This window comes from Culex quinquefasciatus, chromosome 1 (genome assembly GCF_015732765.1).
Source record: "Culex quinquefasciatus strain JHB chromosome 1, VPISU_Cqui_1.0_pri_paternal, whole genome shotgun sequence".
Taxonomy (NCBI): domain Eukaryota; kingdom Metazoa; phylum Arthropoda; class Insecta; order Diptera; family Culicidae; genus Culex; species Culex quinquefasciatus.
In genome coordinates this window covers 67,881,436-68,019,177 of record NC_051861.1, presented here as the reverse complement: position 1 = coordinate 68,019,177, position 137,742 = coordinate 67,881,436, and the positions used below count along the sequence as shown (strand labels likewise).

Sequence of the window (137,742 nt, the reverse complement as noted above, 5' to 3'; positions counted from 1 at the left end):
GATCTGGCAACCCTGTCTCGAATATGACCACTTAAATGATATTTATGTACTTTCTTGAAGCCAGATCTCCACTTAAATGTATGTAAACTATGTCCGGATCCACAATCCTTCCCATCGTTGGTTAGGTTATCAGAAGACCTTTCCAACAGTCCAAAACATTGAAGATCTGGCAACCATGTCTCGAGCTATGACCACTTAAGTGATATTTATGTACTTTTGAAGCCGGATCTCACTTAAATGTATGTAAACTATGTCCGGATCCATCATCCGACCCATCGTTGGTTAGGCAATTGAAAGGCCTTTTCAAAGTATCCAAAACATTGAAGATCTAGCAACCCTGTCTCGAGTTATTACCACATAAGTTATATCTGTGTTTTTTTATCTAAAAAGCTGAAATGTGTGTCCAAACCACTCATATTACCCATTTTTGGTAAAAGTGAGGAAGGCATCAACCACATAGGTGGATTAGGTTAGTTTTCTCTAAACAACGAGTTGATTTACGGGTGCCACGATATCTCGAGATGGGACGGACCAAATTGACTGAAATTTTGGGTGAAGACTCCCAAGACATATCCCGTGTGCATGACGAAGTCCGATTTCAAAATTTTGAATTTAAAAAAAAATACAAACATCAAAAACTGGCGATTTTTTTTTATGAAAAACAGAAAAAATATATTTTATCTTTTTTAACAAACTTTTTGAAAATCGGCCTTCTTCATGCACACAGGACCGGTTTAACGAGTCATCACCAAAATTTTGAGCCGATTTGGTTGAAGCAATGTTGAGATATCGTGGCACCCGTTTTTTGAAACTGCTAACATCAAATAGCTATATCTCGGCAATGATATAACCAAATGTCTTCAAATTTGTTTTGTTAATAGATGGAAATGTATGTTTTTATGGCCTATAAACAGATTTCGAAAAAAGTTTAAGTGGGTGCTCAAAGGCGTCATCCATAAAGTATGTCACGCTCTAGGGGGGGGCTGAGCTAGTGTGACATTGCATGTTATAAGTATAGGAAAAGCATGACAAAGGGGGAGGGTAAATTTTGGCTGATTTTAGCGTGACGTACTTTATGGATGAAGCCAAACCAACCTTTGACATTTTTGTCGATTTACATGTATGTAACTTAAAATATAAGATATCGACGCTGTCGTGCTATCATGTCGCACCCGCCATTTCGGCGTTCCGAGAAAAACGCGTTTTAATGTTTGACCTTGAATAAACAAAAACGAGAGCGCGCAATAAAAACAATAAAAAACACGTTTTGTTTGGTTGACCATTCTGTGCATTGCCCCGAAGTTTGGTTGTATTTGGTTGCTGGAGTCCCGAGTTATAATTACAAATGTTTACGGTAGTCTCACTTGTACGTGCGTCAAACGCATCCTGACCTGAAATCCCTTTGGCCATTTGTCGCACTTACATCAATTTTCAGGGAGTGACAAGATAGCACGTCAAGATTGAAAATCCGCGGAGCTTTTTTGGTTTTTATGGAATATCTCAGGATTGAAATCGAATTTTTGGGATCTGTGAAGGTCAAAAGGTGAGGCATTGTGAGCTGCACAAAATGGCGTTTTAACTCAATTTGGCCCAAAATGCACGTACGATAAGTTAGCACGACGGCGACAAAATGTTAGTAAAAACACTGCTCAAGTTGACCTCTATAAAAATGACATTTTAAAAACATTGGCAAAATCACATAAAACAAGTAAAATTTCCAACCCATAAATTATCTAAAATTTCAAGAGTTCTTCTTTCCAATGCTTTTAAAGATCAAAAATTGGTTGAAAATGGATTTTTGGCGATTTTTTTAATCGAAGCCCGTCTAAAGGCGGGGCTGGGTTGTAGAGGGTTAAGAACACACAGAAAAAAATCAATTGCCGTAATCGTGAATTAAGTTCACGAATGTGAGATCCACGAAGGAATTTATCCATGAGTATGGTGCATTTGCACCATAAACGTGAATATATTCCTTCGTGGTTCTCATAATCGTGAACTGACTTCACGGTTTCGAGAATTGATTTTTTCTGTGCAGACCACCGCACTTTGCGCAGTAGACGATCCCTAGAACCGCAGAATGTTAAATTATATTGTCAAGTATAATACTATCATTAAAATAATTATTATCATAAAATGCGCAAGATTTTGAATGATCTTTAATTGATTTTCACGATAAATTTGAAATTAAATATGTCTTTATTGAACTTTCTTATAATAATTACATTTCATTTACATTCTAAGTGGTATGGCTACATGCTCTTCATCTTTGTTGTATTTTTCGTTTTATTATTACTGTTCACATTCATTCATTTATTTCAAATTGTTTTACATTTTTGCATTTAATCGAATACATTTGGGTAAAAAAAAGAAAAAATCACTTTAACAACTAATCCTAGCTTAAAACTAAAAAAGTAAATTCATTGAAATATTCAAAATCATTAGAACGAGTAAACTACGAACTGTATTTTAAGATGAATCCTCCAAGCGTTCTTACTTGTTCCGCACGAGTTTTGCAACCACGCAGTGTTGTTGTCATCTCGATGAAAATGTTCAGAAGTTCTTGTGGTGAAAACAGGTCACTGCTGCCTTCATCCGTTGATGCTGGTTGGTTTTCCCTCGGTTGCTGACTGAAGCCAGGAGGTGTTGTATTCTCTGCAACTTTTGCCGCTGATTCAACGGCAATGGCTGCAGATTTGGAACCACTCGAACAGATCCCGCTCCAGGTGACGCCAAAGCAGGAAAATCCACGTCCGTGAAAGTTGGTGGTGTTTTGCGACGATTTGGTTGGTGCCTCGTCGTCGCCTGCTGCCGAATTTTCACAAACTCAGCTCGTTTTGGGCAGCTTCGATTCTTGGTCGAATGGTCGCCACCGCAATTGAAGCATTTCGCTTCGATGTTCTCGTTGATTGTGTTGCAAGCTTGAGTTTTGTGCTCACCTCCGCAGGTTGCACAACGACTCTTGATGAAACAGTTCCTTCCACCATGCCCAAACTGCAAACAGTTCGAACACTGTGTCACGTCACGGTGCACTGGACGATAACGTTCCCAAGTCACGATGATGTTGAAAATTGCCCGAACTGCTTTCAGCTCAGACGGCGTTGTCGATCCTTTCTCGAGATGAACCAGGTACAGTTGATCACGATACTTGATGTCCTTGTTGTGTCTCGTCATCTTGAAGACTTCGATCACGTTCAACTTAAGAGTTTTGAGCTCTTCTTTCAGCACATTCACATCCATGTCGTACAAGCCTCGGAGGACCTGTTTCATGGGGCGTTTACCTGGATCGTCATGGCTGTAGTATTCGATCTTTGTGTTGTTCAGGAAATCCCGAACGTAGTTGTAATCCTTTCTGGTAGGTAGCAGAATTTTGAGTCCATCAGCACACAAGCGAATGGAAGCTCGTAAAGCACCAGATTTGATAAATCCGGTCAGCCACTTTCGCACCGAATCCGATGACGATGTTTTCACAAAAATGGGTGGCAACTTTTCCCGTCGTTCAAATTCTTCCTTCTCGCTCACGTCCACAGGGAGGGTAGCGAACTGGTTTCCAGACGAATTTTGAGCGTCCTTGCTCAAACTGCCTGGCTTTGCAGGTAGCGCTTCGGCATTCTTTAGCTTCTTCAAATCTGCCGATCCTGCTGGTGAGGACCGCCTCTTTTTCTTGCCCTGAGGCATTTTTGCACTTTTTAGCACTTTTTTGGTGTGTGAGGGACGCACGTCTGACTCGCTGCTCTGTCAACCACAGACTATTGATTTTCACGATATGTTCTGCATGTTGAAAAATTATACTGATTTTGATATATTTTGAGGAAGGTTTTTTTTTTCAACTACACCGAAATGATAAGCTAAATATTTAAAGAATTCGGGATAGTGCTTTGCTTATACAATCAAATTAATACTAGATCAGATCAAATTATGCAGGCTTAGAAAATATCAAATTTACTAACAAATTATAGCCAAATTTATCATGATTGTGCAATCAATTCTGTGCATTTATCTGAAAAACAAATAAAAAACAAATACTGCTATCTTGCTGCTATTATTATCGATTTATGAATTCTGAGAACATATTCAGACTTAATTCCTACAATAAATGTTCATTTCATCCTATCTCATATTAATTTGAAAAATCAAATCAAATAATTCACTCTACAGCATTGCCTTGGCGTTCTCGATTGCGAGATTCCTACTTGAAACTAGGTGTCCGAAGGCTTGATTGTTGAGGCAATTGCAAACCTCTTTTTACACCTAAGCTTCCATCCACCCCGGAATTCGAACTGACGACCTTTGGATTGTGAGTCCAACTGCCTACCAGCGACTCCACCGAGGCAGTTAACGACCTAACCTCTAGGTTAGACCGGGCCAACATTTACTTCCCTGTCCGACGGAAGGCGTGATCAGACAAACAGCAAAAAATCCGATGGTAAAATCGCATGCAAAAGCATGCACATCACCTTGTGAGCAAAAGCATGTAATATTGTATGCAAAAACGTGTACAAACGTGATTTTGGCCGATTTTAGCGTGACATACTTTATGGATGACGCCTTACATGCTTTTGCTCACAAAGGTGATGTGCATGCTTTTGCATGCGATTTTACAGAAATTTTTACTGTGCAAATCTCGTCTCAAAATTTGCCACCGGGACCTTCTGGGATCGAACCCAGGCCGAATGGGTGAGAGGCAACCACGCTTACCCCTACACCACGGTCCCGATTTTATTTGAAAAATAAAACATAAAAACTGTGTTTCTGATTTTGAACATCATATTTTGGTCTCCAATTGCAATTATAAAATCAAAACATAATGAAGCAATCCTTGAAAATTAAAATCAATTTATCAAAATCGACTCAAAATGCTTGTAAATTTGGGATTCTTCACCAAGCGCGGCGTGGACTCAAGGTACGGTTCTGATCAAATAACACAGTTTTGACAAAAATTATGAGAACTTAAGTCCAAATAATTGATAAAACCAGATGAGAGTTGTATTGTTAATCTGATGTTGGTAACCCGCGGTGGATTTTCTTGAAATAATTCATTAGCGTCGAACTGTCAAAAATTGATCGCGGTAGGTGGCCTCGGATGCTTTTCTACCACAGTTTGTTGGTTGATCAATGTGGTAGATGCTTTGGGCGTCATCCATAAAGTATGTCACGCAAAATCGGCCGGTCTTATGAACACCCTGCTTTCAAAGCATTTATTTTTATCAAGCAATAATTTGCAAAATATTAAAGTTCCAGCTGAAAAAATTAAAATGACTATATAATAAATTATAGTGATACCGTCATCATTGGTGACATTGGGTCTGGGGGTGAGTTTGGGTCATACAAAAATGCAGAAATTTGTATGACCCAATCTCACAGACAATGTCACAGTACTTCTAAATAATAGTAAGCAAACAATTTTAGAAAAGAGGATTTAATTTAATTGTGTACGTTTCATAAAATCATAAAAAAAAGAGTGACGTCACAATCTCGCAAACCCCCTCCCCTTCGTCACATCTTGTCACACCTTCGGTAGCCCCCTCCCCCTAAGAGCGTACGTACTTTATGGATGACGCCTTGGTGGATTTTGACTTCCACCAAAATTAACCAAAATCAAATTGACAATACAACTGAGGTGTTTTGGTTTCGAAGCGTCCGGGAATTCGAAGCATGACAACAATTATGACCTTGCTCTAAAGAGGAGAACAGATTTTTTTCTGAAGAAGACACTTAAAATTACACACTGCATGTACATTTTTTGTAAACTCATAAAAAAGCAATCGACGGGATTTAAACCCACCTCAAACAATACTGGCACCTTAGTCCGCTCGGCCATCAGACCGATGAACAGTTGTAAGGATAAACGCATATATGAGCTTGACATTTCGGTCAAGCAGGTTTCCCATACTAATGGGCTACACGCAGCTGGATTACTACTTTTTTGCTGTGTACTTTGAAACCAAATCTTACCCATTAATATTTTTTTCATATAGATTAGGCCAATGGAAATTCAATTCAAGAACTCAATTTCCTGGTCTCCAAAATCCTACAAAGTCAAAATACAAAAATGACAGTTTAAGGGTGCACATCAACGAAGAAAGTTGTTGTCTTCTTATTCCAAAATGGTAAAACTTACGGACCCAATCCTGCCATAACGGGAATGTAAAATTAATCAAACTTTGTTATAAATTACTTTGTGGACAGTACTTTGGGGATAAATAAAAAAATATGTCGAAAGTACCAGTAGTTTTGAAGATACTTAAATGTCTGTAACAAAAATCTGGGTGCAAAAGCTCCGGTTGATGTGCATCGTTAAAAAAACTGGATACTCACCCCATAGAGGGATGACATTGAGTCAAATGAAACTAAAATGATGCTCAAATACAAAGATAGGGTCAAAACAAGTCGTCCAACAGTGTTTCTTTGTCGACGGATTTTTATTTACAGTATGTAAAAAAGTATTTACACCCCTTGGGCACTACGCACATTTTGTGATGAAACATGTAAACAATTTAAAGTTTGACAGAAACCTAGTACTACATTATGTTCAAAAACTCATGCCGAACATTTTGCTATAAAAAACACATGCAAATTTGATTTCCATAAAAAGTTATACAACAAATACCATTACAGTAATCACAAATGGTTCCAAAAAAGTTTGTACACCTTTCGAAAAATTAACATAAATAAAGAACTTAACTTTATTTGTTGACAAATCACCATAAATCCAGTCTCCCAACTCCAAATAGGCATCCTTGACTGATTAAAAAATTAATTTGGATTGAACATAAAGTTTACTGAATACTAAGTATTAGGGTGGTCCAAATCCGGACTTTTGGGGCTACCCCTGAAATCAAAGATTGACCCATCATTAGGCTCAATTCCAAATTTGAGCTCATTCTGACTACGGGAACCCCTCCCTCCAATCGCTTAAAGTTTGTATGGGAAAAATCGTCAAAATGTATGGAGAAAAGCAACTGTTTTACTTTTTACCTGTGTAAGGCGCCATAGTTATCCGATTCTTACTATTTCTCAAATGTAGAACCTTCATTAAATTTAGAACAACTTTCCCGGAGACACCATATTTTTATGATTTTTTCCGCGAAGTCATTAGCGCTCAAAACTGACCATTTTGCAGCTGTTTAATTCAATTCGAGCACACACGTGCTCTCTCACAGGTTCAAACTCTCTCACGAGCTTGCTCGCCTGCCTGCTTGCCTGCCTGTTTACCTACATTTTTTTTCTTTTTTTTTTTAATTTATATTTATTCAAATTTCTTTTCCATGTACATTCATTCAGTTAAAATATTATTGAGTGTCCTACACAAACGATGACTTTTCACCTCAATTTTAAATACTAGCAACTTTCATTTATTCATGAAATATTGTAGCTTTCGCTATTCAGTGATTTCAAATGTAGGAGGTCCTACATGTACAAAAGGAAAAGGGATACCTTAAAAATAACTTATAAACTATATAAAGAGCGGATGAATGCAGCTGAAGACTGCAATGATTTTTGTCGAAATGCATCAATTATCTTATTGGACATAACATCCAATTATCTTATTGGACATAACATCCAAAGTGTCAACTTCGGCTAATTGATGAAGTTCACTGGTGCTGAACCAGGGAGGAAGTTTCAGAATCATTTTCAGAATTTTGTTCTGAATCCTCTGAAGTTTTTTCTTCCTGGTTAGGCAAAGCTTGTCCAGATCGGCACAACATAAAGCATGGCAGGTCTGAAAATTTGTTTATGAATTAACAGTTTATTCTTGAGACAAAGTCTAGAATTCCTGTTTATAAGTGGATACAAACATTTAATATATTTGTTACATTTAACCTGGATACTTTCAATGTGATCCTTGTAAGTAAGGTTTTGTCAAAAGCAAGTCCAAGATATTTCACTTGATCCCCCAACTTTAAATTTACCTCATTCATCTTTATAATGTGATGACTTTTTGGTTTCAGAAAATCAGCCCTTGGTTTGTGAGGAAAATAATAAGTTGAGTTTTGCAGCATTTGGAGTAATTTTCCATTCTTTCAAATAAGAATTGAAAATATCCAAGCTTTTTTGTAATCTTCTTGTGATGACACGAAGGCTTCTGCCTTTGGCGGAGATGCTTGTGTCATCAGCAAAAAGTGATTTCTGACATCCTGGGGGCAAATCAGGCAAGTCAGAAGTAAAAATATTGTATAAAACGGGTATGTCACGGGTTTCGCCTCATAAGCGGAATGTCATGGGTTCTTCTCAGGGTGGCAGCCTTAAGTTTAAGTCCAGAGGTAGCAGCAACCGTATGAGTATAAAACGGTTGTTTCACGTGCTCTTCAAGCATGTGATCGATCTTGGGATATTCCTTTGCGCCTCTTTCCCAAAATACTTTCCTCGTGTCTTCGCATGTAAATAATGCCCAGCCGATCGGTATTGCACTGCAGTCCAGTCGCATTGTCCAGATCAGAGCAAAGGGAACACCGCAAATATAGCACCACAAAAGACAATTGTCTTTACAAGACCCCGCGCGGCAAATAATAGCTGCTGGGAAGAGCTTGAAAAATGACACGAAAAATTGTCACCGCGGTTCTAGCTATGCATAGCGCACAAGGCACAAGGAATGGAATTTACAGCATCTGGATGGAACAGCACTTTCACTCTCAATAGGGACTGTGTTATAGATCTGGATATGCTTAATAACAGTAAAAATGGGTAACACGCTACAATAGTTCTCGTAATCAGGATTAAGTGGCTTAATACTCAAACGGAAAAAAAAATTGTATAAAATTGGACCCAAAATGCTTCCTTGAGGGACGCCAGCACGTACAGGTAGTTGATCAGATTTGCTATTCTGATAACATACCTGCAGAGTACGATCCGTCAAATAATTTTGAATAATTTTCACGATATAAATCGGAAAATTAAACCTTTTCAATTTCGCAATCAATCCTTTATGCCAAACACTGTCAAATGCTTTTTCTATGTCTAGAAGAGCAGCGCCGGTAGAATAGCCCTCAGATTTGTTGCTTCGAATTAAATTTGAAACTCTCAACAACTGATGAGTAGTTGAATGCCCAAGGCGAAAACCAAACTGCTCATCAGCGAAAATTGAATTTTTATTAATGTGCGTCATCATTCTATTAAGAATTATTCTTTCGAATAATTTACTAATAGATGAAAGCAAACTTATGGGCCGATAGCTTGAGGCTTCAGCAGGATTTTTATCTGGTTTCAAAATCGGAATTACTTTGGCATTTTTCCAACTACTGGGAAAATATGCCAAATCAAAACATTTGTTGAAAATTTTGACCAAGCTACTTAAAGTTGCTACTGGTAATTTTTTAATTAAAATGTAAAAAATGCCATCCTCACCAGGGGCTTTCATATTTTTAAATTTTTTGATAATAGATTTTATTTCATTCAGATCCGTATTAAAAACTTCATCTGATGAAAATTCTTGTTCAACAATATTCTGAAATTCTATTGAAATTTGATTTTCAATAGGACTCAAAACATTCAAGTTGAAATTATGAGCACTCTCAAACTGCTGAGCAAGTTTTTGAGCTTTTTCCCCATTAGTTAATAAAATATTATCACCATCTTTTAAAGAAGGGATGGGTTTTTGAGGTTTCTTAAGAACCTTTGAATGTTTCCAAAAAGGTTTGGAATAAGGTTTAATTTGTTCGACATCTCTTGCGAACTTTTCATTTCGCAGGAGAGTGAATCTGTGGTCAATAACCTTTTGCAAATCTTTTTGAATTCGCTTCAGTGCAGGATCACGAGAACGTTGATACTGTCTTCTACGAACATTTTCAGACGAATCAGAAGCTGAAGATCGTCATCAATAATGGGAGAATCAAATTTGACTTGGACTTTAGGAATAGCAATATTCCTAGCATCCAAAATTGCATTAGTTAAAGATTCCAAGGCTGAATCAATATCAGCTTTGGTTTCTAAAACAAAATCATGATTTAAATTATTCTCAATATGATGCTGATACCTGTCCCAATTAGCTTTGTGGTAATTAAACACAGAACTATTGGGTCTGGTAACTGCTTCATGAGAAAGTGAAAAAGTTACTGGGAGGTGATCAGAATCAAAATCAGCATGAGTCACTAAAGGACCACAATACTGACTTTGATTTGTCAAAACCAAATCAATTGTTGATGGATTTCTAACAGAAGAAAAGCAAGTTGGCCCATTCGGGTATAAAACCGAATAAAGACCAGAAGTGCAATCTCTGAACAGAATTTTACCATTAGAATTTACTTTTGAATTATTCCAAGATTGGTGTTTGGCATTAAAATCACCGATGATCAAAAATCGAGATCTATGCCGAGTAAGTTTATTCAAATCCCCTTTGAAATAATTTTTATTTTCCCCAGTGCATTGGAATGGCAAATATGCAGCTGCAATCATAATTTTCCCAAAAAGTTTCAAGTTCAATGCCCAAACTTTCAATAACTTTTAACTTAAAGTCACGTAACGTGCTATAAGTCATACTACGGTGGATAACTATTGCAACTCCACCGCCATTTCGATTCATTCGGTTATTAGTTATAACTTTATAATCTGGATCACTTTTCAAATAAGTGCCAGTTTTTAAAAATGTTTAGGTTATAACAGCAACATCCACGTTATGAACTCGTAAAAAGTTGAAAAATTCATTTTCTTTCGCTTTTAAAGAGCGAGCATTAAAATTCATAATATTGATGGAATTACTTAGATCCATGATTAAACTTCAGGGTAAGAACAACATCATTCGCAAATTTTAATCCAATCTGGATAGCTTCCATCATGGATGTAGCATTACTCATTGTTTGAATCAAACCAAACAGTGAGTTTTGCAAAAAAATTCATCAAGCGTAACATCGCCGAGGTCAGAAGAACCCAAAGCGTTGCCAGCAGAAAAATTTTCAAATGAGATTTGAGGTACCTGCCCAATTTCAGAAAGATTGGTAGAGGATTTAAAATTCGTGGATGAACCCGAACCCGAAACGACGTTAGCATAAGAAATGTCAATGTTGTTACCTAACTTTTCCAAGGTAGGGGTATTTCTAGCATTGTTCGAGTGAGACAGCACGAACGTTTGATTTAAAGATGCAGGTACAACCTGACTTTGAGAAAATTTCGGTTTGGATTTCGGCTGATGCTTGGCACGAGAATCCAAAACCTTTTTTCTGATGGGGCAATCCCAGAAATTTGATTTGTGATTTCCACCACAATTTGCACATTTAAATTGGGTGACTCTTTTCACGGGACAATTGTCCTTGTCGTGAGAAGAATCCCCGCAAACCATGCATTTTGGAACCATGGCGCAATGATCAGTACCGTGACCGAATGCCTGGCAACGCCGGCACTGGGTCAGATTCTGGCCATTGCCGCCATGTTTCTTAAAATGCTCCCACTACCCGTACATGGAACAAAAACTGTACTTTGTCCAAAAGTTTCAAATTGTTGATTTCATTTCTGTTGAAATGAATCAAATAAAATTGTGAAGTCAAACCAAAGCGAGAAATATTCCCGTTTTATTTTTTCTTCATTGGTATTACTTGGGATGGGGCAAAGCCAAGCAACACCTTAAGTTCGTTTTTGATCTCATCCACAGACAAGTCGTTGGAGAGACCTTTCAAGACCGCCTTGAATGGCCGAGCATTCTTGGTCTCATACGTGTAGAAATTGTGTTTGTGGTTTTTCAAATAACCAACAAAAGTTTGGTGATCTTGTAAAGATTCCGTCAACAAGCGACATTCTCCTCTTCGACCAAGCTGGAACGAAACCTTCAAATTGCAAGTTTCCTTGCAATTCTTCAGTGCGTTCGAAAGCTGGCCAAATCCGAGACGGAAGTCACTACAATTGGCGGAGCCTTTACTCGTTTCTCGACGGCAGAAGGCTCAGTACGAGGAGAAGGATCCTTGTCAACAGTTTCGGATAAAACACCGAAACCGTTTGCCGATGGAATTGGAGGATTGACCTCACTTTCAGAATCAGAATCAGACCTCGGATGAGGCTGTTTTCTTTTTCTGTTTCCGTTAGCCGGTTTAGCGTACAAACGCTTCACCGACGTAACGACAAAATCTTCAGAAGATTTGCGTTTACCTTTGTTTTGACGCATTTTGCAAGCAAAGTTCTCTTAAAAAGATGGCTTCGTTTGTAAAATACAACAAAATTTCAGGTGGGGTTAGTCTAGAAAAGACTGTTTAGAATTTTGTAAAATAACTCAGGTAGTCTTTAAAAAGACTGTAACCAGTGGTTAGGTTAGCTTCAAGAGTGGTGAGACTGTTGTTCCGCGACGCGTAAATTAGCATGCCGAAAGGGAACCCTGTGAATGCTGGAGAGCGGAACATCCCCACTCGAGTAGCGGTCCAACGCCAATGGACGCTACCAGCGCTGCACGCTGGAGTAGTTGCGCTAGACACCACCAGAAAGCGCCACGAGCAGGACAATGGATTCGCTAGGGCGAAATAGGATGAGTATGGGGCGAAACGGGAAGGATGGATGAGGTTGAGGATCGCTGGAGAATCTGCGCCATTGGATCGGTCACTTGCCTGGTTATTGAAGAAGTGGACGGTCGAACCAGCTACGTTCGCCGTCACGTAAAAGTGAAACCTGTTCACAGTGTGTGAGGTGGAACCGGTGCAGAAGACCGGAGGAAAGGGTCCGTCGATCGGAAGATCCGGACGAGCTGCAGGAGAACCTGCGCAGAAACTGGACAACCAGGTAGAGGACGATCCCAAAACAACTAATCCCCGAATCAGCCAACCCATCTCCTTTCCGCCATCTTCTAACGCTGCCCCATTGTGCCCTACAGACCCCTCGGTGTGTACGCTTCGCGTACCGATCGGCAAGCCCAACCCTGGGTGCCGGAAGCCCGTGTGACCCACACGACACCCGCAGTGTCCCCTACGGCGATCGTCACGCCAGACGATCGCAACTCTACACCGTTCCGGTGTGGGAACTGCCGGTCGCGACGCCGCCATTTTGTTCCGAGGAACATCCCGGACGCGACCATAACCGCCACCGAATCTGCCATCCGTTACAACCCGACGACGCCGGAAACCAGGCAATCCGGTGGACTTTTCCTGAAGTCCTGGGTCCGTCAACAAACCCAGGAGCGTCGAGGCAGAAGGCGAGAGAGAGGTCCGAGTACGTGCTGAAGCAGCTGACCGTCAAGCACTAGCGAAGAGCAGAAGAAGGCGTTCCGCTCCGGTGAAGTGTGTCCCGGATGCGTGGAGGCGACAACGACGGCGAGTAGTAGAAGCCTGCGAGAACGAGCAGCGTCAGCAGTGACAGTTCAAGGAAGAAAGAAGAAGAGGACGTGTGAGGTAGGACTAGGATAAGGAAGTGGGAAGGACAAAGAAGTGCAGCTTGAGTCTGCCGAAATAAAACTGTCGCTAGAACCGGAATAAAGTGGGTGTTTTGTTCAACGGTATTAGCAGGTGTTTTCCCTTTTGTGCCGAATTCGGATTAACAGGCCGACCCTGAGGTGTTTTAGTAAGGGAGGTCTCATCATTGCTGGAGTTAGCCAGCCATTTGTTATAAGACTGTGAATTTTGTTTTGAAATAACTCTGAGCTTAGGTAGTAAAAAATACCGCAGCTCTAGTGTCCGTTCACCACGAAGGTTCGCAAGACACTGACTGTTTACCTACAAGCGCGCGCTGTTTCTTTGCTTGGACTTTTGTCGTCGTCGTCGTTTTCGTTTGCTATCCGCTGCGCTGCGTTCCTGGCATGTTTATTATAATTTTCAGCTAAAATAGCAGGCTTGTTTTGAGATATATTTAGCATATAAATTCTTAGATTATGTCAAAATAAAAAAAGTGCACTGAAAAAAATAATTTAAATAAAAGGCATGAATTTCAATAACAATATCCCTATTTAAAAATTTACTCAATAATAACAGATGACAATTCATAGAGGAACTAATTTATCGAAATTTGTATTCTCTCACACACGCTCTGATAATATGATATCTATTGTTAATCACATATTACATTTAATTTTATATCTTGAAATAAATATCGAAATATATCTTGAAAATTATAATAAACATACCAGGAACGCAGCGCAGCGGATAGCAAACGAAAACGACGACGACGACCAAAATCCAAGCAGAGAAACAGCGCACGCTAAGGTAAACATGCAGGCAGGCAGGCGAGCAAGCTCGTGAGAGAGTTTGAACTTGAGAGAGAGCACGTGCGTGTACGAATTGGAAATAAACATCGTTGATAGGTAGACCCTACAGCTAGCCGCGCAAAATGGTCAGTTTTGAGCGTTAATGACTTCGCGGGAAAAATCCTAAAAATATGGTGTCTTCGGGAAAGTTGTTCCAAATTTAATGAAAGTTCTACATTTGAGAAATGGTAAGAATCGGATAACTATGGCGCCTTCCACAGATAAAAAAGTAAAACAGTTGCTTTTCTCCATACATTTTGACGATTTTTCCCATACAAACTTTAAGCGATTGGAGGGAGGGGTTCCCGTGGTCAGAATGAGCTCAAATTTGGAATTTAGCCTAGTGATGGATCAATCTTTGATTTTAGGGGGTAGCCCCAAAAAAGTCCGGATTTGGACCACCCTACTAAGTATACAAGTTTATATAACTCTGGAAATTCTATATAAAACTTACCTAAACTTAATTCTGCAAAATTTCAATTTAACTAAATGTAGAATTGCTAAAGAAAAATTTTGGAGTGGGTATAACACCGTTTGGGGGTCTTTGTATCGCTAGAATAGATTTTTCGATGGAATTTCGTACCAACCCGGAAAACGTCGTCGGAAAATCCACCGGCATCCGAACCGGTCCAAAATTTTCAAGTCAACGTATTTGGCATCGGAAAGGGCATAAAATTTCCGATCTTTTGATACCCATACATCTAGGTTTTCTATAAAACTTTCGTAATTTTTGTTCTCATGGATCAAACTTACTTTTTGCTCAGGTACCGTAAACCGGGGTGACTTTGATAGGATTTCAATTTGTTTTTAGAATATAATCCAACAGGTAATGTTTTACTCAAGATTATTATTTTTAAAACATGTACTGGAGTAGGCCACACAAAGTCTAGCACTATTTCGGAAAAAAAAAGTTTTTTCAATAATGTTTCGAAAAATAGTTACGTTAAAAATTCTTAGTTTTAATTCCGGGTTGACTTTGATAGTCATAGTTTTTCTTGTTGAAATCATAATTAAGATGTTCAAGCTTTATTTCTGTGTATTTGTACGTTCAATGTACCATCACTAAAGTAGCTGATATAGTTTTTAAGAAAAAAAAATCAATGTTTATATTTAGTTAACCAAGTTTATAGGCTTTTCAGCAAAATACATATAAATTATAAGTAAAAATGTTAAAAAGTCGGAATTTTGAATGAAAGTTGTTAAAACTAGTTATGTTTATAAAATTATCGATTTATATTGCATTTTATACTGAATTCGAAGCACGAATCACAAGTTTTCACATTTTACATGAAATTTGTTCAACTGAAATTGTCTAATTGTGTTTCAAAAACACATATTATTTATTATTTATAAACTTTTTTAACCTTCTCCTAGTGGAAAATTGTCCAAAGAATCTGAAAATGCATTCCGTTTTCCGATTAAAAATCATGTTCATTGAGAAAATCATGACACTTTGAGAAGTTTAAAATAATTACTTTCATCAACATTTTCTTAACTATAGTTAACTAACTTTTAAACTTGTCAACATTTTATGAAAAGTTCTTCTTGAGGTACTTTGAACACTTTTCTACCACGGTCAGTATGTTTCTAAACCATTCCTTACGTATTTTAATTGTACTCTTCATGTTGCGGAAAAATCAAACCTATCAAAGTCACCCCGGCTATCAAAGTCACTCCGTTTTACGGTACAGTGAGTCAAATATTTGTCCGTGTCCGTCGGAAATTGTATGCCCACATAGGTTGACTTGTGAATTGTGAACCGGTTTGTATGCCGGCGGATTTTCCCGACGTAATTCCGGATTGGTACGAAAGTCCAACGAAAAATCTATTCTAGCGATACAAAGACCCCCAAACGGTGTTATACCCACTCCAAAATGTTTCTTTAGCAGTTCTATGGTAATATATTGACATTTAGTTAAATTGAAAGTTTGTAAAATTAAGTTTAGATAAGTTTTATATAGAATTTCCAGAGTTATATACTTTTATACTAAGTAATTAGTAAATTTTATATTCAATCCAAATTATTTTTTTAATAAGTCAAGGATGCCTATTTGGAGTTGGGAGACTGGATTTATGGTGAATTGTTAACAAATAACTTTATTTATGTTAATTTTTCGAAAGGTGTACAAACTTTTTTGCACCTTTTTTGATTTCTGTAGTAGTATTTGTTTCATAACTTATTATGGAACTCATCTTTTCATGTGCTTTTTGTAGCAAAATGTTCGGCATGAGTTTCTGAACAAAACGTAGTACTAGGTTTCTGTCAAACTTTAAATTGTTTACATGTTTCATCACAAAATGTGCATAGAGCCCAAGGGGTGTAAATACTTTTTTTACATACTGTATTTATTTGCATTTAAAGACCACTTAACTCAAGAGTCATTCGGGTCCAAACCGAGGGAATCGTACTGACATGCTACAATGTTTGAAGCAGAGATTTTCAAATATTTGAGTAATTTTCGAGAATTTGCAATAAAGATATTACTCGGGTGAGTTTTCACAATGCCGTAAGAGCCATCGTGACCTCCGGCACTAATTTTCGTTTTTGTCCAAATTTGAACAATATTTCATTTGTTTTAAGTTTATGGTAGGTACTCGAAGGACGTGTAGATGAAAAATCTCAAGCATTTTTTAAAATTTTAGATTTCGTAAGCACGTCGATTACTTTATTTACCAATGGCCTCTTTTTGAAAAGTAATCCAAGATTAGAATGTTGATTTTCCGAGGGTTTATTTTTGGCAAAAGACGTACCTCAAATTTAGACAACCTGAGAAATTGGAAAATCCTTAAAAATCACTTTCACCCAATCTCACCTCAGACCCAATGTCACCCCACTGACTGTAGCTTCCATTTTTCGTTAAAAAAACCGCTAAATCAGCAAACAAAATCACCGAAAAAGTTGGATTTTCTGCTAGAATCAGAAAAAGAATCTTCTTAAAAATGTTGATCCAGCGAAAAAACGATTTTCTAGCGAAAAACTCCACTGGACCACTGAATTGTCTGCCAAACCAGCAGAATATTATTTTGATTGACTTTAGAATCTATAGCAGCTTTTCAAAATATTGATTAAAATTCGGCTGGTTCTAGCGAAACTTGGAGACAGCTACCAATTTTGCCAAACTGTTTGTTTATTATTGGTTCGGTAAAACTTCGACTTCGAAAACAGTGAAAAAACTAACCTAATCCACCTATGTGGTTGATGCCTTCCTCACTTTTTACCAAAAATGGGTAATATGAGTGGTTTGGACACACATTTCAGCTTTTTAGATAAAAAAACACAGATATAACTTATGTGGTAATAACTCGAGACAGGGTTGCTAGATCTTCAATGTTTTGGATACTTTGAAAAGGCCTTTCAATTGCCTAACCAACGATGGGTCGGATGATGGATCCGGACATAGTTTACATACATTTAAGTGAGATCCGGCTTCAAAAAAGTACATAAATATCACTTAAGTGGTCATAGCTCGAGACATGGTTACCAGATCTTCAATGTTTTGGACTCATTAGAAAGTCCTTTCAATTACCTAACCAACGATTGGTCGGATGATGGATCCGGACATAGTTTACATACATTTAAGTGAGATCCGGCTTACAAAATGTACATAAATATCACAAGTGGTCATAACTCGAGACAGAGTTGCCAGATCTTCAATGTTTTGGACACTTTGCAAAGGCCTTGCAATTAACTAACTAACGATTGATCAGATGATCCCAAGTAACATTTTAAGTTTTGTACCTATCTTGAGGAGATTGAAGTTATCTTAGCTAAAATGACCATAAAGCCATTTTATCTCCAGACAACAATAAATCAGCATTAAACCTGAGTTAAGAGCAAAGTGGACTATTTTAGGAGGTTATCATGACCATTTATTAGGAGTCATCTAACACTCATCAGCATAGACATTGATTTTTAAAACTCTGCAGGTGTATTTAATTGCTTAAATAAAACTAATGCTCAAGCTTCTAAATTTATAACACAGAAGAGGTTTTCAAGACTGAAATAAACTTTCATTAAAGATGTTTTCTCTCGTTGAAGATAAAATTGATTTGTCGAAGGAAAATCAGTTCTAATTATAATCTCGATAAATTCAATAATTCTTTATGAAATAAATCACAAATGGCCAATGAAAAAAGATAAAATTATATTGATAACTATAAAATAATATCAAAATAATAAATTACTGTGACTTTACGCAGCCGTTCTAACTGAAAAATTCTTGCCATCAAAATTTCACTGGTCAGTTTTCTTAGATACCTCGAAAAAATATGCATCGAAGGCATGAATCGTTCAAAATTGCATCGATTTTTTATTTTGATGGACCGATTAATAATTTTTTCTGAAAATCAACATGGCTTCCATTTTTGGCCGTTGCTTTTCGTGTTAATATGGCTGAACTCATAAAAACTATTCTCTCTACTCAAAGCAGTTATTAGGGCCATTTTTCTTAGAAGCTCTTGTACAAAACTTTAAGAGCTTTGTTTCAGAATCTTGTTCAAGATTAAGCAAGAACATGTAGACTGCAGTGAGCTTTAAGGCGATTTACCAAGAGCAAAGGCGTAGTACTGCGACCGTAGCGCATGCGAATTTTTGTAGCAGGAGGTAGATCCAAAACGTTTTTATGGTTATTTTTCATCGTTGGATAAAAACAAAATACATTTCATATTCTTTATTCATTTATTTGATTGGGATCATCATAAGTTTTCCTCGCATGAAGGAATTTACCGTCGACACAACAACACTGATTTTAATAAACAACACTAGACCAACGTTAAAACACTAGCACTTCGCGACGAATTTATCCGCTTCTCGGAACGCCTTATCCAGCTTATCCTCGAAAGGCTCTGACGGACAAACGGATGGCCTAACTGATGATTTGTAGCTTGTCGATTCTGCGCGTCGGCTTCACGGTAGCTACGAATCGGCGCCCATGATGATTCTCGTGTTACTCGATCAACACGTGCCGGAAAACATCTACTGCCTGCATGTCAATGGACCAAATCGGCATGTACTGATCACCCTCGGATAGGTGTACTCCGTTACATCCGCTGGAGCCGGAAACGGGCGAAAAGTATCACTTGTTTACCGATCACACATTTTGGTAAAAGTTTCTTTGACACTAAACCGACCGACTGTACAAAAAATGTGATTTGACAGATCAAGTTCAATAATCTGAAACATGCTTTCATAGAACAGAGTAGTTTTAATTTAGTTTCAAAGCAGTTTTGACAATGCTTAAAGTCTTATAAATAACCTCTGGGATAGCTAAGAGAAACAATGAAGTGTGATATAAAACTATGTTCCATGCTCTTAAATTATTCTTAAAGATATTTTAAAACTTTCGTATCATAAACCCAGAGTTTTGATAAATGTTTTCATAAAACAGAAAAGCAAATTTCAAACCTTTTATAAAACCTGTTAGAGTAAAGGCATTTTGCTTGTTACTTGATGGATCCGGACATAGTTTACATACATTTAAGTGAGATCCGGCTTCAAAAAGTACATAAATATCACTTAAGTGGTCATAACTCGAGACAGGGTTGCCAGATCTTCAATGTTTTGGACTCATTGGAAAGGCCTTTTTATTACCTAACCAACGATGGGTCGGATGATGGATCCGGACATTGTTTACATGCATATAATTGAGATCCGGATTTACATAACTTTTGAACTACTTATCGAAACTTCAAACAATTCAATAGCGATGTATGAGACCCTAAACCCAGTCGAATGCAACTGGTTCGATCAAAATCGGTTCAGCCAGTGCTGAGAAAACTCAGTGAGAATTTTGGTCACATACATACATACACACACATACACACACACATATACACACAGACATTTGTTCAGTTTTCGATTCTGAGTCGATATGTATACATGAAGGTGGGTCTAGGAGCTTTAATAAAAAGTTCATTTTCAGAGCAGGATTATAGCCTTACCTCAGTGAGGAAGGCAAAACAATGCAAAATGTACAGCAATTGGTTTCTTTTTTAGTAGTTTCGAGACAACAGATAAATTAAAAAATATGGAAAATCTGGGTTGTATTTGAAATCAAACAAAAAATTAACTGTTTTCTAATGATTACTCTCCAATTAAATATCCCCAGGAACATTGAATGCTGACGAAATTGGAAAAAAACCCAGATTTGCAAACTGTACAAAAGCCTTAAGGCATTTTTTTTCATTCCTTAAACCCAAGTGTTCAATATAACGACTGTGTAAGAACTCTAACGTGGCCAGCCTTGGCAAGGTGATGTCATCAGGTAACCGCAGTTGAACCTTCGCCATCCACATTTGCTTCATTATTGTTTAGGTTAACGCTTCTTTTCACACATTTTATTTCTAATCGATAACTCTACTGTTTAGAGAGAGCAAATATGTTTTAAGAAGAATATTTATAACAAAACTAGTCGAATCCCTACAGTGCTTCACACTTGAACATAATTAATCGTTTATTATTCAGCTCACAAGAACATGATTGATTGCTTACGAACTGACTTACATTCACACAGGTCATTTTTAAAATTCGCAAAAAAATGTCTTCCAAGTAAACTGATCACACTCGCGATAGCACACTCTAAATCTGCATTAGCTGCTGCTTTCTGCACTGTCTTGATCAACGTCTGAAGCGATACTGAGAGCATGATGATTTTTATTGAAAAAGTATTTTGAGAGAACTGGCTAATCATTAAGGAATTTTACATAAACGAAGGTAAGAATCACACGTTCTACAATAAACACCGCGAAGCTCAGCTGAGCAATTCTCTCAGATTTCGGTCATTCAATCTTTTTGTATTTTTAATCCGGCTGAAACTTTTATGGTGCTTTCGGTATGCCCAAAGAAGCAATTTTTCATCATTAGTTTGTCCATATAATTTCCCATACAAATTTGGCAGCCGTCCATACAAAAATGATGTATGAAAATTCAAAAATCTGTATCTTTTGAAGGAATTTTTTGATCGATTGGGTATCTTCGGCAAAGTTGTAGGTATGGATAAGACTACACTGATAAAAAATGATAAACGGCAAATAAAAATTTGGTTATTTTTCATTTAACTTTTCGTCACTAAAATTTGATTTGCAAAAAAATCAAACCACCCACATTAACGACCCCCGGGTCTTTTGTCGGGAACCGTGGTGTGGGGATAAGCGTGATTGCCTCTCACCCAGTCGCCCTGGGTTCGATCCCAGACGGTCCCGGTGGCATTTTTCGAGTCGAGATTTGCCTGATCACGCCTTCCGTCGGACGGGGAAGTAAATTTTGGCCCCGGACTAACCTAAAGGTTAGGTCGTTAGCTCAGTCCAGGTGTAGGAGTCGTTTCCCTGGGTCCTGCCTCGGTGGAGTCGCTGGTAGGCAGTTGGACTAACAATCCAAAGGTCGTCAGTTCGAATCCCGGGGTGGATGGAAGCTTAGGTGTAAAAGAGGTTTGCAATTGCCTCAACGTTCAAGCCATCGAACACCTAGTTTCAGTAGGAATCTCGCAATCGAGAACGCCAATGCAAAGCTGTAGAGCGAATTATTTGATTTGATTTTGATAAAAATACAAAAATTAAAATAAAAAGAAGACTGATTTCGTAGAGAATTGTTCAGCTATTGATTGAGAGTTCTTTTTATCGTACAATCTCAATATATAAGCAGCTTCCTTTTGTGATGACGCGTGAAGAAGAGCGTGTGATTCAGCCAGCATGATGTTATGGTCGTCTACAAAAAATACAGGTAACTTGAAGTTGGAATTGAATCATTATAGCATATAATCTTGACAAAACCAGCGAGTGATGTACGAGTTAGCCACTTGAATGCCGGCTCCATGCAAATGGGCACATCTCTGAAAACTGTTTCGCATGAAATCTTTAGTTTGAAATGAGACAAAAGCATGCTACCACTGACGTCTTTTGATTTTACTACTTTTTTTTATTTTACATTTGATCAACCATTTTGATAACTTTCAATACTCAATGTGATACAAGAACGTTTGTGCCAACTAATATAGTTTTTATCTGATACCTGATACCGAATTCAACAGTCATAAGATGTACAAAAAATCTAATTCCACATACTTATGTACAAGCACCTATCAAATTGAACATGGCCTTCGCAGGTCAATCTGTAATAGGGTAAAGGGGAAATGACTGAATTATAATTGTATATTTAAGCCCACTCAAAAAAAAACACTTTATCATGCAATTCTGTGAGAGGAGTAAGGACTTTAAAATATCCACAGAAAAATGTTGTTTATAATCAGATTTCAAACTTCATTTGAAATTACCCCACAATCGAAGCTGGAGGAACCAGCTTTGTACAGTGTCTTGCGAACCTTCGTGGTGAACGGACACTAGAGCTGCGGTATTTTTTACTACCTAAGCTCAACGTTATTTCAAACAAAATTCACAGTCTTTTTAAATACTACCTGAGTTATTTTCCCAAATTCTAAACAGTCTTTTCAAGACTAACCCCACCTGAAATTTTGTTGTATTTTACAAACGAAGCCATCTTTTTAAGAGAACTTTGCTTGCAAAATGCGTCAAAACAAAGGTAAACGCAAATCTTCTGAAGATTTGGTCGTTACGTCGGTGAAGCGTTTGAACGCTAAGCCGGCTAACGGAAACAGAAAAAGAAAACAGCCTCATCCGAGGTCTGATTCTGATTCTGAAAGTGAGGTCAATCCTCCAATTCCATTGGCAAACAGTTTCGGTGTTTTATCCGAAACTGTTGACAAGATCCTTCTCCTCGTACTGAGCCTTCTGCCGTCGAGAAACGAGTAAAGGCTCCGCCAATTGTAGTGACTTCCGTCTCCGATTTGACCAGCTTTCGAACGCAACTGAAGAATTGCAAGGAAACTTGCAATTAGAAAGTTTCGTTCCAGCTTGTCGAAGAGGAGAATGTCGCTTGTTGACGGAATCTTTACAAGATCACCAAACTTTTGTTGGTTATTTGAAAAACCACAAACACAATTTCTACACGTATGAGACCAAGAATGCTCGTCCATTCAAGACGGTCCTGAAAGGTCTCTCCAACGACTTGTCGGTGGATGAGATCAAAAACGAACTTAAGGTGTTGCTTGGCTTTGCCCCATCCCAAGTAATACCAATGAAGAAAAAATCAAACGGGAATATTTCTCGCTTTGGTTTGACTTCACAATTTTATCTGATTCATTTCAACAGAAATGAAATCAACAATTTGAAACTTTTAGACAAAGTTCAGTTTTTGTTCCATGTACGGGTAAAGTGTTTTAAGTTAAAAGTTATTGAATGTTTGGGCATTGAACTTGAAAGTTCTTTTGGGAAAATTATGATTGCAGCTGCATATTTACCATTCCAATGCACTGGGGAAAATAAAAATTATTTCAAAGGGGATTTGAATAAACTTACTCGGCATAGATCTCGATTTTTGATCATCGGTGATTTTAATGCCAAACACCAATCTTGGAATAATTCAAAAGTAAATTCCAATGGTAAAATTCTATTCAGAGATTGCACTTCTGGTCTTTATTCGGTTTTGTATCCGAATGGGCCAACTTGCTTTTCTTCTGTTAGAAATCCATCAACAATTGATTTGGTTTTGACAAATCAAAGTCAGTATTGTGGTCCTTTAGTGACTCATGCTGATTTTGATTCTGATCACCTTCCAGTAACTTTTTCAATTTCTCATGACCCGATCAGACGGAAATAACTTGGCAAGGTCAGTTTTTGATATTGTGAGAAGATCGAAATATGTTATTGGGATGATCGGATTAGTTGTTAAAATAACAAAAATCAATAACAAAGATTTGTTCGAAGAATAACTTAAACTGTTATTATGTTGTTATTGCAATAACAAACCAATAACGTAGAAGGAATCATGAAGGAATAACAAGATTTGTTATTTTGTGCGGAGAGGTGGAGCAGCATAATAACAAAAATTGTTATTAAACTGGTATGTCTCCATAACAAAAAAAGTTATTGTTTATTTGTAATTTGCAAATAAACCTGCAGTTGCCATAACTCCTCTGTACTAGTCAGGGCTGCATAGTCGGGTACCTTCAAGCGACTTTGAAGACAACCTCGACTCCCCTGTTTGAAAAATGTCGCACGTCGTACGAGTTGTCGCACGGTTTTGATTTTACCGTTTCGATATCGATTGGTCGAAAGGACGACAAACGTACGACAAACACTCGACATGCCCGACGTTGTTTTTTCCATCGATTTACCTTCAATTCGATGTCGATTATCGTCGACGCAAACAGTTTGACAGTTCTCTTCAGTTGAACTTGTTCGGACTTGATTGCAACCGAGTCGAACAAATTGTTGTTGGTTTTAGGCTTTGGGAGGATTTTGGCCAGTTTAAAGGTAAGTTGTGTTCTAGATTGAATTACTTTTTCTGCCGGAAAGTTCCGGCCGGAGTGGGCGACAACCGAATCAAATTGTCTTGTATTCCAGATTACGGTCTTCGTGGCAGTATAGGAGGAAGAGGAGGACGGGAAATATGGATTACTCGGCGAGCCATTCCGGAAGACGGGACGGGAAGGAACCAGTTTGCGATCGAGGAAGCCGTTAGTGTTTGGTGTTTTACTTTCCGCCGGAGGTTGCCTCCATATCTAATGGAACTGGTGAGTCATGTTTTAGAAACGATGGAGGAGGTGTGCTGGGAGTGCGATTGGACGATCGAAATTAAAAATTAGATGAACATCACAAATTCTTAACTTTTTAATCCAATAATGCTTAAAAAAAACTTCAACGCTGATTTGATTTGATAATTGTAAAATTAAATTATAAAGTTTTTCATTCTTAATTTAAAATTCTAGCATTCCAGAACTTAAGAATGCAAGAAATGAAAATTCTAAATTCATTTAATTTCTTGATATTGTGCAAATTGTTAATATTCTTAAATTATACAATTCATTAATTTAAAATTCTCAAAGTCTTCAAATATAAAAAAAAAACTCTAAAATATGAAAATTTTAAAATTGACAATAATTTAAATATTAAAATTCCCTAATTCTTAAATACAAAATTTTTCAATTCATAAATACTAAAAATCTAACATTATAAAGTTCATAAATTCCCAAAACGTTAGTCGCACGAGTTGAAATTTTGAATTTTAAAATTCTAAAATTATATGTTCTAAAATTCCAAAATTGTAAATTCTAAAAATGCTAAAATTCAAATAATTTATATTTTAAATAAAAATTATCAAAAATTCTATTTGTTATAAATTCTACGCATTTTAAAAATTAGTAAGTTTCTTAAAATTCTAAAAATTAAAAAAATCTTTTTTTTTTTTGCACATCTTAAATTTTTGATAATTTTAAATAAAACAAATTTAAAAAATTCTAAAAATTTAAAAAAAATCAAAAAAAAATACAAAAATTTTACAAAATATATTTTTGAAATTTAAAAAATGTTTAAGTTTTTATTTCTTTTAAATATTTTAAACTTTTAAAATTCTTTTGAAAAATCTAAAATTCTTAAATTTTAAAATTTGAAAAATTTAAAATCTATTAACTTTTGTAATTTTTTTTGGTCTAATGAAAATAGGAGTTAAAAATATCACGAATTGAAGTAAATGATTTTGGTATTGAGGTACTCTCAATTTTAATATTCAGAAAATTAGAATTTTAGAATTTTAGAATTTTAAATTTTAAATTTTAAATTTTAGAATTTTAGAATTTTAAATTTAAAATTTTAGAATTTTAGAATTTTAGAATTTTAAATTTTAGAATTTTAGATTTTAGATTGTAGAATTGTAAATTTAGAATTTTAAATTTTAGAATTTTAGATTTGAAATTTTAGAATTTGAAATTTTAGAATTTGAGAATTTTAGAAATCAAATTTTAGAATTTTAAATTTTAAATTTTAAATTTTAGAATTTTAAATTTTAAATTTTAAATTTTAGAATTTTAAATTTTAGAATTTTAGAATTTTAAATTTTAAATTTTAGAATTTTAAATTTTAAATTTTAAATTTTAAATTTTAAATTTTAGAATTTTAGAATTTGAATTTTAAATTTTAAATTTTAAATTTTAGAATTTTAAATTTTAGAATTTTAAATTTTAAATTTTAGAATTTTAAATTTTAAATTTTAAATTTTAAATTTTAGAATTTTAAATTTTAAATTTTAAATTTTAAATTTTAGATTTTAAATTTTAAATTTTAAATTTTAAATTTTAGAATTTTAGAATTTTAGAATTTTAAATTTTAAATTTTAGAATTTTAAATTTTAGAATTTAAATTTTAAATTTTAAATTTTAGAATTTTAGAATTTTAAAATTTAAATTTTAAATTTTAAATTTTAGAATTTTAAATTTTAGAATTTTAAATTTTAAATCTTTAAATTTAGAATTTTAAATTTTAGAATTTTAGAATTTTAGAATTTTAAATTTTAGAATTTTAGAATTTTAAAATTTTAGAATTTTAAATTTTAAATTTTAAATTTTAAATTTTGGAATTTAAATTTTAAATTTTAAATTTTAAATTTTAAATTTTAAATTTTAGAATTTTAGAATTTTAGAATTTTAAATTTTAAATTTTAAATTTAGAATTTTAGAATCTTAAATTTTAAATTTTAGAATTTTAGAATTTTAGATTTTAGAATTTTAAATTTTAGAATTTTAAATTTTAAATTTTAGAATTTTAAATTTTAGAATTTTAAATTTTAAATTTTAGAATTTTAAATTTTAGAATTTTAAATTTTAAATTTTAAATTTTAAATTTTAGAATTTTAGAATTTTAGAATTTAGAATTTTAAATTTTAAATTTTAGAATTTTAGAATTTTAAATTTTAAATTTTAGAATTTTAGAATTTTAGATTTTAGATTTTAGAATTTTAAATTTTAAATTTTAGAAGAATTTTAAAATTTTAGAATTTAGAATTTTAGAATTTTAAATTTTAAATTTTAAATTTTAAATTTTAAATTTTAGAATTTTAAATTTTAGAATTTTAAATTTTAAATTTTAAATTTTAGAATTTTAAATTTTAGAATTTTAAATTTCAAATTTTAAATTTCAGAATTTTAAATTTTAGAATTTTAGAATTTTAGATTTTAGAATTTTAAATTTTAAATTTTAGAATTTTAAATTTTAGAATTTTAAATTTTAGAATTTTAGAATTTTAGAATTTTAGAATTTTAAATTTTAAATTTTAAATTTTAGAATTTTAGAATTTTAAATTTTAAATTTTAGAATTTTAGAATTTTAAATTTTAGAATTTTAAATTTAAAATTTTAGAATTTTAGAATTTTAGAATTTTAAAATTTTAGAATTTTAAATTTTAGAATTTTAGAATTTTAGAATTTTAGATTTTAAATTTTAGAATTTTAGAATTTTAAATTTTAGAATTTTAAATTTTAGAATTTTAGAAATTTAAATTTTAAATTTGATGATAATGATGCTGAAATTTGTAAACGTTTGATCATTAGATATTTTTAGAATTCTCAAATTTGGTACAATTTTTAAATAATAATAATATTGTCGGATTTTTAATTATTTGCAGTAATTTGAGTTTTATACGTTTTAAATTTAAATTTTAAGATGTCTTCAATTAGAATTCTTTAAAAAAAAACCAATGCGCCATGGGTTTTCTATGTACATAGGGCATTTTGTAAAAGTAAGCGAGAATAAATAAATTTAGTTTTTCTTTTATAGTTACAAAATATTTGAATATTACATATTTGAAATTGTATTGTTTTGAAATTTTATTATTATTATTATTGAATTCTGAATTTAATTTATAAATTCTTGCCAATTGTTGATTGATGTTATATTTTTCAGGCAACAAACATATTCTGATCTGATCCTGCCGGAAACCATGCGTCCCCGTGTGGTCCCGCGTGGCTTCCGTAGAACCCAAGGAAGCAGCCTCTCGTACTCCGGTAAACATCAATCCGTCGGAGGTTCAAGATCGTCGCCAAGGTGTCGCATCCGAGTTTTGATCAGCGCGTCGAGGAGCAAAAGTCCAACACGGCCAAGATGCTGCCACGGTCGCCTCCAACATCCAAGCCGGAAGCTGCGGTCAAGGCAAATCCCGAAGGAAGCAAAGTTGGAGAAGAATCGGCGATCCGCAAGTGAAATTAAGTGAACAAGTAAATATTTTTGTGAAATTTTGACAGTTGAAATAAAAAAAAAACAATAAAAAAAACAACAGTTTTTTTCAACTGCAACATAACCTAAAAATCCGAAATGACAGCACACGACAATAGCACGACATTCTAAATAACAAAACCGTGCGACGTCGGTCGAATGTCGTACGACAATGTCGTACAATTTCGATCATCGATCGCACGACAAATACGACATTTTGGTGCAAAAACGTATGACATTCGCGCGAAAGTCGCACGACATTGTCGAGTGACGTCGTACAATTGCACGGACGACAAACGACAGACGTCTGACGGACTTTTCAGTCAGGGTCTGGATGCAGGACATGACGTCAACGCCGACTTCAGCACTCCAAAAATACCCGACTTCACCGATTCCGACTCCAAGTAAAAGTTGCTGAAAATTTGCTGAATCCAATGCCGTCTCCGAGGTCTCACTCCAGCTCGAACTTCAACGTCAGCTCCGACTTCCTGGCTCTGGGAAAATAAAAACAGTTTTTGTTATTCAGACTTCAAAAATTCTCAATAAATAAATCAATTCCGTTCAGGAATATAACAAAATTTAAAAAAAAACTCTCAAAAGTTAATTTTATCGGATTAATTTTAGCTTGAAACCCAATTTCTGTTTTTGTTATTCACACTTCAAAAATTCAATAAATAAATCAAATCCGTTAGGGAATATAACAAAATTAAAAAAATGAACTCTCAAAAGTTAATTTTATCGGGTTAATTTTAGCTTGAAACCCAATTTCATGGTGAAATAAATGACCCCGATGAAATTGGTCAAAATTATTTCATAGTTCTAGCCAATTTTAGTAAAATCCCTTAGGGGGTATATCAAATAATTAAAAAAAATCAACTTTCAAAATTTCAACTTTTCAGAATAATTTCAGCTAAAGGACCCCATTTCATGGCCAAAATAATGATTCGGCCGAAATTGGTCAAAATTATCCCATAGTTCTAGCCAATTTTAGCAATGTCCCTTAGGGGGTATATCAAATAATAAAAAAATGAACTTTCAAAATTTCAACTTTTTAGAATAATTTTAGCTTAATGACCCCATTTCATGGCCAAAATAATGACCCCGACGAAATTGGTCAAAATTATCCCATAGTTCTAGCCAATTTTTGCAAAGTCCCTTAGGGGGTATATCAAATAATTAAAAAAATCAACTTTAAAAATTTAAACTTTTGAGAATAATTTTAGCTTAAGGACCCCATTTCATGGAAAAATAATGACCCTGACGAAATTGGTCAATATTATTCCATAGTTCTAACCATTTTGAACAAAGTCCCTTATGGGTATATCAAATAATTTAAAATATCAACTTTCAAATTTTCAACTTTTTCAGAATAATTTCAGCTTAAGGACCCAATTTCATGGCCAAAATAATGGTCAAAATTATACCATAGTTTTAGCCAATTTAAGCAAAGTCCCTTAGGGGGTAGAAACCTTAGAAACTTTTCCATTTGTGCGATATATGGTAATTTTATTTCTAAGTCCGTATACCGAACGAATAACAAATTTTGTTATCAGGAGAGTTTTTGAAATGTATAACATTTCCTCTTATTAGCGTGTTATTACACATTTTCAATGTAATATCACTTCAATACCAATTCTTGTTATTTTATCAGAAACTGTTATTATTTTTCTTCTTGAAGTTGAACTTCAGGATAAAATAATAACACTTTTGTTATTTTAACAAGATTTGTTATTGAAATATTATTAATTTTGTTATTACCGTCTGCCCGGGGAAGCAGTTACCAGACCCAATAGTTCTGTGTTTAATTACCACAAAGCTAATTGGGACCGGTATCAGCATCATATTGAGAATAATTCAAATCATGATTTTGTTTTAGAAACCAAAGCTGATATTGATTCAGCCTTTGAATCTTTAACTAATGCAATTTTGGATGCTAGGAATATTGCTATTCCTAAAGTCCAAGTCAAATTTGATTCTCCCATTATTGATGACGATCTTCAGCTTCTGATTCGTCTGAAAAATGTTCGTAGAAGACAGTATCAACGTTCTCGTGATCCTGCACTGAAGCGAATTCAAAAAGATTTGCAAAAGGTTATTGACCACAAATTCACTCTCCTGCGAAATGAAAAGTTCGCAAGAGATGTCGAACAAATTAAATCTTATTCCAAACCTTTTTGGAAACTTTCAATGGTTCTTAAGAAACCTCAAAAACCAATCCCTTCTTTAAAAGATGGTGATAATATTCTATTAACTAATGGGGAGAAAGCTCAAAAACTTGCTCAGCAGTTTGAGAGTGCTCATAATTTCAACTTGAATGTTTTGAGTCCTATTGAAGATCAAATTTCAATAGAATTTCAGAATATTGTTGAACAAGAGTTTTCATCAGATGATGTTTTTAATACGGATCTGAATGAAATAAAATCTATTATCAAAAAATTTAAAAATATGAAAGCCCCTGGTGAGGATGGCATTTTACATTTTAATTATAAAATTACCTGAAGCAACTTAAAGTAGCTTGGTCAAAATTTGCAACAAATGTTTCATCTATTAGTAAATTATTCGAAAGAATAATTCTTAATAGAATGATGACGCACATTAACGAAAATTCAATTTTCGCTGATGAGCAGTTTGGATTTCGCCTTGGGCATTCAACTACTCATCAGTTGTTGAGAGTTTCAAATTTGATTCGAAGCAACAAATCTGAGGGCTATTCTACTGGCGCTGCTCTTCTAGACATAGAAAAAGCATTTGACAGTGTTTGGCATAAAGGATTGATTGCGAAATTGAAAAGGTTTAATTTTCCGATTTATATCGTGAAAATTATTCAAAATTATTTGACGGATCGTACTCTGCAGGTATGTTATCAGAACAGCAAATCTGATCAACTACCTGTACGTGCTGGCGTTTCTCAAGGAAGCATTTTGGGTCCAATTTTATATAATATTTTTACTTCTGACTTACCTGATTTGCCCCCAGGATGTCAGAAATCACTTTTTTGCTGATGATACAAGCATCTCCGCCAAAGGTAGAAGCCTTCGTGTCATCACAAGAAGATTACAAAAAAGCTTGGATATTTTCAATTTTTATTTGAAAGAATGGAAAATTACTCCAAATGCTGCAAAAACTCAACTTATCATTTTCCCTCACAAACCAAGGGCTGATTTTCTTAAACCAAAAAGTCATCACATTATAAAGATGAATGAGGTAAATTTAAAGTTGGAGGATCAAGTGAAATATCTTGGACTTGCTTTTGACAAAAACCTTACTTACAAGGATCACATTGAAAGTATCCAGGTTAAATGTAACAAATATATTAAATGTTTGTATCCACTTATAAACAGGAATTCTAGACTTTGTCTCAAGAATAAACTGTTAATTTATAAACAAATTTTCAGACCTGCCATGCTTTATGTTGTGCCGTTCTGGACAAGCTGTTGTTTAACCAGGAAGAAAAACTTCAGAGGATTCAGAACAAAATTCTGAAAATGATTCTGAAACTTCCTCCCTGGTTCAGCACCAGTGAACTTCATCAATTAGCCGAAGTTGACACTTTGGATGTTATGTCCAATAAGATAATTGATGCATTTCGACAAAAATCATTGCAGTCTTTAGCTGCATTGATCCGCTCTTTATATAGTTTATAAGTAAGTTTTAAGGTATCCCTTTTCCCTTTTGTACATGTAGGACCTCATACATTTGAAATCACTGAATAGCGAAAGCTACAATATTTCATGAATAAATGAAAGTTGCTAGTATTTAAAATTGAGGTGAAAAGTCATCAATTGTGATTGGACACTCAATAAAATTTTAACTGAATGAATATACATGGAAAAGAAAAACTGAAAAAAAGAAAAAAAAGAACCAGCTTTGTACATTTTTTCATGAAAATGCATAAATATACTGCCCGGATACAATTTGCCTTGCAAATCTTAGAAATTACATTAATAAGCTAATTATTACCCATTATGTTCCCAACATTATTTTTTCTATCCTCTGCTATATCTCACAATTACATTTAAAAAATCGAAGCTATCCGGTTGTACAGAACAGTTTGCAGAAAAAGTTCCATAAAATAAAAATCGAATTTTCCAAAAATTCTGGATTTAAATTATTTCCTTTCACAAGATGAACGCCGCCTAGGGGAAATATACCCTTTCTCGGCCCATTTAAAAATGTGATCATGAATCACAGTTTCATAAAGTGTTTTTGACTATTTCGAAGTAAAAGACTATTTCAAAGAAAGCAAGCAACTCTCTATTGCTTGCTCACTGAAAATGTTGTCCCCTTGAGTTGAGCCTGCGCCGGAATTTTGTTGGTCGGTGTTCATCAGGTTAAAGAGAATCAAATCCAGAAGAGAGGGGATTTCTTGTGGCCCGTATACGGTCTATAGACCCATTTTGAATGATCATGTTAATGTGTCTTTTGATCATTTATAAAATGATTTTTATATATCAGCAATTCCATTTCAAAAGAGCCTAAACCGAAAAAAAGTTCTCCGATCGGGCTCAAAATTTTTCTGGGGGTTCCTTGGCCAAAATAATTAGACCCGTATTTTTGTTTGGCCATTAGGGTGACCTACATCGTGCTAGGGTGGTTCGAAAAATGGCAATTTTCGTCATTTTTCGCAAAAACCACTTTTTTCGAAAAATTATATCTCCGCGCCATTTCATCCGATTTTAGCTGTCTTAGACGCAAAAGAAAGGTGATGAGTTTGGCTATTTGGGAAAAATAGTAAGAAGTTCCAAAATCTAGCTTAACTATTGAAAAAGTCATATGAAAACTAAAAATGGCGTTTTGCCCGTGCCTGGACCAAAGAGCCTATGTCTGAAAATATTTTTATCGGATTCCTCGGAAAATTCACATTTATTATCAAAAATTGGCGATGTCGAACCGTACGTTTCGGAGATATGATTTTTGAAAATAAAAGTGCAGGTGGTTATGTTCTTTTTCTTTTTTTTTTTTTTTTTTTTTTTTTTTTTTTTAATACCGAATTTCGCACTTCACAGCATTGCTTGCCGGAAACATTCACCTACCCTTATAAAGGGTTAGGCTCAGTCGTGGGATTTACTGTGGGTGCAATTCTAATAGGCAGATCCCAGTGAGCTAAGCTCTTTTAAGGGATAGTTTGCCTTTAAGACTACACTTAAACTATTAAACATATAACAAGTGTGATGGCGGATTTGTTGTGATGTTGGGTAGCGGTCGGTGATCGATCGCTGGCGGTGGGCGGTTGGCGGTGGGCGATGGGCGGGTGGCGGTGGGCGATGGGCGGGTGGCAGTGGGCGATGGGCGGGTGGCGGTGGGCGATGGGCGGCTTGCGGTGGGTGGCGGCGGGTGGCGGCGGGCGGGCGGTGGCGGAAACGAGAAAGCATATATTTATTTTAGTGTGAGCTTCTTGGAAGGTAGTGTAACACTTTTGATTTGAAGAGCGCGCGTAAGGATTTTTTAAATTGGATCAGCGTGGGTGATGCTTTACAGGGTGGTGGGAGGTCGTTGTACAGCTTACTTCCGATGTGTGCAATCTTCTTTCGGCCAAATTCTGTTCGAGCTCTGACCAGGTAGAAGTGTCCAGCTTGTCTACTGGCACGGCCTGTGTGCATCCTTTGCAATACCAGGCTGATGTCAGGAGAGTTAATGTTTTTCCGAATGTGCATTAGCATTTGGAACTCGTGCATTGCTCGAACGGGGAGTATGGAATCGTTTGGGTCGTTGTACAACAGACGGGTGGGATAGAGGAAAGGTTTGCGGAGCACAATTTTGAGACATCTGTTTTGGATAACTTGCAATTTTGAAGACACGACTCTTGGGCATGTCCCCAGTTGGCGATGAGGTATTGCAATCTAGAGTGGATCATTGCAAAGTACAGCTTTTTCAGTGCAGACGTCGGCAGGAACGATGAGGTTTTCCGAAGTATTCCGCAAAATGAAGACAGCTTCCGCTTCAGTAGATCCACATGTGCTGACCAGCTCATCGTGCTGTCCAGCGTTAGACCGAGGAATTCGAAGCTAAATACTTCCTCGACTACTCGGTTGCAGACTACAACAGGATCATGCACAGGGATGGGAATCCAGGGCGAGTGGATCAGCATAAACTTGGTTTTGTTAGGTTCATTGACAGAAGGTTGGTGCAGAAGTAGTCATTCAGTAGCTCAAGGTCCACTTTAATCCTGTGCTGCAACGACTCGACTACTGCAGCATACTTTCCACCAACACCGTTGTAGAAGATCGATGTGTCGTCGGCGAACAAGCGTACCTCACCGGTAAGGCCCAGTGACGGGAGGTCGTTTATGAAGAGCAGAAACAAGATTGGTCCTAGGTTGCTTCCTTGGGGCACTCCGGTTGTCACAGGACCATACTGACTCCGAGATTCACCAATAGTCACAAATTGGGATCTGTTGTCCAGGTAGCTTTGGATTAGGGATAAGGCAATTCCTCGTATGCCGTACATCTCTAGCTTCTTCAGCAGCAGGTTGTGGTCGATCGTGTCGAATGCTTTTTAAATCAATGAAAAGAGCGCCAACTACATTCCGGCTGTCCAAGGCATCGTAGATACTTTCCACTAGGTCACACGATGCTGTGAGGGTGCTCATTCCTTGCCTAAATCCGTACTGGTGCTTGTAGATCAGTCCGTGCTTGTTAGCAAAACCAACAAGTCTGCAAACTATCAGTTTCTCGATAATTTTGTCAAGAACTGACAAACATGAGATGGGTCGATAGTTACTAGGGTTCTTTAAATCGCCAGATTTGTGGATTGGCGTGACTCTGGCAACCTTCAAGCAATCTGGGTATGCTCCTGTATCAACGATTTCATTGAAGATATCGGACAGCAGGGCCGCAAACACATTAAAGTGTTGCTTGACAAAAGTAACAGGAATGTTGTCGTACCCAGCGGATTTTTTGGAGTCTAGACCGTTAATCAAAATTGTCGTTTCAGCAACAGTTGCAGGATGTAGAAAGATGGAGAATCGGTGTCTACGTAGGGTTCCAAATCTGTAGATGTCGCGGTCACTATTCAGGGTAGCGGCCAGTTCAGGTCCAATGTTGCAGAAGAATTTGTTGAAAGATTGACATATTTCAGTCAAATCTGAAACCACCTTTCCATCAACAAGTAGCTCTTTCGGTTGAGATCGGCTGCGCTGCTTCCCTAGTACATCGTTGATTACCCTCCAAGCAGATTTTTGGTCACATCCAGAGAGGAGACGTTCATAGTAGTTCCGCTTAGCAGCTTCCTTCTCTTTTTGTAGCTTTTTGGACACGTGGGCCAACAGGTCTACTAGCCGTGGGTCGTCGCTGTTTCGTCGCTGCTTTTTCAGTGTTTTATCCTTGATTTGGATCAGCTTCCAGACATTGAAAGTCATCCATGGACAGTTACCTTTCACCTTCGCCTTTATCGTTACTGTTTTCGTGCATTGCTCTTTGATCAAGTTATAACTGTTCATCACGAACAGAAGTTTCTCGTTTGCAGTCAGGTGTGGAGACAGCCCTGCCAGGGACTCAGTGAACTGTTGGTTTAGCCGTGCGTGGTCGACGATGTCCTTGTGGAAGGTCTGCTTCACCAGCTCGCAGGAATACTTGAATGAGGTTGCGATCCAGTTGTGATCACTCAGATCATTGCAGATGGTTTCATTGAAGACACCGTCTGCAAGATGTTCGCTGCATACCACGTGGTCAAGCACGTTGCCGCTGGCTGGCCTGGTTACCGATGTATTGGTTACTACCATGTTGAGAGATGATAGCAAGCGGAATATTCACAGACCACGTTGTTTGTGACGATGTTTATAGGGATGTTCATGTCACCAAGCACGATGCATTCCTGGTTGTTGGGATTGGCTGAAAGTATTTGTTCAAGTTCAGAAAGGAAACGAGCTGCTTCAAACGCTGGTGGTCTATAGATCGCGTGAATGTTCAAGTGTTTACCCCGAGAATAGAGTTGAAGATGAATGTGATGAAGACCAGCCAGGACTCGGTTCTCCCGGACTTCTACATTCAGATCTGCTAAGCAAAAGACAGCCAATCCTCCACCAGCTTCTTTTCTACACGAGAAGCTTCTGTACCCAGACAAGTTGTACAAACTTGTACGATCATCCTTCAGCATGGTTTCGCCTAGTACAATAATGTCGATGCGTTTCCCGAGGCGTTGAAGCAGTTCACCCACACAGTCAAACTTTGATAGTTGATTGATGCCTCGAATGTTTAGTTGAATGATGTTTAAGGAAGAGACAGGAGATATTTTTATTTTTAATCCAATCTTCGATACAGGCAAAACTAGAGTTACAATTTGTAAACATTTTATAAAACAAAATAATAGAACAAAATGCTCTGCAGTTGATCCGCCGTCCAAACTGCGTATTACAGCTGCTTTTGCTGCTTCGGAGCCGGTGCGCCGTTTAACGACAGCATGGTGGAGTTCAACAGCGATCCATCGAGAGGGCGTTTGGGGTGCTGGTGCTGGAGTTTCTGAAGGTCCTTGGCGTTCCGAATTTTTTCCACCTTCGAGTTGTCGGTGGCCCTCACGAGGATAACCCCATCGCGACCAGGCCAGACGAACTTCAAATCAGCTGCTTCCTGGACCACCCTCGCCTGCTTCAGCAACGTCATTCCAAACGACGTCAATTCGTCGCGGAGGATGATTCTGCTGCCTCCTGTGCCAGTGTTGTTGGAGCCGATTGTTGATGAGAGGAGTAGACCGTGGCATTTCTTCTTGGCGAAGAGTTCTTCTTTGTAGCTTGTGTCGGAAAAGATCACCTTTATCGGGACCGGTTTGCCAGTCTGCTCCCCGTCCTTCGATACCAGCCGCTTCGTTTCGACGATAGCATCTTCGGGCAGCGTACATTTCACCGCCAGGGCGATATCAGCGATCACCTTCTTTAAATCCTCATCTTTGGAAGATGGAACTCCTAGGATGACGGCGTGTGTGGCGAGGGCAGCACGATTGAGTTGATCAAGCTGCTTTTCCAGGTCAGTGATTGTTTCATTAACTGCGAACTGTTCCTCTTGCAAAACTGCGACATCGTTCTTCAGCAGCTGTTGATCCTCTTTGATGGCCTGCATCTCGTTCAGCAGTGTGTCGACCTTTTCAGCGAACGAGTTGTGCGTGCGTTGAAGCTCCCCAATGGTGTCCTGTACCTTTCGCAGTTCAGCGGAGGTGCCACGAACCTCGGCGAGCACCTTCCCGATTTCCTCCATAATTTGGTTCTCCATCCCAGAACTCGTATGCGACGAAAGCTTAGCACAATCCAGCGAGCAAAAATACTTTTTTGCGCGCAGTTTTTCGGCAGCTACTCCGTACACCTTTTTACAGCTCAGATGCTCACACTTCATACAGTAGTGACACAGGACAATTTTGTTTTGGTCGTTCTCTTCTGTGTTACATGTAGCACACAGGAATGCACTATTCTTCATGGTGGTAGTGTCGAGTGTGGACGCGGTAGAATGACGAAGTAGATATTGACAGAGAAGACGGCGATCTAGTACTGCACAAGCAATGTGGAATTAGTACATATACATTTGACTGATCAGATGCACGAATAAAAACAGTAAAGAGGCGGGTGAGATTTCCGAGTAATGGCGACTAATTACCAACTTTCGGAGAAATTAGAAACGAGTTCACCTTTTTGTCCGGGCAGGGCTGGTTTGGATAACGCTTGGTCCGAGAGATATCAGCGGTCTCCTTCTTTTGGTCACTGTCGTGGTCTGCTCTGGCGCGAAGTTCCGCAATAAGATAACTTTACTGTCCGCAGCTCGGGAACACACCTCCAGCCGTCTTTGTTTGTGACAAGGTTTTTTTGTTCTACATGACCAATAAGACAAAGAACTTTGTACAAAACTCTAAAAAATCATTCTATTGTTTTTTATATTTTTAATTCTTTGCCAATTTATTTAATCCTTGATAATTAATACTACACCCAAAATTCAGAGTCGAGATAATCGTTCTCTCAAAATTTATTGAGGGCTCAGTGCCAAAATCGATAGAATGATTGTACCAACTCACACCATCATAACAAATGAGTTCATTCGTTAGTTGAAATCTCCAACAAGTGTCATACATCGACTTCTGACTTCTCCTTGGTCACCAAGCTGTGGTGGCCGAGGCTGCTAAGTCATTGGATTGGTTTGTCAAAGGTCTCTGGTTCGATTCCCGTTGTCGACACTTTTGGTTTTTTGTTTGACGGATGAACTTTTTTTTGCAAATGAACCTCGAGAGAATAGTTCTATCGCCCATCTCGAGCTGTGTTCTCTGCGTCCGTGAATGGTACCACTATTCTCTCGACTCGAGACCATCATTCTCTCGGACTAGCGCTGCCAGTTTTGGGTGTAATTTAATGTCTTCAATCATTGACATCTCTGTGAAAATAAATTGCCAGAAAACGAAACTATTGCCAAAACAAGTATGGTTCGGAAAATGTTTATCCCAGAAAAAACCGCATCCGGAAATCATGGACCTTACAACCACTATCGAAATGGCAAATTTCATGTCCAGTCTCAAAAACGACATTGCCTCAAGTCGCATGGTTCGATAAATGTCCCCGGTAGAACCTTCCCTCAGGGCAATGGCCACTCCGGTTGTGGCCAATCCTGTCAAAATGGCCATTTACATTACCAGTATCAAAAACCATGAATTTTGATACCCATATTGCCCCAAGTCGCATGGTTCAATAAATGTCCCCCCGGTAGAACCTTCCCCAGAGCACTGGCCACTCCAGGTGTGACCAATCCTGTCAAAATGGCCATTTTCATTACCAGTATCAAAAACCATGAATTTTGATAACAATATTGCCACAAGTCGCATGGTTCGATAAAAGTCCCCGGTCGAACCTTTCCTCAGGGCATTGGCCACTCCGGGTGTGGCCAATCCTGTCAAAATGGCCATTTTCATTACCAGTATCAAAAACCATGAATTTTGATACCCATATTGCCCCAAGTCGCATGGTTCGATAAATGTCCTCCCGAGAGAACCTCCCTGGGGCACCGGCCTCCAGGTTGTGGCCAATCCAAAATGGCCATTTTCATTACCAGTATCAAAAACCATGAATTTTTATACCCATATTGCCCGAAATCGCATGGTTCGGAGTGGCCAGTGCCCTGGGGAAGGTTCTACCGGGGACATTAATCGAACCATACGGCTTGGCAATATTGGTATCAAAATTCATGGTTTTTAAACTGTCAATAAAATGGCCATTTTAACCGGATTGACCACACCCGGAGTGGCCAGTGCCGGGAAGGTTCTACCGGGGACATTAATCGAACTATACGACTTGGGGCAATATGGGTATCAAAATTCATGGTTTTGATACTGGTAACCATTTTGACAGGATTGACACCCCAGAGTGGCCAGTGCTCTGGGGAAAGGTTCTACCGGGGACATTTATCGAACCATGCGACTTGGGGCAATATGGGTAAAAATTCATGGTTTTTGAAATAAGGAAAATGGCCATTTGACAGGGGTGGTACAGAAATAACGTATCCAGGAAAGGTTCTACCGAAGGCTTATCGCCGACTTGGGACAATAGGGTATCAAAATTCATGGTTTTGAAACTGGTAATGAAAATGCCATTTTGACCGGATTGACCTCAACCGGGTGGCCATTGCTTGGATCCTACCGATTTACCGAACTATACGACTAGGGGTAATATGGGTAGGCTGATTGATACCCATATTGCATCAAGTCGCATGGTTCGATTAATGTCCCCCTGGTAGAACCTTTCCCAGAGCACTGGCCACTACGGGTGTGGCCAATCCGGTCAAACTGGCCATGTTCATTACCAGTTTCAAAAACCTTGAATTTGGATACCCATATTACCCCAAGTCGTATGGTTCGATTAATGCCCCCCCGGTAGAACCTTCCGCAGGGCACTGGCCACTCCGGGTGTGGCCAATATCCTACCAGATTGGTCCCAACCCCATTGCCCTAAATCATTCTGGTTTTCGGGTGACCGTCCAACAATCTTTATAAGAACAGAATTCCTCTCAAGTTGGTGCACAACCTGTGTCTATCAATGTGTGGATGTGTGTGTCTGAGCAATAAAATTACCACCGTGGATCCGTCTTTGACGAAACCTCGTAAGGTACTGAAATTTTCTGAGGCTATCTGTTAGCTTAAATAGTTCGCATGAAATGTGGCAACAGTGGTGCAACATTCTCGCGTGACAGTTCCACGAAAGCAAGAGACAAGGCAAAAACATATAGGCTCTCTACTTTCGAGCTGCTTGAACGATCACGATCGCAGTAGGCGACTCAGCTGAAAAGTGAAAACAAAAAACAAAACAAAATCACATTTTAGCAGTCAATGAAATTGCATTTTAGTAGACCGGTAAAAGAGAATGTTGTTTTTTTTTGTCGGAGTTCAACTTACCCAATTTAGGGGTAGCTTAAACGCTGAAACTATCCCGATGACTGGACTTCTTTTTTATAAAATCCTATAAACAATTGTATTCAGCTTACTCAGATGGACATTGACATAACATGTTAAGGGGATTCGCTCAATGCTTATATTTATCGAGTTAATTTTCAAAAAGTTCCAAGTGCCATTTGTAAACAAACCCGTTTTTCGATCAGTGCTCGATCAATTTACGAATTGCCAAATTCAAAAACGAACATCTACAGTTTTTTAGGTCCTATAAAAATAAGAAATACAATAGCTTAGGCCGCTGCCAACATTTTTCAAACTTTATGTGCCCCCCCCCCCCTTCCTTCAAAATTGGAATTGGAAAAATCAGGAGGTAAAAAAAATTATTCCAAAAAAACTTCAAAATTTCCATGAAAATAGAAGTCTAATCAACTAAAAACAATCAAAAATGCACTTTTCTGATAATCATACTAAGCATGTTTGAGCTTGTTTAAAAGTTTTGAATTTTGTGAAATTCTAATGTACAGCACCCTAAACAGCAACGAAAAAAAAGCATGAAATTAAATATTCGTGAATACTTTGATATTTTGGAAACTTATGATGGCAAAACAACTGGACAGGTGTATAATGCATTTTAAAACACTTTTTTCTTTAAAATGTTGAAACCATGGCTCGTATTTTAAATTTTTATGGTTTCCTCCCCCCCCCCTCGACTTTGGTCATAGTCGACGGGCATAAACTTCAAAAAATATTTGCAACGGCCTTATAGGACCTTTAAAAAAATTCTAGAATTTCAGAGTTTTTACTATACTATACTATTGTCTTTCATATGATTATAGGACCTATAGAATTGTTGCTCTTTACTTATAAAAACAATGTCAAAAAATAAGTGTCAGAGGTCGTGATGGCTGTTATGACGTATTTCAAACTAACCAGAGATTTGTTTATAGAACCTTATTAAAAAATGTCCAGAATGTAAAGAGTGCGGAATCTGGTCCAAAAATTGAATTAAATTGTTGATATTATTGTTCACAACAAGGTTCACAACTATAAATCTTTATTTTAGCTGCACAAGGACACTTTGTACGACCACAAAGGGTTTAAAATTGATTTTTAAATAAATTTTCAACTGCTTTAAAGCGTTTTGAACTGCTATCAGTGAATAATAAGATGCAGTTTTTTTTTGCAAAAAAAAAAATTGTAAAAATGGTGCAAATCAAAAATGTGTAAAGAAATATAAACGAGTCCTTATTCTGCTAATCATATATGAATTTTTCCTATGCGTAAAATTATATTACTTTATTTACCATTTTTGGTATTCATTTTTTAAATTGTGTTTTAAAATTAAGCTTAAATTGGTGATTTTATTGTTCACAACGATAAAGCTTATTTTTCTGAGTACTATTATCCTTTGTATGACCGCAAAGGATTTAAAATGTAAAATATTGTCGTGATTTTTTTGCATTTAAATTAAAAAAGTTTTAAGAAATGCTTTTTCGTGTTTTACCGTTGTTAATAAAAATGTAAATAGGGCTTTAGGACCCTATTAGCTTACTCAGTTTGTCGGAGTTGATATTTATCTATGTTTCGGTACATTTAAACTAACGTATAAATCTCAGTGACAGTCGACACTTCCAACTTGCTGTCAGATTTCAGATAAATAGAAAAGTGAAAGTTTTGGTATCGAGCAAGTGACGAGTATTTTTTTGAAATTTGATTTTTTCAATATTTTGTTTTACAAGTAATAGTCACAAAATTTTTATTTTGTTTGATTATTATTAACGCACGGAGAATTCTTACCGGCAGGCACATGCCGAGATCCTGTACAATAATGGGTTCGGCATCCACCGGAAGATCCAGCAGCCGTCGATTTCTTTCCTGTCGCGGTAGCATTGACGAATCCAGCCGTTCCTGTCGTTCATGCCGGAGGCTGACTGCGACCGTAGCCTCGCACGAATCTGCTTGTTCAATCCATTCTGGCACCGATAAGGAAGCGGCGCTGGGTGTTGTTTAGGAAGAGAATGACGCCTCCAAGGGCGTCCCAGCCGAAGTGCAATCAAATCAAGGTGAACCTACGAGATAGCTCCAGCTGGATGCCAAACCAGCCGGAGAAACTGCAGAAGTTGAAATCGAGTTTTATTGTTTGTTTTGTAAGTAATATTTAATTATTTGTGAAAATGTACTCACCAGTTTAACCTGCTGCAATACAAACGGATGCATTCCTCCAAACCGAGACGTAACCAAGTACAACCTTATTTGAATGCATCGGAACTAACCGCTTCCGGCTACAAACCTTACGAATTCGTTGCCTTTACCCTGACAACTTCCGGAAAGCCAATCATGCTTTGTTTACAGCAGAATCTGTAAAATAGTTTCAAACTTCTTGAAAAACTGCATTGTTTAGTCTTTATTGGTCTTTTCCTCTCTTTTTGTTTTTGACTAAACCAGCACGGATAGTCTACAAACACTGAAACACTCATCAGATTTGTTTTCAACATAAAAACAAACATTTGACACAAAAACACTTTCATTTACTGCACCGCGCATCAAACAACACCAGCAATCGACTGTTTTGTTTCTGTCTTCCACTTGAGCTGTCATTCTCAAACCAAATCTGAAACTGAAATTTAAACGCTTTTTATGTTTGCATTTCGAAAAATTTACATCAAATGTGCATTTACATGCTTTTTAAATTTTCAAATTAATGATTTGCCAGGAAAAAAATCCATTTCCATGAGATTCGACCATTAAGTTGAATCTCATTTACATGAAGGCACTTTAAATGCAATACAACTGTTTACGATGAATTTCAAAATTACATTGAGCATGTTTACATTAAAAACATGGTTTCAGTGTTGGGTAAATTTACATTTTTTTTCTGTGTACACCGATGAAGAAAAGGACATGTCGTTGTATCGATACATAATGGCTGGGAAGTAGTATCATGAGTTCATGGTTGGGAATGTTCCCGGCATAAGCCGAGCTACCCTTCTAAGGCACATGGACAAACATACAACGGACATTAAAGATGGTAAGAATGTTTGGTTTAATCTTAAACCTTCATTAACTTCCTATTTTTTCAGGGGTGATCGACGCGGTGGGTCTGAAGCGTTACCTGACCGAGAACGGCTATCCGCTGACGGTGATGCTTGCGGAGGATGGGACGAGGGTTACCCCGCGTGCCCAGTACGACGAGTGAACAAACACTTTGACTGGACTAGTAGCTCCGCTTGACCACACGGGACTTCCCAAACGAAACTACTTTGACGCCAGCAATGCGCAGGATATGGCTGACAAGTTGAAAAATTGCCAACTGGCAAGCACTGCATACGTTCAACTAGCAGTACCTCTAGATCCAAATGCGGCCCCGTACGTGCTGTTCTATGGGTACGGACAACAGCTTCGTATGCAGATGTACTCAAGCGTTGGCTTCACACCATCGACTTGCTGAAGAAGCATGGCATCACCGTTTTTGTATAGCTTCAGATGGGGACCCAACTCTCCTGAAGGCAATGCTCAGCATCATGCAATTGGCAGATGTACCGTGTGATGAGCTAGGTGGTAGATTTCTTTGGAAACTTGTTCAGCGCACCTATCTGTACAAAAGATGCTTACAGTGAACAAACTAGCGCGCAAGTTGTTCAATCGCAAACGAGCGTTAATGATTGGTACATCGGTGGCTAGCGTTACCCACCTCGATGCCCTGTTGGATAAGGTTTCGAAGGACAAACACGGTCTCACGTACGGTGATCTTCACCCGACCGACCTCATGAGCTTTCGACCTACGGAAAAGTAATGGAGGAAGCCGTTATCAACCTGTTGGAGGAACATGTGCCTGGTAGCGAGGGCACGGTAGTGCTGCTCCGCTTCATGAGCGCTATATACCGAGCATATACTGATGTATCGTTGGCGCCGATTGAAGCCATCTCAATGCTCTGGTACAGTTAATCTATGGCACAATTGTTGGGTTTAAATTAAACACCGTTTATTTCCACAGGAGGCGTTGTTTTTCATGCGGGCGTGGAGGAACTGGACATTGAAGAATAGAACAAGAGCTTCAATGTGTGACAGCAAACACGTTGCTTGTCTTGAGATAAATGCTCACAGCCTTGTGCTGGCAGCAGAGACTGCCGCGATCGTGGCCGACCGAGAATTCTTAGTGAGGTGTTTCGGCAGTCAGGACGTCGAGGCGACATTCCGGAATCTTCGATCGATGACGACAATGAACCATACCCAGACGAACCTCATTTTCAAAATCGGCGAGCTGCGGCGAGCTCACATGCTGCATCAAATTCAGCACCGTAACCGTATTAAGTTTCGATTCCCTGGTCACACGGGTCCGACCAACGTGTCGTGCTACCGACACTGCCGACGGATGCTGAAATAAAAGCCGCACTAACTAGTGCTGGGAGGGCATCTGAGGTCTTGGGCAAGCTTGGCCTCTTGCAGGCTGAACAATCTTCGAGTTTAGTGTACATGCCCTCGGGGACCGGACTGGGAAGACTTGATCGTTTCCGATAGTGAGTCTGACACGGAGGACCATGAAGACCATGAACCCGGTCAGGAGGTGTATGAAGCTAAGCATCTGTTTTCAAACTTGTCGGGCCAGATCGCGCTGCCTAACAGCACGTCCGATAAGCACATCTACCTGATACGAGATGACCACGGGAAGGTGTTTCACGTTAAGAAGAGTAGTGTAGTGTGGATGCTTACTGCGTCTAAGGTTCAGGAAAAAGCTCGTATGATACGTTACAAACAGCCCATGCCTAACTAGGGCAAGCTAGGTTGATTAGGTTCATAAGTAATACATATTATATAATGTCCGTACTCTTAGAGTGTGCTTTACTATCCTGATGACACTCTGACTATTCAGTCTCCAAGGTGGTGGTTGAATAGTCAGGGGGTGTACCTCTGCCAGGTGTTTGTAGTAGCCTATGTACTGGTTCCTACAAACACCCGGGTTATACAATGAAAAATGTTGCCCCTAAATGTATGCAACCCATGAAATGGAAAAAAGTTTCAAAATTCGTCTAAGTCGGAAATGGGGAAGTGTTCTTGCCTGCGAAGGCACCACTGAGCTGAGGTGAGATGAGTACGTACCCACAGTTGTCTGAGTTGGGGCAGCGTAACGAGTGAGGCTGATGAGCGCGCAAACATGCGTGCGCTTCATATCGTGTACCGTACCCTGTACGGACGCGGCGGAGGATGGGTCGCGGTACATTGACTGAGTCGGTGACCATTTCGGTGGTAAAGTGGTTAAGCGAAATTGGCTTGCGTCGCTAAGCCAAAATTCGCTTATGGGATGCTAAGCAAGTTGGCTTAAGAAGCAAAGTTGGCTTGGCTTGGCATGAATTTTGCTAAGTCCGGGAATGGGATGGTGCCAGTAGAGTCGGGCACGCGGACGGACTTGCGAGAGCGTCATACATATGTCCGTGTGCAAACCTGCGTGCGCTTCATATACGTGTACCGTACACTGTGTACGGACGCGGCGGAGGATGGGTCGCGGTACATTGACTGAGTCGGTGACCATTTCGGTGGTAAAGTGGTTAAGCCAAATTGGCTTGCACGTCGCTAAGCCAAATTCGCTTATGGGATGCTAACCCAAGTAGCAAGAAAAACATCGCTTTTTATTTTTTTGTTGAACAATTGCTGCACAAGCGTTTTTATACGCTAATTATTGAACAAGCGTCATAACAATTGGTAAATTGTTCAAATTTTGATCAAAAAACCATTGTTAAACATGGTTGTGTAACATAAATGCTAAATCTAGCAACGGATTACGAAAGTTCATTTTGAAGTTTATTCTGACTTAAATGAAACATGCTTGTAGAACTCGGAGAGCAAAATGACGTTTGCAAACATGATGTTTCATTTCAGTTTGCTAAACATGATAACATAGATGAATTGACCTTTGGCTTCGGCTGGGATTTCTCGTAAACAAGTTGTTTATGTGTAGTTGCCTTGTGTTTTAAAACCAAAGAACATGTTGACGAAACAAGCACAGATAGTTCTAAAAATAGAAACAGCATGTTCAAAGGAAGTTTTAGCAAACTGTTAGTGAACTTGGTAAAAGCTAGATGACCGCAGACTTCTAATTGACGTTTAAGCCTGCTCATCAATATAACCCCTCGTGGAAAGATGCAGACGCGCGCCCGGACGTGACATTTGGAGTGATCGAGGTTCGATACTTGCCGTGAATTCTTCATCAAAAGGAACCTGAAAATGCAGCCACCGGGGAACCAGCAGCAGAGTAGCAGCAAGCGATGTTGATTAGTACTCAAAATTGAAAAAAAATCTCCAAGCATAATAATGAAATTGAATGATTTTTTTTGGTTGATATTTTTTATTATTCATCGTATCCCTGTAAAAACTGATAAATCACAAAACTAGTAGTTAAAGTATTGTAAGTGACATTACTCACAAATAAAGTTTAAAATAAAATATATTTAAAGCGAAAACTTGGGACGTATGTTATGAAAAGCCTCTTTAAATTTCTTGTCTGCCACGATATGTTCTTGGACGGTTCTCAAAAGGTTTTCCTAACTTGCTGAATCTTAAAAGGCAGGATGTTGTTAAACGGTTCTAACAACGTTCACCTGACCAATTCAGAATCTTATAGTCAAGATTCTTATGACATGTTAACAAACGTTCTCTATGCAAGGATGATTTGCATTTGCAAAACTAACTTAAACCACGCACATTTCTGACGGATGAAGAGATGTTCAACAACAGAAAAACGTGCGCTTTTTCCAGCGTTCAAGAGTCCTTAGGGACGTTGGGAAAACATAGTAAACGAGTTCAACAAGCAGTTCGGAAATCTCTTGGCGAATAAAGTGTGCTACTTGGGAAGCCAAGTTGGCTTAAGAAGCAAAGTTGGCTTGGCTTGGGCATGTGAATTTTGCTAAGTCCGGGGAATGGGATGGTGCCAGTAGAGTCGGGCACGCGGACGTACTTGCGAGAGCGTCATACATATGTCCCGTGTGCAAACCTGCGTGCGCTTCATATACGTGTACCGTACACTGTGTACGGACGCGGCGGCGGATGGGTCGCGGTACATTGACTGAGTCGGTGACGATTTCGGTGGTAAGCCAAGTACACTTAAGGGACGCTAAGCCAAGTTGGCTTAAAAGGTTAAGCCAATTTGGCTTACACATCGTTAAGCCAAGTTGGCTTAAGTGGTTAAACCAAGTACACTTAAGGATGATAAGCCAAGTTGGCTTAAGAAGCAAAGTTGGCTTGGATTGAACATGTGTCCACAGTACAAGTAGAAAACGCATGCGGCTTCAAGTGATCATGACCAGCGTACGCCCCGTATATGCCTGCCCAAGTAGCATCGCGAAACATGTTTCAAATTGCTAAGTCAAACTTTGTTATATCAGGGCGTAAAAAGTTACATTTGTTACAACCATTTGGATTTTGTGGGTGACACTTATTGACAACTAATTTGAAACAAAATATAATGAGTGTCTTTGACCTTCTCCTTGCCTTCTGGGAAACTGAAAAAGCATGAGTTGTAACATATTTTATTATCATTAAGTTATTTTTGTAACAACTTGACAACTTTCCGATTGTTTTTATTTAGTTAGAACTATGTTGTGAATATGTAGCGGTAACATTCATTAGCCAAACAAATTTACGTAATGTGTTTCGGTCAACCGAACCCACTCTCCCCTTCGATGATGAACACCCCTGGGCAGGTTGACAGTTCGTTGGCGCGTGATTGAGCGCGCGATAAAAAAGTGTAAACAAGGAGTCTTTTGGAAACACGCTAAGCGATCGGACGAATAAAGGAAGGAGTTGTTAGTTTTAATCCGTCGTGTTTCATTTCCGGCCGTCCAACCGGTCCTCACCTTTACATTTGGTCCTTCTAGTCCGGATAGTTTTGGAACCGGTGAACATGGATAAATTGGAACGGGTTCGAAACGCGCAACTTGCGCTGGTGAAACGGGAGCTACTGGCAGCCGAAGCGCTTGGCGAACGGAAGGCGTCCTTCGTCGAAGCGACGGATCGGCTGGAACAGCTCAAAGCGCTCGCCGGGAAGTTCCGGCAGACACAGGACAACATTGAGCAGGAACAGGAGAATCCTGATACCGTTGCCTCAGTGCATGACCACCGGGAGGAATTTAATCAGGCGTATTATCCAGCGAGGAACCTCTTGGAGAAGTACATCGCGGACAACAATCCGGAAGAAACTGGTTCTTCGGCATGTGGTCGCACGGTGGTTGACGGAAACTACAGTGAGTTGCGCGAAGCAATGCGATTATTGATTATTACTCAGCGTGAGATGATGGAGAACCAGCGATTGGCGCACGTAGCAGAGGATCACGTACCGGAAGTGCGACTTCCGCCGATTAACGTGCCGATGTTCAACGGAGAACGGAAGAATTGGATTTCCTTCAAGAACATCTATGTGACGACAATTCATAACCGGACCGACTTGGAAGCTTCGCTGAAAATGAAATATTTGGTTTCATATGTAGACGGGTACGCGAAGCTCCTGGTCAACTCGTATCCTATCTCCGATGCCCACTACGAGGAGGCTTGGGCTGCGCTCACGGACTACTACGACAAGAAAAAGTTCACAGTGTTCTCCCTTGTCCGGGAGTTCGTGGATCAACCGGAAGTCATGAAAGCATCTACTGGCGGACTTCGCAAGCTTGTCACGACATCTGATGAGGTGCTACGTCAACTCAACGTTCTGGGAGATGAGTTCAACGCACGGGATCCGTGGCTCATCCATCTGTTGCTGAACAAACTGGACGAAGAGACGCGCTTGTTGTGGGCACAACAGATTGTTCATGTGGAAAATCCTTCTGTGGACGACTTTCTGAAGTTTTTGAACAGCAGATGCGATGCCCTAGAGACGTGCGCGGCATTTTCGATGAAGGCGACTCCTCAAGTGACAAAGACGGAAATAGAGATGCAAGCAGTGAACAACAAAACAGTGCAGTCGCTACACTTGGCGATAGCAGCAGAAAAGTGCGCGAAATGTTCTAAGGAACATCCGGTCTATCGATGATGAGTTCAGAAGATGGACATAAAATGCAAACGGAAACTAGTGATGCAGGCGAGATTGTGCTATAACTGTTTGGGGCCATCCCACATGGCCAAGAGATGCAATTCAAAGTCAGTGTGCCGCACCGTGGGCTGCGGGCAACGGCATCATTCGCTGTTATGTCCACAGAGGAAACTGCAGAAACAATTCATCACGCCCATCCCGAAACCAAGCTCCCAACCACCACGGTCGACGGATGTACAGATTCCTGTGGAGGTGCCGCGGAAGGCACTGGTTTTGCCTACTGCAGTTATCCGCATTCGCAAAAACGACGGTAGTCTTCTCCCAGTTCGGACCCTGATCGATTCCGGCTCCGAAGCATCCTTGATCTCGGAGACTTGTTTCAACAAACTCGGACTCCCTCGATCGAACGATAAGATTGAAGTCACTGGCATGGGCAATCAGGCAGCCGGAACCGCAAACGGATTGGTGAAGCTCGTGATTTCAAACCGGTTTTCAGACGCAGCAGTTCTACAAACAAGCGCCTTCGTTGTTGGGAACCTTACCACAGCACTACCGACACAGCAGTGTGAGATGCATCCGAAACTCTTGAACAAGCAGTTAAAGGGTTCTCTTGCTGATCCGGCGTACCATCGGCCGGGAGCCATCGACTTAATTTTGGGAGCAGACGCCTTTCTTGCCCTTCTCAAACCAGGGCAAGTCAAAGACAACGACGGTGTTCCAGTGGCACAGAACACCATCTTCGGATGGGTTACTTCCGGGAATCAAGCGATCATCACGCGAAGAATCCAAACTCACCACTCAATCGTAAATCTTCACACAGCACTGCGGCCGGAGCTGCCATCGCAAATGGAAAAGCTGTTATCGAATTCGATAGGAGCTGGCCGGACGTCACCAGTACAGCAATGCGGTCGGTGTGCCGGGTCTACCTAGGAGATCGGTTGAGGCATTGCTGCCTCAAGGTGGGGGAGTATGTTTCGGTCAACCGAACCCACTCTCCCCTTCGATGATGAACACCCCTGGGCAGGTTGACAGTTCGTTGGCGCGTGATTGAGCGCGCGATAAAAAAGTGTAAACAAGGAGTCTTTTGGAAACACGCTAAGCGATCGGACGAATAAAGGAAGGAGTTGTTAGTTTTAATCCGTCGTGTTTCATTTCCGGCCGTCCAACCGGTCCTCACCTTTACATAATGCGTGATTGTTTTGATTCATTTAGTTTATGTCCGTCCGTCTTTGAAGAAAAGGAAAGGTTCATAATCGCTTTCGAATTCCGAAATCTGGCATAAGAACCAGCGAAATGTAGCGAAACTGGTAAACATAAATACAGACCCCATTGAACAGCATACAGAAACCAAAACCTTCAATGACTAGCGGATGGATTCATCCCAACCCCTGATTCAGCCTGACGTCTGCAATAGATTCCGACAACGATGCATTGCAAAATTAGTCTGACGATTACGAGCCTGCATATTTCCCTCAAACCTAACTCAGAGAAGATCTCCAGAATTGGGGGATCGACCACCGGAACATAAAAAAGTGTTTTTATACGTTTTTGTGCCCAACAATGCGCTTTCAAAAGACCTACAATCCAAAGTGTCTAGCGGATTTACTGGCGAAAGCTGCGTGATAGTCATTTCCGGTCGGCAATTCTTTCTTTTTTTCAGTCTGCACGACACAAATCATTTTTAATCTAACGAAAACATGAACTGCTCAACACAACTAACCCAAAACGTTTGGCATGTTGACACTTCCCGCTACAGACGGACAAAATGTGAACACTTGTTTGCAACATAACAAAACATTTGTTGAGATGCTCCAAAAACCAGGAAGGTGCTGTGTCCTATCCCTCGTCTAGGCCAGACCAAAATCCATGATAAAGCTGTCAGACCAAATCTGTCAGACCAAGACTGTCAGACCAAAGAGCAAAGAGTAAACAATCTTGGTCTTCGACGTAGGTGCACACAAATCAAGAAAAGAAAATTTGAAAAAGAATTTGATTTTTCCAATTCAATGACTGGGTTTGGACTGCAAAATTTAATTTACGTCAGAAAATGATTAAACAGTGCGGCGTCCTATACACCGACAATTAAGTATGCAGTTAAAAGCCTTATTCATCCACTTTAATTTTTGATCGCGTTTTCGGTTTACACCTGAAAAATCTTGAAATTATTTATACGGATTTGTGATTCCTCTCTTTCCATCATTCCCTTGCCAAAAACATTATCTCAACAAAATGCAGCAAACTGAAACTTGGCAAAAATGTCAAACAGCAGGGTCGTATCAAGGGTCGTGTTAAGATGTACGATAATGATTTTGTCATGCAATCCGAATGTTTTTTACTTTGAAATACTGTAGAAAATACTTTTAGTATGAAGTCTTCATAATTTTCGGAATTTAAAGATACACAGACTAATAATGATCAAAAATATGTCTCTGAAGGTTTAATTGGTTTAAAATTGGTTGAATATATTTAATTATTTCTAATCTAATTGTAAATACTTTCAATTCAAAATTTCTTTGTGCATAGAAAATATAATCGATTAATTAAATGTGTCTGTTTAGATAGACAATTATTTTGCTATATTTTTTTTAAATTGATGCCTCGATTTGACCCTGTTTTCGATGGAGACCATGCTGTTTCTTTCATTCTTGTAATTTTTTGATGATTACAAATTAAATTGTATCAGAACTATGCAATTAAACTGATTAAGTTTGGTTTGAAATGAATTACATTATTCAATGCTTGAGGTTTTCTTCTGACTATCTGACGTATTTATAGATTAAAAATCATTAGCATTTATTTTGCAGCAATTTGAAATATTTTTCAAGGCAAAATATCCTTAAAAAATAAGGCCCGTAAAAAAATTTAAAGCATAATTAAATTTCGTTCGAAGAAAGTTAATTCGCAGTTGAATCAGATGTTTAATGACCATTATAACTACCATAATAAGATACTGTTCCGAAGAAGGAATGAAAACCATTTTCGAACTTGTAATTTTTTTTTCATCATCAGCAAAAACATAATTGAGACATCAATATTCCTAAATATGTTTTGCATTTGTTGAGGGGCAGAAATATCTGACAGAATAACTTAACTTCAAGTAAACACTGAAATCAACGTGTTAACATAAAATTGCTGCAACTTAAACATAACATACCTGGTACAACTTTACAAAATTTCTTATTTTGACAACTTAATCGAAACATTTTGACAACATTTTTTCAACAAATTTCTTAACTTGAAAGATGTTTCAAATCAGCTTCCAAATTGCGCTTTTTCAGTCACGCCAAAGGTTACACATTAGTCGTATCTACTCATTTTGTTTGTTTCAAACTTGTCTGGATTAAGCATCGGTGACAAATAATGTTACTTGGGTGGTGTACGCGGATGATCTCTGGTATCGGCATCCACCTTTAGGCAAAGTTAATTTAATGGTAGGCGAAGTTCGCCTACATAGAGAAAAAAGTTTGCCTCAAGTAGGAAATTTGACTAAGTCTGGGAACGGTACAAGTGGGCAACGCATGCAGCGTCAAGTGCGCAGACCATCCACCTCTCGGTATGTACCGTCTAAGTAATGGGGACAGTGATGGTGGCAGTATGCATCGTCGAGTGCGCATGACCAGCGTACCAGCGTACGCCCCATATACACTGACCGGTGTACGCCGATGAGCTTAGGTCAAAAAAGAAGAAGAAGGAAAAAATAAAAGAAGAAGAATGAAAAAAATCAAAAACAGGTTAAAAAAATATTCGGTTGATGAGTCGGGCCCACCATATACGCATACCGTTCTTGGTGCAATTTTACACGGACAAGATCCAGGGTCGCGAAATGCGAGAGAGTCGGCCCTTGTAGTAGCGGGGATGAACTCGGGGCTGGGGGTACGGGACTTTCGTTCAACACCGATGCATACGTCCGCGGACATGATGTCCCGATTTGCCCCGACTTGTGATGCAGGCGGTTGGAGATCATTTTTTTTGCATACAAATTTTAAGTCGTCTTTTGGGGAACGCTCTGCTTTCTCGTACTTATGGGGAGTCAAGTTTGGTAATGGAGGCCCTTCATGAGCGTATATGAAAACTCCATCATTGAACCGGGATCGTCATACGCGGTTTTACGGGAGGTGCGCACTCGAAGATACATACACGTATCTACCACCGAGACCGCGAGCCAACCGTAGACCGGTGCCCCGTATGAGCGCAGGGCCGCAGAGAGGACCCGACGAAGGTGGGCGAGAGGAGATAGGGACGGAGACGGAGAGAGGAATCGGATACGGGTTCGGCTGTTCGGCGGGAGCGCACGAAAGTGTACGAACGCCCGAACAGAGAGCGTACGTCCACTGAGACTACCTGACTGTAGAGGGTACGGACACGACGGGAAAAGGAATCGGAGAGAGGTACGGCTGTTCGGCGGGAGCGCACGAGAGAGTGTACGCGAACGCCCGAACAGAGAGGTGAGGTGAGGTGTGAGCGAGACCGTGTTGTTAACATGGACGTAATAGGTCAGTCAGCGATCGTATCGTGTATTACGTGTGACTAGTACGAACGAATGGGAACCTATTTGGGAACCTCCAGTACGAGGGTATCGAACCGTGGCTTTGAATGAGGTGCAATGCATTGGGATGACATTTGACTACATTTGGTTGACATTCGGGTGGCATCCGATGTGGTGAGACACCCTTGGGTTTTGCGAAAAATGACGAAAATTGCCATTTTCGAACTTCCTAGCACGATGTAGGTCACCCTAATGGCCAAACAAAAAAATACGGGTCTAATTATTTTGGCCAAGGAACCCCGAGAAAATTTTGAGCCCGATCGGAGAACTTTTTTTCGGTTTAGGCTCTTTTGAAATGGAATTGCTGATATACGAGTAGAGTGCCGAGTGCGAGTAGAGTGCCCAGATTATGGGACTTCTTCCAAAACCTCGCTCCACAAGCTGATTATTGTTCTTTGTTCCTTGCTAGAACTCTTGGCCAAATATGAGCAAAATCGGTAAACATTTACCCATTGATACTCGGGGGTGAAGTTTGTATGGAAAAAATCGGGAAAATGTATTTAAAAAAAAACGTTACTGAATCCACCCTTAGGTGGTTGGTGCCTTCCTCACATTTAAAAGGTAATGCTATCCAAAATAGGGCGGACCTTTAAGTGTTCTATCAATTTGACTCATTATTCATTCATTCATTCAGATTGGGTAGTCAGATCTTCATATTTCAGGGCACTTATGTGCTGACAACTTATGATAGAGTAGTCAAATCTCCAATTCAATTTGTGCCCGTTGGAAAGGCTTTTTAATTACCTATCCAAAGATAGGTCGCATGATATATTTGGACAACGTTTTCATCAAAATATCTGAGATCTGGCCTCCAAAAGTGTATAAATAACACTTAAGTGCTTATAACTTTTGATAGGGTTGGCAGATCTTTAATATTTTGAACACGTTGGAAAGGTCTTTCGATTACCTACCCAACGACAGGTCGCATGATAGTTCCGGACAACGTTTTCATCATGATATCTGAGATCCGGCTTCCAAAAAGTACATAAATAACACTTAAGTGCTAATAACTTTTGATAGGGCTGTCAGACCTTCAATGTCTTGGACGCGTTGGAAAGATCTTTTAAATACCTTTCTAAAAATGTATAACATGCTGGGTTTTCTTACAAAAACCACCCTTTTTACAATCTTCCGGACCTTTGTTAAAATCGTTTTTCAGCATAACTTTTGAAGTACTTAACTAAACTGCATAATTTTTAAAAGCGACCCAAGACGGATCGAATGACGCCAAAACGGACAAAATCGGCTAAGCCAATGTTGAGATAATCGAGTGAAAATTTTTTGATCAACATCCCACCACACACACAGACATTTGCTCAGAATTTGATTCTGAGTCGATAGGTATACATTAGCCTGTCCCAGTTTGAGGTCATGTCGAGAAATTTCAGGTGTTCACTTCTTAAATGATTTTTTTTTTTGAATTAAATATACTTTATTGAATCTTTCTTATAATAATTACATTTGGTTTACATAATAAGTGGTCAGCTGTGGCTCTTCAGCTTTAGTTTGCTTTTCGTGATTTAAACACTGTTCATTTTCATAACTTTAAAAGTATATGATTTATCATTTTTGTAACACTAGGTACAACGAGGAAAAAAATTGTTAAGAAAACATAACCTAACCTAAAACTAACTTAAACTTACAATAAACTAAACCAATCCTTGAATCAAGGGGTATTCAGAAATAGCACATTTTTCCCTGAATTTCAAACACTTTTCTTGGTTCTTCTGATCCAACATTTTACTTCTGCTAATTCATGCACCTCACTTGATCTTGTCCAGCCAGGAACATTCAAAACCATTTTGAGTACCTTGTTTTGGACACGCTGGAGCTTCAATTTATGAGTTCTAGCGCAACACTCCCAAACAGGTACTGCATACTCAATAACGGGGTAAATTATTTGTTTGTAAACTGCTAGCTTATTTTTCAAAGATAGCTTTGATTTTCTGTTAATTAAAGGATACAAACACCTGATGAGAATGCTGCACTTGTTCAATATTTTATCTACATGCTGCCGAAACAATAGTTTCGAGTCAAGTATGAGACCTAAATAGACAACTTCCTTTGACCAGGGTATTGAAACATCATTCATTTTAATCAAAACATCATCCTTTGGGACAAATCGGGACGATTTGGAAAGTGGAAAAATGATGGTTTGAGTTTTGGCTGCATTTATGCGAATTTTCCAGTCGCCAAAGTATTCGGAAAGAACGTCAAGACCCTTCTGAAGACGGCCAACTAAATATCTGGTTATTTTACCCTTATAAATAACGGCAGTGTCATCAGCAAAAAGTGACAACACACCATTACAGGAAGAGTAGGCAAGTCAGATGTAAAAATATTGTACAGAAGTGGGCCAAGAATACTTCCTTGGGGAACCCCAGCATCAATGTTGAATAATCCAGAAGCAATCCCATTCAGAAAAACCCTGAACGATCTCTCCGAAAGATAGTGCTGGATAATTTTGATAAGATACATTGGAAAACCGTACAAATACAGTTTATGTATCAAACCATCATGCCAAACATTGTCAAAAGCCTTCTCAACATCCAACAAAGCCATAGCAGTTGATTTAGACTGAGCAGTATTATGCCCCTTTCGGAAGCCAAACTGCTCATTCAAAATTATATTATTATCATTGGCAAAATCCAAAAGCCTTGAATAGATGACTTTCTCAAAGAGTTTGGACAGACTACTCAAAAGACTAATGGGACGATAACTTGTTGGCGATGTTGGATCTTTCTGAGGCTTCAAAATTGGTATGACTTTGCCCAGCTTCTAATTGGTGGGGAAGTAACCAAGTTGCAAACATTTATTGAAAATATTGGCTAGATGTTGAAAGAACTGATCACTCTGTTTTTCAACACCAGATTAAAATGTTATCAAAGCCAGGAGCTTTCATATTTTTCATTTGTTTTACTGCAATTTTGACTTCCTCACCAGAAACATGGGAATCTGCAGGAAATTCAAAGGTAGAGTCATTGATTGTTGAAATACTATTGGCAACTGATGTTTCTTTACGGCTAGTCATGGAAGCGCCAAGATTATGAGAACTAACAAAATGAAGCCCAAGTGCATTTGCCTTTTCCTCGGATGTAATCAAACGAGAATCCTCAACAATAAGAGGAGGAATAGGCTTTGGTTTGTTTTTAAGAACTTTTGAAAGTTTCCAAAATGGTTTTGAATAATTCCCAAGCTGGCTTACATGTTTTGAAAATTCTTGATTTATTGATTAACTGAAATCTTTTTGTCGTAGTCCCCAGTCCGTTGATATTGTCTCCTATAAACATTCCTAAGTCTAATCAAGTGTTTAGTATCTACGTCAATATCAGTTACCTTAAAATTAACAGGAACCTCCCGAACGTTGGCAGCCTCTGCTTGGTTGATAGCCTGCTGGATCACATCCAGCGAACGATCAATATCAGCAGAAGTTTCAGGATGTTGATCATAGTCGATGTTGCTGTCTACCACTTGCTGAAACTGCTGCCAGTCAACGTTGCGGTAATCTTTCCGGGTTGGTTGCCGCTGCGGAGTAACGGAAGCTCCAACCTCCACAACCACCGGATAGTGATCAGAACTCAACTCTTCAAACACCTCAGGATGAGCCACGTTCTCAGCCATATTGGTAATGAAGAAGTCGATGATTGAGTGATTCCCAGACCGGGCCACCCTCGTTGGACGATCAGGACTCACAACGTTGTAGTATCCGTTTTGCAGGTCGTTGTGCAGAATCACTCCGTTCCGATTCCTCCTGCTGTTGCCCCTAACTTCATGCTTCGCGTTGAGGTCACCAGCGATGATGTACTTTGCGCTCCGCCGTGTCAGCTTCTGAATATCGCCCTTCAGTTTTGCTGCTGAACCATCTCTGGAATTCACCTGACGTGGGCAGTATGCAGCAATGAAGAGTACTGGGCCAACCGAAGTGGGAATTTCCACCCCAACAGCCTCGATGATGTCCAGCTTGAAGTGTGGCAGCCGGCGTGGCTTGAGATCACGATGAACAGCGACAAGCACACCTCCTCCTTCAGAGGTGGTCCTATCGAGCTGCGTCGCGATCTTGTAGTTTTGCAAATAAACTTTTTCACCGGGCTTCAGATGAGTTTCCGTGATGGCAGCTACGTCGATCTCCTTCTCGCAAAGAAAATCCACCAGCTCTAAGTTCTTCCTCCTAATGGAGCAAGCGTTCCAATTCAGCAGCTTGAGGGACCTACGATCCATACTGGATGACGAACGAGGTCAGCACTTCAATCTGCTGGGTCTTGGTTTTGCATCCACGCAGTGCAGCGGACATCTGTTTGAAAATATTGAGGAGTTCGGTTGAGGTGTAAAGATCATTACCATTTTCCTCAACTGCTGGTTCTTGGGTTGGTCTTGGCTCCTGGCTGAAGCCCGGTGGTGACGGTCTCGGCTCCTGGCTGGAACCCGGCCGCGGATGATTCATCTCAGCTCTCTTCCTGGGATCCAACGGCAACGGTGCCAAGTTCGGGACCTGGTGTCGCGGTTGAAGAGGTGGAAAATTTTGCTCCACCAGGGCTGGAGGAGTTCTTCGACGCTGAGGCTGATTCTTCGTCGATGCTTGCTGCCGAATTTTCACGAACTCAGCTCTCTTAGGGCACTTTCGGTCGGTTGACGAGTGCTCACCGTTGCAGTTGAGGCACTTCACCAGCGAATCTTGGATGCACTGGGATGTGATGTGCGCATCGGTACCACATTTGGCGCAACGACGCTTTAGGTGGCAGTTCTTACCTCCGTGCCCGAAGCCCAGGCAGTTGTAGCATTGTGTGACGTCACAGTGCACTGGTCGGTATCGCTCCCACGACACGATAATGTTGAAAACCGCTCGGATTGCCTTCAGCTCAGGAAGCGTCGTCGATCCCTTAGCCAAATGCAGCAGGTAGAGCTGGTCACGATACTTGATGTCTTTGTTGCGTTGGCTCATTTTGTGCACGGCCAACACATCCAGTTTCAAAACTTTTAGCTCGGCAGCCAATTCCTCCACTGGCATGTCGTACAGACCTCTGACGACGATTTTGTACGGCTTATCCATGGCGACATCATGGGTAAAGTACTCCGCCTCGTTTTCGGTCAAGTAATCCTTGACCAGTTGATAGTGCTGCCTGGATTGCACCAGCACCTTAAATCCGTCCTGACACAGACGAATGTTGCCTAGGACTTTCCCAGACTTGATGAGTTCAACCAGCCCCGCACGAAAGTCGATCGTTGCTGCTGATTGCCTCACATAAATAGGAGGCAGTTTCTCCTTTCGCTGTTTCACTTCATTCTCCTTTGCTTCCGCTACCTGGTCCTCGTCAGGCAGTCCAGCAAACTTGTTGTTCTTCAATAGCTGCTCCTCGTGCGACGAAGAGTTCTCCTCCTCCTCATCCATCGGTACAGTACCGTCGCTCTTTTTCGTCTTTTTGCTGTTCGATGTCACTTCCAAAAGCACCTTCCTTTTGGAAATCCCCGGTTTTTGGCCATCAGTTGAGGCCTCAACCTTCCTTTGGAAATTCCCACTTTTTGCCTGCTTGAGCCGCAGGTAGGGCAATATTGCCGGCGTTTTGCGCCGGGACGCGACGAGTCATGTTGATTCAGACAACCTTCACCAACGAATGCTCAGATAACAATGATTAAATGATAGATTATGATGTTAGGAACAATGTTTTCTTAGACAAGAAAAAATAATAAAATACTTTCTCGCACCCCCTAGTCAATTTACTGAAAAAAGTCACTTTTTTGAACAAATTTTCTAAAATCGCTTGGAATCAATACAAAAACTATTTCGATCAGTGTATTATCTTCAAACGATAGGTTTTTGTCCATAAATTAAAATGCACTATCAATATTGGACCAAAACCTAAGTTTTTGGATTCTTCCAGGCGGATTTATGTCAAAAAATCGCATTTTTCGAAACTTTTTTCAGAAATGCTCATTTAATTTAGGGTAGCCTATTTTTCCCAGTAAAACCAATACATGCAGCTTGTAGTTCATAATTTCATGGCGAACATTTTTCCCTCTGAGAAAATGCAATTTCAACACTTCAGAGCTGAGATATTTGAGTTTTAGTGAGAAAAAAAGTGCCAATTTTCAAAATTTCTCAGAATTCAGAAGCAAGGCCTACTAATTACACGATGTTGCAACACAGCAAAAAATCCGATGGTAAAATCGCATGCAAAAGCATGCACATCACCTTTGTGAAAAAAATCACTTAAAATTACATCTATGAATGTACTCAAAAAATCGTGTAATATTACACAATGCCCATTTTGAGCTCAGGGATAGATATCGAATTGGTCATTCTGCTAGAAATGTCAATCTAAACATAAACAAAGTTTTTTTTTAAATCTGATTTATGGCAAGTCACTTGTTTGTCTATTCCGGTGGCGATCAAAAACTAGCTGCAGCCAAGGTTGCTGGTCGTTATTATCTACTGCTATCGGAACTGGATTCTTTCTCGACTGCTTAAAAGTATATTTTGTGCTGATTGAGATATCAATTCACAAAAAACTCACTCTTAGAGGATTTCCGGCTGTGATGATCGATGAGTGCGGCCGCCAGCGGGACACTTCCGGTCGTAGATCCGGCAGGGCTGTGGGTCTGAAAATGCGGGCCGTAAACTCCTCGAAGATGTGCTCCACGTAACTGCAAAGTAAAACAAAGATCTATAATCCGCTTGTCGAAGTGGTGTAAGTACGGTGCAATTTAGCCACCACCCTACCGCGGACAACCGCCCGTTGTACGACATCAGCTCGACCTCCCAACCTAGCGATACAAACATCTCGTACGTGATGCTGCCGCAAGAATTCATCAGGATGCTGTTCTTGTCTTCTTGCCCATTGGCCACATAAATTACGGTTTTGTGCATTTCGCGACACTTTTGGTTGTCCAGGTTGCGCAGCTCTTGGAGCAGTTTGTCGGTTCGCTGCAGCAGATGCGTCCGCTTGCGTCGTTCCCAGCCTGCCAGGCCTTCTGGAGGATGTGTTGTGTTTGCTGGCGGCGAGCGGTTCGCTGGACCAAACGTGACCGGGGGAGCGTTGTCGTCGTTGAAGAACCTGTACCCAACGGAACCACCGAAATAGTAAGCTGGGGATTCTCCTAGAAGTCACACAACGCCGGCGTTCTGTTTCCAGTGCGCGTTGGTTCAAAATGATCGAAGTTTGATTTTCCTGATGTGGTCCCAACGGAGACAGTCCGGCAGTGTTCAGCAGGAAACCGTTAACTTTCATATATTTTGGACTAGTGTACACGATGTGTTGCGGCAGGTCGTCCTACTGGTTCAAATCTGGGGCGGGATCATTCGCCACTGGCAGCTGATGGACCTTCCTAAGAGTGTGTCGAACGAGCGCGATTGCTAGTCCCACCGTGGACATCATGGGATCGATGGAAGCGACAGCCCCGGCAAACATCCGGTTCGAACCGCCTCCCGTGCGGATTTAGAATGTCGAGTTGTGTTTGTCCACGAACGGCGAGCTGGCTTTTGCGAACCGGTTAATGTCCTCGGCAACAGGCGTTGATTCCCGGTACAGAACAAGCGTTCCCGATCTTCATCAATCTTAGCCAGCTCTTGGCCGTGCTTTTGCCCCAGCACCAGCCTGTCCTTACTCATTTACTCCGGATCCGCAAGATAACCCCTATTCTTCGTGTCCGTATAGTAATCGCGATCGATCACCTGCGGTGGCACATCCTCCTCGGAATCGGAACGCTCGTTTTGAACCACTTGCGGGGATTCACCACCGCAAACAAACTGTGCGAATCGTAATAGGCGGTCCGGATGACACCACTGTTGCGATCGATGGTCGCAATGACCAGTTCCGGCGCATGCTGGACTATGATGTTGAGCTTAGATCGGAACTTATCTGCTCCCTCTTCCGTCAGCTAGACACCGTGATGCAACTAGTCCGGCCGAATCTGGAACAGGCCCGTCTTGTAAATCTTGGTCAAATCAATCGGCCCGCTTGCGGTTATCAGCTTCTGCAGCTGGTGCAACTGATCGGTGGATATTTTCGCTTCAGGTGGTGGCTCTTGTAGTACGGTTCGTAGCAAAATCGCAAGTAAAACGAAGTGTTTCCGCTAGCCCAGCCTTAGTTCTGACGTTGGGCGGAACTTATTTCCCGAATCGTGAATTTCTCCGCCGTGTTGTTCTTTTTTTTCGGCACGCTCTACCAAATGGTTTGCTTCGATTGGTGATATGCTCTCGATCAGAATGTCACCGATCTGTCTTAATGGCCACTCAGCAGAAGACCCTGTAGTAAAAAACAATTCATTTGCAAAATGTCAATCCTTGCTACAAACCAACTTACCTGTGGCCGGAACCTGTGATGCCACCCGCACGGCACCCATCCGGAAAGACTTCGGCATTTAATGCAACGAAGATGACGACGACAGGATAGTTCTAGGAGGCGCCCGAGGACTGAAAAAAAACATTTTACACTGATGAGATGGCTGGAAAGTTTCAAAACAACGGAGGTCCTTTAAGCAGTGAAAACACTTACCTGTACACCAGGGTGAACATTCCCGTTCCGGTCCGTTCCGAGATTGAATATTGGCCTCTCTAGCGATCGTTTTTCAAAAAATAATTTAATGCATCATTTAGATGTTTTGACTAAAATCTTTTGCGTTCTCGACTGTTTTGACATTTTGACAGCTGCTTCGCAAACAACACGGGAAAGTAATATTGAACAGAAATGTGTTTAATATTACACATTTTGGGTGTAAATGGTGTTAGGAAAATTGAGCAGAGGGGTTCAATGCAAACTGCTTAATATTACACAAAAATAATTACACAACCCCTTTTTACATGCAGGCATTTTACTACCTTTTTTGCTGTGAAGCATGTGTCGCAAAGGTCAGGGTATGCTTTCTTTATAGTAATTTTGGCCGCTGAATCCGAATCTGAAATCAAATTTCGTGTAAACAGTGATGTTTTGGAGCTACACCCCTTTACAATGTTATTTGCGTGTTTAAATCGCTGCAATTTAAATAGCTTGCAAGTTCGGTCATACCTTTTCCTCGGTTTTCGTACCACTTTGATTGTTATTTTTCTCACAGAACTCTTTATGTTTAATGTTTGTTTACGTTCGTTACGTTTAACAATGTGTTTAGCAATTCAGAAATCGCATATTTTTATTTGGCGGGGGCTTAAGTTAATATTGATTTATAAAAAAGAAAAGTTCAAGATGGTATGTCAGAGACATAACCGAAAGACATAGGACCAAACAATTTGAATGAGTTTTTGGATTGCTAGTGAAATCTGGAATAAGATTATTTTATTTTGTTTCAAAGATTTGTCGGCAAAATTATCATAAATGTTCTCCCAAGGTGAACCTTCCATGAGGGCACCGGCAACTCCAGGTTGTGGCCAACACTGTCGGAATGTAAATTTTCATGTACATTATCAAAAACCATGAATTTTGATACCCATATTGCCACAACTCGTATGGTTCTGTAAATGTCCCCCCAGGCCCCGGGGGAACGTTCTTTGAGGGCTGCGGCCACTCCAGGTTGTGGCCACCACTGTCGAATAGCCATTGGCATGTTCAGTATCAAAAAACATGAATTTTGATACCTATACAGCCACAACTCGTATGGTTCTGTAAAAAGCCCACCAGGCTCCGGGGGAACCTGCTTTGAGATCACCGGCCACTCCAGGTTGTGGCCAACACTGTCGAAAGGGCCATTTTTATGTCCAGTATCAAAACCATGAATTTTGATACCAATGTTGCCACAACTCGTATGGTTCTGTAAAAAGTCCTCCGGGCCCGGGGGAACCTGCTTTGAGGGCACCGGCCACTCCAGGGTGTGGCCACTACTGTAGAAATGGCCATTATTATGTTCAGTACCAAAATCCATGAATTTTGATACCCATAATGCCACAACTCGTATGGTTCTATAAATGTTCCCCCGAGCTCCGGGGGAACCTGTTTCGAGGGTACCGGCCACTCCAGGTTTTTTCCACCACCAATTCGAAATTTTCATGAGAACCGCCGCATCATAGTGGCTTCAACGCGGTCCGCTTCGCTCGAATTTCCTCCTTCTGCTGCTGGTGGTTCTTCTTTCTGGTTGCTGGTCCTCTTCTTCTATTAACTACTGCTGCTGCTGCTCCGCGCCGGCCCGACGTGCACAGTTCGAGTGCTCGTTCCAAAGTGACTTGCTTTTGCGAAATTTTCTGCTTAAATAGCGGCACAGCCGGAGAACGGCACAAAGGGGCGCGGCCTCGAATGCATACGCTCGCTCTGATTGGTCATCTGTCCGATTTGTACTGAAAAATTACTCATTTTGATTGCATGTTTTAAGTGCTTTAACTATGTTTAGTCAAACTATCTATGTAGTTAAACGATAGCTGAAGTCTTCCTCTTTCGATTGGTGGTCCAACCGTCTGGATTGATTCACAGGGAAAAAAGATATAAGCGTTCAAAATGTCCCCTTTTTTAACCTCTTAAAAGTGACGCTTTGGATCGAATTTCTGAACTGGCCCCCCAATATAGTAAGTAGAGACATAGTCCTATGTCAATATCAGAGAAAATTTTAAGGAAAAGTGGCTGCATTTGGATGAATTTGTTTGGAAAATTGCATTAAAATAAGTTCTGGAAGACATTTCCGAACTTTTTTTCATAAAAAATATGTGTTACATCCATCAAAAAATGCTTCAGAATTTTTAGTTTTCTCTTTCATTAATCAATCCTTAATTCTAGTAAGGGACCATTCATAAACCACGTGGACACTTTGGAAGACGGGAGGGGGTTCAGCGATTGTCCACGCTCCATATCAATAAGATTTGTTTCGTATGGAAATTGGGGGAGGGTCTGAGATTTTAAAAATGAGTCCACGTGGTTTATGGATAGTCCCTTAGCCCCCGCCAAATAACAATATGCGATTTTTCGAATTGCTTAAGATAATCAAAACGTAAAAAAAAACATTAAAAAGCTCTGTGAGTAAGATAACAATCAAAATGGTACGAAAACCGAGGAAAAAGTATGACTGAACTTGCAAGCTATTTAAATTGCAGCGATTTAAACACGCAAATAACATTGCAAAAGGGTGTAGCTCCAAAACATCACTGTTTACACGAAATTTGATTTCAGATTCGGATTCAGCGGCCAAAATTACTATAAAGAAAGCATACCTTGACCTTTGCGACACATGCTTGCAACATCGTGTAATTAGTAGGCCTTGCTTCTGAATTCCGAGAAATTATGAAAATTGGCACTTTTTTTCTCACTAAAACTCAAATATCTCGGCTCTGGAGTGTCGAAATTGCATTTTCTCAGAGGGCAAAATGTTCGCCATGAAATTTCCTACAAGCTGCATGTATTGGTTTTACTGGGAAAAATAGGCTACCCTAAATTAAATGAGCGTTTCTGAAAAAAGTTTCGAAAAAATGCGATTTTTCCGACATAAATCCGCCTGGGAGAGTCCAAAAACTTAAGTTTTTGTGTGGGCCCGTATAGCACCCCCCTGTCTATGGTTCGCAATATGCGTGCACGGGCATCAACCCCCTGTATCCGCACGTCAACACACACAGCTGTCAGCGCACGGCAGCACGGCCTCAGTTCCTATTCAGCAGTCATTCAGTCTGGTGGCATCTCGGCAACGCTCGGAGTCCTGACCCGTGGGAGCTAGGGTCCACACAATGGCGAATCCTGCCAGGAGAGCGTTTGTTGTTTTCGCTTAGCTCTAGTGTTTTTTTTCGTTTTCTGTGCACGCCAAGCGCGTTAAGTGACAGGTGAGTGAAGTAAAAAAAAAGGAAATCGGTGAGTTGATTTTCGGTTGTGGAGGAGGATCGGCCGGATGCTGCTCAAAATGGAAATTTGGTTTGTCTGTCGCGCGGAGAACGTGGACTTTTGGCTGAAATTTTTGATTTCTGCACCATTAGCATGGTTTGTTTTGCTGTGGTGAGAAAAAAGAACGGGAGACTGAAAAAAGTTGAACTGAGAAAGAGAAAGAAAATTTATGTTGACACTTTTGGAAGTGATGCCAGATTTTCAATATCTGTACAATATCTATGACTTTGTCTGCAGATCCCAATTAGTGATTTAATTGACTTTTGCTCATATTTTGAAAAAAGTTTGGTCGTGCGTAACCACAACTTAAAGTTTAAGGAAAAATCAAGAACAAGATGTCCCTTCTGCTTAGTAATTTAAGCTCTCGGTAACTAAATACCGCTAAATTCAGAAGATTGAAATGTGGGCTGTGTAAAAAGCGGTCGAAGTTTTTTTTCCTATCTTTTTCGGGGAAAAGAAGGAAATGGCTTGTAAATGTAACTCATTCCAGAGGTAGAGATAGCATCACTGGAAGGCCTATGGAAGAGGAGGTGTGTGAATGTTCTATCATGTCTGGCGTAGACTGGCTTGTGAATATCTTCAGTAAGACCTGTGGGGGAAGGGTTTGTAAGTGCATGTCCAAGCAACGGTTTGGAGAAGATAGCAACGGCTTGTGAGCTCTCACTGGAAGGCCCTTCCGGCTTGTGAACTCACTGAATAGGCCGCAACGACTTCAACAACGGCTTGTGAGCTCTCACTGAAAGGCCCTTCCGGCTTGTGAACTCACTGAATAGGCCGCAACGACTTCAACAACGGCTTGTGAGCTCTCACTGAAAGGCCCTCCGGCTTGTGAACTCACTGAATGGGCCGCAACGATTCAACAACGGCTTGTGGGCTCTCACTGAAAGGCCCTTCCGGCTTGTGAACTCACTGAATAGGCCGCACCGATTCAGCAACGGCATGTGAGCTCTCACTGAAAGGCCCTTCCGGCTTGTTAACTCACTGAATAGGCCGCAACGACTTCAACAACGGCTTGTGAGCTCTCACTGAATGCCCTTCCGGCGTGTAAACTCACTGAATAGGCCGCAACGATTCAGCAACGGCTTGTGAGCTCTCACTGAAAGGCCCTTCCGGCTTGTGAACTCACTGAATAGGCCGCAACGATTCAGCAACGGCTTGTGAGCTCTCACTGAAAGGCCCTTCCGGCTTGTGAACTCACTGCATAGGCCGCAACGATTCTACAACGGCTTGTGAGCTCTCACTGAAAGGCCCTTCCGGCTTGTGAACTCACTGAATAGGCCGCAACGATTCAGCAACGGCTTGTGAGCTCTCACTGAAAGGCCCTTCCGGCTTGTGAACTCACTGAATAGGCCGCAACGATTCAGCAACGGCTTGTGAGCTCTCACTGAAAGGCCCTTCCGGCTTGTGAACTCAGTGAAAGGCCACAACGACTGGTGAACACTCACTGAAAGGCCTGTCTGGCTTGTGAGCTCAACGGAAGACACCAACGGCTTGTGATCTCTCACTGAAAGGTCCTTCTGGCTTGTGATCTCACTGAAAGGCCGCAACGACTGGTGAACACTCGCTGACTCATGCCTGGTAGGGTGGATTTTCATGGATTTTTCGATGACCGACATCGAAAGCGGCTTTCGATGCTCGTGCTCATATTTTGCCGAAAACTCATTTTTATCAATCAGGTTAAATCGCAAAATGGTTTGGATTGATATTTTATGGTAATATAAGCACAAACAAATACATACCCATCGCCGGAAAGTTGCGAAAATGCGATTTTCCGACTTTTCATTTTCGATGCACGAGCATCTTCAGACGACCGACATCGAAAGCATAGGGAGCGTTCTTTTATTACGTAACGCAGTAGGGGGGGAGGGGGGGTCGGAGGCCGTGTTACGCTCAATACAAAATTTTTGAAATTTGTATGGAAATTTTGTTACGAGGGGGGGGGAGGGGGTCTAAAAGTCCGATTTTTCGCGTTACGTAATAAAAGAACGCTCCCATACTCAGGACCATGCTTTGCTAAAATGTCCGTGCATTGAAACTCGATGCTCGTCCAGTGCCTTTTTGCTACCTCAGCGGCACCCTAGACACAAACCTAAATAACGCTTTGAAACGCTTGGTATGGGATGGGAATGAAACTTGACGAAACAAATTCTATCTGTCAAACCAGACCTTGTCAAAAATCAAAACAGCTGATTTTACATGGTGAAATGGAGTTGATCTTCTGGCCATTGTTTTGCAGGCGGAATCCGCCACCGGTGGACGGATTGCTTGCCTAGGTTAGCAAGAGGAACTGATCCACAGGTGGCCGGATATCTGGACATTGTTTTGCAGGAGGATTCCGTCCACCGTTGGACGGATTGCCAAGTTGACAAGACTTGTCCAACGGTGGATGGATTTCGGAGCATTGTTTTGCAGGAGGAATCGGTCCACCGGTGGCCGGATTTCTGGACATTGTTTTGCAGGAAGAATCCGTCCACCGGTGGCCGGATTTCTGGACATTGTTTTGCAGGAGGAATCCGTCCACCGGTGGCCGGATATCTGGACATTGTTTTGGCAGGAGGAATCGGTCCACCGGTGGACGGATTTCAGGGCATTGTTTTGCAGGAGAAATCCGTCCACCGGTGGACGGATTGCCTGGCCAAGTTGACAGGAGGAACTTGTCCACCAGTAGATGGATTTCGGAGCATTGTTTTGCAGGAGGAATAGGTCCACCGGTGGCCGGACTTCTGGACATTGTTTTGCAGGAGGAATCCGTCCACCGGTGGTTGGATTTCGGGGCATTGTTTTGCAGGAGGAATCGGTCCACCGGTGGCCGGATTTCTGGACATTGTTTTGCAGGAGGATTCCGTTCACCGGTGGACGGATTGCCTGGCCAAGTTGACAAGAGGAACTTGTCCAGCGGTGGATGGATTTCGGGGCATTGTTTTGCAGGAGGAATCGGTCCACCGGTGGCCGGATTTCTGGACATTGTTTTGCAGGAGGATTCCGTTCACCGGTGGACGGATTGCCTGGCCAAGTTGACAAGAGGAACTTGTCCAGCGGTGGATGGATTTCGGGGCATTGTTTTGCAGGAGGAATCGGTCCACCGGTGGCCGGATTTCAGGGTTTTGTTTTGCAGGAGGACCGATTTCTGGGCATTGTTTTGCAGGAAGATTCCGTGCACCGATGGACGGATTGCCTGGCCAAGTTGACAAGAGGAAATGTTCCACTGGTGGATGGATTTCGGGGCATTGTTTTGCAGGAGGAATCCGTCCACCGATGGACGGATTTCTGGGCATTGTTTTGCAGGAGGATTCCATGCACCGTTGGACGGATGGCTTGCCTAGATTTTGATTAAATTTCTTAAATTCCAAAATTTCTAAAATTTCAAAAAAAAATTAAAATTTTCTTAAACATATAAATTTACTAAGTTTTTTTAAAAAATCAATGTTTTCTAAAATTTCAAAGTTTTCTAAAATTTTATAATTTCTAAAATATAAAAAATATACTAAATGTCTTTACTTTCTTTAATTTCTTAAATTCCTTTTATTTCTTTATATTTATAATTTCCTGAATATCTTAAATTTCTTAAATTTCTTAAATTTCTTAAATTTCTTAAATTTCTTAAATTTCTTAAATTTCTTAAATTTCTTAAATTTCTTAAATTTCTTAAATTTCTTAAATTTCTTAAATTTCTTAAATTTCTTAAATTTCTTAAATTTCTTAAATTTCTTAAATTTCTTAAATTTCTTAAATTTCTTAAATTTCTTAAATTTCTTAAATTTCTTAAATTTCTTAAATTTCTTAAATTTCTTAAATTTCTTAAATTTCTTAAATTTCTTAAATTTCTTAAATTTCTTAAATTTCTTAAATTTCTTAAATTTCTAAAATTTCTTAAATTTCTTAAATTTCTTAAATTTCTTAAATTTCTTAAATTTCTTAAATTTCTTAAATTTCTTAAATTTCTTAAATTTCTTAAATTTCTTAAATTTCTTAAATTTCTTAAATTTCTTAAATTTCTTAAATTTCTTAAATTTCTTAAATTTCTTAAATTTCTTAAATTTCTTAAATTTCTTAAATTTCTTAAATTTCTTAAATTTCTTAAATTTCTTAAATTTCTTAAATTTCTTAAATTTCTTAAATTTCTTAAATTTCTTAAATTTCTTAAATTTCTTAAATTTCTTAAATTTCTTAAATTTCTTAAATTTCTTAAATTTCTTCAATTCCTTAAATTTCTTAAATTTCTTAAATTTCTTAAATTTCTTAAATTTCTTAAATTTCTTAAATTTCTTAAATTTCTTAAATTTCTTAAATTTCTTAAATTTCTTAAATTTCTTAAATTTCTTAAATTTCTTAAATTTCTTAAATTTCTTAAATTTCTTAAATTTCTTAAATTTTTAAATTTCTTAAATTTCTTAAATTTCTTAAATTTCTTAAATTTCTTAAATTTCTTAAATTTCTTAAATTTCTTAAATTTCTTAAATTTCTTAAATTTCTTAAATTTCTTAAATTTCTTAAATTTCTTAAATTTCTTAAATTTCTTAAATTTCTTAAATTTCTTAAATTTCTTAAATTTCTTAAATTTCTTAAATTTCTTAAATTTCTTAAATTTCTTAAATTTCTTAAATTTCTTAAATTTCTTAAATTTCTTAAATTTCTTAAATTTCTTAAATTTCTTAAATTTCTTAAATTTCTTAAATTTCTTAAATTTTTTAAATTTCTTAAATTTTTTTTAAATTTCTAAAATTTTTTAAATTTCTAAAATTTTTTAAATTTCTAAAATTTCTGAAATTTCTAAAATTTTTTAAATTTCTAAAATTTCTTAAATTTCTTAAATTTCTTAAATTTTTTAAATTTCTAAAAAATTTAAAATTTCTAAAATGTTTAAATTTTCTAAAATTTCTAAAATTTTTAGAATTTATAAAATTTCTAAAATTTTTATAATTTCTATATTATTTCTATAATTTCTTTAATTTATTTAAAATTTCTTTTATTCCTTTAATTCCTTAAATTACTTATTATTTTAAATTTCTTTAATTATTTAAATTTCCTCAATTTCCTAAATTTCTTAAATTTCTCATATGTCTTGAATTATTTACTTTTTTAAATTTCTTAAATTTTTTAAATTACTTAATTTTTTTAAAATTCCTAAAATTTTTCCAATTTTTTTTCCACTCTATTATCTTTCATCTTTTTTGCATGATTTTTCGCAACGAACATGAGGCAAAAGGTTTTATTTAATTAAATTATACGCTAGTCTAATCATACGCCTTTTTGAAAAAGATTTATTGAACAACATCAGCTTATTTCATAAGTTGTTCTGGAATTCCGATCGCTACCAATTAGGTTTTACGCCGTGACGTCATTTGACAGCTCGTGTGCACTGTTTACATGGTCTTTCCCCGAACAAAATCGACGACCGCATCGAACTGTGCTAAGTCCATGTAAACAGTGCACTCCTTCTAACCTCCAAATCGAGTCGGCGTAAAACCTAATGCTGCTTTGTTTACGTTTGAATCTGTCATTTTCCATCCTTCGTTAACTTGCATGCAAGTGTTCCTTATTCCGGAAAGTCGATTTTGGGGTTGTGTCTAAGCTAAATGAAGTAACGCAAGCCACGAGCATCGAGTTGGTTCGATGCTCGTGCTCTCGATGTCGTTGCACAATCCATGAAAATCCAGCCGTAAAGGTAAGGAAAGAGTTAAAGTAGAAAAAGTGGGAAGGTACAAATGTGTATGGCACCATAGCGAACAAGTGGAAGAAAGAGGGAAGAAAGAAATGTCTTTGTAAAAATGTTTTGGGAACTAAAAAGTTATTTCTAAATGACAAATATTTTTTTCACCGTAATATCCCTGTTTGAAAAATGTCGCACGTCGTACGAGCTGTCGCGCGGTTTTCATTTTACCGTTTCGATATCGATTGGTCGAAAGGACGACAAACGAACGACAAACACTCGACATGCGCGGCATTGTTTTTTTCCATCGATTTTCCTTCAATTTGACGTCACGATATTCGTCGACGCAGTTTGACAGTTCTCTTCAGTTGGTCTTGTTTGGACTTGATCAAATCAGAGAAACTTTGTACCGAATCGAACCAGTTTACGTTGCCGAAAGTTAGTGTGGATTTTGGCCGGTTGATTGGTAAGTTGTGTTGCTTTTTTTGTGAGCGGCTTTATCATAGCAATATATTCCAGATTTCCTGATTTCGGCCTTCGTGATGGAGGAGGAGGAGGAGGAGGAGGAGAACGGGTCACATCGTTGCTCCGGCGGGCCATGCCGGAAGACGGGAAGGGAAGCACCCGGTCTGCGATCGAGGAAGCGGATTGATGTTTAACTTTCCGCGGGAGGTGGCGGTGCGTGCCATACCCAAGGAGGAGGACAATGAAACGGCAAGTAATGGATGTTTCCCCCAATGGAACAGAAAGAGGGAGAAAGACCATTCCCCTTCCCGTCAAGTCTTGGGGAGGTGTACAATGTTCCGTGTGAAAAGAAAGGTGGAGGAAGACGGCGTTTCTGATCCGCCGGAGGTTTTTATACGGTGAGTTGTGTTTTTGAAACGATAGAGGGGGTTTTGCATCCCATTTGGACGACGGAAAATAAATGAGGACGATGAAAGTGTGCGTGGGAGGGACTGGAGAATTAAAAACCTGAAACCATCACAAATTCTAAACAATAAAATTCTATTTTTCATACCAATCTTTCCTGAATCTTTTCAATTCCACAATTCAAATTTTCTAAGATTCACATAAATATAAAAATCTATTAAAAGGTATAGTTTCGTTCAAAAATATGAAAAATATATAAAAAATTATAAAATTGTGTCTATTCAATTCAATTCTATTTATTTCTTTGGTTATCTTTTAACAATACACTCAAACCCCGATGGTTTGACACCAACTGTTGTCAAACGAACTTTTAGTTTGACACCCCTTTTACACGGAGTTCACACACACTACCAAACGATTGAAAATTATAAAATTATAAAATTATAAAATTATAAAATTATAAAATTATAAAATTATAAAATTATAAAATTATAAAATTATAAAATTATAAAATTATAAAATTATAAAATTATAAAATTATAAAATTATAAAATTATAAAATTATAAAATTATAAAATTATAAAATTATAAAATTATAAAATTATAAAATTATAAAATTATAAAATTATAAAATTATAAAATTATAAAATTATAAAATTATAAAATTATAAAATTATAAAATTATAAAATTATAAAATTATAAAATTATAAAATTATAAAATTATAAAATTATAAAATTATAAAATTATAAAATTATAAAATTATAAAATTATAAAATTATAAAATTATAAAATTATAAAATTATAAAATTATAAAATTATAAAATTATAAAATTATAAAATTATAAAATTATAAAATTATAAAATTATAAAATTATAAAATTATAAAATTATAAAATTATAAAATTATAAAATTATAAAATTATAAAATTATAAAATTATAAAATTATAAAATTATAGAATTATAAAATTATAAAATTATAAAATTATAAAATTATAAAATTATAAAATTATAAAATTATAAAATTATAAAATTATAAAATTATAAAATTATAAAATTATAAAATTATAAAATTATAAAATTATAAAATTATAAAATTATAAAATTATAAAATTATAAAATTATAAAATTATAAAATTATAAAATTATAAAATTATAAAATTATAAAATTATAAAATTATAAAATTATAAAATTATAAAATTATAAAATTATAAAATTATAAAATTATAAAATTATAAAATTATAAAATTATAAAATTATAAAATTATAAAATTATAAAATTATAAAATTATAAAATTATAAAATTATAAAATTATAAAATTATAAAATTATAAAATTATAAAATTATAAAATTATAAAATTATAAAATTATAAAATTATAAAATTATAAAATTATAAAATTATAAAATTATAAAATTATAAAATTATAAAATTATAAAATTATAAAATTATAAAATTATAAAATTATAAAATTATTAAATTATAAAATTATAAAATTATAAAATTATAAAATTATAAAATTATTAAATTATTAAATTATTAAATTATTAAATTATTAAATTATTAAATTATTAAATTATTAAATTATTAAATTATTAAATTATTAAATTATTAAATTATTAAATTATTAAATTATTAAATTATTAAATTATTAAATTATTAAATTATTAAATTATTAAATTATTAAATTATTAAATTATTAAATTATTAAATTATTAAATTATTAAATTATTAAATTATTAAATTATTAAATTATTAAATTATAAAATTATAAAATTATAAAATTATAAAATTATAAAATTATAAAATTATAAAATTATAAAATTATAAAATTATAAAATTATAAAATTATAAAATTATAAAATTATAAAATTATAAAATTATAAAATTATAAAATTATAAAATTATAAAATTATAAAATTATAAAATTATAAAATTATAAAATTATAAAATTATAAAATTATAAAATTATAAAATTATAAAATTATAAAATTATAAAATTATAAAATTATAAAATTATAAAATTATAAAATTATAAAATTATAAAGTTATAAAATTATAAAATTATAAAATTATAAAATTATAAAATTATAAAATTATAAAATTATAAAATTATAAAATTATAAAATTATAAAATTATAAAATTATAAAATTATAAAATTATAAAATTATAAAATTATAAAATTATAAAATTATAAAGTTATAAAATTATAAAATTATAAAATTATAAAATTATAAAATTATAATACTATAAAACTATAAAATTGTAAAATTATAAAATTATAAAACTATAAAACTATAAAATTGTAAAATTATAAAATTGTTAAAATTTTAAAATATTTAGGTTCTACAAATCATGAACTCTTAAATTTTCAAATTGTATTATTCTTAAAATTCTTGATATTTTCAAAACTGTTTTTAAAAATATCAAAGATTTTATTTTTATTTTAAAATTATTCCGATATTTTAGATTTTAACGATTCGAGCATATCATAATTGTTCAAAAACTTTAAAGTTCAATGCTTGACGAGATGAACTGAAAGGCCAACTGGAAGACAACGCCAAAAACCACGTGAAGATCGCGACACACAACAAGTAAAATTAATGAATTTTTGTGAAATCGAGTGAAAAAGATTAATTTACAGAAATATATGTATTTTTAATAATTTTAAAATAAAAAAAAATATTTTTACTGCCACATAACCTAAAAACCCGAAAAAACAGCACACGACAAAGGCACGACAACCTAAATAACAAAACCGTGCGACGTCGGTCGAATGTCGTACGACAATGTCGAACAATTTCGATGATCGATCGCACGACAAATACGACATTTTGGTGCAAAAACGTATGACATTCGTGCGAATGTCGCACGACATTGTCGTGCGACGTCGTATGATTGCACGGACGACAAACGACGGACGTCCGACGGACTTTTCAGTCAGGGATACAGCCATTCTACGGCAAACAGAAAGTCTTCAAATCAAAATCCTCCGATACAGTAAATAATGTAAACAAAAATCTGAAAAGCACGTGTCACAAGTGTGTTTCGGAAGTAAAATTGTACTACGTGTCACAAGTGTGCACATAATTCCCATACAAACTAAAATAAGCTTAAATCAATAGATCAATAGTTTGTTACTGCAGTATATATTCAAAAACAAAAGGTTGCATTGCCTTTAGAAAGTATGTGTGTACATAAATTTGTGAAAAACAAGAAAATTTTTCCACATTTTACAACAACATGTACTACGTGTCACAAGTGTGCACATAATTCCCATACAAGCTTAAATCAATAGATTAACCGACTTAATCATGATTAAGTCGGTTAATCTATTGATTTAAGCCTATTTTAGTTTGTTACTGCAGTATATATTCAAAAACAAAAGGTTGCATTGCCTTTAGAAAGTATGTGTGTACATAAATTTGTGAAATACAAGAAAATTTTTCCACATTTTACAACAACAAGTATGACGAGTCACAAGTGTGCACGATCATTTTGATGATAAATTGGTCTGTGTCACAAGTGTGTATTGCGATATCCGGGAAACGAAGGGAGTTTCCAAAGTCGGGTTAAAGCATCTTGTAGTGTTTGTTAAGTATAGCAAAACGTCATCATTAACTCATTTTCGACCAAAATGGTTTATGTCACAAAATAGCATACAGCTGACGATATGTTTATGTATACTTCTATTGTTTTTGTTTATCTTGATTTTTTCTGTTATTTTTCGCGGTAAGATTGTCAAATCGTCGGGAGAGTTTGATGTTGTATGTGGCCGCAGCTAACGGAATCTATTACAGGCGCTGGTGGACGACTTCTTAACAGTGAGAAACGTTACCGGCAACAACCGGCTCCTGCGGCGGTTGTTCTTGTAGAACTGATAACGGTTGTTGTTGCGGGGAGCTACGCAGTTTCCACCGTTGCTGAAGGCGATTCCATATTTACATACCAAATGTTAGGAATGTCCACGATCCTAACCCGGGTACGGGAGCTCCATTAACCTAGACAACAGAGAAACTGGCGTAAGCGACAAAATGCTGTGGGACGCTTCCGATGCATGCTGGAGAAACCTGAACTATGATGAGTACGTCTTGAACGGGTTTTCATTCGGAATTCTGCTAAGTTCATTTCGTTTATTTTAACAGTCATCACACCGAAAGATTGTCGCGGCCTGCGGTGATGAGCCAGTAAGGCTCGAGGGTCAAATCGGCCAGTCCATCCAAGACCAGAAACGGCTATTTCGACCAAGCTAAAGGGTAACGCAAGGGGGAGAATCTGTTTAAGTAACTAGTGGTTGATATTTTCATTGTTTTCCAGAACCTACGGCTGGATAACTCGCTGCAATCGGATAGGTCCACTGGTCTACGAGCTGAGGAGGAGGACACAAAGCCGGACCAGGAGGCTAACCGCCCTTGAACGGAGGAAGTCAGTCAGCAACAATTGGATTTTGACGAAAGGACCAGGTGAACTCGGAGAACATCGGTGCCTTACAAAAGCGTAAGCGGAAGCCGATCTTTCTGCTGCAAAATGGACCAAGGATTGACCAAGACGTATCATGGAAAACTGTGCCACTCCCGTCACTGTCAGTCAGTCCGAGTGCCTGTCACGTTGAGATCCTATTTTGTATGAAAATATAATTTGAAAAAACAAGGCAAATAAAATCAATGCTTTGTGCTCAAAAATTAAACTTTTTTGCCAAAAAAAAATCGAATAAAACATTTAATAAAGTAGTATTCCTGAAGAACCGCATTTCGGTCTTGGAGATGCGACGAGACCGACGAACCTGTACCGAAGTGCCGAGACCGACCCAACCAAAGGTCTTCCAGCAAACCGTCGTACCAGAAAGCCAACGCCGACCACGATGTCGAACCCGGAGTTCCGCTGTCCTATCTAACCTACAAGGCACTCACACGCGAGCGAGCGAGAGGTGAGGGGAATGAATCTGTGTCTCAACTTCCTCCGCCCACAGCTGGAAAAAGTGCATGTCTAAACACTCATTCCAAAAGTGCCGCCAACGTCACCAGACACTGCTACACGACGACTCGGAACAAAGATCCGTACGGAAATCAGTCAACCCGCAGACCCTTGCACCATCTGTCAACCAGCCAATAGTTTCCCAACCCGCTGGCCAAGAACCACAAAAGTCTACTTCGGCAACGTGCAACTGCACCCAGACGGTGAAAACCGTCATGCTGCTGGCGGCGTTTGTCCACCTGCTGTACGACAAGGACAGACCTGTGCCATGCCGGCTTCGGCTGGACAATGCAGGTTAACTTTATTACAAAACAGATAACAAAACGGCTGAACACAAGTCGAATAGCTGCGAACGAGGACGATCCAGCTCCAGTCGCTCCACAGCTTCGCTGTTAACGTGAAGTACCTCATCGCCCTCAAGATAACCGAGATGGTTCCGTCGGCCCCGTTTAGCTCGTCCAATTGACCGATTCCTGCGGATATTCAGCTGGCCGAACTGAACTTCCACACACCGGACCGGATCGGCATGTTGCTTGCCATTCCGCACCGTCGTCGCCGACCTTGACGACAACCGAAGCCTGGCTCTTCGGCGGTTCCTGTAGCTGGAGAAGCGGCTCAAACCTGAAACGGTAGAAAGGTTAGTTTATTATCGAGTACGAATCCCTAAGATACTGCAACTTGGTTGAAGATCCCGACGACGTACCTGATCAAGGTCGTTACTTTATGCCCCACCACGCCTTCCTTCACCCCTCGAGTTCCACAATCAAACTGAGGGTAGTTTTCGACGCTTCGGCGTGTGCTGTTGGAGACAGCCCTAGTGTGCTAGTGTGCGTCCAACGACCAGATAGCGACCTTCTACCTGTCAAAGATATAACCTGGTCGTTCATCCCTCCTGGGACGATAAATTTCGGTTGCGTCAGGGAGGTAGCTGTGAAGAGCAAAAAGATATAATCTCAAGCGCAGATTAAAGAACGCACAACTTACCTTCGAGCTGTAGGCCCCAGCTCTCGCGCTTTTCTCCGTCATATGCTTCTCTTTGGAGTGTTGCTCGGGAACGGGCCAGCATTATATGTGTTGGTAAGAACTGCAGATCGCTGAAATGTTTACACGCGGGCAAAAATGATCTAGGGCTTGCTGCAAAAATGTTTTAAAATGTGACATTTTCTGCAGCAAGTCCACTGTTGCAGATTTGAGGTATATTTTTCCTTTGGGCGTTGCCTAACCCAAATATCCAATTTAAAACATTTTTAATTCGTTGTGCACACTTAGCACAACTGCAGGGGTCGTCCATTAAAAAAAACTACGTAACAATAACATCCACTAATTAATCTCACACTTAGCCTAACCCAAATATCCAATTTAAAACATTTTTAAGTCGTTGTGCACACTTAGAACAACTGCAGGGGCCAAAAACGAAACTATTGGCACTACGCCCCGGGGCATGGCCTTCCTCTAACGTGGGATTTCTGCTCCAGCGCCTCTGACGAGACAGGAGAAACCGGGAACTGCAGGGTCGTCCAAACCAAAAACTACGTAACAATAACATCCACCTACCAATGTCAAACAGAGAAACAGCGCGCGCGCATGCACTATGGTACATTGGGTGGCCAAGTTTCAAAAAGTGACCTTCTCCAAATATTTTTGGTATTTTTTCTCGAAAGTAAACATTCTAACTAAGAAAAATCCAAATTTTCAAAGCTCTAAGTTTGTTCATTATGGAGATACGAAAGCTGAAAGTCAAAAATTGGAGTAAAAAACTTGCGTTTTTCGTAAAAAAGGCAGATTGTTTAATTTTAACATAGCTCAGCCATTTTAAATATTTTATTAGGACAATTATACATCGTTGGAAAGGTAATGAGATAAACTTTGAAACTATTAGTAGATAAATGTTGTTTCCAAACCAAAAACTGAAGTTATCATCGAATAACTAGAGCATTTTTTTGACAAAACTTATTTTTTTGTGTTTGTTAATCGAGTACTTTTTTTGCTAACCGATGCTAAACATGAAACTAAGATCACTTGAAAGATTGGATCATAATCTAACATTGCTAAAATTTCCAGCCTGCGACTTTTTGCGTTTTCGGAGATATGCCATTTTAAACATTTACGTTTTATCAAAATTTGCTGCAATCTACAATGCGCCCGTTTATTTTACTTGCTTTGCTACCTACTTCGTGGGCATCGTCGCTTCAAAAATCAGTACCTGGTTTCAAGAAGTAAAAAAGTAAAGAAGTTTCTCAAGCGAAACTGGAGAATGGAGAATCTCAGTTTGACTCCGAAAAAAGTATTCAGCAAAATATTGACTTAGCATGATGAATTTCTGCGATCAATCCATGAAACTGGTCCACATTTAAGTTCTATGTTGGTTCTATTTCAATACCATACATTTACCCAAATTTGTATGAAAAAAACATTTAAAAAGCAAAAACATAATTTAGCCGCCTGTTTGTATGGGGATGGCCCATAGTGGCATGTAGGTAAACAGCCAGGCAGGCAGACAGCAAACTCGTGAGAGAGTTTGAACCTGAGAGAGAGCACGTGCGTGTATGAATTGGAATTAAGAAAATCGCTGTTAGGTAGCCCCTTACAGCTGGCCGCGCAAAAAGGGTCAGTTTCGGGCGCTAATAACTTCGTGGGAAAAAATCCCAAAAATATGGTGTCTTCGGAAAAGTTGTTCTAAATTAAATGAATGTTCTACATCGGAGAAATGGTGAAAATCAGATAATTATGGCGCCTTCCACAGGTAAAAAAGTAAAACAGTTGCCTTTCTCCATACATTTTGACGATTTTTCCCATACATACTTAAAGCGATTGGAGGGAGGGCTTTTTTATAAAATTATTTTCATTAGGTCCTTTTCGGTGCTGGGACCTGGTTAGGACCGAGTCGGCTTATGTAATTACAATTGACTTAATAATTACAGAGGATCTTGTGTGCAAATGTTAGTGGGAGGGGAGCCGATTACCCGCGGCCTACTCGGGGTTAGTAGGGAAGGGATTGATGTTAAAGACAAGGCGTGGAAAGGGAAGGGGGATTGTGTAGGGGTCTTGGTTGGCTCTGCTGGCCTTTGCTTTTGTCCTCAGCCGCAACTCGGTGTCCAGCTGCTGGGGCGACCTTGAGGGAGGGGTTCCCGTGGTCAGAATGAGCTCAAATTTGGAATTTAGCCTAGTGATGGGTCAGTCTTTGATTTCAGGGGGGTAGTCCCCAATTAAAGCCCAGATTTGGACCACCCTAGTATACTTGTGAGAGGTTCTTTTGCAAGTCAATGCACACTAGCATATAATTTTGATTTCGTAGAATTATCCTCTCGGATACAAACGAATTTAACTTATTATTTGGCTTGATTTGGCCATTTGGATTTCGCTTCCGGTTGGAATGGATTAATCAGTTGATATTATTAATGGATTGGAATGGATTAATCAGTTGATATTATTAATAATGTAGCGATAGATTTTTACTATTTACTTGGAGCCCAAATCAGACTTTAACAGCGACACGATGATGATCTGCGACAGAAGTTCAATAAGTTTGAATTGTAAATTTTAGGTTTCATATTTAATGCATTTATATTTACTTATATACATATATTACAAATTTAAAAATATTATTTAAGTAACCAAATGCTACAATTTTCGAGTGACAACCTGAGCTTTTCATTAGGGACGGTAATCATTTTCAATTCTGGAAAAATTTCCTGTTCGTTGAGAACTGATAGTCGATACTTCTTAAGAACCTATGATAGAAGGAAATAATAAATTAAAATATTCGGGTATACAAAAGCAAATACTAACCATAGCAAGCAGAGTGTGCATTTGGTTTTGGGCTATTTTGCGACCAATGCAGCTCCGGCTGCCTATTGCGAAAGGTAAACTAGCATGAGACTTGAACGGAGAAAATGAACAGCTTTGATCGTTGTTTCGTATCCACCGCTGGGGAAGGAATTCCTCCGGTGAGTGAAAATTGGTCTCATCTCTTCCTGCACTGTACAGCGACAGAAGGACAAGCGTCTACAAAAAATAATGTGATAAACTATATTTTCCAGGGCTGTGGAGTCGGAGCCGGAGTCGGGTCTTTTTGGGGACTTGGAGTCGGAGTCGTCAAAACTCGACAGATAGAGTCGGAGTCGTATCCAGAGTCGGTTAATTTTATGCGCTGGAGTCGGAGTCGGAGTTGGAGCCAAAATTTCTGATAACCCGGAGTTGGAGTCGGAGTTATCTTAAATTCAACAAACAATACGTTTTTTACTGTTCAGTTTTTTTTAATTTTTTAAGATTTATCAGATGCCATTATGATTTTGAACCTTTTTATTGTGATTGGAAAGCTTTAATTATGTTATTTCACCATTATTACTAAATGATAATCTGTTAATCCTTTCAATTTTTAAATTTGCCTGATTTTTAGTTCAAGACCTCCCAAATTACGTTCCGAATATTCTGTCGATGATTCTAAAACCAACCAATCAACAACTGTGAGGGAAAGGAGGGAGAAACACTGTGACCAGTGACCGATTCCAGAAGAATCAACCCTGATGACGTCAGTTTGGCCTTCGTTTTTATTTTCACGAAATTTGATATGTCACAAGAAAAGGACTTTTTTTATACTCAGTACACTTCCTCCGGTGCCACCGGTAACCGGTTCCCGGAGAGGCCCGATCCGGTCAAAGGACAAATCTATTCTAATCTAATCTAATCTAATCTAATCTAATCTAATCTAATCAAACCATAGCACAGCCAATCTTTCGAAGGGATCCTGGAGAGTACCTTAGGTTAGATTACGCCTAGCACTCTTCTTGTCATTTATTAACATCTGTAGTGCGCCGTTGCCTTAGAATGCATTGAAACATCACAAGTGTTAAAGCGGCCAGGCCTACTGCGTATAGCCATATCGCAGAGATGACTCGTAATTGGGTTGAGTTTGAGCACTGAGTGTTCGAACAACAACACAATTCTGAATCGACAGGAGAGAAGAAGCGTGGGGACACACCATCATACGCTCCGAGATTTGGTTGTATTCGTTGGGAGCACCATGCTAAGAGTGTTTGGTACTCCGGGACCCTCTGGGATGGGACATTGTATTTCTACGAATGTCCTGGACCCTAGTTGCCATGGTTAAAGCGCCACAACTCGATCTCTGTAACAGTAGTCCTAATTCCAGTCCACGCTCACCAAGTCGTCATGGCCTAGTGGTTAGCATTTTTGCTTACCAATCCAAAGGACGGAGGATCGAACCCGCCTCGAGCGACTTTGATTTTTCGTTCATATTCATCATTTCAAATTTATAAACCGGCTCCGTGGCTTAATGGTTACGGCTTCTGCCTCACAAGCAGAAAGTTCAGGGATCAAATCCCGGTTGGTACCTTTGAAATTTGGATTCGATAATTTGAACTTTGGATATGAACAAAAACGAAAATGAATCAGGTGGGTTACGAACTCTCACCTTTGGATTGGTGGTCAGGGACGCTAAGCAGTCGGCCATCAAGCCATAGTAATCAATCTGCGTGTAAAGGGCATGGGTGTAAAATAAATATTGCATTATTTGATGCAATTTTATGTGATTTCACACCCTGAAATATGTAGCCCATCAGTATGGGAAACCAGCTTGACCGAAATGTCAAGCTCATATATGCATTTATCCTTACAGCTTATCATCGGTCTGATGGCCGAGTGGGCTAAGGCACCAGTCCTTACTGTTGGTGCTGGGTTTGAATCCCATCGGTTGCAACTTATTTTGTTTTTACAAAAATTGTACATGCAGTGTGTAATATTAAGTGCTTATTTTGACGAAGGTGATGTGCATGCTTTTGCATGCGATTTTACCATCGGATTTTTTGCTGTGAGGGGTGCTCAAAGTTTTTGAAGGCCGGGCCAAATTTGAAGCTCAAATGAGCTTGCAGGCCAAATTTACAAAAATGGTTGTTAAAAAAATAAATTACGTTATTTCAATGTAAAAGATTACATTTCTGTTATTTAAAAAAAAATGTCTTTTCAAAATAATACAAACCACAAAATAACGGGTTTCTATCGGTATTGTTGATTTTGTTGTTTCTGGTATTTGAAAAAAATATTTCTAAGCTGAAAGTATTTGTGTTTTAAAAAAAATAAGGTTTTGTTTTTATATTTCGAAAATGGTGGTGACATTACATGTTGAACAATTCTTCTATAAGTTAACTGTGGCTAATGAAAAATCGTTGAGATCCAGAATTTCAACATTTCAATGAAAAAAAACTTTTAGAAAATGTTTTAAGCTTCCGTGTAGTTAACCTGCAATCATTTTTTTTTAAAGCGAAAAAAATAGCATATAAAAGCTTAAAATAAACCATAATTTTGAAAAAGTATAAAATCACTTTACAAGCAGAGACGCATCGAGCTCTACAGGCTCAATAAAAACTCCTTACCTGCTCTGTATGGTAGAACAGAGCTAAACTCTGTATGCAGGAACAGAGCCAGCTCTGTATGTGGAAAATAATATTGAATTGCGAAAACGAAAAAAACGAAACTATTGGCACTACGCCCCCCGGGGCATGGCCTTCCTCTAACGTGGGATTTCTGCTCCAGCGCCTCTGACGAGACAGGAGAAACCGGAACCGACGTTTTACTTCACCATCCGATAGAAGCTCAGTGGATAAGGCGGGAATCGAACCCGCGTCTCATAGCATCATCGGGATCGGCAGCCGAAGCCGCTACCCCTGCGCCACGAGACCCACGCATATATCTCAAAAACGATAAGTTTTAGAAAGTTGACATGTTCTAGAAAGTTGCTGGTACCAAAAGGTTCTATATTATTGTCTCAGACGTCATTACAATTTGATTGATTTTAGTTGTGCAAAACAAGATAAAACTATTCATTTTCTAAGATACAAGGTATAGAATATTTTTGTTTTCGACAAAGTTGCTCAACTACCAAAAATGAACAACTCTCTCGAAGAAACCAAAGCTCTATCTTCAATAGATACCGAAATAAAAAATTAAAACTATTTGTATAATAAATACTGCTTGCGACAAACACAAAGCGACCGCGTCGTAGGCACAGGTAATATGAAGCATGTTTGGTAGAGATCGTCTGATGTGAAAACTAGACTTTTCATAGAGAGTTTTTATGTTAAATGCTCTCGTCTGGATGGTGGAAAGAAATTTCGGATAAAATTATACAAATTTATAAAATTATATTCTTTTTATTGTACTGGTAAATAATTAAGATTAGAAACATTAAACTTTTTTTACAGCTATTTTTATGTTTGTCTTGACAAAACAAATGTTTAACAAAATTACAGGTTTCGTACAACAAATTAAGATCAAATAACAATTTCAAATACGCAAGTAAAAAAAATAAAAACTAAATCTTCTAACAATTATTTTCATTTGAAAAAAAAACATATGTTTAACCTTATAAAGATTTCAGTACACTTTGCCATCTTATTTTATTTAACAGAAAAAAAACTGTATTTTCCTTATTTTTCAAGCAAGATAACCATTAGAAAAATTCAAGCTCTAACTAATCTCTATGATATTTTTTTTACATTTTTTACACCTTTTTTTAAATAAAATAAGAAATTGAAATCAAATAGCAAAAACCATTTTTTTCTGTATTTCTCAAGCAAGGAAATCAGTGAAGAGTTTTTAGCTCTAAATGCTCTCTATGGAAATTTGCCATTGTATTACTTGTATTCTATTTTTTGAATATGTTTTCTTACAAAGGAAATCAGTAAAGAGTTTTTAGCTGTAATTTACATTTACGCTTTATTATTACCTGATTTTTTTTTAAATAAAATTAGCCATTGAAATAAAATAAGAAAAATCCAAGGAAAACAGTAAATAGTTAAAGCTCTAAATGCTCTTTATGGATTTTTTTTTAATTTTATTGCCTGATTTTTAAAATAAATTTAGACATTGAAATAAAATAAAAAAAACTATTTTTCTTTACTTCTCATGCAAGGAAATCAGTGAAGAGTGTTTAGCTCTAAATGCTCTCTATGGAAATTTGCCATTTTATTACCTATATTCTAAATATTTTTTTATTTTTCCAGCAAGAAAATCAGTGAAATGTTTATGTTCTGAATACTCTCAATGGAATTTTGACATTTTACTGCTCTTTTTTTATTTCCTTGCTTGAAAATAATTGAAAAGAAATGTTTTTTTTTTTAAATAAATTTCGAATGCTATTTAAAAAAAAACGGTATTACCGTTGGCAAAATTCCATAGAGAGCATTTAGAGCTAAACACTTTTCATTGATTTCCTTTGCCTGATTTTTTTAAACAGGTAATAAAAAAGCAAATTTCCATAGAGAGCATTTAGAGCTAAACACTCTTCACTGATTTCCTTGCTTGAGAAATAAAAAAAATATTTAGAACACAGGTAATAAAATGGCAAATATCCATAGAGAGCATTTAGAGCTTCAAACTCTTCACTGCTTTTCTATGTTTGAAAAATAAAAAAATATTTAGAATACAGGTAATAAAATGGCAAATTTCCATAGAGAGCATTTAGAGCTAAAAACTCTTCACTGATTTCCTTGCGTGAGAAATACAGAAAAAATGGTTTTTGCTATTTGATTTCAATTTCTTATTTTATTTAAAAAAAAGGTGACAAAATGTAAACAAAAAATATCATAGAGATTAGTTAGAGCTTGAAACTTTCTAATGATTATCTTGCTTGAAAAATAAGGAAAATATAGTTTTTTTTCTGTTGAATTAAATAAAATGGCTAAGTTTCCTGAAATCTTTATAAGGTTAAACATATGTTAACTGATTTTTGTTTAAATTGAAATAATTGTTACAAGCTTTACTTTTTATTTTTTTTTAACTTGCGTATTTGAAATTGTTTTTTATCTTAATTTGTTGTACGAAACCTGTAATTTTGTTAAACATTTGTATGGTCAAGACAAACATAAAAATAGCTGTAAAATAAGTTTAATGTTTCTAATCTTAATTATTTACCAGTACAATAAAAAGAATATAATTTTATAAATTTGTATAATTTTATCCGAAATTTCTTTCAACCATCCAGACGAGAGCATTTAACATAAAAACTCTCTATGAACACTCTGCTATACTAGTTTTCACATCAGACGATCTCTACCAAACATGCTTCATATTACCTGTGCCTACGACGCGGTCGCTTTGTGTTTGTCGCAAGCAGTATTTATTATACAAATAGTTTTAATTTTTATTTCGGTATCTATTGAAGATAGAGCTTTGGTTTCTTCGAGAGAGTTGTTCATTTTGGTAGTTGAGCAACTTTGTCGAAAACAAAAATATTCTATACCTTGTATCTTAGAAAATGAATAGTTTTATCTTGTTTTGCACAACTAAAATCAATCAAATTGTAATGACGTCTGAGACAATAATATAGAACCTTTTGGTACCAGCAACTTTCTAGAACATGTCAACTTTCTAAAACTTATCGTTTTTGAGATATATGCAATTCAATATTATTTTCCACATACAGAGCTGGCTCTGTTCCCTGCATACAGAGTTTAGCTCTGTTCTACCATACAGAGCAGGTAAGGAGTTTTTATTGAGCCTGTAGAGCTCGATGCGTCTCTGTTTACAAGTGGTCAACGGGCCATTTTACATGATCATTCAAAATGGGTCCGCGGGCCACAAAATATCACCTCGTGGGCCACGTTTGGCCCGCGGGCCATACTTTGGGCACCCCTGAACAACGGGGGTCTATATGGATATATTAACCATCGGTATAGCTTCAGGTAACTTCAGTGGACCACGATGGATACTCTGGGGTATGTTGGAATGGTATAAGTCGTCCAGGAACTCCTGGAAGTATGTAATGTAAATAATGTAAATCATAACTCAAAAAATAAAAAAAAAATGATTTTTAATCAGAAATATTTTATTCATTCTTGACTGTTTCCTTTTGCCTGAATTTATGTACCCTTTAAATTCTAATTTGACCAAATTTAATCCTGTTCTTTCTGAAAAACGTTACTTAATCCACCTTAAGGTGGTTGGTGCCTTCCTCGCATTCATGTTGTATTTTAGGTTGCATTTACAAATTTATTTAAGAGTTTTTTTTTAATTTTTTTCATTTATTTTTTATAATTATTGGTTTTACTTGAACAGCAATTTTCAATTCTTTTTACCAACTCTCCAAAATAAAGGAGAAAAGTCCCATGAGTTATATATTTCAGTAAAAAGTTCGTGTAAATCTTTGTCGAGACAAAATGATGCAGCAACATAATTAATACAGATTTTTTCCAGAAGAGACGCAGACACTGCTTAAGCAATGTGGCAACCGGGCGATACGCATGCAAGGGGGTGTGGCTGCCAATCCCCCGCGTGGTCAAACCAAAATCCCTACGCATGCTGCGCGGCTCTCGCGCGGAATCAAAAAGATCCGGTCTTTGAGGTTATGCAAAATCACCCTTTTTGTAGCTACAAAAAACTTTTCTTGGCATAACTTTAAAAGTACTCCATTAAACAGAATAAAATTTAATAGGATCTTAGGGGACCCCAAAACGAACAGAATAAGGCGGATCCGGCCAAAATCGGTTCAGCCAGTTCTGAGATAATCGTGTGGAAAAAAAATAATGTCTACACACATCCCCACAGACATTTGTTCAGAATTTGATTCTGAGTCGATAGGTATACGTGAAGGTATATCTAGGAGGTGTATTTAAAAAGTTCATTTTTCGAGTGATTTTATAGCCTTGCCTCAGTGAGGTGAGGAAGGCAAAAAGTACACACACAGTCATCTTTTACCCCAGTAGTGAATGTCTAGGAGGTTTTAAGCAAAAAAGTTACGAGGTACATAATAAGATTAAAAATAATAAAAACTGTTCATGGAAATTAGAGAGCCTGGATCTTATTAGAGAACGGACATCTCAAACCAAAAGTACCAATCGAAGCACGAGAACTGTCAAACGGAGGTACCAATCTAGCATAATACAAAGGATTTTGCTCGATTGGTACCTCCGCTTGACAGTTCTCGTGCTTCGATTGGTACTTTTGGTTTGAGATGTCCGTTCTCTAATAAGATCCAGGCTCTCTAATGGAAATCGGAAAAAATCTCCAACAGTAATCAACGATTACACTGACCCACAAAAAATTACAAAAATGACTGCGCAGGCTCAACTCGAGGGGAAGCATAAAGTTTGGGGTCCCCAAAATCACGTGCACTTTGATTTTTCCAAAAATTGTTGTGTATGGAGAATTAGGGCGGTTCGTCGTTGTTGCATACAACCCAAAAATTGCATGCAATATGTCGGAGAACCGAACACTAATTCTCCATACAAACTTTGAAAAAAAAAAGCATTCGGCCCAGACAAACTATTTTTTTTAAATTCAAAGTGCACGTGGTTCTGGAAAATCTTCCCTTCAAGTTGAGTCTGCGCAGAAATTTTGTTGGTCGGTGTTATAACAATCTATTACTAATTCTCAATTTTCAATGTGCAAGAAAAAATGCAAATTTGAAAATAACCATCTCCGATTCTGCTCAAATTTGGCAGAGCTGTTAAGATTATCAAAACATGCAAAAATCCCGAATTTCATCCAAATCGGACCATCCCCTCCATTTTTGTACCCTCCCAAAAAATCGACTTTTTGGCGATTATTGAGCGAAACCCCTATCTCCAAACGACGATAACTCAGGAACCACAAATCTTAGAGGGTCGGTCTTAGATTCAATTTTGAAGGAAATTGGTCGTAGAATCCGTTTCCGCGATCAAAATTTAGATTAAAATATGTTTTCTACCTGTATTGCGCAATTGAAAACTTTAAATGGCCGTATCTCAAAACAGCCCTATTTATTTTTTAAATTTGACCTCACCATCGTATTCCCGTCCGATTTTAGATGAGAATCACTTATTGACAGAAAGGAATATTTTTCGTTCCAGAGATATCGTATTTTAAAGTTTTTAGTTTTTGAGATTACCTACATTAGCTTCATTCGCCGCATATGCTAGAAGCACTCAGAAGCGCTGTTCAATAACTGCTACCTGGTTATTTATTGAATTAAGATTTCATCCCAAATAATCATTAGCAAATAAGGCAAAAATGTAATGTACACCACTGTAGGAAACTGCTGTATACGGCGAATTTGTGTGCTAGTCCACTGTACAATGCAAGAACGACACGCAATACAGGGCAGAATGGAATTCCCGCAGAGCTAGCAGGAAATTGTAATTGATCTTGTAACTTAAGAAAAAGTGTACGATACATTATCGTGTTAAAAATTATGAATTAATATGAATAAAACTCTCGTGAAGCATGATTAAGTAGGAGGATTTCTGGAAAGTATAAAACTGGAAAAAGGTAAGAAAATCACAACGATTAATCTGATTTATTATCTAGTTGTGTTATTATTCAGTTGTGTTCATTTCGACACCGAACAATAATCTTTTTTTTTTGTTTGTCAATCATTTCGAAATCTTGGAAGACGATACAGCTGCTATCCACATGTATCAGAAGTATATGGTATTGCTTTTGAAATTAAATGTACCAGAATTGAAAAAAAATCATCAATTATTCTGATGAAACACATTATAAAAATCGGTTTAATATGATCAATCTTTCAAACCCTAAGGCAGAATTTGGGGTTTTTGCTGAATGGCACTATTTCGCTACCGCACATGGCAAAAGCTCTAGAACCCATGAGAATTATTTCATCTACTACAGCCAGCTCTACATTTGTTCTCGTTTCAAATAAAAGAAGAAATAAAAGAAATAATTTGAGAAAGTGGGAAGAAATGAGGAATTAGAAAAAATATGAAAATAATAGAATAATGATAAATTTTCGAAAATTGTACTGTAAAAACTCTGTAGCATTTGCAAATAAATATAAAAAGTTCAAATTTTACTTATTATGGTTCAATGACACTGAGATCAGGAAAAATAGTGTATTAAAAATTACCCAATAAATATTCCTTAAACAAAAAATAGATTGTTCAAGGTATTGATTATCTCAAAATCGTATAAAATTGAAAAAATAATTCATCTTACAGAACACCAGGTAGTTATTATTGATCAGCACGACTGAGTGCTTCTAGCAGATGCGGCGAGTGTAGATATTATAGGTAATTTCAAATACTTAAAACTTTAAAATTCGATATCTCTGGAACGAAAAATATTCCTCTCTGTCGATAAATGATTCTTATGTAAAATTGGACGGGGAATACGATGGTGAGGTCAAATTTAAAAAAATAAATAGGGCTGTTTTGAGATACGGCCATTTAAAGTTTTCAATTGCGCTATACAGGTAGAAAACATATTTTAATCTAAATTTTGATCGCGGAAATGGATTCTACGTCCAATTTCCTTCAAAATTAAGTCTAAGAACGACCCTCTAAGATTTTTGGTTCCTGAGTTATCGTCGTTTGAAGTTAGGGGTTTCGCTCAAAAATCGCCAAAAAGTCGATTTTTGAGAGGGTACAAAATGGAGGGTGGTCCGATTTGGATGAAATTCGGGATTTTTGCATGTTTTGATAATCTTAACAGCTCTGCCAAATTTGAGCAGAATCGGAGATGGTAATTTTCAAATGGTGTTCCGCTTCAGGTGGAATGACCCATGTAAGAACGGGCCTTGACCGATCTTATGCACAAGGTTCCCGGCGAACACGCACTGCCCTTACACCTACATCTCACCCTTGCTCTTCTCTTCAATCTTTGTCTCTGAGTCAGTACGAGCAACACGCTAGAACACGCTTTGAGTGTTCGTGCCAGGCATGCACACCTTCTTTTCCGGATACGCATTTCAACTCGGCCGGGGGTGGTACATTGCGTAGGGTTTGATGTAAGTATAAGCGCTTAACCATTTATAGCGTGCCTATCAACTTTCATTAAAGCAAAAACTGTTTTATTTTTAGTTTGAATTCAAAAACTAGTTGTTATTTTACTGTGTATTGTTTTCTCCTGAAATCTTCCCTAGTGTTGAGTCGTGTTTATATGTTGCTATTTCTTTTGTCGCGGTGTTTTGTTACAATTTTTGGTCTTAAGCATGTTACTCAAAAGTTTACCAAAAGTGTAATAGTAATATTTGTGTTAATCCTTTAACCATTCCATAAATTGAGTAAGGGCTCAAACATCACTTGTTTGAAAAAAGGGTGAAGATTGAAAACAATGGACAGTAAAAGAGAATATATTTTATAAAAATCAAGAATCAATAGTAAGAGAATGACGAGCGTATTTTAAAGAATAAAAATGAGAAGCTGGATGTATTAGATGTAAAATTAGACAAGAGTTAGTAAATAGAGATACAAAATAAGCTTAGATTATAGTAATGATAATTTATAGGACAGATAAAGAATTATTCAAATAAATAAATTCGCAATAAAATAAAAAAGATTAGACAAATGATAAATAGACTTGATATTACGAGTACATTAAGGAAAAGTATATTTTTAATGAAAAAAACAAAGCTTGTTACAGCAGTATCAATTGGTAAAAAGAGTGGAAAAGCTTTGAGAAGTAAGATAATCAAAAGTTAGTAAAATCAAAATCAAATGATGGATATTAAATAGAAGAATCAGTGAAGAAGTGAGAATCAGTAGAGCAAAATAAAAATTGGAGATAGGTGGTAGCTGAGATTAAAGAGAAGAGAAAACCCCGTTGTGCGATGTTTCAGGTACATCCACAGCAGTTGACTCAACATACTGCGAATCAAAACAATACCGTCTACAATCACAAATTACTTCCCATTCCCACATTGTCGCGCCCGCAATCTATTACTAAGTACAAAAAATCAAAGTGTCGCGCTTAAACTATTTGAAACTGACAAAAACTATCAACGAAAATTGCAACTAATTTTGAAATAATCATTGAATTGATAAGATAAGTATATCAATTATCTTAACGTTACTGTTTCTCTACTAAAATCTGAGAATGTTGATCCTTAGACAATCTATTTTGATATCTTTGCAAATTATCGTTGAACAAATCTCAAGATTTCTGTACCAAAAAGAACCCATATAAAATGTATAGAAAAAAAAAATAGAATTTTGTTTTTTTTTTCTTTCAAATAATATTTAAAAATAAGTCAAAATCAAACGGGTAAGAATTTTTCCATACTGTATGCCCCACGCCAATATGACGGAAGGTGATTATCATTGCAAATCAATGTACCTTTAAAAAATCTTCTTGGAAAGGTAGCTTTAGGGTCCTTTTGAAATAACCGTGTCGTAGAAAATATTTTATATGTGGATTTTTGACTTTGATAGTCACTGTGCTTCTTATAAATATCAGCCTAAACGTGAGCAAATTGAATTTATATGTTAAATCGATCATTAAGGCCAGGTTTCTCTTAATGAATCATTTAAAAATAACAAATAAATATTTAAATTTATTAGCTTTTAATAAATTAAATGTAAATTTGAGGTTAACTATACATAAACCAAAATTTACTTGCAAAACTGTTCTTCAGACTGGAGATAATTTTTGATTTCTGTTTTAATTACGTAGAAAACTTGTAACCTAGAGACTTTTTTCCATTTTGTAATTTGTACTTAGGCCGTAGCAAATATTTTTCAAAGTTTATGTCACGTGGAGTCGGAGTCGGAGTCGGTTGGAGGTGAAAGCCGGAGCTGGAGTCGGAGTCGTATAATCTCAGAAAGCCGGAGTTTGAGTCGGAATTCGAGTCGTTTAAAATATTACCCGACTCCGCAGCCCTGATATTTCCTCAGAATAACTTCTAAAGCATTACATGTTTCGGTATACTGTATTCTCCAATCACTGCGTCCTTTTTCAGTATGCGCCCAATGAACGGCGCTACCGGAAACATCCTTAAAGCCTCTCGAACTGTTCCGATCACTAATGGATGAGGAGATTTGAAATTTTCATATATTCCACTTCTTATCTGGTCCTGCAGTATTTGGTGTCTTCCCAACAGATAAAAGCACCAAATCATGCTGAAAGAAGTCTGAAACCGCGTAAAAAATACAAAAAAATAAAAATGATCGAAATCGGCCAATTTTGTAGAGAATTGCTCAATGTATGTTTATCCTGTGCGTATTGGAAAAATCAAAATTTACTGCAAAAACAAATTTGACTTAATTTTTAATGTAAACTTAAATTTGCAATCGAAAAGTTTTTTTTATAAAGGGCTCCTTTTTAGATAAAGCTATAGCCACCGAAAGTTTGAGTTTAGCGAAATATTTGCAGGTTTTTGATTTTTTGAAATAGTGACCATGAGTGACCATTTCTAAAATTTTTTTTTTAAAGTTCAGAAAATTTGCTATAAACTTGTCTAAGAGACATTGAAGATTGGACCTCGGGTTGCTGAGATACAGTGGCTTAAAGAAAAAGAATCACGAAAAATGAAGTTTTCTAAGTCTCACCCAAACAACCCACCATTTTCTAATGTCGATATCTCGGCAACTAATGGTCCGATTTTCAATGTTAAAACATGAAAAATTTGTGAAATTTTCCGATCTTTTTGAAGGCTGCCACAAAGTTTGAGCCAAATAAAAAAATACAAATAAAATCCATTTCCGGTTTTGGTAGAGAATTGCTCACAGTCCAGACTCGATTATCCGAAAACCTCGGAAAAAATCACTTCGGTAAATCGAACCTTCGGATAATCGAATCTAATCTTATTTTTGTTGGGTTAGCTTAAGTATGACCTATACACTACTCTAAAATGATTCAGTTAATTTTAATTCAAGATGGCGGCCAAAATGGAGATGATAATATATTGAAAAATTGCATTTTTTTCAGTTTAAAAGGTAATAAAAGTATTCAATTTTGACAAAAATGGGGTTGCAGAACTCGAATTTAATGTTAAAAGAGCAATTCTCTACAAAATCGATCATTTTTCTTCAATTTTAATTTTTGTATTTTTTAATCCGGCTGAAACTTTTGTGGTGCCTTCGGTATGCCCAAAGAAGCCATTTTGCATCATTAGTTTGTCCATATAATTTTCCATACAAATTTGGCAGCTGTCCATACAAAAATAATGTATGAAAATTCGAAAATCTGTATCTTTCGAAGGAATTTTTTGATCGATTTGTTGTCTTCGGCAAAGTTGTAGGTATAGATACGGACTACACTGGATAATAATGCTACACGGTAAAAAAAAATTTGGTGATTTTTTATTTAACTTTTTGTCACTAAAACTTGATTTGAAAAAAAAAACACTATTTTTAATTATGATATGTTTTATAGGACATCAAATGCCAACTTTTCAGAAATTTCCAGGTTGTGCAAAAAATCTTTTACCTACAACTTTGCCGAAGACACCAAATCGATCAAAAATTCCTTCGAAAGATACAGATTTTTGAATTTTCATACATTATTTTTGTATGGACAGCTGCCAAATTTGTATGGAAAATTATATGGACAAACTAATGATGCAAAATAGCTTCTTTGGGCATACCGAAGGCACCTAAAAAGTTTCAGTCGGATTAAAAAATACAAAAAAAAAATCGAATGACCGAAATCTGAGAGAACTGCTCAACTGCCCTTTGGATAATTGAACTTCGGATAATCGAAAATTCGTATAGAGGATTTGCAGCAAAGCTAAAAGACACATGTCGCCACCTATGAACAAATAGCGTAAACCTATGATTTTTTGAAAAAAATGTGTTTTTCCTTCATAATCAACATTTTTATAAAACTTATTCTGGTTTCGGATGAGAAAAAAGATTTCCAACAATTTGGTGTACAACTTTCCAATATTTGTTTGATTTTTCTATGAGAAAACTGTAAATCAGGAGAGCTAAAAGTTTTTGGATGCCGTGCCAATTTTGAAGCTCAAATGAACTTGCGGGCCATGCGTATAAAATTGATTATTTATATAATGAAATTACGTTATATTAATGTGAAAGACTAAAAACATCTATTACTTGAAGTTTTTCTTTTCATTTCTGTTTTTTTAACATTTTCGTTATTTAAAAGTAATAGAAAGCGGAAAATTTCAGTTTTCCATAAGTTTTGTTGATATAATTGTTTTTGGTATTTGAAAAAGGTATTTAGTTGAATGTAATTGTGTTTTCATTTTAATTTTAAGTATTGTCTACATTTTGAAAATGAAAACATAAAATCAGAACAATTCATGCTACGGCATAATTTTATCTTTGAATTGTTACACTCATGAAAAATGGTTCAATTTTTTTCCAACAATAAGGCCGATGCAAATATTTAAAAAAGATTTTGTCCCTCAACTCTGGCCATGGTCGAGGGGAGGCAAAAAAAATTAAAAGAAATATGAAAATTGAAAATACAAGCCAGAATATTCAAAATTTCAATGAAAAAATTGTTGGAAAATGTTAGAAAAACACACTTAGATTTGTAATCATAATTTTCAAAATATGTAAGATTCGACGAGAAAAATAGATTTTTGCGAAAAACACTTTTTGCAATTCCGTCGTGAAACTACTTACTTTTCCTGTCATTCTTGAACGACGAAATAGCCTACTTTTCTGTACCAAAAAGAACAGAATCGAATAGCAACACTTTTCGAAATAAATGCTGAAAAGTTCTACTTTTCAGCACTCAAATGGGTGCTGAAAAGTTGAACTTTTTAGCACTTGTTTCGAAAAGTAACACTTTTCAACATTTTTTTTATTTAAACGATTTATTGACAAAATACACGAAAATTTGGCATAAAATTTCACTCAGTGTGTGTTTTTTGGAATTGCAAAAAATGTTGTATGGAACTCGTTGCAAAACTTGATTTTTTCAGCCTTCTTCGTATTTATCCAACTCGGTGAACCTCGTTGGATAAATGTAAGACTCGTGCTGAAAAAATCCTCTTTTTGCAACTTGTTGCATAAACTACTATTTTGTTGTTTATCGAAAGTTCACTAAAATTCAAATTATTTTTGAATAAACCCGAGCATGCCCAAAATGATACTAACCGCAGAGGAATGCGTTTTTTTTTTTTTTTAAATTATATTTATTCAAATTTCTTTTCCATGTACATTCATTCAGTTAAAATATTATTGAGTGTCCAATCACACACGATGACTTTTCACCTCAATTTTAAATACTAGCAACTTTCATTTATTCATGAAATATTGTAGCTTTCGCTATTCAGTGATTTCAAATGTAGGAGGTCCTACATGTACAAAAGGGAAAAGGGATACCTTAAAACTAACTTATAAACTATATAAAGAGCGGATCAATGCAGCTGAAGACTGCAATGATTTTTGTCGAAATGCATCAATTATCTTATTGGACATAACATCCAAAGTGTCAACTTCGGCTAATTGATGAAGTTCACTGGTGCTGAACCAGGGAGGAAGTTTCAGAATCATTTTCAGAATTTTGTTCTGAATCCTCTGAAGTTTTTCTTCCTGGTTAAGCAACAGCTTGTCCAGATCGGCACAGCATAAAGCATGGCAGGTCTGAAAATTTGTTTATAAATTAACAGTTTATTCTTGAGACAAAGTCTAGAATTCCTGTTTATAAGTGGATACAAACATTTAATATATTTGTTACATTTAACCTGGATACTTTCAATGTGATCCTTGTAAGTAAGGTTTTTGTCAAAACCAAGTCCAAGATATTTCACTTGATCCTCCCACTTTAAATTTACCTCATTCATCTTTATAATGTGATGACTTTTTGGTTTAAGAAAATCGGCCCTTGGTTTGTGAGGGAAAATAATAAGTTGAGTTTTTGCAGCATTTGGAGTAATTTTCCATTCTTTCAAATAAGAATTGAAAATATCCAAGCTTTTTTGCAATCTTCTTGTGATGACACGAAGGCTTCTGCCTTTGGCGGAGATGCTTGTGTCATCAGCAAAAAGTGATTTCTGACATCCTGGGGGCAAATCAGGCAAGTCAGAAGTAAAAATATTGTATAAAATTGGACCCAAAATGCTTCCTTGAGGGACGCCAGCACGTACAGGTAGTTGATCAGATTTGCTATTCTGATAACATACCTGCAGAGTACGATCCGTCAAATAATTTTGAATAATTTTCACGATATAAATCGGAAAATTAAACCTTTTCAATTTTGCAATCAATCCTTTATGCCAAACACTGTCAAATGCTTTTTCTATATCAAGAAGAGCAGCGCCAGTAGAATAGCCCTCAGATTTGTTGCTTCGAATTAAATTTGAAACTCTCAACAACTGATGAGTAGTTGAATGCCCAAGGCGAAATCCAAACTGCTCATCAGCGAAAATTGAATTTTCATTAATGTGCGTCATCATTCTATTAAGAATTATTCTTTCGAATAATTTACTAATAGATGAAAGCAAACTAATGGGCCGATAGCTTGAGGCTTCAGCAGGATTTTTATCCGGTTTCAAAATCGGAATTACTTTGGCATTTTTCCAACTACTGGGAAAATATGCCAAATCAAAACATTTGTTGAAAATTTTGACCAAGCAACTTAAAGTTACTTCTGGTAATTTTTTAATTAAAATGTAAAAAATGCCATCCTCACCAGGGGCTTTCATATTTTTAAATTTTTTGATAATAGATTTTATTTCATTCAGATCCGTATTAAAAACTTCATCTGATGAAAATTCTTGTTCAACAATATTCTGAAATTCTATTGAAATTTGATTTTCAATAGGACTCAAAACATTCAAGTTGAAATTATGAGCACTCTCAAACTGCAGGGCAAGTTTTTGAGCTTTTCCCCATTAGTTAATAGAATATTATCACCATCTTTTAAAGAAGGGATGGGTTTTGAGGTTTCTTAAGAACCTTTGAAAGTTTCCAAAAAGGTTTGGAATAAGGTTTAATTTGTTCGACATCTCTTGCGAACTTTTCATTTCGCAGGAGAGTGAATCTGTGGTCAATAACCTTTTGCAAATCTTTTTGAATTCGCTTCAGTGCAGGATCACGAGAACGTTGAGAGGAATGCGTTTTAAATGGATTTCAGCTTGCACTTAACAAACAAAAGCTTTGAAAAATATTTGCAACCGCCTTATTCTTCCGATTTAAATTTTTTTTCGGTCTGAATCAGATGGTAGTCAATCAGTTTCGTTATCCAACTGTCATGAGTTCGAATCCCGAGGTGGAATGTTTTTAAGTGCAACTTAAGTTTGAGGCTCAGTTTATTGAAATGGTCATAATGACTTTTTTAAATATTTGATGAATATTTTGACAATATTTACTAGTTTCATCACAAGTTTCACTCACATTGAAACGTGTGAAAAAAGTTTCGCATTCGCATGGATATGGTGATCTTATCCAGTCTGCATTTCGTCATGTTTGTGTGATGATTATCCAGCCCAGGTTGCTTAGAAATTGATTGAAAGGAATTAAAACCAATTCTACCAGGACAGGACAGCCAGCACCATGAAAGCCATCGATTGCCGGCCGCTCCCATCTCCACCGGGGCAGGAAATAAGCATTAGGAGCACGGGAAGTGTTGATGCTGAACTTACTTAGAAAAAGGTAGCGAAACCGCAGGCTCTTTTCCCAGCCCTATTGTGGAACTCGATCAAACTGACCGTTTGATCAAATTTGATTGAATTTAACACAGAACTACGTAAGCATCGCGTGGAGTAGTTAGTTGTGAAAGGTAAGGGTCTGGGATTCGCCCATCAACGGGCCATTTTACTTGATCATTCAAAATGGGATCGCGGGCCACAAAATAGCCCGCGGGCCATACTTTGGTCACCACTGCTGTAAATTTAGAAAAAGATAGTAATTTGGACTATTTGGCAAGAAAGTCTGTAAAAAAAAAATGTTGTTTATACGTCATCTTTTATCAACTACAGTCTCGCTGCAAAACCTCAATAATTGAGGTTTTGCAGCGCGACTGTGTTTCAAATATAGGTGGCGCCAAAATGAGGTTACTTCCCTGACTGACGGACGGGGCCGACAACGGTCCGAAAACGGCCCGACGGCTCGACAAAACGGCCCGAATTCCGACGGTTTGTCCGACGGAATTCGGGCCCTTTTCGTGCGTATATGCAACACTTTGTCCGACGATCGACGAAATCGGCTTTCGAGAAAATCGACGTTGACGGGCCGTTGTCGGGCCGTTTTCGGGCGCCTTTGTTATTCAGATTGTCCTGCCATTGTCGTACGTTCTCGTTTCAGATTTTTTTGGTTAATTTGATGAAAAAAAAAAGAATTTTCATTTGCAAACAATCCTTTTTGCCTTCCTCACTGAGGTAAGGCTATAATCCTGCTCTAAAAATGAACTTTTTATTAAAAGCTCGAAGACCCACCTTCATGTATACATATCGACTCAGAATCGAAAACTGAACAAATGTCTGTGTGTGTGTGTGTATGTGTGTGTGTGTGTATGTGTGTGTGTGTGTGTGTGTATGTGTGTGTGTGTGTGTATGTATGTATGTGTTCAAAAATCTTGCCAAGTTTTCTCAGCACTGGCTGAACCGATTTTGATCGAACCAGTTGCATTCAACTTGGTTTAGGATCCCATACATCGCTATTGAATTGTTTGAAGTTTCGATAAGTAGTTCAAAAGTTATGTATAAAAATGTGTTTTCACATATATCCGGATCTCAATTATATGCATGTAAACGATATCCGGATCCATCATCCGACCCATCGTTGGTTAGGTAATCAAGAGACCTTTCCAACGAGTCCACAACATTGAAGATCTGGCAACCCTGTCTCGAGTTATGACCACTTAAGTGATATTTATGTACTTTTTTGAAGCCGGATCTCACTTAAATGTATGTAAACGATGTCCAGATCCATCATCCGATCCATCGTTGGTTAGGTAATCAAGAGACCTTTCCAACAAGTCCACAACATTGAAGATCTGGCAACCCTGTCTCGAGTTATGACCACTTAAGTGATATTTATGTACTTTTTTGAAGCCGGATCTCACTTAAATGTATGTAAACGATGTCCGGATCAATCATCCGACCCATCTTTGGTTAGGTAATCAAGAGACCTTTCCAACGAGTCCACATAATTGAAAATCTGGCAACCCTGTTTCGAGTTATGACCACTTAAGTGATATTTATGTACTTTTTTGAAGCCGGATCTCACTTAAATGTATGTAAACGATGTCCGGATCAATCATCCGACCCATCGTTGGTTAAGTAATCGAGAGACCTTTCCAACGAGTCCATATAATTGAAAATCTGGCAACCCTGTCTCGAGTTATGACCACTTAAGTGATATTTATGTACTTTTTTGAAGCCGGATCTTACTTAAATGTATGTAAACGATGTCCGGATCCATCATCCGAACCATCGTTGGTTAGATAATTGAGAGACCTTTCCAACGAGTCCACATAATTGAAAATCTGGCAACCCTGTCTCGAGTTATGACAACTAATGTGATATCTGTGTACTAATATTTCTGGACCTAAAAAAAATAGCTGAAATATGTGTCCAAACCACTCATATTACCCATTGTTGGTGAAAAGTGAGGAAGGCATCAACCACATAGGTGGATTAAGTTAGTTTTTATTATTGTTGTCAAATAAAGTTGATTGTAATTTGTCACAAGCTCGTAAATCGGCTTTGGTTCATACTTGGTGGCCACAACATTTTTCAACCCATCTAAAATAAATTATTGATTTAACAAAAAGTGTGAACAAACCATAATAAATATTCCTTACCTCAATCCTTTGGTTTTTCTGGGTTCCGTCATGCTCCTGAATCAGTTTTTTTCACTAAATATAAGAATTTTATTTACTATAAATTAAACTAATTACTTTGGAAACCCACGAAAATTCAACTGTCATTGATTTGTATCAACGCCTGCCAAGATTTTTACACGCACTAGATGTCACCTTTTGACATTCGATCAAAACGCACGACAAACGCTCGAAAATGGCAGGACTCAATCGACATCGAGCAGATAACGCTTCGAATCGCACGACCGCGGGACTGCAGTCTAACAGGGTTGTCTAGAATCGTATGCCTTTCTGCCGGATTGAAGAACAAAATCGATTATTTCTCAAGATTCCCTGCATCAATCTTAATGAAACTGGTTGCAAAAGACGAGAAAATTTGTTTGCTTTAAAATAATAAACATACATTTTTGGGCGCGCAAAAATTGGTGAACTTTTTCTGTTCGAGCCTGACAGGATCAGCTCGAAGAAAATTTGGAGTGGTTTTGGCAGCCCTGCGCTTGCTGCAATGACAGTCGTAGCGACGATGGCTGCACAGCCTGCTTTGCTGTCAAAGACGACGGAGAGAACGCGAAACGGCGTATGCGAGACAGCAAGTGAGCCGAAGTAAGCAACGGCGCGTCGTTGACGACGGCGCAACAGCGAGAAAGAGAAAGAGCGACGCACGACGACGGTCGTGCGAGAAAACTTTGGCGCGCAACGAAGGAGAAGAGGACGAGGAGAAGCCTGCGCGTCGGAACAAGAGCAAGTTCATCGCAAGCAGCCGAACCGGTCGGACGTAAAGTCACCGCGTCGCGATCGTCGGAAGGAAACACAAACTAATCGCTAATGTTAAGTTAATTTAGTTAAATAGAACTAGTGCAAAGAAATTCTCGTGTTTTCTGTTTGCCTGCGATACTTCCGATCCTCCCAAAACTGGTTTCCCAAGTCCGCCGAGAAGTGAAGTAAAAATACAGTCCGCTCCGTACATGGTCCAAACGACCCGGATAAATTGAATTAGAAGTGCCGGGATTTGCGGGTAAAGTGAAGGACAAAAGGCGGAGGGTCTTTTCTTGGTGAAAAAATGTGGTGATCAAAAGGACGCCATTTTGGAAAAGTACCCTGTGTGAAAAAGGCGACGCCATTTTGGAATCGACCAGAATGCGTCCGAAGAGCAAGTGAAAAAAGTGCTAAGCGACGCCATCTTGGATGCGTCCAGAACCTTCTGTGTTCGAGTACGAGGATCCGGACTATCGGAGGGATCGCTGTCGATGGGTTCCAGACCTGTCGACGGAGAACATCGCAGCGATCCCACCGTACTACTACGACCTCATCATGCGCGCGGGATCGTCGGGAGCAGCGAAGAGCGATCGGCAAGCCTCGCTCTATTGCCCACTTGCTGCGGTGGTGAACGGGTCACGGCAAACCCCGAGACAATTTTATATTTTATTTGTGTTTAATGTTAGAATAAATGTACTTAGAGAATAAATCGTGTATGTAATGTAAAAGGTGTTTTGTAATAAATATTGTATAGTGTGAAAGTTTGTAAAGTGCGTGTTTTGTGTTTGGCCAACTTGGGACAAGAAGCCGCCCAGCGGACACCACAACTTCACCAGGTGAGAAGGACCAGCACGGGGGAACAGCTCGACGGACCAGAGAGCTATCGAAGGCGGAACGGCTCACATCCCCACATTGCTGGTCCTTCGAACCGGATAACTCCGGGAAGGACCGTCGAGGCAACACATTCGGATCGTCTGGGCCGCGTGAACCGCGGGGACGACGCCATCGCAGCAGCAGCGCGCGAAACCAGGTCGCGACGCTGTACGACGCCATTGCAACCGGGCATTCAACGGGACTCCGCATTGTCCTGTCGGGATCAAAAGGACCTTTTCATCACGGCGAGGATCGGCCATCGCGGTAGCTTACTCCATGTAACTGCCTTTCTGGTGAGGTAAGCTAACTCCGCACTACGCCTAGTATATGTCTTGGCCGAAGCCGAACTCCACTCTAACACCAACTTCTTTTACGTCCTGCTGTGACTTTACGACTTCCGAGTCAACCGGCCATCGGAACGGCCCCGTGGCAACTTCAGCCGCTACCAATCGTCGGTGTGGTCAACCGCTGGTGCGGTCAACTACCGACACGGACTACTCGAGCGAGGACGACTGCTGAGTTTCGATTTGGACAACTAACGGTGCGGGAATCCGCCGGTGAATACGAAATCTGTGGCATCAACTCATCATCATCGAGTTCGTGTGCTGCTGGTGTAGCTTTGGACGCCGGCAAGGAACGGCGGTACTGAACGCCGGCCTGGATCACCAGTACGGTTCGCTGGTACGGAACGGCGACGCTGGTTCGCTGGCTTGGGACGCTAGCGCGGCACGCTGGTACGGGACGACAACTCGGTGGACGCCGACCGATCGGTGTTGGCAGGCTGGACGAAGCCGGCCACGTGTACAACCGTGTGGAATTGCAGCCGTCGACCAGGGCATCGCACTCAAACCTGTTTGCATAGGTAACACACTAGTATATGCCCTGCCGGGGCAAACTCATTTGGTTACTACACAATAAATCCCGTTTTCGATGCACACACAAACACCGCTTCGAGTTACCATTCTTTGGCGCGCAATCCCTGGGTGTTAACCCATCCGCTTCAACGTGATTCTTCGCTACTTCGTGTTGGTGTTGCTGTTAGTTCTCCAGGTGAGGCACAGTATATGTCACGCCGAAGTAAGACTTTTTTGGTACTACATCTGCCCTCTCACTCTCCTCGGTTTGGAACGATTCGATTTGGCTGCTCTGAGACTCCGCTTTGTTGCTCGTTTTCTGGTTGTTGGACGGTTTTCTTCGGTATCCTGCTAGGCTGTTGTTTGCACAGACCTGCGTGGACCGTTAACGGACTGTGGATCTGCGACGTTTCATTCAAATTTACCCAGCGCAGTAAACTGTTGGGCAGGTAAGCTGCCACAGCCACAGTATATGTCTTGTCGTTGCTGGACAGACGTACGGTCACTACAACTGCATCTCATTTTCCCGGTCAATCACGCTCAACGTCATGCCGCGACTTCCGAAATCAACGGTGGCGACTGCCACGACCTCGCTGAAGGTGCTTCTGGCGAAGCTCAAAAGCCATCAAGCTTCGTTTAACATCATTTGCCAGTTCAAAGACGATTACCCGGAAGATGCGACCGCCAACCAAATCAATGTTCGTCTCGAGCGTCTGGATGAACTGTGGGAATTGATGAGCGAGGTCACAAGTGACATCATGGCGCACGACGATTTTGAGGGCACCACTGCAACATTTGACAAGGAACGATCAAGTTGGGAAAATCTGTACTACGAGGTCAAATCTTTTCTGCTGGACAAGTTGAAGGATTTCACGCAACCCAACCTCAATCAATCAACCCTTCCAGCTGATCAATCAACGTCGTCAGGCTCTATGGATCATGTTCGTCTTCCACCAATTACTCTCCAAAATTCGATGGAAACATCGATGAATGGTTGAGTTTTAGGGATCTTTACACCTCACTAATCCATTGGAAGACCGATTTGCCAGATGTCGAGAAATTTCATTATTTGCGCAGTAGTCTGATAGGCGAAGCTTTGTCACACATCGCGAACATAAAGATCTCTAAGGCCAATTACGCACTAGCTTGGGAAACCCTGACTAAGGAGTACAACAACCACAAACTGCTGAAGAAGAAACAGGCGCAGTCCTTCTTCGAGCTTCCTGTTCTGGTGAAGGAGTCCGCAAAGGATCTGCACAAGCTGGTGGAATCGTTCAATATGATCGTTCAGTCCCTGGACCAGGTGGTTCAGCCCAACGATTACAAGGATCTACTTTTGGTGGAACTTCTGAGCTCAAGGTTGGACCCTGCTACGCGGCGTGGATGGGAGGAGTTTACATCTACGAAGGAAACGGACTCTTTGAAAAATCTGACGGATTTTCTCACGCGTCGAGTACGGATTCTCGAAGCGTTACCCGTGAAGACGTCGGAGTACAAACAGGACTCTAACGCAGCCGCGAAGAAGAAGCCGTTTCAGGTTCGGGTTAGCCACAACGCTATCCAGAAGCCGATCTCAAAATGCCCAGCGTGTCCCGAATCGCACGGACTCTACATCTGTCCGACTTTCCAAAAAATGTCGGTCGCGAGTAGGGAATCGTTCATCCGTAACAACAACCTCTGTCGCAACTGTCTGAGGTCAGGTCATCAAGCCAAGAAGTGCACATCTCGCTTCTCGTGCAGGAATTGCAAGGCCAAACATCATACGATGGTATGTTTCCAACCGGAAGGAGGAGGAAATGCGCGTAGTAACCCGACCGAGATGGTGCCGACTACGAGCAACAACAATCAACGCCAATCTACGCTAGGTGAAACCGCAAGCACAGCCGTTGGTGAGCAGGTGTCCTCCCACGTGGCTAATCGTCGAACGTCGAAAATACTATTGGCAACCGCTGTGGTACTGATCGAGAACGAGCATGGTCTTCGCGTACCGGCACGTGCGCTGCTCGACTCCGGATCTGAATGCAACTTCATATCGGAGAAACTTTGTCAACAACTGAGGATACAACGGGAAAAGGTCGACGTTTCGATCACTGGCATCGGAAATGCCACCACCAAGGCTAAACATAGGGTTCAAGCCACCATCAAGTCACGGTTTTCGATCTTCTCACGGGACCTTCACTTTATCGTGCTTCCAAAGGTCACAGTTGATCTCCCAATGACTCAAGTGGACATCACGGAATGGGAAATTCCAGACGGCATCGATCTGGCCGATCCGTCATTCTTCAAACCAGGGAGTGTCGATCTGGTGATTGGCATTCAGGCATTCTTCAGCTTCTTCAAGACTGGGAAAGAGCTGTCGCTCGGCAACGGATTGCCAAGTCTAACTGAATCGGTTTTCGGTTGGATCATTTCCGGCGAGGTGGTAGAGACTTCACAACCAACCACGATCACCTGCAACATGGCGCTCACTGATCGGTTGGACGAGTTGCTGGAGAGGTTTTGGGCCTGCGAGGAAGTAGGTGACTCCAACAACTACTCGGTGGATGAAACTCGCTGCGAGGAGCAGTATCAGCGCACGGTGAAACGGGCACCGGATGGGCGCTACACGGTCACTCTACCAAAACACGAAGGAGGTTTGGAACAGCTAGGCGACTCGGAGGAGATCGCAACCAAACGGCTGTACGGATTGGAAAGGAGACTGGAAAGGGACTTGGAATTGCGTAAACAGTACAACGACTTCATGACGGAGTACATAACTCTAGGGCACATGGAGAAGGTGGATGACGATTCACGGGCGAACGTCAAGCGGTGCTTCCTTCCGCATCACCCTGTTCTACGCGAGTCAAGCACTACAACAAAGTGTAGGGTGGTGTTTGATGCCTCATGCAAAACTTCCACGGGCGTCTCCTTGAACGACACACTGTTGGTAGGGCCAATAGTGCAACAAGACCTGCGTACGATCATGCTACGAGCTCGCGTTCGCCAGGTGATGCTGGTCGCCGATGTCGAGAAAATGTTTCGACAGACCGACATGGACCCAGAGGACCGACCACTTCAAAGCATCAAATGGAGGTTTGGACCGGACGAGGAGGTGGCCTCGTACGAGCTATCCACGGTGACCTACGGCACCAAGCCTGCACCGTTCTTAGCAACACGCACACTCAAGCAGCTCGCGACTGACGAACGGGAACGGTTCCCGTTGGCGGCGGAATCTGTCGACGATGACATTTACATGGATGATGTTATTTGTGGAGCTGCTGATCTGGACACCGCAATCAACCTGCGCCAACAGTACGATGGAATGATGGCCAGCGGTGGGTTGAGATTGCGGAAATGGGCGTCGAACTGGGAAGACGCACTCAAGGGAGTTCCGAACGAGAATTTGGCTTTCGCTGACGAGGTCAGCTGGGATCAGGACGCAAGCGTTAAGACACTGGGTCTGACGTGGCTACCAAGAATTGATCAATTCAGGTTCAACTTCCAAATTCCTGAAATCAAATCCAATCAACCTTTGACGAAACGGATCGTCACATCAATTGTCGCACGACTTTTCGACCCACTCGGCCTGATAGGAGCTTGCGTCGTTGGGGCGAAAATCTACCTCCAGGATTTGTGGGATCTGATCGACAAGGAAACTGGGAAACCGATCGACTGGGACACGGAGTTACCAGCGACGGTGGGTGAGAAAATTCGACGTTTTTTGCTAAAAATTCCTCACTTGAACGAGCTTCGAATTCCGCGCTGTGTGCTGGCACGAGGAGCCACAAAGTTCGAGCTGCACTGTTTCACGGACGCGTCTGAAAAGGCGTACGGAGCGTGCATTTACCTTCGCAGCATGGACGCTGAAGGCAACATTTCGGTTCACCTGTTGACGTCGAAATCGAAGGTCGCACCCCGCAAACTCCAAACTCTGCCCCGTCTTGAGCTCTGTGGTGCGTATCTGGGAGCACTACTTGTGGAAAAGGTTCTGCAAGCTCTGAAGGTTTCGGTGAACGTGTACTACTGGACGGATTCAACCTGCGTTTTGATGTGGCTGAGGGCTGTACCAAGCACCTGGGTCACGTACGTGGCAAATCGCGTCGCCAAGATTCAGGCGTTGACGGCAGGTCACACTTGGCACCACGTACCAGGAACGATCAACCCAGCTGATCTGATCTCACGTGGAATCCCGCCTGACATGATCGGAAGTAACGTGATCTGGTGGGAGGGACCGATTTTCTTGAAATTGGAGAAGGATCAATGGCCATCGCAACCAACCGTGTCCCCGGATGAGGCACCGGAGAGGAGAAAGACGGCCTGCACAGCAACTCAAGAACAAACACCGTTCAGCGTTGACTTCGTTCCAAGGTATTCCTCGTACATGAAGCTCGTCAGGTCAACGGCGTACTGGTTACGGCTGAAAGCTATGCTGCGTCACCAAACATCACCTAAACAACATAAATTCCTCTCTGCGACGGAGTTCAAGCGTGCTGAACTGGCCATCGTTGGAATGGTCCAACGGGAGGTGTTCGCGGACGAACTGAAGGCTTTGTCGGAAGGGAAGTCGGTTGCTCGAAGCTCTCCACTGCGCTGGTTCACCCCTGCTGTTGACAAAAACGGTATTCTACGCGTGGGTGGAAGGTTATCGCACTCGCAGGAGACACACGACACCAAGCATCCCATGGTTTTGCCAGCTAAGCATTCACTGACTCAGCTGATCTTCGAGGACTACCACGAACAACTGCTGCATGCTGGACCACAACAACTTCTCGCAGCAGTTCGGCAGCGTTTCTGGCCACTAAGAGGTCGGAATACAGCCAGATCTGTTTATCACCGTTGTCAGCGTTGTTTTCGAGCTAAGCCTATTGTTCTCCAACAACAAATGGGACAATTACCATCAGCTCGTGTTACTACATGTAAACCGTTCCTCAAAGTAGGCCTTGATTTCTTTGGACCTGTGTTTACGAAGGCTGGAAGAGGCAGAACTGCGATTAAATCGTACGTTGCGGTCTTCGTTTGTATGTGTACAAAGGCCGTACACATGGAGCACGTCTCTGATCTCTCCACCGAGAGATTCCTTCAAGCGTTACGCAGATTCATCGCACGGCGAGGTAGGCCAAGCGATATCTACTCTGATAACGGCACGAACTTTGTAGGGGCAAGGAACCAATTGTTGGAACTGTTCAACATGTTGGAATCTGATCGAGAGGTCATTTGTCGGGAAGCCACCAAGGAAGGCATTAATTGGCATTTCAACCCACCCAGCGCCCCACACTTCGGTGGATTGTGGGAGGCTGCTGTCCGCTCGGCGAAGTACCATCTTCTACGAGTCTTGGGGAACAGCACGGTATCCGCGGAGGACTTCAACACACTCTTGGTTCAAGTTGAAGGCGTTTTGAACTCCCGACCCTTGACACCTCTCTCAGATGACCCTACAGACCTAGAACCCCTGACACCGGCCCATTTCTTGACTGGAGGACCAATCAATGCATTACCGGAACCGGACTACAGCAACGAGAAGCTGAACCGCTTGAGTCGTTGGCAGCTGGTACAACGACAGCTTCAGGACTTTTGGACACGCTGGAGGAAGGAGTACCTGACTCAGTTGCAAGCCAAGCCAAAGAATTGGAAATCGCCGGTCAAGGTGGACGTCGGCATGCTGGTAATCATCGTGGACGAGAATCAACCTCCGATGCGTTGGAAACTTGGACGGATCGAAGAACTACACCCTGGAGAAGACGGAGTTGTTCGAGTGGTGACCGTTAGGACAGCTACTCGGAGCTACAAGCGGCCAGTCGTCAAGCTTTGCATTCTACCAACACCTGATTCCGAGTCTTCATGAGCAGTCCAGTCGTTCTTTGGTTCCGTGTGCGTCGAAGGGGAGTTTCTTTTTTCTTTTCAGAATCACCAGCTGCTTCAGGGTGGGTGAGAATGTTCGAGTACGAGGATCCGGACTATCGGAGGGATCGCTGTCGATGGGTTCCAGACCTGTCGACGGAGAACATCGCAGCGATCCCACCGTACTACTACGACCTCATCATGCGCGCGGGATCGTCGGGAGCAGCGAAGAGCGATCGGCAAGCCTCGCTCTATTGCCCACTTGCTGCGGTGGTGAACGGGTCACGGCAAACCCCGAGACAATTTTATATTTTATTTGTGTTTAATGTTAGAATAAATGTACTTAGAGAATAAATCGTGTATGTAATGTAAAAGGTGTTTTGTAATAAATATTGTATAGTGTGAAAGTTTGTAAAGTGCGTGTTTTGTGTTTGGCCAACTTGGGACAAGAAGCCGCCCAGCGGACACCACAACTTCACCAGGTGAGAAGGACCAGCACGGGGGAACAGCTCGACGGACCAGAGAGCTATCGAAGGCGGAACGGCTCACATCCCCACATTCTGAAACCGGAAAAAGGTTCCGAAAAGAAGGCTCAAGTGAAGTGAAGTTCCGGCCAAGAGGTCACAAAGTTCCCCCAAGTACCGCGATTACAGACTTGGCTGTTTTCCGTGCTTGGTTCGGACACTGGGTCCGATTGTTGGTGTCCCTCGTGTGCCGGAAACTACCATAAAGTGCCTGCAACAACTCCCGGGAGCAGCGCTGAGTAAGGACGCGTCGACTCCAGAGAAGAAGAAGCGGAAGTTGCAGGCAGAGACGGAAGAAGTTTTCGGGGAGTGGTCCTGGAAGTGAACTCCGATAAGTGGAGCGAAACCTTCTATGAACTTGGTCCGGGAGTGAAGACGCTCGAATTGAAAGACTTCCGCGAAAGTGGTTCCGAAAGAAAACGCGAAGAACGTTCTGGGAAGTGGTTCCGGAAGTTCGTCGCAGAGAGAAAGTGAAGGCGAACGGTTCCAGCAGCCGTTCCGTAACAGTGCCCTGCCACTGAAGCAACGGTGGTCGAAGAGCTTCGTCCGAGGAAGTCACCGAAAAGGCTGGTGAACTCGGAGAAGGCGGCAAGTGCGAAGGAGATGGAGCGGTTTAGCGAGATCGTCCACCAGCGTGAGCTGGCTCAAGGTAAGCTCACCACTATACTTGATAGCGTGGCAAGTGCCACGACGCTTACATGGGCCACGTTGAAGACGTGCCAGAAGGACGTAGAAGCCGCGTACGATGCGTACCACACGGCGTACGGTCAAATCCTCGGCATGGTCTCGGCTACCTTACGGGACGAGCAGGATGCTCTCTACGACGCCTTCGATGACTTGCACACGGAGGTCCTAACGGTCATCGAAGAGAAGTTGCAAAAGGTGAGCCAGCCCACACGACGAAGAAACGCGTACACGCTTAGTGTACAACAACGACTGGACGAGACAACGAACCCAACAACCGCTAAGATCGTCGAATGCGCCAACGAGACGGTCATCGACAAAAACTCGAAGCGCCCCGGGAAGCTGCTGGAAGGGCAGCTGGACTTGCGAGTTCGGATTCGACCGGAGTTTACCATCCAGCATGGTGAACGTTCAGAGAACAACACCATAATCGAGAAGCCCAAGGTCATCGAGAAGAACAAGATAGCTGACGTGGAGGACACGTCACAACCTGCCAAGGAGCCACCCGGACAAACCGTAACGGACAACCCAGGTCAGCAACAAATGGCCATGACCGCGAGAAGGGAGCCGGCACAGACGTGCGACGTGTACGGACTAGGCCAGCACAAGAGCTGAAAGTGTCCGCAGTTTCTAGAGATGGCAGTCCCCCAGCGGCTGATCAAGGTTAAGGAGAAGCAGTTCTGCTTCAACTGCCTCGGACGGGACATACCTCAGCGCAGTGTGTGTCCACCGGAGCGTGCGCGACGTGCATGAAGCGGCACCACACCCTGCTGCACGCCGAGTACTGGAGAAACCCAAAGCAACCGACAACACAAACGAAGGTGGAGCAACCTGGTGCTCCACAACAAGCCGAAACGGATCAAGTGACGCCAGAGGCCAGCTCCTCTGGACAACTAGTGCCGGACGCGCTGTCAGCCGTCGCGGACTTTCGAGACGAACCCTGCAGTCCAAAACCCTGCCGTGGTTTATTGATCACAAGTAAGTTCGACACACATTTGACGAAGAACACTCTGGACATACACAACGCGAACGAGTTGGCTGGCGTCGAAAGGATGCAGCCACGTTCCACCATCTCGGTGATTCCTGCAGGAGTCCAACTCGCTGACAGAGCCAACTTGCTGGCTTTGCGCGAGGTGGGGCTCAGTCAGGACACGGACAGCACCACTGGAAGCAGCGTAGCGCGCAAAGTAGCGGTTCGGGCTCAAGCCACGGCGTTTGAGGACGAACCCGAGTTGGAGCAGCACACCGAAGAGCGTGAAGTTAAAGCCTACAAGACAACAAGTTTAGTGAGTGATCAAACGCAGCAAATAAAGTTTTACCTGCCGCTCCACGCGGAGGTACATTCAACGAAGACGATGCCGGCGTTGGTGCGTACAAGGATGATCTCGGCGCCGTTAACAGCTGCTACCGCTTGCATGCAGCTGATGGTGGGTGAGCGGTTGATGTTTCCAGGAGTTGCAGCACCAGCGAAAGCGAGGCAGATGAGCTGCATTGTAAGATCCCATCCACACGAGCGGTCGGTGTATACCGACCCACTGAAGCGAGTGACACCTGAAGGGCCTGGAGAAAGTTCATGGAGAAGCAGAACAAGATGCCGGTTTCCGACAATCGGCATGAAACAGGAAGTACTGAAGTTCATCCCTCGAGGCGTTCAGTCCTTTTGGCAGCCCCTGCGACTGTCAACTGCGTCTGTACGAAACAACACGACCTGTAAGTACGGCACGAAGTTAAGCAACATGATGATACAAGTACGCAACTGGTCGAAGCCAACGAAACCCCCTGAAGAAACAACTCAAGACTTGCCTGATCCTCTTGGACAACATACGGGAGCCAGAACGCTGGCCAACCCACGTGTTGGAGTTCCGACCGAAACTGGAAGGCAGAAGTGTGAGCTTTGGATCGCCTGGAGAATGCACGCAATTCTTCGCGGGTGGAGGATGTTCGAGCCTGACAGGATCAGCTCGAAGAAAATTTGGAGTGGTTTTGGCAGTCCTGCGCTTGCTGCGATGACAGTCGTAGCGACGATGGCTGCACAGCCTGCTTTGCTGTCAAAGACGACGGAGAGCGCGCGAAACGGCGTATGCGAGACAGCAAGTGAGCCGAAGCAAGCAACGGCGCGTCGTTGACGACGGCGCAACAGCGAGAAAGAGAAAGAGCGACGCACGACGACGGTCGTGCGAGAAAATTGGCGCGCAACGAAGGAGAAGATGACGAGGAGAAGCTTGCGCGTCGAAACAAGAGCAAGTTCATCGCAAGCAGCCGAACCGGTCGGACGTAAAGTCACCGCGTCGCGATCGTCGGAAGGAAACACAAACTAATCGCTATAGTTAAGTTGATTTAGTTAAATAGAATTAGAGCAAAGAAATTCTAGTGTTTTTTGTTTGCCTGCGATACTTCCGATCCTCCCAAAACTGGTTTCCCAAGTCCGCTGAGAAGTGAAGTAAAAATACAGTCCGCTCCGAACATTTTCTTTAAAAAACATGTTTTGGAACACGAATAAATGAGTTTCCTAGTATATATCAATGGAACAAACAGTTATATAGTTGATAACAGATGCGTTAACGTATATTCAACTATTGTTATTGATTTTTGACAGACTTTCTTGCCAAATAGTCCAAATTACTATCTTTTTCTAAATTAACAGTATTCTCATAGAAAAATCAAACAAATATTGGAAAGCTGTACACCAAATTTTTGAAAATAATTTTTCTCATCCCTATCTGACATAAGTTTTATAAAAATGTTGATTATGAAGGAAAAACACATTTTTCAAAAAAATCATTGGTTTACGCTTTTTGTTCATATGTGGCGACATGTGTCTTTCAGCTTTGCTGCAAATCCTCTATCGAGGCTTCGGATAGTTTAGTCTGGACTGTGCTCTTTGGATAATCGAACTTCGGATAATCGAAACTTCAGATAATCGAGGCTTCGGATAATCGAGTCTGGACTGTATAAAACTCTTGTTTTCTCACCGTATCTCCAGCTGCGATAATTAAATCTGCAAATATTCGTTTAATGTCGTCTCGAGATGCAATGCAATCCTGCATTTTTGACAGCAATCCGTCCCCACGCTCAATATCATCTAGTGAAATGTCGATAATTTTATTTGCTGGTAAAGTAGAGAGAAAAAAGTCAATTAATTAATACATTAAAACGAATGAAACAGTTTGCAGTTAACCTAAACTAAGTCATGATCAGTTGAATTACGTTGAGATCGAGAAAAAGAGAGATCGAACCAAGAAAATAATGCTCTATGCACAAAAGGAATAATGGGAATGATTATAGGATGCATTTTTATTACGTAACGCGGTTCCTGGACCCCTTCCCCTCTCACGTAACAAAATTTCCATGCAAATTTTTAAAATTTTGTATGGAGCGTAATACGGCCTTCGCCCCTCCCCATCATCACCCCCAACCTAGTTGCGTAATAATTTTTGACCCCCTCTCCCCTTCGTTACAAATCGTAACAGATGAGCGATACACCCTACCTCCCTGTAACGCGTAACACATGGTCTTTTTGCAATTTTTTTAAGTGCTTATATGAAAATTTTGGCGTAACGTAAAATATTTTTTCATCACACTCACCCCTCGCCCCCCTTCCCCAATTTTCATAACAGACGCCGACACCCCCCCCCCCCCTCTTAACTGCGTTACGTAATAAAAGAACGCCCCCTTTGCTTGTTTAATAAGGTCACAAATTCAAATTTGTACTATGCATTCTAATTGAAAAAAGAAATAATAAAAAAATAATGAAAAGAAAATTTCAATAAATCAAACCTAAAGCTAGGGTTTCTGGAACTAATCGTTCGAATTTTTTCCATGCACTTAGCTGCAGGCAATCTGCCAGATGTGGTGGAATCATCATTAACTCGGAACTGTATTGGAAAATTGTATGCACTGTGCGTGAGAAATCATTAACGAGGGTATTTAATTTTGCCATGTTCGTTGTGTTGTACGAGTTGCCTAGCATGATACATAGGATAACTGAAAAATATAGAATATTAATTAAATAAAGTTATCCTTTTTCAAATCATACTTGCCTTCAATGGACCATTTATAGAGTGTAGACTCGATGTTTTGGATTTCGTATGATGGGTTATCTTTAGTAACTCCTTCAGATAAGCTCTGAACAGCTTTCTCACACATTCGTTGTATTGGTAAAACCATCCAGTCAGTATCACGCATCATCAGCGGGTTGAGTAACTTTCGATACTTGAACCATTCCTCATCATCCCTGAAAAGCATTAACGAGTTGTATTGAACCTTTATTTCAAATATGTACTTACATAAAAACAAGCCACGTTTACATTTGTGTTTTTGGTTGAAATATGTCCAAGACTCAGGTAGCGGATGTTTGGGATACTTGCCCTCATAAACAAACACACTTCTCATCATTTCCGGATCTTTTATGAACACCGCATTTGCCTGGGATATTTTAATCCGAAATATCGGTCCAAATTTTCGGTGGTAATTTGAAACAGTCAGATGCAAACTGAAAAGTTGATGTTGATGGAAAACAATCAGAAAGCTGTTAAAAAATACACGAACATATTGTTCATTAATCATATGATATGATTCCAACATGAACAGATAAAACAAATTAGTTTCAATTGAGCTCACTACGCATACCACTATCAACATCTGCTACACATATAAGCTTATCGCTTGCAAATACTAACTTATGCTAAACCATATAACACGCGTTGCTTACGTTTTTGGGTTTCCAAGACGCACAGCATCGTTGATCGGGCCTAATACTGGGAGGGCCCATGGACCTGGAAGGCGCTCGAATGGAATCTGACCTTTTTTCGAACCAGCTACGGCTGAGCCTATACTACGCTTTACGTATAGCCACGGCTTTGCAGCGTTGCACATAGTTCCTCAAATTGTTGCTTCCACCACAGCCAAAACCAGACTGCTGAATCGTTTCGATTTTGACTTTGACCTACAGACTCTCGCTCAACACAAGAATGCTTTCTCTTATAATTTCGTATGCTACGTTTGTTTTAGTTTTATTTCGTTTGTATTCATTTTATTGCATACACTTTATTCCGTGGCTATAGTACATGTTTAACACATTGTCTCCTTATCTTATCTTACCGTTTGCCTTTACACATTGTTCCGTTCACGCAGAAAAATAAGGCATATTTGAATCAACAAAACGTTTTGTTGATTTGAAAATCATAATTTTGTTGAATCAACGCTAAACGTCAAAGCAGCTTTTTCAAAACAACAAAAGACTTTCGTGGAATCGAGAAAATCAAGGTTTGTTTCTGTGGTGACCGCGTGTCTCCTATTAAGAAGAGCGACCGATATGCTCAAGAGTCACAATCCAACTCAGCGCGATACGATCGTTTATCGTGCACACGAGTCCACTGCACTGGTGATGATTCGCCACACGCAGTTGCGCACTTATTGCATATATTATATGTTTACCTATAAAGGCATCCACCACAGTTTCAACGCAAAATCGGCGTTGATTATATTCAACAAAAATTTTGTTGATTCAAACCTCGTACAGGCTGATTCTACAAAACTTTTTTCTGCGTGTTATTATGAAAGATCATATTCAAAGTTGTGTGGTTCTAATGTGCATATAAGGGCAGTGATCTTCAACCGTTACAGTAAAATTAATGAACTGATGTTTGAAACCACTACAAACTCGCAACAGTATGAATATGATAAAACATTTTTTGCAGCATTTTTAAGGCATCGCACAAAAATCACGGTACGGAATACCCCCACGAAAAGTCGCGTTTTATCGTATATTCGAATTATTTTCACCGCGAAGCGCCATATCTCTCGGGAACGTGAGACTTTTTGCATTACCGTTGGCTAATTAAGCTCTTTCTATCATATTAAATCGTTTTCGGTTTGTGTTTATATTGATATATTATTCCTCTGTAAAACTATTCGAAGAAATTTGCACATTTAACTTTTTAAGCGTGAACAAACTTGTCGTGTAAAATCGGATAATATCTCGGAATATTCGAATCGCTATGCTGAAATCAATCTGATATAATATAATTTTGTTCGATCTTTCCGCAGCCGGCTGTCAAGAAAGAACACTTAAGTAAATAAAAACTCCACCAGCTAAACTTTAAATTTTCTCAACGGCTGCATCCGATTGCTTGCCTTGAGAGTAAATTTTCAATCTTATAAAACTGGGTGCAGAATAGTTGTCCGCAAAGCGGCCTCAATTAAGAACTGTCAAAGCGGAACCAATTTACTGTTCGCATAATTATACCAAGAAGTGGCAAGTATTGTGATCGATCTAAAATTTATTTAGTCAGGAATAAAAAAAAAATCGATGACTATTGAGGTATTCGAAATCAAAACATCTTAATAAGAGGTTTGAAATCGAGTTTGGCATAATTCGACGCTAAAATGTTATAATCGCTATGTCTACAAAATCTATGTTTATGACGCTTTTTTAAATGTTAGCGACGAATTATCAATAACTATCAATAATACTTTCCAAATAATTTTGGATACTCCGATATTATCACTACACATCAAAGATACATAATCTCGTAACTTCCATTCGGTTGCTCTTCTGATTCAAGAAATTCCACCCACTTTTGACACAATTTTTCATCACGTGGAAAACAAAAAGGCCTCTTTTGGCCGCCCATCGTTTGGTCTACGAAGAAAAAGTGCGAAGCACTTAATTTTCATCAAAACATCAACATCAACAGATCCAAATTGTTTCATAATAATTCACTTCAGCAGCAAAAATATGTCACGCTTGAGCTTGAACATAGCCTTCTACTTTGTTTATGTTTACAGCTGTAGTGCAGATGTATTAGTGGGGAGCAGTGGGAGCTTTCGAAAATCACATTACGCATTCTGTCTTTTCAGCACCCAGTTATAAAAGACTTAATTTATCAAATGTAAACGGGAACAGTCTCAACAGCAGCTTCCGATAGTCTGCCTTGAGAATAATAACTTACCTTTATGCCAATGGTCGTATCACTTGCTTAGGACGAATCCCAGACCTTTACACTCAGCCAAAACAATCCATACCAGCCATAAGGATACCTTATAGATTTTTTCCATACACAAACCATATAGATTTTATAGGATCAATCAATGGATTTTTTTCCATAAGATAACCTTATAGACGTAATACATGATAAATTGTTGCTTTCATAAGCAAACCGTATATAATTTAAATATGAGAAACCTATAGTTTTGGTAAATGTATTGGTAAATATATGGCAAACTTATGATTTTTCGAGATTTTCTGCCTTTTAATGCTACAAAATTTAATTAGCCAGAGATTGAAAATTTATTTCAATTAAATTATATTATATTATATTCGTCGTCTTAACAGCTTTCTTCAGGAGAGCCCTTTTTACGGCCGGTCAGCGTTCCGGAAACGCCCGCCGCGACTGGCTGAAGTGAAGACTGAACTTTGTGGCCAAAGTTGCCTTCTTAGCGGGTGATGCGTTCCGCACCGGAGGGCCGCCTTCGCAGTCCTTCAACCTTCATCGGCTTTGTAGTCACGCTGTTGGGCATCGAGCGGTCAATGTCAGCGGTGCTGTTTCCGGCGTTTTCATCGACTGCCTGTCTGCAGCCCCGTGAGACAGGTTTCTGAAGAGGTGATCTCAGTAGGTTTAGGGGCTTGAGATGCTTCCGATGACTGCAAAGAAATGAAAAAAGACGGTAATTTAAAAGTTCTAAGCTAATTTGATCGAACTTACCGATTTGACGATCTACTTTTCCGCACTCTGCTGCTGTTGATCTTTCTTCCCCCAAACTTGAAGCTCATCTCGGGTGACACCGGTACCGGCGGCCGTGGACGCACTGACACCACCAGATTTGACTGCGCATTTGCATACTGTTCCGGTTGGTCATGGGTTGAGCCGTCTGAAGTGTAACGAATACTTCCGGTGAGGCACGACCTTAGGCACGACGATCATCGAACAACCTCCGCGACGGACTGAACTTCCTTGTAAGGCTTGGTCAAGTGGTGCCTTCCGCGCCGGACTAAAACCTTCCTTCAGTGGAAGGCGTTCGATTTCGGACACCACTTGACCGCCGGCCCGGGAACAACGGCGAAAGATTTTTCACAGAAGATTTTCCCCGACGAACTTTCAACCGGTCCATTTCAGACGAGGTGTTCTTTTCTGAAAACTTGAAAACAAACCGAATTGAAAATTAAAATCAGACGAAGAACATAAAAACTGTTCAACAAACCTGAGATATGCTGGAGATAATGCCAATTGTTTGATGTGCTCTGCCATAGTACATTTACTGTTTATATGGTTTACCATATGACTTTTTCACATAAACAGCATTAATGAATGTCATAAGTGAACCTTATAAATTAAATTAAATCTATCATAAGCCATATGTTAAGCATATGAAATGTAAAAATGAGAATGTTTTCGACGTATATATGGTTTGCCATATGAATTTCAAACAATATTTTGGCTGAGTGTACCTTTCACAACTACCAACTCCACGCGATGCTTACGCAGCTCTGTTGTTTAAATTCAATCAAATTTTATCAAACGGTCAATTTGATCGAGTTTCACAATAGGGCTGGGAAAAAGAGCCTGCGGTTTCGCTACACGCAAAGAAATTCCGGTGAACGTTGAATGCTCAACCGGCCTAACCCATCTGATGTTCAAATGATTGAGCATTGGACGTTCTAAAATTACCCACACCACTGTAACCTATGGTATTTGCATCCCAAGATTAGTGCGATCGTTTGTTCCGCGGCACGTTACGGAGGGAGCACTTGAGCAGGCTTGCGGGCAGAACGACCTACTAGCGTAGCTGTCCAGCCCCTACGGACGCTACCAACGCTGCACCGCTAGTTGCGCTAGTCACCGCTAGGAGCGCACGAGATCATAGCAAACGCCCGCCTTGGGTAGCGGCGATGATCAGGACGATGGGACGATGGGAAAAGGAGTCCAGAAGGGGGAGGTTGAGGATCGCTGAGAAAACCCCGCCATTGCAACGGTCACTTTGCCTGGTATTTTGTACAAGAACGGTCGATACCCGTAATATCACCGTTTCAAAAGTGAAGTTTCGGAAGTGAAGTGGAAGTAGATCCGGTAGACGCCATCCCGGAGGAAAGCCGTCCGACGATCTGGAGATCCGGAAGCAAGCAGGAGGAGCCTGCGTTGATTTGTGGACATCCAGGTAAATGTCGTTGCTTCCCCGATCTATCGCCGTCCAACCTCCCTCCGCCATCGCTAATTTCCGTCCCCATTGTGCCCACAGAACCCCTCGGTGTTCGTACGCTTCGCGTACAGGCCGGCACAGACGCATCCGTCCGCCGTAAGCCACCCGACACCCGCGGAATTCCCCGCGCGGTACCCAGTACCGCCGAGCACGATCGCTCACGCACGAGGATCGCCCGCGACACCGTTCCGGTGTGGGAACCACCCTCGCGACGCCGCCATTTTGGTCTGTTGACCAACCGTCGCGAGATAAGACGCCAGCCTCGCCAGCCGTTACATCAACCGACGCCGGAAACCAGGCAGACCGGTGGATTCGTCCGCCGAAGTCCCAGAGTCCGTCAACACACTCGGGAACGTCGAGGCAGGTGGCGCAGAAGAGGGTCGAGTACGAGAACAGTATCTGACCGCCCATAGTGGTCGCTGAACGTGAGAGGAAGACGTGTCCCGCCCCGGTTGACCGAGTCCCGGAGGTCGGTGGAGGCGTGTAGCCGTTGTTCCAGGAACGCGAGCTGAGAGTGGAGAGAAAGCGGAAGCAGCAGTTCCGGAAAGGGCCCGAAGAAGAAGGAAGAAGGACGTGTGAGGTAGGAGTAGCTTTTAAGAAAGTGGGAGAACGAGGAACGGTACTACGCAGCTTGGCTGCCAATAAATGTTTGTAACCGGAATAAAGTGGGTTTGTTTTGTCCGTAGGTCCAATCGAGTGTTTCCCTTTCCGATTCCGGATTAACATGCCGACCCTGAGGCAAAGAGGGGGGTCTCACTAATGCTGGAGTAGCCCACCATTAGTTACACCACGGCATAACGATTCATACGATTTCGTTTTTGTCTTGGTATGCGTGATATTTGCTGGCAACGCACCGTCTAGCGGAGAATTTCTTCTTCATCCTTTTTAAAATAGCCCACTCTTCTTCGTGAGCAATAGGCAATCAAACGTCAAAATTACCCCCCACTAGAGGGCGCTGAAACTTGGGGTGATGTTTTCATTATAACCTACAGCGAGTAAATTGATTTGAAATTGTTTTATTTCATCATAAAATCGACATTAATAGCAAATTATGCCATTTTCAGGTAAGAAATAAATACCTTAATTGATATAAACGAAAATATTTTTGTGATGGCCAGTTTAACCTGTTCATTATCTGATTCAAAATAAGGGAATGTTTTAATTAACCAAAATCTAACTAATCAATTGAGAATGTAGATTATTCAAGTGGACAAATATTTTTTAAAGTCACATCTACCATAAAAGCAAAGCTCTGCTTGAAAAATGGTAATTGGAATGATTTTCAAAATTAGCAATCTAACCTCATTTTCGCGTTTTCAATCCGGATCACAGATTTTTCAATGAAAAAGGAAACTTAGCAAAAAAACACAAAAAATCAGTCGATAGAACTTTTTATTTCTTACCTCCTGTTTACTTTATTTTATTCCAAAAGATCAATTTTCTTTTAAAAAACCTTAAAATAGTTTTAACTCCCCTTTGCACTTATCGCGCAAAAACGTAAACGTAACCTTGCACCAAAGTTCTCCTACTCGAATGTAGATGGCGAATCGAGTTTTTAGCTTTGGTTTTGGGGGCCTATTTGACGTTTCATATTTTCTCGCAGTAGACGTTTTCAGTTTTTTTCGAGCATCGGCCGCGTCGGACCGCGAAGTTTTCCGCCGGTGATTACGGTGAGCCGCACGGTCGGGCGTGCCCCAAAGTGGTCCCCGTAGATGGACATTTATCCCGCGGTTGACGATCCCAGCAGGCAAAGGTATGTGAAGTGCGACGCAAACAAGGTGAAAAAAAGTGAGAAAATTTGTGTTTTCCTGTTTGTTTGCCGTGGTTCGCCACGAATCAAAAAGTGCCCCCGCAAAAAAGAAATGGGAACCGAGGAGGTCACATCCCGGTGGCCCAACTAGAATTGATCTACTGCACTACGAAGCGGGCTCCTCTGGTGGAACTACTGCCGGTGCCGGACGCAGCCTGCTGGTTGCAGTTTGCGTCCACTCGCGGGACATGACCCGGCAGACAGCCTACTGCGATGAGCAGCTGTTGCGGGAAGATTTTGCTCGGAACTTTCGGATGGCTGAGGAATCGTAGAAACTTATTCGAGTTTATAGCCGGGCCATTTATAAACCGTGTCGCGATCAAAATTTCAAACGTGGCCGCGGTTTGCAGGTGGGAGTTGTGCGTGCTGAATGAGGGGAATTGCGGGGAGAAGGAGGGGTTGATTTATTTGTGGACGTTTCCAAAGGTCCCGATGGATGTAGCGAGTACATTTTGTAACGGTACGGCAGCTGGAAGGCGCGTTGTTTTGAATTTATCACGTACGGTGATTACGCGTTTTAGACGGAGTACATCCAGGTGGTTCCGCCGGAGACGTTACGCCTCAACAAGTGCCCGGACAAGGGCGAGTTCCTGTTCTCGGTCAACAAGGTCATGTGGGAGAACAGCCAGGACATGTGTGAGTGCAACCAGAATTACGGCATTCTGCAGTTGGTGGTGAAGGTTCGCTGAAATGGAGCACTTGAGCACTCATTGCGTGAAAAGCGGCACCATGGTCATCGGATGTGCCATCGAACGGTTTATCCCGCATGAAACCCAGCGCTTTTTAATTCCGCACGCGCTGCCCTGTGTGCGGCACTCGCAGAAGTCGTGCTGTTAGCTTCGATCGCAGCTTCCGCAACCGGCAGGTGTAGATTTAAAGCCGGACGAACAAACCGGACAGTACGCGAACGTCGAACGGGAACCGGTAATGTTGTACCGGGTATTTGTGGAGTTTATTGACGAAACTGCACGGAAAGGAGTTCCACCTTAAATTAAGCAATTCAAATTAGCTGGCTTCAAATCAGCTGGCTGGTGGAACAGCGATTCTTTTGGTTAAATTAGCTAAAATTACAGGTAAATTTACCAACTTGGGATTGGTGAAATAGCTAACCCTGATTGCTGATTTGCTATCCAAAACTGACAGCCCAAATCAAAATGACAGGAGAGATTTTACCAAAAATGATGGTGTTTCAGCACAATTTTGCCTACTTTTTACCGAAAAACTAGCTGGAACCGGCAGCATGGATTTTTTGACAGATCATCAGTTCGAGACCAACACAAAGCAAGAGAACGTCTCGTATCGTGTTTGATCCTGTTTAAGCTGCTCAGTTCGCGGAGTTTTGTGACGATTCTGCGTTTGAAAGTCGAAAGTGCAAGTGCAAAAGGTGGAGATGGTGCGTGAGTGAATGGATTTAAAGCCAGGAAGATTTTCTGCGGGCTGAGATCTTCAGTTGATTAGGTGAGAAGTTTTTTTTGTGTTGAGGTAAAGAGGTTAGAAGTTGAGCCTATAATTTTTGTTTGGACGATTGGTGGCATCCCTTTGTCGTGAACCCTTTGGCGGGGGAGGTGGAGGCTGGCGTTTGTCCACACTCCACTTTTTGTATGGACATCTGTCTAAGTAGGGGGTGAGGCTGCGGGTACAGAGTGTCTAGATATAGACTGGCCAATGTTTGACAGATCCAAAATAAGTTATGTTTAGTTTAATTAAACTGAATATAGTTAAAAAGAAATAAATTTAGTCAAGTGTAGTTATATCTAGAATTTTTTGTTAAATTTAATTAAATTTAATTTAATTAAATTTCGTTACATTAGGTAGAATTAAGTTCACTTGTTGTTAAAAGTTGTTTGGTAAAACTAAGTTGAATTAAGTAAATTTTAGTTGAATTAGGTAAAATTAAGTTAAATTAAGTGAAATTAAGTTAAATTAAGTTGAATTAAGCTAAATTTAGTTAAATTAAGTTAAATTAAGTTAAATTAAGTTAAAATAAGTTAAATTAAGTTAAATTTAGTTAAATTTAGTTAAATTTAGTTAAATTTAGTTAAATTTAGTAAAATTTAGTTAAATTTAGTTAAATTTAGTTAAATTTAGTTAAATTTAGTTAAATTTAGTTAAATTTAGTTAAATTTAGTTAAATTTAGTTAAATTTAGTTAAATTTAGTTAAATTTAGTTAAATTTAGTTAAATTTAGTTTAATTTAGTTAAATTTAGTTAAATTTAGTTAAATTTAGTTGAATTTAGTTAAATTTAGTTAAATTTAGTTAAATTTAGTTAAATTTAGTTAAATTTAGTTAAATTTAGTTAAATTTAGTTAAATTTAGTTAAATTTAGTTAAATTTAGTTAAATTTAGTTAAATTTAGTTAAATTTAGTTTAATTTAGTTAAATTTAGTTAAATTTAGTTAAATTTAGTTAAATTTAGTTAAATTTAGTTAAATTTAGTTAAATTTAGTTAAATTTAGTTAAATTTAGTTAAATTTAGTTAAATTTAGTTAAATTTAGTAGAATTTTGTTAAATTTAGTTAAATTAAGTTGAATTAAGTTAAATTAAGTTGAGTTAAGTTAAATTAATTTTTTAATATTTTTGTATTTTTATATTTTTGTATTTTTTTAATTTTTGTATTTTTGTATTTTTGTATTTTTGTTTTTTTGTATTTTAGTATTTTTGTATTTTAGTATTTTTGTATTTTTGTATTTTTGTATTTTTGTATTTTTGTATTTTTGTATTTTTGTATTTTTGTATTTTTGTATTTTTGTATTTTTGTATCTTTGTATTTTTGTATTTTTGTATTTTTGTATTTTGTATTTTTGTATTTTGTATTTTTGTATTTTTGTATTTTTGTATTTTTGTATTTTTGTATTTTTGTATTTTTGTATTTTTGTATTTTTGTATTTTTGTATTTTTGTATTTTTGTATTTTTGTATTTTTGTATTTTTGTATTTTTGTATTTTTGTATTTTTGTATTTTTGTATTTTTGTTTTTGTATTTTTGTATTTTTGTATTTTTGTATTTTGTATTTTTGTATTTTTGTATTTTTGTATTTTTGTATTTTTGTATTTTTGTATTTTTGTATTTTTGTATTTTTGTATTTTTGTATTTTTGTATTTTTGTATTTTTGTATTTTTGTATTTTTGTATTTTTGTATTTTTGTATTTTTGTATTTTTGTATTTTTGTATTTTTGTATTTTTGTATTTTTGTATTTTTGTATTTTTGTATTTTTGTATTTTTGTATTTTTGTATTTTTGTATTTTGTATTTTTGTATTTTTGTATTTTTGTATTTTTGTATTTTTGTATTTTTGTATTTTTGTATTTTTGTATTTTTGTATTTTTGTATTTTTGTATTTTTGTATTTTGTATTTTTGTATTTTTGTATTTTTGTATTTTTGTATTTTTGTATTTTTGTATTTTTGTATTTTTGTATTTTTGTATTTTTGTATTTTTGTATTTTTGTATTTTTGTATTTTTGTATTTTTGTATTTTTGTATTTTGTATTTTTGTATTTTTGTATTTTTGTATTTTTGTATTTTTGTATTTTTGTATTTTTGTATTTTTGTATTTTTGTATTTTTGTATTTTTGTATTTTTGTATTTTTGTATTTTTGTATTTTTGTATTTTTGTATTTTTGTATTTTTGTATTTTGTATTTTTGTATTTTTGTATTTTGTATTTTTGTATTTTTGTATTTTTGTATTTTTGTATTTTTGTATTTTTGTATTTTTGTATTTTTGTATTTTTGTATTTTTGTATTTTTGTATTTTTGTATTTTTGTATTTTTGTATTTTTGTATTTTTGTATTTTTGTATTTTTGTATTTTTGTATTTTTGTATTTTTGTATTTTTGTATTTTTGTATTTTTGTATTTTTGTATTTTTGTATTTTTGTATTTTTGTATTTTTGTATGTTTGTATTTTTGTATTTTTGTATTTTGTACTAGCAATTTCTACGTGACGTTGGACCATAGTACGTTAGCATTACTTTAAATGGTCGTAATTTCTAATTTGATGAATTTTGATATGTCACATGACATAATTCCTTGCATATTCCAAAGTGACCCGGTTACCGGTGACCTGTTCCGGAGTGGCCAGGTTGGACCAGAAGACGTTGGCATCACTTAAAATGGCCATAGTTTTTAATTCCTTGAATTTTGATATGTCAAAATTCAAGGAATTAAAATGGCCATAGCCATGGCCACTTAAAATCACCATAGTTTTTAATTCCTTGAATTTTGATATGTCAAAATTCAAGGAATTAAAAGCTATGGCCATTTTAAGTGATGCCAACGTTTTCTGGTCCAACCTGGCCACGCCGGAACGGGTCACTTGTGATCGGTGACCACTTGGGGTTACTTCGGAATTTCCAAGGATCCAGGTCATGTGACATATCAAAATTCAAGAAATTAAAAACTATGACCATTTTAAGTGATGCCAACGTCCCCTGGTCCATCCTGGCCACTCCGGAACGGATCACCGGTAACCGGTGGCCACTTGGGGACACTTCGGAATTTGCAAGGAACCAGGTCATGTGACATATCAAAATTTAAGAAATTAAAAACTATGGCCATTTTAAGTGATGCCAACGTCTTCTGGTCCAACCTGGCCACGCCGGAACGGGTCACCGGTAACCGGGGCACTTTGGAATTTGCAAGGAATTATACCGGTGACCCGTTCCGGAGTGGCCAGGTTGGGCCAGAGGACGTTGGCATCACTAAAATGGTCATTGTTTTGAATTTCTTGAATTTTGATATGTCACATGACCTGGTTTGCAAATTCGAAGTGAAACCTGTTACCGGTGACCTGTTCCAGGTGGCCAGTTGGCCCAGGTTCCGTCGGCATCACTCCAATTAAGTAGGTTCTCGGTATCTTTCATATGCCATCAAAAAAACCACAATCGGTTAAATTATCTAATTTTAGTATCCGAATAACTGATTGCAGATAAATAAATTTCTTACCTCGGGCCAAAATTAAATAGTTCATCTCGTAATAATTGAATGATACCCAGCAACTGTCACTTTTTTTTAAATAATTTCTGAACGATCTTCTTCTCTGTTTCAAAGCTGTGGCAACGCCCACAATGGACCACGCGTCCCTTGAAACGTGAACAAAAGTCATACGTTGATTCCCATAAACGTGAACAAAGTTAATGAAAATTTCCTCGAAGAAAAATTTCATGCTTTTTGTTCGCATGTGCGTGAACAAATGTACAGTCATCGCTCATATTCGGAACAGTTTACAGATCGGCCAATGTTCAACAAATCATATAAAATCGATAATTGAACATAATGATTTGCTTTTACCTTCATGTGAAAGCTCTTCCTGCGATCTTTCGATTGATGTATAGACCGGCTGTACATTTTTAAGTTTTACATCAAGTTTTCAAAGAAAAACATTGACCCTTGAAATCCACAAATTCGGAACACTTTTTTCTTACGATGTAAACAAACTTTTTTCTTTCTCCAGGAGTACATATTTTTTACAAAATAATGACTTTGCACTCTGAAACCAATAAAACTCATGCTTAGTAATGTTTTATGAATGGTGTTGCCGCAAGTATTGTGCGTTAGATTTATTCGATTAGCACGGTGCACTCCCTCGATGTGTTTGACGGACTGAGAAGATCAACGTCAAAGGGAGGATAATTAACTTCAGCCCAAGAAGGGAGAAGGTTTCGATTTAGTCATTGGTACATGCCAAGTTTAGTTTATATTGTTACGAATTAGTATAGAAGAAACTCCAGTTTTAGTTCAACACTACATCATAGATCGTTGAATCCTTTGAATGGTAGTGCTGATAGGATATTACGGTCCTGTTCAGCAACGGAGAAGGACAACCATGGGTGGTCTCTCATGCTCATGCTCATGCTCAAGAAACTCCAGTTTTAGTTCAACACTGTGAAAGTGAGTAAACCTTAACATTAAACCTAAATAATACTAAATTTGAATAAATTACAGTTTTGAAGCTGACTGAAATAAGCTGCTCTCAAAACGGTGTTTGGATTCTTCGACTATTCGCAACATACTTCAAAGTTTTACAACCCTAAAAGTTGATAAAACGACTCTAACCACCAGTGGTGCCTGGATAATCCCGGAACAATGATCAACCAACCTGGAACAGTACATCAACCATTCCTTGGTGTTGGTGTTCACGATCATCACAGCCAGGATGACGAGAGAAACCCACTGAAATTTGAGGTTAACAGTGACACATCAGGCTGTGGTTCTTCCGTCAGCTCAGAATATCTTCAAGCTAGGATTCGGCTACTCGAGGAACGAAGGAAGTTTCGCTTGAACTACGCCCGACAGGAAGAAGAATATTTCAAGCAAAAACTACAGCTCCTGGCTCAGCTGGAAGAGATCGACAGTGACGTCAACAAGTTCAGCAGCAAATACGAACATCGGAACTACGCGCAAGGAAATGTTACTCACTGGCTAGGAGGAGAAAACAACGATTCCCGTCAAGCAAACCCGATGACGTCACCTTCAACAATGTTTCCAGAAGACGATAGATCAAGGTCATCGTCGTCGTCGTGTTCTGCACTCACCAGATCCTCTGCCGAAAGAAAGGTGCCACAACACCACTCAATCGGCGACGTGTATGGGTCATCCAACGGGTCGGGGCAATCTTCTTCAAATCTTGCCTGGCCAGGGTTGAGCTCGTCGCAGCTAGCTGCTCGTCAGGTCATCCCAAGTGAACTACCGTCGTTCGCTGGACACCCTCAGGACTGGCCACTCTTCAGCAGCGCATTTCGAACTTCCACACAGGCGTGCGGTTTTAGTGATGTGGAAAACATAGTGAGATTACTAAGACCAGCATTGGAATGCGTAAAAGTCGTTTGTTGCTGCCCGTGTTTGTTCCAAGTATAATGAAAACGCTGGAAAGATTCTTTGGTAGGCCAGAACTCATTATAAATAGCTTGTTGGGGAACATAGAATTTGTCGCGGTGCCAAAATCGGAAAATTTGGGTTCGATCATTCGGTTTGGAATAGCAGTTCAAAATCTGGTTGATCATGTAGTCATGTTAAATGAGCAAAACCACTTGCGGAATCCATTGTTGTTATCTGAATTGGTAAGCAAATTGCCTGCTAGTTTTCAGCTGAAATGGTCAACATTCAAAATGAGCAGGGCTACACACTTCGAAAAATTCGTGTAATTTTCTGTTGATTCAATGCACATAACTGGAGCGTCAAATAAGACGTAAGATTATGTCTGATTTGAATATAACACGAGCCACACAACCAACCGAAGTCGCGTAAAATTACATTAAACGTCATTCTTGTGGGAAAACATTCTTATTGGAATTAGTTAATTCATACGAAATGAAAGGTCACATGTTTATATTCGATTTTATCGGTATTTTTATTGAACATAACAAGAATTGTATTAAACTCATCACAATAATTGTATTATTCATCACTTTGACTCACAACACTTTTGTTTTTCCGTTTTATTTTGATCACTGAAATCCCTCGCACCCCGTCTCCGAATTCCCGACGATTCCCCGGAGGTCCACTTGCAATCAGTTCTCTCGTGCCACTTTTTGTCCTCACCGGGCTGAACTGGTAACAGGTCTTGACTAGCCGGCTGATCTGATCCGGTCTTCATCAGCATCATAGTTCACTTCGGCCTGGCCAAAGCGCACATTCCAGAAAGAATTCCGACGGAAGGAAAAGCATCTGTAAAATTATGAAACTGATAATAATTAATCTGGAAAACACGAAAGTCAGTTATATTTACCTTTGTTATTTCCAAATAAATGTCATCAATGAATGATGGATATTATTTCCGGACAAATTTAAGTTGATTTTTCAGAAAGATCGAGCCTCAGCTGCAGCCGCACAAAAATTTGGTTTACGCAACATGGCTGACATTTGTTCAACTGTCAAGCAGGATGAATCGTCGCGTCGTTGGATTAAGTTTCATTTCACTTAAAATTACATCAAAAGACACGCTCCAGACATGTACATTAAACGAAACGTAAAATTCATTCAAAAGAGTATTGTTTATAATTTCATGTGATGTAATATTCTAGTTATGTGTGTGCGGTTAAAATTTGAAGAGTTTTGTGATAATAAACGCAATTTTACATCACATTTTGGATTACATGCATTGTTTTTAAATGATGTTTGAGATTACGTAATGTGTAAAATTCAGAATTTTTAGTGTGTAATGTTGATTTGAATACATTCAATGATTTCATGTCTAGCTTACTTGATCTGGCTATAGATGTTACGAGCATAACAGATATATTTGATCTAGGATCGGATAGGTTGACAAAATCGTGCTATCTCTGTAAGGATTCGGGTCATGAAATAGCACTGTGCGAGAAGTTTCGAGGTTTGAATGTAGATAGTCGATGGAAGGTTGTGCGTCTGAATAGACTTTGTAAAATAGGGGAGCTGGGGGTAAGACGGCCAGGCGGGGTAAGACGGCCACCCCACTGTTTTACTACGTATACTAATGAATATTACTAAAATGTTTAGCAATACTTTTCCTCATGCTAAATAATGCATATGGAGTCACCTTTGCCAAAAATATTGTTTGAAATAGTATAAAAATAGCTCAAAATAAACAAATAATTTTTGAACTTGAAACTGGATGTAATTATCATGAATTACAACTAAGGCATTTTTGTTAGATAACAATATGTTTTCCTGTCTTCAAATATTTTTTCATGTTAAATTGAAGTTTTCCCTAGATTATGTCCCTCGAAAAGTTTAGAAAATGCGATGAGCTATTTACAAAAATTGTTCAAAAAAATAATTTATTTGAGGGCAAGACGGCCACCTCCTCCGGGGGTAAGACGGCCACCCGTAATTTGTAGATTTTAATTGATATAGGTTATATTTTTGACGGTTTTTGACTATTATGACATATTTGTAGATAAGGAAAAGCATTTTCAATAAAACTATCCATTTTTAATCAAAATGCTGTTAACTACCGTTTCGACAACATTCTTTACTGTGATATAGCAAAACTCATTGAATAGTATGAAATCCTATCAAACTTTTCATAAAAATCGCTAATTTAATATTGTTTACATAATTTTGATTTACTTATTCTAATCAAAATACACAAACTAATTATTTTGCATCAAATTGTGTTTGTTTTGTAGTAAAATTCACAGTTTTTCATAAAATGTGGTCGCAATAATATGAAATTCACTGAGCCAAAATATGAAAATTTTTAAACAGCATTTTTCTTCACATTTGAAACCTGATTTTTTCAACCAAAATAGTTATGATGTTCAGAGAAGTCTGTTCAACCAACCTTGTAGGAATTTGGGTGGATTTAGCAAAGTTATTAAGTTAATTTATAGCACTGGCCGTCTTACCCCACATGGGTGGCCGTCTTACCCCGTATTTCATATATATACGATTTCAATTATTTTTTAAAATTCCTGAAAAGTATTGAAAATTGGTTTTTAGACTAACTAATTTATGTCATTTAATCAAAATAATCTGTTGTGTAAATTTTATTAGACTTCTCCCTTAGGGTGGCCGGGCGATTGCTCAGGGACCACAAATCTCAGAGGGTCGGTCTTACCCAGTCACGGCGTTCTCACAGGATTCTTACAAAATTCTAGCAGAGCGAAAATATTCTTACTAGAACTATGCCATCATCCTGCCAGAACTGTGCAAGAATTCTCAGAGAATTCTAGCTCAAATGCAATAACCGGTTCTAGCACCCGGTCACGAGATTTTCTGGCAGAAATAGTTCTGCTAGAATCCTGCTAGAATGATTCTGGCAGGCATGTAAGAATTTTGTTAGAAATTTACTAGAATGTTCTAGCAGAGCGAAATCTGTAAAATTCTGCTAAAATTTTACGGGAATGTTCTGACATGAAGACTTTTTTTCGCCATCCTGGTGGTGGCGAACAAAAGTTTCGCCAAAACCGCGTGTTTACCGGCGATCTTTCTTTCTTTCTGAAATGTGGGAGGAGAAAGGTGTTTTCGCGATTCTGGTAAGTTGGTGCAAACGAAATTAAAAAATGCAACTTTTTGGATATCATGCTTGGTTTGGTTTGGTTTTGGAGCCGTTAAAATCTTCATAATAAATGATTCTTTTTATTTGTTTTCCCAGGGATCTTCAAAGATGGCTGAAATCCATGGATTCACCGCAGATCATGCACAAAAACAAAAATGCGGTAGTTTGCCTCGATTATGTCGCAAGCATCGCAGGAGAATGTCGGTCGATTCCCTTGCCGATGCATGGCCACGCAATCGGAACCGATGGAAGCCAGTAGTGAACATTCAAGGAAGACTCGTCGCATCGCACTAAGGAAAATACCGGGATTTGTACTGTACTTTGTGAAGTGATATGAGTGATAACAAAAACGATGTTGAATAAATATACATTTACCAAGATAATTACTGAATATTTATTTGTTTTTTCTACTTAATAATTCTAGCAAAAATCTAGCAGGATTCTAACAGAATTCTCTGCCATCACATTCTAGCAAAATTCTTACAGAATTCTAGCAGCGGGCCTGTCAGAATAGTTCTAGCAAAATTCTAGCAAGATTCTAGCAGAACCGGTTGATTTCGCCGGCTCCTGCCCAGTCACGGCGTTCTCACAGGATTCTTACAAAATTCTAGCAGAGCGAAAATATTCTTACTAGAACTATGCCATCATCCTGCCAGAACTGTGCAAGAATTCTCAGAGAATTCTAGCTCAAATGCAATAACCGGTTCTAGCAGGAGCCGGAAATCAACCGGTTCTGCTAGAATCTTGCTAGAATTTTGCTAGAACTATTCTGACAGGCCCGCTGCTAGAATTCTGTAAGAATTTTGCTAGAATGTGATGGCAGAGAATTCTGTTAGAATCCTGCTAGATTTTGCTAGAATTATTAAGTAGAAAAAAACAAATAAATATTCAGTAATTATCTTGGTAAATGTATATTTATTCAACATCGTTTTTGTTATCACTCATATCACTTCACAAAGTACACAGTACAAATCCCGTATTTTCCTTAAGTGCGATGCGACGAGTCTTCCTTGAATGTTCACTACTGGCTTCCATCGGTTCCGATTGCGTGGCCATGCATCGGCAAGTCGACCGACATTCTCCTGCGATGCTTGCGACATAATCGAGGCAAACTACCGCATTTTGTTTTTGTGCATGATCTGCGGTGAATCCATGGATTTCAGCCATCTTTGAAGATCCCTGGGAAAACAAATAAAAAAACATTTATTATGAAGATTTTAACGGCTCCAAAACCAAACCAAACCAAGCATGATATCCAAAAGTTGCATTTTTTAATTTCGTTTGCACCAACTTACCAGAATCGCGAAAACACCTTTCTCCTCCCACATTTCAGAAAGAAAGAAAGATCGCCGGTAAACACGCGGTTTTGGCGAAACTTTTGTTCGCCACCACCAGGATGGCGAAAAATGTCTTCATGTCAGAACATTCCCGTAAAATTTTAGCAGAATTCTTACAGATTTCGCTCTGCTAGAACATTCTAGTAAATTTCTAACAAAATTCTTACATGCCTGCCAGAATCATTCTAGCAGGATTCTAGCAGAACTATTTCTGCCAGAAAATCTCGTGACCGGGATGGACTCAATTTTGAAGGAAATTGGACGTAGAATCCATTTCCGTGATCAAAATTTAGATTAAAATATTTTGTCTACCTGTATTGCGCAATTGAAATCTTTAAATGGCCGTATCTCAAAACAGCCCTATTTATTTTTAAATTTGACCTCACCATCGTATTCCCCGTCCGATTTTACATAAGAATCACTTATCGACAGAAAGGAATATGTTTCGTTCCAGAGATATCGAATTTTAAAGTTTTAAGTATTTGAGATTACCTAAATTAGCTACACTCGCCGCACATGCTAGAAGCACTCAGTCGTGCTGATCAATAATTACTACTTGGTGTTCTGTAAGATGAATTATTTTTATAATTTCATACGATTTTGAGATAATCAATACCTTGAACAATCCATTGGCTTATTTTTTGATGCACTGTTTTCCTGATCTCAGTGTCATTTAACCATATTAAGTAAAATTTGAACTTTTAATATTTATTTGCAAATGCTACAACGATTTTACAATATATTTTTAAAAAATTATCATTTTTCAATTGTTTTCATATTTCATTTCTTCCCACTTAATCAAATTATTTCCTTTATTTGAAGCGAGAACAAATGTAGAGCTGGCTGTAGTAGATGAAATAATTCTCATGGGTTCTAGAACTTTTGCAATGTGCGGTAGAGAAGTAAAATATTTAAAAAATAAATAGAGCAGCAAAAACCCCAAAATTTGCCTTACGGTTTGAAAGATTGATCATATTAAACCGATTTTTATATTGTGAGCCAGTTTCATCTGAAATGATGATTTTTTTCAATTCTGGTACATTTAATTTCAAAAACAAAACCATATACTTCTGATACATGTGGACAGCAGCTGTATCGTCTTCCAAGATTTCTAAATGGTTGACAAACAAAAAAAAAAGATTATTGTTCGGACGGTGTCTAAATCAACACCACTGAAGTTGATCTTAATCAGATAATAAATCAGATTAATCTTTGTGATTTTCATACATTTTTCAGTTTTAAACTTTCCAGAAATCCTCCTCCTTAATCATGCTTCACGAGAGTTTTATTCATGTTGATTCATATTTTTTAACATGATAATGTATCGTACACTTTTTTTAAGTGTTACTTACAAGATCAATTAAAATTTCCTGCTAGCTCTGCGAGAATTCCATTCTGCCCTGTATTGCGTGTCATTCTTGCTCTGTCCTGTGGGATAGCACATAAATTCACCATATACTATTTTTTTTTTAATTTTAGATTAATACAGCAGTTTCCTACAATCTTTGCCTAATTTGCTAATGATTAATTGGGATGAAATCTTATTTCAAAAAATAACCAGGTAGCAGTTATTGATCAGCGCACCCGAGTGCTTCTAGCATATGCGGCGAGTGTAGCTAATTTAGGTAATCTTATACACCATAGAGCAGTTCTCTAGGATTTCAGTCATTCGATTTTTTTTTGTATTTTTTAATCCGACTGAAACTTTTTTGGTGCCTTCGGTATGCCCAAAGAAGCCATTTTGCATCATTAGTTTGTCCATATAATTTTCCATACAAATTCGGCAGCTGTCCATACAAAAATGATGTATGAAAATTCAAAAATCTGTATCTTTTGAAGGAATTTTTTGATCGATTTGGTGTCTTCGGCAAAGTTGTAGGTATGGATACGGACTACACTGGAAAAAAATAATACACGGTAAAAAAAATTTGGTGATTTTTTTATTTAACTTTTTATCACTAAAACTTGATTTACAAAAAAACACTATTTTTAATTTTTTTTATTTTTTGATATGTTTTAGAAGGCATAAAATGCCAACTTTTCAGAAATTTCCAGGTTGTGCAAAAAATCACTGACCGAGTTATGAATTTTTTAATCAATACTGATTTTTTCAAAAAATCGAAATTTTGGTCGTAAAAATTTTTCAACTTCATTTTTCGATGTAAAATCAAATTTGCAATCAAAAAGTACTTTACTGAAATTTTGATAAAGTGCACCGTTTTCAAGTTATAGCCATATTTAAGTGACTTTTTTGAAAATAGTCGCAGTTTTTCATTTTTTTAAATTAGTGCACATGTTTGCCCAGTTTTGAAAAAAATATTTTTTGAAAAGCTGAGAAAATTCTCTATATTTTGCTTATTTGGACTTTGTTGATACGACCTTTAGTTGCTGAGATATTGCAATGCAAAGGTTTAAAAACAGGAAAATTGATGTTTTCTAAGTTTCACCCAAACAACCCACCATTTTCTATCGTCAATATCTCAGCAACTAATGGTCCGATTTTCAATGTTAATATATGAAACATTTGTGAAATTTTCCGATCTCTTCGAAAAAAATATTTTTGGAATTTTCAAATCAAGACTAACATTTCACAAAGGCCAAACATTCAATATTACGCCCTTTTAAAATGTTTGTCTTGATTTGAAAATTCCAAAAATATTTTTTTCGAAAAGATCGGAAAATTTCACAATTGTTTCATATATTAACATTGAAAATCGGACCATTAGTTGCTGAGATATTGACGATAGAAAATGGTGGGTTGTTTGGGTGAAACTTAGAAAACATCAATTTTCCTGTTTTTAAACCTTTGCATTGCAATATCTCAGCAACTAAGGTCGTATCAACATAGTCCGAATAAGCAAAATATAGAATTTTCTCAGCTTTTCAAAAATATTTTTCAAAACTGGGCAAACATGTGCACTAATTTAAAAATGAAAAACTGCGACTATTTTCAAAAAGTCACTTAAATATGGCTATAACTTGAAAACGGTGCACTTTATCAAAATTTTAGTAAAGTACTTTTGATTGCAAATTTGATTTTACATCGAAAAATGAAGTTGAAAAATTTTACGACCAAAATTTCGATTTTTGAAAAATCAGTATTGATTAAAAATTCATAACTCGGTCAGTGATTTTTGCACAACCTGGAAATTTCTGAAAAGTTGGCATTTTATGTCTTCTAAAACATATCAAAAATAAAAAATTAAAAATAGTGTTTTTGTAAATCAAGTTTTAGTGATAAAAAGTTAAATAAAAAATCACCAAATTTTTTACCGTGTATTATTTTTTCAGTGTAGTCCGTATCCATACCTACAACTTTGCCGAAGACACCAAATCGATCAAAAATTCCTTCAAAATACAGATTTTTGAATTTTCATACATCATTTTTGTATGGACAGCTGCCGAATTTGTATGGAAAATTATATGGACAAACTAATGATGCAAAATGGCTTCTTTGGGCATACCGAAGGCACCAAAAAAGTTTCAGCCGGATTAAAAAATACAAAAATTAAAATTGAAGAAAAAAGACCGATTTCGTAGAGAATTGCTCCATATTCTTTTTTTAAGTCACCTTTTTTAAACGATTCTCGATTTACGCAACTTTTTTTAAGTCATGACTTAAAAAAAGAATGTCCATGACTTAAAATGGGAATATGACTTAAATTAAGAATCTTTGGGAATTCGTAATTTTTCAGAGAGTTTTCAAAATGTATCAAATGTATGTTATTTAGTTATGATATTGAAACATGTAAGCATAGTTTTGGAACATCTGGGATGTTCTAGTCCATCCGAAACTTGTGGAAATTTTGAGCAAGAGGTTTACCAAAAAACAAATCGAAACATCAAGATATTGACTACGGATCCTACCCAGACTACTTTAGTGAGTGTGGTAGGCTACAGTGAAGTGTTGTAAGAACTTATTGGGATGATCTGGGTCATCCAAGAACTCCCTGGAGTTAAGATCTGTGGGTCTACCGCCGTAACAAGCAAGAGGTCGACGGTTATGGACCCCGGAACATATCCGCATAGCTTCAGTGAGTATGGTAGACTACTTTGCTGATGTGTTGGGCTGTTCTGGGACATCCAAGGACTCCCTGGAGTTAAGATCTGTGGGTCTACCGCCGTAACAGGCTAGAGGTCGATGGTTTTTGACCCCGGAACATATCCGCATAGCTTCAGTGAGTATGGTAGACTACTTTGCTGATGTGTTGGGCTGTTCTGGGACATCCAAGGACTCCCTGGAGTTAAGATCTGTGGGTCTACCGCCGTAACAGGCTAGAGATCGATGGTTTTTGACCCCGAAACATATCCGCATAGCTTCAGTGAGTATGGTAGACTACTTTGCTGATGTGTTGGGCTGTTCTGGGACATCCAAGGACTCCCTGGAGTTAAGATCTGTGGGTCTACCGCCGTAACAGGCTAGAGGTCGATGGTTTTTGACCCCGGAACATATCCGCATAGCTTCAGTGAGTATGGTAGACTACTTTGCTGATGTGTTGGGCTGTTCTGGGACATCCAAGGACTCCCTGGAGTTAAGATCTGTGGGTCTACCGCCGTAACAGGCTAGAGGTCGATGGTTTTTGACCCCGGAACATATCCGCATAGCTTCAGTGAGTATGGTAGACTACTTTGCTGATGTGTTGGGCTGTTCTGGGACATCCAAGGACTCCCTGGAGTTAAGATCTGTGGGTCTACCACCGTAACAGGCTAGAGGTCGATGGTTTTTGACCCCGGAACATATCCGCATAGCTTCAGCGAGTATGGTAGACTACTTTGCTGGGGTGTTGGGATGTGTTTGGATGTCCTGGGTCATCCAAGGAGTCCCTAGAGTTAAGATCTGTGAATCTACCGACGTAAGACAAGAGGTCGACGGTTTTGAACGCGGAAAATACCTGTATAGCTTCAGTGAGTATGGTGGACTACTTTACTGGGGTGTTGGGATGTGTTTGGATGTGCTGGGTCATCCAAGGAGTCCCTAGAGTTAATATCTGTGAATCTACCGCCGTAACAAGCAAGAGGTCTACGGGGTTTGAACCCGGGACATATCCGCTTAGCTTCAATT

The 137,742-nt window shown here is 38.7% G+C and overlaps 1 protein-coding gene, 4 long non-coding RNA genes and 1 pseudogene across 12 annotated transcripts; 3 read left to right on the top strand and 3 right to left on the bottom strand.

Moving 5' to 3' along the window:
- Nucleotides 1-22,203: 22,203 nt before the first annotated feature.
- Nucleotides 22,204-115,542, bottom strand: LOC6045520 (cytochrome P450 315a1, mitochondrial). 7 transcript variants are annotated; one of them, XM_038249463.1, is made up of 7 exons: nucleotides 115,070-115,542; nucleotides 114,399-114,886; nucleotides 114,136-114,342; nucleotides 113,331-113,467; nucleotides 93,028-93,243; nucleotides 81,171-81,386; nucleotides 80,920-81,112 (listed from the first exon to the last, which is right to left on the bottom strand). In XM_038249463.1, exons 1-7 carry the CDS (start codon nucleotides 115,231-115,233, stop codon nucleotides 80,984-80,986), a joined length of 1,557 nt encoding a protein of 518 aa, XP_038105391.1. In that variant the 5' UTR covers nucleotides 115,234-115,542; the 3' UTR covers nucleotides 80,920-80,983. The 7 variants fall into 7 exon arrangements, with proteins under 7 accessions (XP_038105396.1, XP_038105391.1, XP_038105392.1 ...); XM_038249464.1 differs by having other exon boundaries at nucleotides 114,399-114,850; XM_038249467.1 differs by lacking the exon at nucleotides 115,070-115,542 and having other exon boundaries at nucleotides 114,399-114,592; nucleotides 114,726-114,850.
- LOC119765497 lies at nucleotides 42,169-42,776 on the top strand. The gene is made up of 2 exons (XR_005276777.1): nucleotides 42,169-42,284; nucleotides 42,350-42,776. It is a non-coding gene; the product is annotated as an uncharacterized LOC119765497 (long non-coding RNA).
- On the bottom strand, nucleotides 60,967-62,931 carry LOC119765494 (annotated as a pseudogene).
- Nucleotides 71,848-75,050, top strand: LOC119765495. Of its 2 annotated transcripts, XR_005276774.1 has the most exons (3): nucleotides 71,848-72,001; nucleotides 72,055-72,398; nucleotides 74,877-75,050. It is a non-coding gene; the product is annotated as an uncharacterized LOC119765495 (long non-coding RNA). The 2 variants fall into 2 exon arrangements; XR_005276773.1 differs by lacking the exon at nucleotides 74,877-75,050 and having other exon boundaries at nucleotides 72,055-72,556.
- On the top strand, nucleotides 76,142-77,158 carry LOC119765500. Its single transcript, XR_005276780.1, has 3 exons — nucleotides 76,142-76,491; nucleotides 76,553-76,663; nucleotides 76,725-77,158. It is a non-coding gene; the product is annotated as an uncharacterized LOC119765500 (long non-coding RNA).
- Nucleotides 115,543-128,690: 13,148 nt separating the features above from the next.
- Nucleotides 128,691-129,312, bottom strand: LOC119765499. The gene is made up of 2 exons (XR_005276779.1): nucleotides 129,094-129,312; nucleotides 128,691-129,032 (listed from the first exon to the last, which is right to left on the bottom strand). It is a non-coding gene; the product is annotated as an uncharacterized LOC119765499 (long non-coding RNA).
- Between the last annotated feature and the right edge of the window lie 8,430 nt (nucleotides 129,313-137,742).

Bases quoted from the DNA above. Each gene is read 5' to 3' on its own strand.
- LOC6045520 (XM_038249463.1), bottom strand. From the start codon at position 115,233: ATGTGCAACGCTGCAAAGCCGTGGCTATACGTAAAGCGTAGTATAGGC. The intron at 114,887-115,069 runs GTAAGCAACGCG...ATTTTTTAACAG, and splicing joins CGTCTTGGAAACCCAAAAAC to CTTTCTGATTGTTTTCCATC. The intron at 81,387-93,027 runs GTAATGCTTTAG...TATTTTTTGTAG, and splicing joins AATACAGTATACCGAAACAT to ACGCTTGTCCTTCTGTCGCT.